Source organism: Tetrao urogallus (assembly GCF_951394365.1).
Source record: "Tetrao urogallus genome assembly, chromosome: 1".
In the NCBI taxonomy this organism is placed as follows: Eukaryota; Metazoa; Chordata; class Aves; order Galliformes; family Phasianidae; genus Tetrao; species Tetrao urogallus.
Window position 1 is genome coordinate 164,420,096 of NC_136813.1, and position 144,179 is coordinate 164,564,274.

At 39.9% G+C, this 144,179-nt stretch overlaps 3 protein-coding genes across 4 annotated transcripts; 2 read left to right on the forward strand and 1 right to left on the reverse strand.

Moving 5' to 3' along the window:
- Positions 1–31,076: 31,076 nt before the first annotated feature.
- PRICKLE1 (prickle planar cell polarity protein 1) lies at positions 31,077–40,253 on the forward strand (the record flags this gene model as incomplete). Its single annotated transcript, XM_079549562.1, has 7 exons — positions 31,077–31,208; positions 33,440–33,553; positions 34,393–34,530; positions 35,358–35,561; positions 36,111–36,297; positions 36,437–37,300; positions 39,394–40,253. 7 exons carry the CDS (start codon positions 31,077–31,079, stop codon positions 40,251–40,253), a joined length of 2,499 nt encoding a protein of 832 aa, XP_079405688.1.
- Positions 40,254–46,476: 6,223 nt separating this feature from the next.
- On the reverse strand, positions 46,477–109,435 carry PPHLN1 (periphilin 1; the record flags this gene model as incomplete). 2 transcript variants are annotated; one of them, XM_079536450.1, is made up of 8 exons in its annotated part: positions 109,340–109,435; positions 104,403–104,582; positions 103,444–103,505; positions 85,728–85,891; positions 81,547–81,629; positions 77,260–77,376; positions 74,088–74,228; positions 46,477–46,686 (listed from the first exon to the last, which is right to left on the reverse strand). In XM_079536450.1, exons 1-8 carry the CDS (start codon positions 109,409–109,411, stop codon positions 46,477–46,479), a joined length of 1,029 nt encoding a protein of 342 aa, XP_079392576.1. In that variant the 5' UTR covers positions 109,412–109,435. The 2 variants fall into 2 exon arrangements, with proteins under 2 accessions (XP_079392576.1, XP_079392575.1); XM_079536449.1 differs by having other exon boundaries at positions 85,728–85,984.
- Positions 109,436–120,558: 11,123 nt separating this feature from the next.
- On the forward strand, positions 120,559–126,873 carry ZCRB1 (zinc finger CCHC-type and RNA binding motif containing 1; the record flags this gene model as incomplete). The annotated part of the gene is made up of 7 exons (XM_079538842.1): positions 120,559–120,646; positions 120,814–120,842; positions 124,469–124,580; positions 124,661–124,768; positions 125,477–125,586; positions 125,685–125,760; positions 126,742–126,873. The coding sequence occupies exons 1-7, from the start codon at positions 120,563–120,565 to the stop codon at positions 126,871–126,873; spliced, it is 651 nt and encodes a 216-aa protein (XP_079394968.1). The 5' UTR covers positions 120,559–120,562.
- Positions 126,874–144,179: the final 17,306 nt, after the last annotated feature.

The following is a 144,179-nucleotide window of genomic DNA, read 5'->3' on the forward strand; positions in this document are numbered from 1 at the left end:
CAGTCTGGTGTTTACAAAAAGCTTCTCATATACATCCCATACGCATAAGTAGAAAAGCAAGAAAGCTTCACAAAGCTAACTGCATTGTTCCTGTGCCCAGTGCTGTGTTCTTAATGGGCATTTCAGAGGTCCCAGATGTGGGGGCTTGCAGAGAGATGCAGTGCCAAATTGCACATTGCTTACTCACAGCATTACTGGGTTTCAGTGCTGTCGTTTATGGGTTCCTCCAGGAAGAGAAGTGACTGTTTCAGAGTATCAGAATGAAGTAACTGTTATTTAGCGGATGGTGCTCAGACACTAATTTATGTTTTTATAGATACCTGTGTAAAATATTTTGTTACCAGTTCAGGTTGGTGGTCTAATGGCTGAGTTATCAAAACATTCCTACAGCAACTTGAACTTTTTTGAATACTCTGAAGAGACCTGCATTTTTAAATGCTGGTGTATTCATTCAGAGGGCAAACTTCTTGATTCCAGTGTGTTACTGTCACAAAAACTAGTGATAGCAAACTTCTTATTTTTTGTAATTAAACAAATTAAACTAGGTTGAGGTGAATTGTGGCCACCAAGTAGTTGCCAAAAATTCTTCAGTTAATGTACCCTGCTCCTAGGGAAGGAAGGTCCTTGTTGCAAGCTACGTCATGAGCCAGCCCCACCATGCTTCAGTAAAGAAGCTAATAGTATAATAGGTGTAGAAATTAGTTTGTCTGAAGTGATACTCCCAGCTAAGTGAAGATGGACTGGTACAGAAACTTTGTATTGCCTGCATTGGGTGCTGTTCTTATGTTACTTTGCATATGTAGACCAAAAATCTTGAACTAAACAACAACAACAAAAAAAGCACGAGATATGTTCATGTAATTAACAAATGCAAAACAGGCCACACATCTTCATGTGGCCAGCCGAACTGTTTATTGATCTCTTCTGCTATTACACTGTGTGCTGATCTTTTTTTTTTTTTAAATTAAAAAAACCAACCTGATTACACAAACACAGAGCAGGAAAGGCCTGCAACATAAAGCCAGACTGTCCAGCTGCAATGAAAAGCGGCTTCAGACTCGAGCTGCTGAAGTTTCTGCAGTGTGGAGGCTGGTAATGAATTCTTGTGCTGTATTCTTGACTGTGAGCAGGTACTGTGCTGAAGTGTGGGTCCCAGCTGTCAAAGTCTTTCCCAAATTTCTGTGTGCAGGAATGGCTGGAACTTAGAGAGGCTGGATAGCTGGATAGTCTGGCTCTTTTTTTTTTCTTTTTTTTTTTTTTCTTGTCTTTCAACCAACCTTGTTTCCAATCTGGTCTGAATGCAATCAGTTATCTGTAGATAGCAAGCAGTGACTGGCTATGAATAATGTCTGTGTTACTTTAAAGTGACATCTGTGACTTGCCAGACAGCCTACGTGAAATGCTTCCAATCATCTAGATGTTGCTCATGCATGCCTGTAGAAGGGAACCACAGGCCTAGCATGGGACCAAAATGCTCTGTTTCACTTCATCCACCTCAGCCATGCACTGCTCTAGACCAAGTCCGCAAACTGAGGTTTCTGTGATCCACTCAGAGGGTGCCCAGGCTGCTGTGGGGCCACAGGCCCCTCCTGCTGCTGGCTGTTGTACCTCCTCTTTCCAGCATAGGAATGATGAGACAGACTTTAGAAACCCTTTGTTTTTTACACTTGCTAGAATGTTTACTCTAAGAGCTTGTGTATCAAGGTCAGCTCCTGAGCGTTTCATAAAGAAATTCAAGTTTTCACTTCAGAGCTTGAACACACAAATCTTTAGAGAGCGGTTATATGGATAGTAGGGCACTCTGGTGTAGTGGCTGAGGAGTGTGTTGTAAGAGACTTCTTAGCCTCATCCACCCGTAAGGAGGGAATTGAAGGAGTTGCTCAGTTGCAGCAAGTGAAAACATCAGAGCTAGGATTTAAAGCCTCGGGCAAGGGGAGGGGGATAGAAAATATTCTCATTGGAGGGGTTGCAGTTGCTCAGTGCTCACACGCAGGATCTGAAGAAGTTAAGGATGATAGATAGCTCTCCCTGCCATGGCGAGTTCTGTATTCCACTTCATTTCACTTCAGCCTGGTGGTTCTGGCACATTTCCCTGTGTGCCCTAATGTGTCTACGCTTGTTTGTAGTTGTGTTTACAGGAAAAGTAACAAAGATCATCATTGAACAAAATCCATTCATTTATTTGCAGCCTTTCCTTCTCGCATCTATTAATAGTCCTGAGCGTTGACTTAACTAGGAATCAGTTCAGAGGAGAAAGTTTGCCTGCCATGCTCCCATCTTTCCCCTGGCTTGGTAGAAACAAGAAAATGACTCTCATCATGTACAAGTGGTAGAGATACTGTACAGAGAAGTTATTGCAAAAAAAGTTCTAATAGTAACTTATGCCTAAGAAACAGTAATTACAGCTCTGAAGCCTACTGAAGTGCGATATTTTTAAACAAATCCCCAGTGCAAGATAATTAGAAAATTAGTGTTAAACTCATCAGGTTAACTTAGTCTTGGAGACTGAAAAAAAAAAAAAAGAAATCCAGAATGTGCTATTACTTGTTTTTCTGCCAATTGTTCTTGACAAATCAAGGTAACTGAGTTTAGCTGTCCTTGTGTTATGCCTAAGGAAATGACAGGACTGGGGAAGCGAGATGACTGATAGCACTGACAGTGTTTGCACGCAGTTTATCTCCTGACCCATTCTGAGGCTTCTGTTGAGAACAAATGGATAAAAGTTGACTGCTGTGTCAAGCCAGCAGGTGAAGTTTATGGTTTGGGGTGTTTTTACCACAGAATGGCTGTTAACTTCATGTCCTATACTCTCTAAAAATTGAGTAATTATTCAGTAAGTTCTGTTTACTGTCTAGCCAGGAGATGGCTCTGTCTAACCATTCCCAGGGGACAGCAACTTTCTGAAGCTAGAGATAACTGGTATTCTTTGGTAGAGAACTGAAAGGGATGTGAACAGTTAAAGTAAGAAAAATGATACATTTGGACATGCTTTCCTGCAGCTGAAGCTGTTTGTGGAAGGCCAAGGTAAAGGCCTTACAGTAACTGGAACCTAGCTACAAAAGCTGGACAAACCTCATGCAGTCTTCCTGCTGCCCAGAACAGCCTTTGGAGTGAAGCATAAGTAGCTCAAAACGTCAAGCATAGTGTTCTAATTTCTTTGCAAGTGTTACTAAACTTAGTGGCCAATTCCAGTGGTCTTGGAATCAGATGATAATGGTGCCTATTGAATGACTTCATACCATGGATATTTCAGTCTAAATCAAGTCTTTGTCAGCATTCCTAACTTCTAGGCAGAAAAAATGCGGAAAAATGTCAAGTAGTGGCAAGTGTTGCTGTAATATTGTTGTAAGATAGCTGATGCTTTTGGGGTGATTTTTTTCTTCTTAAAATTTGATGAATTTTCCATCAGTGTTTTCATGCTGGGAGATCAGCTTTCAACTTACAAAGGAAAACTTGTGCATTTAAGCTCAGGGAAGTGCATTTCTATACAAATAGATATAGCAACAGTTATTTATTTTTTTTTTTCCAAATGTTTATGAAACTGTAGCCTGATCATAGAAAGCCAATTCTGAGATGCAGATCCCAAACTAGGCTGCAGATAGGTTGGGAACAAGTTGCAAAGGTGAACTGAAAACATGTACTTTAAAATCTTTTCAATCCCTGGAAGGGTAAATCCACGTCTTCCATTTCCAAGAGCTGATTTCATCAGATCTCACAACAGTACAACACGTACTCACAAAGCAAAATAATTGTACTTTTTCCCCCACCCTCCTTAATCCTCGTACTTCTGTGAACTGCAAAGCAGGATAGTTCAACGTCCCTATTACCAAGCATCTTAGAAAAGGGAGGGACAGGCAGGTGGGGAAGGAACATCTACAATCACGAAAAGATAAGTTATTCCCAACTTCTGGTACACCTAAGCATTACAGAATCTAGAAAGCAGACTTAATAAGCTTTTTGTGAATCTCTTTGATTTAGTTCTTCTAAGTCTTGTAACTCCATGAGAATTAATGAGTGCTGCTTTTAGTGCAGCACTGCATTAGTAAGCTCTTCACTTGAGATGCACAACAGCTGGTTGTTGAACATGTAATTTTGCCAAATTTAGAACAAGAGATTTAAGAAAGAAGCTTTTTCTTGTAAATTGTGCATGTATATAATTAGTAGCTTAGTACCATTTTAAACTTTTCCATCTGCATGATTGTTCTTTTGCATTACATAAGTCTTCAAGAACAGGTTTAATTACCTAATTAAGCCTAGGGTTATTATTTCCTGTGGAACATTTTAATTACAAATAAAATCTGAGGTTGAAGTAACTTAATGTTGAAGGAGAAGGTTTGTCCTAAGATTTTACAGTCATTTATGCTGCTGTAACTGAGTAAATGTTTCCATATGAAACCCTGAGGAGCAGGAATTCTTATTTACATGTATCTACTCTCTGAAGGTAGCCTGCAGAAGACATTTTTGGAGTTGCTTTCCAGCCATCTTCGCTTCCTACCCCAAAGAGGTAGGCCTAAAAATGGTTGCGTTTGAGTAGTACGTGTTCATTAAATAGTTGTTTCTAGCCTTAGGTGCTAACGGTACTGGATTAGTTACTGTGATCTTGATGGAATGGTGGCCAGGTTCTCCCCAGCATGTGTTGTTGAAGGTTTATAGGACTAGAGATGGAATTCTTTCAAAACTTACATTATTGAAATATTAAAATGTACTAATTAGTTAGTTAATGGTTAACTGAAAGGCAGTTCTCCTTTTAAGTTAGGTTAGATTTTTCTTCATGTAAAGAAGATGTAAAGGCATCCTTACACTTTTTCAGAGTTTCAGATTTTCAGAGAAGTGGTTGATGTTTCAAGTGGAAGGCTGCACCGCATTCTTGGTTGCTTAGCATTTTGACTTTTCAAGAAAGTGAAAAGATGCTATCTTCGTCTTCTCGGACCCCTTGAGAAAATCCAATTCAAAATCCTATTTTTTTTCTTGCCTATTTTGTCAATAACAACAGCAACAAAGCAGATCGTGCTGTGTTTATAGCAATGTCACAAGAATTAGTGGTGGTATAACTACCTGAGCTGTGTGTGTTGGACAAGATCTGAAACTTCAGAGAGAAAATGATTTGAAGCAAAGAAAAGGCTTAGTCAGAGAAAACGCTATAAACAGTGAAGTCCAGGGCTGCTTTTGTAAAGTAGGGGAAGCTGCATTCACATTTTTAGAGTCGAAGATAGTGAAACAGATGGACCGAGTGGTCTGGCAGAAGCAGGAAGTTTTATTGTTGGAGAGGATTAGAGTTTAGGAATTTTGGTTTAGTGGCTTGCACACGCCCTCCTGAATATTTACTTATTAATTTTTTCAGTAAGGATGTGGTTTGAGATGTAGGATTTCTTGAGGGGTTTTTGGAGTGAGAGGAGAGGTAGCCATGCTTGGCGGTTTAGTTCATATGTGCTTGATGGTATACACTAGAAAAGTACAGCAAAAGCAAAGCTCCAAGGATGAGCTCCAGAAGTATCTCTTCTGCTGGGGAGGGGAAGATCTGCAATTTGTTTGCCTTACTGAGGAGAAATGTGGTCACAAATACGTGCTTGCACTCAGGCTTTCCAGTGACTATAAGTGCTCTGATGGAAGCAAACCAGATCTTTGTGACACTCAGTAGGATGAGCGCATGCTCAGTGAGCCCATCTTTGGGCTGCAGTGAGAGCTTACCCTTACCCTTTTTGATCTTTGTTTCTGAAGCTTTATGAAGCAGCAGCTCTGTGGATGGTTCTCTGCGGAAGACGATTCTCTTCTGACAGTCCATGCCTGGCATAGAGCAATCCAAGAGCAGTGCCACCTGGCTGCGAAGCTGGCACTTTAAGAGAAGTTGGCCCTTTGAAATAAGCTATGACTTTACACATTTAGGGTCTAGCCATAAAATTAATATATGTGTATTTAAAAAAAAAAAAAAAAAAAAAAAAAAAAAAAGGCACAGCAATTTAAGGCTGTTGAGCTGGGCAGAGATTTCAAGCTAACTTTTAGGTCAAAATCATCTTGCACCCACACCAACAATTAAGAAGAAAATTATCTGAAATCTATTTGCATGAATTACTCTGGAAACAAATTTTACTCAATACGGAATGAATTATTCCACCATAAAATAGATGGAGGTACTTCTTAGAATAAACTACTTTGCATCTTTTAGCTGTCAGCTTGCTCTTTTAAACTACTATTACCTACTTGTCTCAGCTTGCCTACTGTTGTGTCCTTAAGTGCTCTGGAGTCATCTTGCCTGGATACAGTCTTGTCTGTCTGTGTATGCAATGTAGTGTGTGTGTGTGTGCGTACATATGTTCAGTGTATGTATTGTATGTAGGTATACTGAGTGTGTCTTTGTTGCAGCTCAGTCTCTTCATCCTCTCTACTTCCCAGTGGAAGCTCAAGGCTTTTTCCTCCCTGCACTTCTGAGTGTTGGCCTAGCAGTACTCACTGGGGCATTGAGATGACTTTGTTTTAGGTATTTTAAAATGAAAAGGGCATTTGTGTCAGCATTGCATGAAGCTGCAAAAAATGAGACGACCTTGGAGAGAGGGAAATTGTAAGGCCCCATATATGTTGCTTTAACTGTAGGCCTGGGTGTGGGACAGGCCCTCTTTTGCCAGGCGGGCAGCCAGGACTAGCACTGCCATTACTGTGTGGTTGAGAGCTGAAACCCCATTATGCCTTAAGCAGGAGGAAGTCTGATGCACAGCCCTGTGGCTGTGCCAGGCATCCCTTGCTCCTGGGCAGAGCTGTGTGTAAAGCCGGTACACTCCTGGTGGAGCAGCCCATCCTCTCTAACCATGTGTGGCACACCATATTTTTCAGACTTGCTTCTCTGAAAGCTCTGCCAAGAGGTCTGCCACAGGGATATCTCTGCTGCAGGGGCAGCCTCTGGAGATGCAGGTGGTGTTACCAGCCCTGCCTCACTAACAGTGAGAGCCTGCAGTCTCCTGGCAGGCTAGAGCCTGCTGGGTCAGCATTGCATCTCCAGCCCATAGCCTCCGCAGAGCAGAGTATTGTGAGTAGTGCAGTGCTCTGCCCCCTGCCCTCTCTGCTTGAGGATAAAGTCCTCCAAGTGGGTGAAACAAAGAAAATGTGGCTGTTCTGCTTCAGGATGAATCCTTTAATGTGAAGGGCGAGGGGACCAAAGAGAAAGCAATCTCCAAATGCCTCCTGTGTGTGGCCAGACCTCACTTCCAATCACTCTTCACTCCACGTAAGTATTTCTAGTGATTTACATGGCTTAATCGAGGGTGTCTTCAGTTGCCTTTCCCTTCCTATGTTTTGGCCTTGGGCTACAGGCCTCCCTGAGAACCTTTCCTCCTGATTTCTGAGCCCCAGCTCAATCTGCTGCGTTGGTGTTGGCTTCTTCCCAATGCTGCCAGTGCTGACTGTGCTTCTTATTTATCCCATTGGACACCATTAAAATAAAAGACCAGAAATCAGTTTTAGGCTGTTCAGCAGATTGGTGCTGTTTGTATCTAAGGCTGTCATGGTCTCACCCATATGCCAAGGTTTAATTGGAAGCAATAATCTTTTGAGTTTACTCTGACTTTAGGAAGCACTGAAGTCCTATTTGAAACAGTTTTCTAACTTTTTTTTTTTGTTCTTTTATATCTTTTTTTTTTTTTTTTCCTTTGAGCATCTGTTTCTGAATGCAGACTGCCTGCATTAGCTCCTCTGCCCACCTGGATCTCTCCTCCTGCTGCTAGGAATCTCAACTGCCCAGCGGGATGGGGCAGGAGAGTTGCTTGATAGATCTCTTCCATCTTTCAGCTGGCAGGAGGATAGTGATTCACCTCATCAGCTTTGACTTGGATCATTTCTGTACCCCAGATGTGTGTTCCCAGCATTCTCTAGTTGGCTGCACTTCCTTGGAAGCAGAAGCTATGGGGGAATGTGATAGAGACATCCAAGTTCAGCAGCATAAGAGCTATGTAAATGTGACTGTAGTGATGCTGGCTCAAGCTGAATATCCAGCTGTACTGCATCATGTGGATTTATGAGCCTGAGTCTCCACTAGCTCATGAATCTCTGCTCTTGATCTGTTGCTTGATATAGGCACGCACATCTCTGCAGATGCCTGTGTTCGGGGGTCTGGGCTCAGATGGCTGAAACTTTCTGTACCTTACCATTTCCAGCACTGATTTCCAGCTCTGACTGGCAGAGAGCCCAGCAGCCATGTCACAGAGGGCTTTTTGCCCTTGTTCCCTTCACTGACTTGATTTTTTTAGTCATTTCAAAGTTTTGAACCCTCTGAATTGTTGGATGAACTGACCTGGTCTGCCTCCTTGAAGCATTCTCCTAGGAAAAAAAGTGGGTCACTGTGAACCTCAAAATACAAAGCAGGATGTAAAACTCCCATCATCTTAATGTCATGAAATAAACTCTCAAGCAAGGCTTTTTCTTAGGGACGTGCTTTGAAAGTGATGAGCGACATGAGAAAACCCAAATGAGCGATGATGGAGTAACTTAAGTTAATGATGTTAATGTTGAGATTGGCTCTTCTAGATGAGCAGTATTTTAGAAAACCTAATCCTTCAGTTCCTGATAAACCCTTACATACAGAGTCTTGCTTTGTTCTGTTTCCAGGGTAATCCTGGCTTGCTCATATTACAACTATAAAGCTGGGCATGCAGTATTTTTTAATAAGTACTTATATCTTGGTTCAATAAAAAGATATTTCAGGATAATTTGCACACTGCAGAGTCTTATTTCAGTGTTTTCTTCCTTTTTCCTCAAGTCAGGTTATAAGATGAAAGGATACGCTGCAGTAGAACAGTGTTGTCAAGGAGAGCCATCTAGATAGAAGCTGATGAGATCTTGACTAAGCTTTTCAAGGCAGCGCTGTTTTGTCAGTCAGGTCAGTTTGTGTGTGTGTTGGAGGAGTGGCACTAAATTAATTGCTCTCCATGAGTTAAAAATGACACATGCGTCTAATCCTAATGTCCTATAGCTTATTGCTATAGAACTTGCCCAAACTAGTGGACAATAGCATGCTGACTAAACACCCTATAAATGACTTGTTTTAGGCAACTTGTGCAATATGTGTAGCAATTCATGGCTCTGGAGTGTGCGTAGGAGTGCGCATAGTACTTAATAAACCTGAGGTATTAATAGCAGTGCAACACTAGCTTTTTTCTTCCTGTGAAGCCTACTAAAGATTATTATATCTCTGAGGATCATGGACCATATTTCTGTAACACTGGCTTAGAATTTGTCCTAGAGCAAGACATCGTTGTGTTGCATCTAATTGCTAACAGATGGGAATGGATGGATGGACCCTGGCATCTACTGAAGGAGTAGGTCCAGTTCTGGTGCTTCTTGTGGCTGAGTGCCACGGTGGCTGGCTGGGGAGCTGATGTGGCTGAAGTATGTGGCAGAAGAACTGGGTGTCCCCTGAACAACACGGTGTATTTCAGAAAAGTGGGAAAATGAAAAGAGATGTGTTTTAATCTGTGCTCTGTGCAAAACTTCCTGTGACAAATTTTATTTCACCTGCTGAAAGGAAATTGCTATGCCAGTAGAAGTATATTTCTGCTAACGGTATTCATGTCCTCCAAGTAGTACAGCTTCCTAATCTAGGCAAAGCCTGAGGTGCTTGAAATAAGGTGTTACGGAAAAAAAAAAAAAAAAAAAAAAAAAAGACAGCAGATTAAATAAGCAAAGAAAAATTAGGCCACTGACCTTGTTTCCAGAACCAGCCTCATGCACTCCATTGTTTCTTCTTTTCAGTGAACCAATCTATTTCCTACTGCGTTTTTATGAGCCCTGTAACTTCTACAGCATAAGACAGGTAGGTGACCTGAAATGTAGAGGGGAGTCCCTGTCCTAACCCAAGTGTGCTATCAGTGGTGGATGGCCAGTAAAAAGAAGTAAGTCTTAATGTTTAAGTTTTTCTCTTCGAAGTGTCCTAGAGCTTAAGCCACCAGCAGGACTGTCAAGTCACGCTCACTCGCCTTTAAGCTTTCTGAATATATTCAATGAGAAAAAAAACAGCCAGTGTTTTTATTACGGGTTGCCAGCATAAATATTTAAAACATCTCCTATCTCATTCCTCTAATCCCGGAAAGATTGCTTCTCCTAGAGACTGGAAGGCAGGTACTCATGTTTGTAAATAAAAGATCGTCTCAGAGATCAGAGAACTGTGTGTTTTACTGCACTCTGTGACTAATTGAAAGATAATGCAAAAGAAAGGGAGGTGGGAGGAGGTGGGACAAAAGAGAACAAGAGAGAATACATGTGTGCAAGTCAACCACAAGCCATTATTTCCCTGCTGCCGGGGGCATGGAAAGAGAGGGTATATAAATGTGTGTTAGCTGAGAGGGAATAAAGCCCCAAGACAAAACTGTTTATAACCTGCACGTTAAATCAATCTGAGCCTATCAGCAGTGGAGGTTAAGGTCTTATTTTGCCCTCGTAAGTTTTATTGAAGCTGCAATATGGCTTTGGTCATGGACATGCAATAGCAAATGCCGGTGTTGCTGGCTCAGCCACGGGAAATGCAGCCTGCATTGTGCAGTGCCTTGAGTGAAGGGCTTTGCAGCCCTGCTGGGTAGGCAAAGTGCGGGGCTCCCTTCTGAACTTGTGGGGCTGCAGGAATAGGAGAGCTTTCATTTGCATCCCATTCCCTTCTCAACTGTTCTTGCATAAACTGAACAGCTTTCCAAGTGAAAGCTTCCTTTTCCCTGGTGAAGGTGATATTTAATGTGAGCAGATTGAGTGACTAGAAGGAAGTAGGCAAAATCAGAGCAGGCCTCCAGTGAAGTGTGTTTTCAACCAGTGCTTTGCAGTAGATGGCCTTGATTTGCTCTGGGTCACAGGCTTACTTCTATGTGTAAACTGCGGCCTGCTGATCAGACAGGAAATGTTTGGGGCTGGAAAGCTTCCTGTGGTGTCCTGATTCATGTGAAAATGAAGCTCCTTGTTGTTGCAATCTTTCCTGGCATATCTTGTAGGAGCGTCCCCAGGGTTGGGAGCTAATAAGTCGAGATAACTAGGCTGCAGACGGCCTGCAGATTCTGCCACGCTCTGTCCAAAGGATGCTGCTCAGGCCAAGCAGATGGTTGGCCTGAAAAATAAAGCGGGGGCTTTGGGATATTTCTCTGAAGAAAAGTGGGGAGAGGACTGAGTGAAAAGGAATTTTAAAAGATAGACGATGTGTAGAATTCCTGCTCTCAAGGCAGGAAAGTGTTACTGAAAACATATGGTTTATGAGCAAGAGAAGGTCATGGATCAGATAATGGTAAAGGTGTGAGGCTGGTGGGTCATCTCAGATCTAGATAAAGGCACATACATCCAGCTTGGATGCAGACCAGCAGTTGTCGGATGACCAGGTGTGCTCCTTAAGGTGAATGATCTGTATCAGATGCTCCTGTGGTAACCAGGCAGTGACCAGCTGCTAGGTGCTGTATCGGGCTCATTCCACACAGCAACCAAACGCTGTGTGTCCCTAATCAGCAGAGGGGGTATCTGGCTCTGCGGCCTGTGCAGCCTGTGGAGTGGGTGCTGCTGTCAGACAGGCAGCTATCAGCAGATCTGCTCAGCTGAACAGCCTGTCCTGCCAGCTCTCAGTGGTGTTGCTGTTGTCCCTGTGTTTTCTCCTGCTGGAAGGAAGGCACCAGGGTTGTGGGATGTCAGCACATTTTCTGGCTTTGGCACCCTGTTACAGCAGGTTAGGTGAACCTCCTTTTACAGAAGCTTTGTTTTGTGGTCACATACGGGCCTTGAGTTTAAAGCACTGCTGGTCTGAACCATTTGTGTTATGCCTCTCACAGCTGTTGTGTCTCACTGAGTTCTCTGGAGGATGGCATGCTGGGCACAGGCCTAGGCTGCAGCACACACCAGCGAGATGAGGGGGAGAACCGCAGACTTGTCCTTCTTCACAGCGTATCTCACAACCCCATGTTAAGGGGCACAACATTGATTATACTTGCAGACATCAGGTATTTTGGCCAGTTCCAGACAAGTGGAGAAGACCAGAGAGAGCCAAAGGAATAAACGCAGCTGCAGCATTCAGCAGCTGCACCTGGGAAAACACCGAGAGCTGATTTAGCAGTGGAGGCATGGGATGGGTTTGCTGCACTTCACAAGTCTTTATTCCCTACTTTTCGATTCCCCATTGAAGAATCCGACCTCTGCATGAAAAAGTCCGCTGGACAGCGCTGGCATAGAGCACTGGGCAAAATCAAAGCGTTTACAACATCTGTATCTTTGAAGTGCCTGCTTAATAGAGCCGTTGTCATGCCGGTTGGAGGCAACACTTCTCTTTGCAAGTGAAAGGCTCAGCAGAGCTGGCTGATAAGCGCTGGTGCCCCGCTGTGAAATTGACCCTTTGAACTGGGAAGAATCACTCCAGATAAGCACGTAATGGAATTTTTATCTGGTCTGGCTTTTTATTGCAGCGTGTTTAGAGTTGCCAGTCTTTCTATGCAGCAAAAGCATTTTCACCTTAGCTCTTGTAGGGGTGTGGAGAGCACGATAGTCACCTTTTAAAGATGCAGCTTGCGGGCTGGGAAGAAACAGCCACGTCATGCCTTGCTCTTACAGGAACAGAAAGGAAGCAGTGACAATATAACCTAAATAACAAACGTGTGTTGATTTAAGAACTAAACGTGTGAAAGGCCGGGCTTCCGAAATCCCAGGGGAACAGAGGAATAGCAAGGATATTGGCAGTATTGTTGAAAGACAGGTAAAAATTTATGTCACTCTTATCTATTAAAAAAAAAAAAAAAAAAAAAAAAAAAAGGCTGGGAAATGTTTCACAGACTTCTGTTTTCATTTCGCTGTAAAAATAAAGGTTCTTTTCTACATTAAACCGCACAGGTTCATTTGTCTATAAAAATATAATCTCTCAAAAGCATAACGTTTGCAAGCAGAGCATTGCTAAGCACTGTGTTTCTTCTGTATGAGAGAGAATCTGCTTTTGTTTAAATCAGGGATCATACTCTTTGAGGTTCTCCTTTCTAAGCCGTAAAACAAAGCCATTAGACTTTTGGTCTCAAATCCCAGTACCAAAAGAGCAAAGCAGAGGACTTCAGACTTGACCTGGTGCTGAGGTTTGCTATGTGCCTTAGTCCCACCAGACCTGGAGGCTGAGGCCTGAGCGCTATGCAAAGGCTGCTGTTGTCCGAAGGGAGTGTTTGAATTGTCACGGTGTGTCTGCGACCAGGACTGCTGGATTCAGCACATGCAAGCTGTTTGGCAAAACAGCCCTTGCTGGCAGGCAGCGTGCAGAATACAGATGGTTTGAGTTTTAAAGCTTGAAACAATAACAGAAGATATGGCTCTATTAAATACATTGATCCAAACAGATCCATCCTTTCGCAGAATAAAAGGAAGCTCTAAGGGATGGTGTTGTGAAGCAGCGTGGGAAGGGAACATTGTTGAGGGGGGAACATTGCTCTGAGTAAAAATTCATCAAGTTCAGGCTGACATTTCTCAGTGTCAGGTTTCCCCTTTGGCCTCCTTGAGGTGCTGGTGGTGAAAAACCTCTCAAGTAGTTTTATCCTACTTAATTGCTCCTTAAAATGTGCTCTATTCCTTGCTAGCAATATAGCACCACTGTGCTATAATAATGAATATGTAATTTAAAGAAGGGGGGCAGGGGCTGACATATGGCAAATACATGCTTTAGTTCTGGTAAGCACATGATTTTGAAGATAAACAAAGCTGTTTCCTTATCCTCAGCATGTACTTATTTTGTTTTACTGATAATGAGAAAAAATTAACACTGCTTAACATGATTGAAAACAGCAGTATTCTATGAGATTAATGTCTGTGTGAATGTCTTTTTGCTTCTTTGTGTTTAAAGTTCACTTATGTGTAAGACGTGTTAAAAAAAAAGATGATCCTAACTCCATAAAAGCAGTTTAAAATCTCTCCAATAATGTTTTGTTTTCAATCATGTGGGGGTGTTGGAGCTCTTCTGGAATTATTTTTTATTTGCTTCTCAAATCTGTGTGGCTTAGTAGTGTTTTTGTTAAAAATTGGATTCATTTCTATCAAAGAGCTTCCAAGTAATGGAAGGCTGTTTTAATGTTTTATAACATAGGCATTTTGCATTGATGTCTGTAATAATGACTTCCAGCATTCAGGTTGGATTAAGATGTATTTCAAAATTTCATCTAGAAACTTTTGTAAGCCAAGAAATTGAGAGATGTAAGCCTGAAAAATGAGAGAGGCAGCAGTTGTTCTGCTATTATACATATTATAGGGGTTTGCAAAAGTTAGCACAAGACTTCTCAGAAATCTGAGACTCCATCTGCCTGAGCTGTGTTTCATTCAGCAATGTGATTCTCTGAGACCAGTAGTCAGGATGGCCAAAACCATGCTGTATTGCCCTGCACTGTGCACCCCGTTGCACCTGTAATAGAGATGTTATTCGTCTTTGTCTATTGTCTTTTTTTCTTCTTTCTTTTTTTTTTTTTTTTTTTTTTTTTTTTTTTTTTTTCTTTTCTGTTCTGTGTGTCCGAAATACTGTGTTGCCCAATCTGAGTAATAATGTTGCCTGAGGAACCTTGGGATGCTGCATGCATTGGGATACTTCATAAGGGCACACACATGTTGCATGGTTCAAAGCCTCCTTGAACCAGTGCTGGAGGACTGTGGAGGCTGGAGAAACTAAAACACAGCTCTATGTTTCTCACCTCATGTAGCAGAACAGTCTACGGCTTTCCCATATCCTACACACCATGTCCAGGAGTAATAGCCAAAAACATGCTGTGGAATGTACACCTGTGAAATAGGGTAGGTGACTGTTAGGCTTGTGTCTTGGCCCTGTTCAGTGACAGTTCAGTGTGCTCCCTATCAAAGGAGAGCCAAGAAACTCCAAATGCCCCTTGGCCATAGTGGTAGGCAGTACATGGAACTGCCCCAAAGGATGAAGCTACTGCACTGAATCTCACTGAGGGCTCATGGCAGATATCTGGCAGGCCCTCCTGATCCATCGTCAACATGAGTGTTCTCCTCATGTGCCACACAGACTGCTGAAGGCTCTTTGCCCCCTTGTTACTACGCTACAGTGTCCTCCTATAAAGTGACTGTATAGTGACCAGCACAGAAAAAGCTGTGGGTTGTTTTATGCGTTGTCATTGTTCTTCTGATTAATGATGTCCCTCTGATTTCTTCCAACACCTTTCGTATGGGGGTTCTACTAGCTCAGCTCTTAGAAACAGATGTGTAACTACAGCATTAATTAAATCAATTCCAATGACCAAACTTGGGATTTTGCTGTTTTGCTTTCAGCAGGGCCCAGCAGCATGTGAGAGCCAGGCACAGCAAAATGTGATAGCTGGAAGAGTGGATTCTGATGCTGCGTTTGTCTTTCTGGAGAAGAAATGTGCATGCTGAAATCTGTACTAACTGAGTTCCAGACACAGAACAAAAAAGACCTGTCTTTGCTGATGTCTACTAGATGCTGCTTTGTGGATGAGTTGAGGCAGCAGTGCTGAAAGCATTTCTGTAGTGTTACCACTCAATCTTGAAACATGCTCTCAGGTAGAAAAAAAAAAACACACTAAGACACAAAAAACCAAACCCCTAAAACAAATCAAAACCAGTTTCCCCCAGCAGTTTGGGTAATGTAATATTAATTGCTCCACTGGCATTGTGAAAAATTTTTCCTGCCTCCATTTAACGTTGTGTAAGTAGTGAAATGTTGTTTGTAATACGGTGTTGCACTATTTTACAGTATTGTCAAAATAGTCTTCAAATAATGAATCTTTGCAAGACAAGGTAGTGTCACCCCATCTTTCAGGTGAGGAGAGCTGACAAAGAACTTACTGGTTCTGCTGAAGATCTGTTAAGAGTTACACCGAAGTGGTACTAAATCTTGATCAGGTTTTTGGCATTTACATTTGTATAATTCACTCTGCTCATAGCTGCTGTGTCTTTCATTAAATCTTCTCTATTGATTTATTAATGCAGAAGCTTTGTTTGGTCTCACAGATCAGAATTGATGAGATAATGTGCAAGTGCCTTGCTGGAAAACAGTGAATTGATTTGATGAGGTGGCAGTGGATACACTTACTGCTGCTTATAGTAACTAAAAAAACGTAGAGCTCAGCCTCAGATAGGCTCAGTGTTGTCCCATGAAAACTAATGCTCACTGTTCAAGCAGCTCAGTCTTTGCTGAGATGGACCACGTGCCTAATTATCACCCTGCTGTTCAGGGCAGATATTGGCCTTCTAAATGATGGGATTTGCTTTGGATTCTCATTGAATGTTGTATTCCATAGCATGACACATGATATGCCCTGCAGTGTGTCATGCACCGTGATGCTAATCAACATTCAATACCAAAAGAAGAGAGCAGCTGCTCTGCAGTCAGCATGTCTGAGCAGTCCTGCACGCAGCAGGATATCGCTTAATTCACGCTAATGGATGAAGAACTGGCCTCATAACATTTATGCAAATGAGGCTAATGATCAGGGAAAAAATGCAAACTAGTTTTTATTTATTCATGGAGATAGGTATAATTATATGTAATAACTAGATCCAAAATCTTGCTCTTCAGCATTTAGTTGTTGATAACACAAAATGTGAACGGCTTGTTGTGCTGTTCATCTCCTGTGAAGTTAATACAGAGAAGTATGTGTGTTCTTAAATTCTCGTTGAGAGAGTTGCAAGGCTTAATGAGGAAAAGCTACAGATAATTGCATCTCCTGAACCTACCTCAATCATTTTCACTGTGCAGTAACGGGTCTCTGTTGAAATCCACTGCTGGGAGAATCAGCATATTGATTCAGCTTCTTGCCCTTATTGTGTTAACTCCACTGTCTTCTGTGGATCAAAGAGAAGTCAAGAGGAGGCAACCTGTCCATTGCAGTTGTGGCAGCTGAGTAATAAGATCGTAGTTAGGTACAAAGGTCTTATTTTAGCATCTAAACTGTAGAGGGCTACCCACCCTCTTATAATTCTCCCAGGCATTCTTCCTCTTCCTTGTTAATGAAATCTGTCGCTCCTCTTGTATGTGTGTCATCTCAGTGGTGCAGCTGGTGCCACTTGATCATTCATGCCTTGAAGAATTAGACAGCTATGGTAGCTGTAGTGTAATGGTATCAAGCAAGAGTCAATCAAGCTGCATTTTTAACAAGTCATCATCTACTGGGTGCTTTGGACAGTGCCAAGAACACACTTCTGAACCTATGTTATACTACAAGCTAGCTTTGGTTATGCAGATGTTCTCTAGACTTCCTAGTGTTATGTGTAATGAAGAAGCAAATCCAGATCTCATTTAGAAGAGGAAGGTGACTAGCACTTGAGGCTCTGTGATCTCAACACAGTGTCAGTCCGGGTTGGTATGGGCTCTTGGTGTTTTCCGTGTTTTGATGTAGTGTGAACAGCCTATGGGGTTTCAGTCCCACTGAGCAGGGAACTCTCTGGACCCCTGCAGTGGTAACTTGGTCTTGCCAAATTTTAGAGATCACCTATCTGATCAGCATGCTAGGAATCATTTTTGAGTATGGACTTCCTAATCTTCCATTCCTAATCTAATGGCACTCAAGTTTGTTTAGAGAGCAGTTGTAGTACTCAAAACAGGATCTGGGTTCCACATTTCAGTAACTGAATTCTTATTAATGAAATTGTGGGTAGTGTAACTAGATTACCTTTTTAAGAAAAACTTTTTTATTTTCCTTAATGACTCATTCTGTTCAGTGAATTCTGTTAAGGTCTTACTTCTGGGAACAGAGCTTCTGCCTTCCAGGAAGTGTGTATGGGACATCTGGCAAATGCCCAAAGCTAAAAATTGATCTTGAACCACGCCTCCATCCCCACTCTTTGTTGGAAAAAAAATGTGTTTCTTGCTTTAAAAATCACCTGGTGCAAGTTTCAGGGTACCTTCAGAAGACTAAAGCTCTCATTACAGTGCTGGAAGAAAGGTCCAAGGCAGCTGTCAATATATTGCATTTACAAAAACAATGTAATTATCACTGACTCATTACTTCTGTGTATGAGGGAAGGAGAATTATGAAGGAGTCCTGCTGAAGAGAAAGTAGATGATGACTGAGGAGGGAGGGATGCATGTGTGTAACACAAAAATCCAAAGATTACATCAAGTTGGAGAGTTGTGTATATGGCTGTTGTGAAATATTTATTCTCATCTTTCTTCTGCTTACTAATTGGCTGGGAGTTAAACTTGTCTCAGCAATAATTGTTGTAGACAAGAAAGCAAGTCAGGAAAATGTGAATGTTTAAAGGTAGTAAATTGTCAAGAACGAATATTAAACATACAGCCGTACGCTCAAGACTTTGTATGGCCTCAGAACGTGACAGTTGCTAATTCTCAGACCTGTAAAAACATTGTCTTGACAAATCACCTGTCAGGTGAATCTGGTGTCATATGCGGCAGATGTGACACTCAGAGGTTGTACTTAATAAAACCTTTTGTTTGTCACAAAGTAGCATTTCGCCTTGTTTCACAGTGCTGTCTCAAATGCTTTCTTTCAAAACCTATTTAAAAGATACTGCAGCATTATGTAATGAGTAGGTGGCATGTTTTTCTGCTATCTAACCCTAAAAATGGTGGAATTCTTCCTTAGAAACTGCTGAATTGAAGAAACTAATCTTGAACAGTCTTTCAGAAAGTGTCTGACACTTGAACAGATTCCCTCCGACTCACAGCAGTCCCTCACTTCATAGTGACTGAGTGTAAATATATTTTTTAAATGGGGGGAGTGGATCCTGCTTATTCTAGAACCATGCACTGTCTGTGGCCATAGCTTGCATCGCCACTTGCTCACTTCTGTTATATTCCAGTACTCTTTTTAAGCTAGACATTCCTTCTTCACAGCTGTATGTCCAAAGCAATCCATCTTCCTAAGTAAGCTGGTAAGGAAGAAAAGCTGGGATATGCTGACGTGTCCAGGTGGGTGTAGCTTAAAAGCTAGGTGGCTTCTAGCAAACTATCAAGTGTCAGGTAATGTCTAACAGTTGCTGTTTCAGCAGCTGACAGTACCAGAAAGACTTAAGAATAAATGGATGCTTGTACAAAGGTCAAGGGTGCCTGCTGAGCGTTCTTAAAACAATCTTGACTTTGCTGACTACCACCTAACAAAGGATTTTCATTACTGTGAATAAAATGTTCTGAAAATATGCCTATTTATTCTTAACACTGCAAATTTTTGTATGAATGCAGTTAAGGATGTGTATTGGAGGCTCCAGTCTTGTCTGTATTAACGTCATGTTGGCGATGAGGTGAAGCTTGATATTTTAGGGAACCTAAGACAATTTTCCCTATTGTAGCTACATAATTAAGTGTCTTGTAGTTTGTGTGGAAAATCTAATGGCTGCTAGCAAAAGAACATAATTAACTTGATTTGAGTATTTGTTTAACTGAAATCTTCACTGTTATCCTGCTGAAAACCAGATGTAACTTACATCTTGAATAGACATCTTGGACTGGAACTTCACATGTAATCTACATGAAGAAATGGAAAACAGTGCTTTAAGTCACCACCTGATCTAGCTGTGTAGAGAAGGGAATACTTGGAGAAGAAACATGACTCTAATAATGCCTTTCAACTATATCTCTGCTAGGTCTGGCCGAACTTCTTGTTGTTTTTTTTTTTTTTTAACTGATGTGGTGGCACTTTTGGCTATTTTTTGGCTGTTTTTTTTTTCCCTTCAGTTCATACCTGTGTATCCATAATCCTAGTGGAACTTGGCAGAGAGAAATGCTGGTGAAGCGATCTTTCCTGGCTTCTGTTTGATGTGGTGTTGATGTATCAGGGTGTTTATAATAACTAGCTACTGACCAGGAGCAGGACCATCCCTCTCCTTACCTCCTATCCCTTCCTTATGCTGACAATTGCATTCAACTCATTCCACAGTAAACCAGTTCTGGGAAAGAACTAATTGTACTTCAGAGAGAGAAAAGGAAAAAAAAGAAAGAAAAAGGACATAACCTCTTAAATCAGCAGTCCTCATAATTATGTGAAAAGCCCATTTGAGTTTCCCTGTAAACAGGCTGAATCATAATCCTCCTAGGAAAAGAGAAAGCAGGCATGAAGTCTGCATGTTTACCCTATATCCTACTTGGTCATACAGTCAGATTAATGCTAGTAAGGTGGAGTTTGTACTAAGGACAAACCCCCTTTAGTATTAACTTTCCTTGGCCAGGTCTGTAAAGTGGGGGCTGTTTTGGTGCCTGTTTTAGGGCAGTGGGTTACTTTCCAGAAATTCCACTGGGAAACAAAACCCTGGGATTGTTTTTTCTTTAGCAAGGGGCCAGCTTATAGAGATTTATAACACATTCAAGAAAGACATGGGAGTGAGGGGTAAAGTCTCCACAGCTCTCATAGAATGAACTTCAGATAGAGGATTTAGTCTTATTTTTTAAGCCAGCCACAATTTAAAGCATGGGAACTCATTGTACAACTATGGATTAGTGTCTGTAGAGCGGGTGTCACTTGGATCCTGCCTAGCCCATGGCAAGCCTTCTTAAGCACGAAGAAATCTTATAAAAATCAAGAAAGCTGCAATAACAGAAGCAGTGGTGTAAACTGGCTGGATAGAAGAGCAATATCTGCTGAGGTGGAAGCCTGCTTAGCCTTGAGACAGATGTTTCAGTTTGCTGAGGATTGTTCCTAGCCGTGCCTGCCTATAATATGACTTGGTACTTACTGGTTGATTTTTCTGTGTAGAAGACTGAAACACATATCTTTTTTTTTGGTGATGCCTTTTAGTAGGGTTGCATGGCCTTTGATCTTCACAACCCATACCTCTGGCAGTCTCTTTTTCTTTCTTAGGACTGCGTTACTGAAAGCTAACAAAGGACTAGTGCGTTGTTACCCATCAGACATTCTTTATGTTCTCCTTACGGCACTGCCTTCCTTGAGGATGGCCTGGGATCTTATTCAATAAAATAAGCTAAATAGTTAATCCAGCCATTGTTTGTCCCATGTGTTTGTGGTGTACTGTTTTATATAGGTCTCAGAAAATGGCAACATAGCAGTCCGCTGGCTTCCTAATTCAGTAACTGTGGGATTTTCCTCCCTCCCCAGATTTAAGCAATGGGAGGTTACCGCTGACCTTTGCAAACTTCATCTTCCATTTAAAATTGTTTTCTATGGAGATAGTGCTGCAGCAGTGGTAGTAATCCTCCATATCAAACTGTGCCTTCACTTAGTCTCAATCACCTGTTTTTCTCCAGAGTTTGGCTTCATGGCAGGAGCAGGCCATGCGTCACTGCAGCATTTACTCATCCACAAAATCACGCTCGCTAAGAGCCCAAAGTTCATTTTAAAATATTAGTTTGTCTCCTTGCACAGATGCCTCCTGTGATAAGCCACCTTCTAGCAGAAGAACCCCACAGAGTTTATACCATTTCCTTTTTTAATCTAAATCAATTTCCAAACCAATTTAGATGAATTGTGACGGGTTCTTTGGACGCAAGGCCTGAGAATAGAACTTGACACAGATAAGACTGATATCCTTCATCAACCACATAGGCTTTGGCATAATAGCTGGCTTTAAAGTACCTCAATAAGCAAACAGCGCATTAGCACCAGCTATGCAACACCTTCCACATTGCACAACGGTGTTTGTGCTGGTGTGTTATTAAAAAGCCAGGCAGTGATTGCGCCCTGCGTCAGCTCAGCTACAGGCAAAGCGTTGCAGGCACAAGTTGTTGCAAGGCACTTGGTAATGCCTCACGCAGCCTGGGAAACGGGGCGGCAACTAGCTGGGGATGCTGATGCAGCTGAGAGGCCGGCAGGTACCCCAGGAGACTGACACTGGCTGCAGTGATGTCGTGGCCTGAAGACCTGAAGAGCTGTCAGCCCAGGCAGCTCCTCACACCGCGTGTGATTGTGAGCTGCACAGAGCTGGTTATGATAAAATCAGATTACTGTCTTTTGAAAAGCCTGTGGGGATCAGAGTTTCCAGGTTCCACAACAGACCTGTTGGTTCAGGAGCAAGTCCGAGCCCGATCCAACAAGGACAGGCATTTCAATGAAACTTCTAATTCTTTGCTGCTGAAGGAAAGTGGAATCGGGGCTTTACAAGGCGTTTTGTTCACAGACTGCAGGAGTGCTAAGAAGAGGAAATAAAACAAGTCTCTTGCTTTGTAACATCATCCAGTCCACAGGCCAGTGGCAGCTGGGTGGTAGTTTCCCACCTGTGCCTCCCTCCGGGTGCCTCGGCAGCCATCCTGCAGCAGGTGGAAACACACGTGAGCGTGCTTCTGTCTGTTTTGGTGAGACAGACTCCGCTGGCTCACAATTTGTTATCTGATGCTAATGTTTCCATTGGGTATTTTCACTTACTCTCTAAAGTTGTGTTGGGCATTGTGCCTACTTTGCCAGTGATATAGCAGGCAGGGAGATACATCACACCGAATGCAGCAAAGAAGAGTGGAAAGTGAGTGCCCCAACTGAGTCACAAACCAGTGTGAGACAAAAAAAACCTCTCCCTTATTTTCCGCTTGTTGCATTCCCCACGCAGGCTTCAATTTCATTTCCATATCTCTCCCTCTCTGTTGCACATCACCTCTTGTCTGCTTGTCTTCTACGGAGATGGCTTTCTCTGTATTTACTTGAAAATTAGCAAGGATTCAGACCTGAAGACATCACAGGTGCTCCCACTGTGCCTTTTCTTCGTAGCCTGAAAAATACAAGATAAAACCAAGCAGTGACAGAACTGAGTGGCCTTAGCACACCAGTGACCACACTGGCCTGCCGTTTGTGAGATGTCCCCGAGCAGCGTGTGGCGAGGAGCTGCTGTGCTGCTGCCCGTCTGCCTGGACACGGTTCCTCAGCCACCTCCCTGTCCTGATGTGGCAGATATCCCCCCATCCACATGGGAGACAGCACAGAGCGCATGTAATGCAGGCAGGACGAAACCAGGCTGAGTGGGGAGAGCACATGGGGGTTTCACCTATGGCTGTGTAGGTGCAGAGTGGCACAAAGAGCTGAACTTGCTCTGCTGACTCATTATGGTCCTTCATCTTTTGGATGTCGGGGGAAGTTCTTCACAGAGAGAGCAGTGCTGGAACAGGCTGCACAGAGCGGCTGTGGATGTTACATCCCTGGAGGTGTTCAAGGCCAGGTTGGATGGCAGCCTGCTCTAGCACCAGATCTGGAGGTTGGTGGCCCTGCCTGTGGCAGGGGGATTAAAACTTGATGATCCTTGGGGTCCCTTCCAACCTAAGCCGTTCTTTGATTCAAAGCTTCACCTCTGCTTTAAAGGCACCCAGTGCTTCAGGTGTCTCCTAATGATAATATATAGCAGTAACATTGTGTCAAATGTTCCCACCTATGAAGATGTACTTCCACATACACCTCATGCTCTTAATCTGGAAGAGGCCTAGGGTCAGGTTTGACGGGATGCTTAAGTATCCGGAGATGCAGATAGATGTCCACAGGGCTTTCTGTACACAGCAAAATTGATGCATTCAGAAGGAGGATAAGGAGGGAACTCATGGAGGCCTACAGCTTCCTCCTGAGGGGAACCGAGGGGAAGGCACTGATCTCTCTGGTGACACTAACAGGACCTGAGGGAACAGCATGGAGCTGTGTGAGAGAAGGGTCAGGTTGGGAATCAGGAAATGGTTCTTCACCAGAGGGTGGTCAGGGCTGGAACAGGCTGCCCAGGGCAGTGGGAATGGCACCAAGCTGCCAGAGTTCAAGGAGCATGTGGACAATTCTTTCCAGACATAGGGTTTGAATTTTGAGTGGTCCTGTGTGAAGCCAGGAGTTGAACTCTATGATCCTTTTGGGTCCCTCCCAACTCAGGATATTCTATGATACTACGAATATAATTACATTACACTTGTATTTTTGAACACCATATTCAGTGGTCTTTGAGGAGCTGGGTCTATCTTTTTGTCGTGCTAGTGCTGCCTGGCTCAGGGAACCAAACCAGCATTTTTTTTGCTGGGTTGGATCTTGCCTAGAATAGCTCAGACTGCCAAGGGACTGCGTCCCTTACGCTGGCCTCTTTGCTCCCTCAAGGTATAGACCTGATGCTGCTAAAGGTGGAGAGGGTCTGGGTGCTGCAGAAATACCCTAGAGCTCCTTGCATTGTAGCCTGAAGTTGGAATCATACGTGCTCTGGTCACCTCTCCTAAAATTCCTTAAAGGTAGCAATCTGTACCAGGCTGAGGCTTTGATCTGTGATCAAATCTTTGGAAAGCTGTTGTAATTCCTGTTCCGTGGACTCTTCTTGCACTGTCAGAAATATGCAAAATCCTTGTTTTGTTTCAAAATACAAAACCTGGTTTATTTTGAATAGTTTTCTCATTGAGTTCTCTGAAAGAATTACGACTGACAGATTTCTTTTTTTGGTCTCGCTCCCATTCACCTTACAGCATGCTTTCACCTTTCAGAGCTGACTCACTTTTATTTTTTAATAAATGAACAGATGAGATGATACTTAATTAAAACTCTTGGAGTGAAGGTGGTGATCATTAAAGGGTGCTGATGTAGAGAGTGATCTCCTCTGTTTGTCCATAGAAGTAATCAGGTTTGAGCAGTGGGTGTTTTGCCGCTGTCCTACCCAGGGAAACTGCGTCTAAAGCACAAGAGGTTAATTAATTCCCTGCTCCTTGGTCTCTCTTCCGAGACTGCCAACAAAGGTAGCAATTACTGGTGTTATCTCAAGGGATGTTCTGTGAGGTGGATAATTGCGAACTGTGAAACCCAGCTGATACTCGGAGCAAATTTCACGCAGGCCAGAGAACACACGTGGCCTGGTCAGCGGTAAAAGAAAGTTGTTACCCAGACTAAATTTGTGCTAAGACCTTGGGGCAAACGGCTCCGTATCCATTACAGATCCCCTGAACCAGCCGGTTGTTTGAAGAATTAGCTCTATCCAGCCGGAGCCAAGAATGTGGAACGTGCCTTAAAGGGCAAGAAGGTTTGCGCTTGTCTTTTTTTAGCTTTTTTTTTTTTCTGAGGCAACTTCTGGAGCATAGTTTATGCTTAAGATTAAAAGCGTGTATGCCGTTGTATTTGTTGTGTAAGAAATAGAAAGCCATAGCAACGCAATTGCTGCTGTGGAAGGAACCTGCATCAAAAGAGATAGACAGCTCAGAAATGTGCAAATGCCCGGGGGAGTTACGGCAGTTGATTCCTTCGCCTAACATTCAAGGGTTCGATTACCATCCAGCACTTGAGCACTGAAACAGCAATCTGAGAGTTTAAAAGAAGAGCTGAAAGTGATTGACTGCTTGAAAACACTTTGTGGTGCGCTGTGGTGGATTTAATAGGAGTTGCACTGAGTTTGCTGGCACTTCTGACTAAAAACCAAATGTTTTACTCATGCGAAAAGCACTTTCAGGAAGAAGTTATGGGCACGTTGTACAGGGTTTCGGCCTTAGGACGGCGAAGTGCATTGCTCGCAGCCCCGGGGAGCATCTCCTCTTCGCAGCTGAGGCCTGGTGCTGGCGGCATGCGAAGCCACGGTCAGCGCCCTGCAGGAGAGGGCAATCCTCGCAGACAGCCGCTGGTCAACTCGGCCTCGGAGCGGGGAAGGACAGACATTATTCCCGACGCTTCCATTTCCGATGAGTGGCGAATGGAGCGGCCGCCAGATGCGGGCTGCGCCGTGTAAGGGTGCAGGCGGTTCTCGCGGCCCGGTGTCACCCCGGGATGCCTTCCTCCCAGGGGCCCGCTCGAGGCGTCCCTGAAGGCGGGGGCGCACCGCTTTCTTTCCGTTCCTTTTGTTAATACAATAGCTTTCCCGTCCTTATCAGCCCGGGCGCTCGCGGAGGACCGCGGGGTCGGCCTTCCCGGAGAGCACAATGCGGGGCGGGGTGGGAAACCTATTTCCAGCACAAACGGCGGGCGAAGCGCCGTCGGTAAAACGCGGTTCCTCGTGTCCGCGGCCGCCGCGTCCCTCGGGGGCCCGGCTCGGGCTCGGGCTCGGGCTCGGGCTCCTCCCGGCACGAGCGCCGAGGTCGCCGCCGGGAGAAATTCCTGCCGAATTCCTGCCCCCTCCCGCAGGAGCCGCGGGGACGAGCGCTCGGCGCCGGGCTCCCGTCCCCGGCCGGGGGATGATCCCCGGGGGGGGGCGGCGGGGAGCCGAGGCCGCGTCCGCCCCGGCCCGCAACCCAGGGGGGAGGGCGGAGGACGGAGGGCGGGGGCCGGCCGGGCCCGGGGCGGGGGGCGGCCCAGGTAGCTCTCGGCGGGCGGGCCGAGGAGGGGAAGGAGGAGCCCCCCCCGCCCCTTCCTTCGGGTTGCGCCCGGCGCCGGGGGAGCCCCGTCGCAGCCCGAGGTGAGCGGCGAGCGGGGATGCTCGGGGCCCCGGCGGGAGCCGCGGGACGGGGCTCGGCGGCGAGGAGGTAACGCGGGCGGCGGTGCGGAGCCGCGGGGGCGGGGACGGGAGGCACCTCAGTGCCGGGAGCCCGCAGCCTGGCCGGCCGTCGGGGCCGGCTGCGCCGCGATGAGCTGGGGAGGCCACCGCGGAATTGCGTCCTCGCGGCTCCGGCCCGGTGACGGATCGAACGCTTTCTCCAAGTGTTTTCTCTGGAAACTTGTCTCAAATGAGGGCAGCGAGCCCTAACAAAGAAGGGTGTTGTTCGGGAGCCAACAGGTGACGGAGTGAAACCTGAGCGCGTGTGTACATTGGAGTAAAGTCTGGCTGCTGTTTAAAATAGAATTAAAAAAAAAAAAAAATCAATGGGAGACTGTAGAAGGCGAGATTTCTTTCTCGCTAACTCCGTGCAGCCCTTAAGGACGGGTGGGCATTTCCCGAACGCGCTGTCCCCGGGGCGCTGCAGGGCTCCGCCGGGGGGCGAGGGGACGAGAGTTAAGGGATCGCTCCTCGGCTCCGCCTGGAGGTGCCGGCCCGGTGCGGCTGTTCGCACCTGGAGCCGCGTGTCAGTACGGCTCTGCGGCCGCGGAGCGGGACTGCGGCCGTCCGAGTAACGTGCGCCGGGAGCAGCCGTGCGGAGCTTCCCGCACGGTTATCGCTGCCGTGTGCCGCCCTTCCTCCCCGAACGCGGGTTGAGGCGGGAGGGCTGCGCCGAGCAGGTGAATGGGCTGCCAGCGCTAATCTTAAGTCGCCGAGCCTTGGTTGTGAATGGGTGTGTGTGTGTGTGTGTGTGTGATATGCATCTCGCATCCCCTATTGCCTTGTTAACAAGCGTTCTAACAATAAAAGTCGTTAAACAATTTGCCCTGCAGGACGGGGTAAAACAGCAGGGGGTGGGCGAGGAGATGTTTGTCTAACCGTGCTCGCAAATCGTGACCTCTCCTATCTGGTCAGGGGTGACAGCAGAGCATAATCGGTGAGCTGGAAATCCTCGCACGAAGATAACCTTCCTCCGGTGTCTGAGGGCTGTGCTCTAAGTTTGATACCCTGAGTTTCGTGTGCTGGTGGGTTTGCAGTTGGAAGCGCAGTTTCTCTTTGCTTCTCCTTCTGAGAACTTGGTCCTATATGGTCATTTTTAGTACATCAATGGAAAAAAATGTCATAATTGCTTTTCTTTTTAAATCGAATTTAGCTGTTTAACTCAGTGATGTTATTCATAGCTGTCAAGCTGCCAGCGAAATATCTCCTTGTAGGCTAGGAAGCTTTTTTTTGTGAGGTGGTATTGGAGCAAAGCTGAAACCTCAGAATGTTCCGCAGAATTGAAAAAAGCAAACCAGAACTTGCAGCGTTATGTAGATGTCATGGCATGAGAAGAAAGAAGACCACCTTTCTACTCATCCCTCAGAAAGCACTTATTTTTTCAGCTGTTGTTTATGTTCATCTGAATCCTCCTTAGGATGCAGTCGTTTCAAACAGCTTCGCTTTGAAGAAGCGGTGCAGTTGGGGGGTGGGGAGGAAGAGCCTTGCAGCTTGAAAATGCAAACCAAATTACACTTCAGCAGGAAAGGAAGGAGAACTTCTAAACAAGTAATTGCTGAAATAGTTGGGCAAATAGCTTGCTGTTAGGCTGTGCTGTTTTTAGAAACCTCGCTGTCAGCAGCAGCACAGTATTTGCAGCATGGCCATGCTGCTTTATGGTGTATTGTCAGCCAGTTTATAGCAGGCTCAGTATTAGCTCTATGGTAACCTTTTTCTTTTAAAGTGAACGCTGTCCTTTGTGTAATCTGGACTTGTTGAGATTTATGCACCTTGTTTTGAACATTGCCAATCACCTTATTTCGGGAGGAGCACCCTGATGGCGAAGTTGTTTCTTGCAGTTTGAGATCAGGTGTGTTGCTCCTTTATTCCCTACCATTTGTACTGCCAGCCCACTTTGTTTCACAGGAAGAAAGGGCCTGTGGATCTGCCCTGTTCTGCCCAAAATGAGCAGGTAAAAGTGACCCAGGCAGCGTCACTCTTGGTGAAGAAGGAGAGTGTTCCATCTCTAATGAAAGCCTTTTCTTTGGAATTAGGCAGCTATCCTGTGTTTACGTACGTTTGGTATGCTTGAAATCCTAACAGCACTCAGTGCTGCTTTTTGCCATACAGAAGAAGCACGTAGCCTTAGCGCTCAAAAATCCCCAGGAAAGCTAGCAGGTCTGCACAGGGTCACATTTATTTATTTTTCTTGTCAGCTGGAGAAAGCAAGGCAGAGCAGTTAACCTGTGATCCCACAGAGAGGCTTTGGAGCAGTCCGTGTCGAGCAGTGCCGCGGTTACCCTGTGTGTTGGTGCCCCAGGACTGCAAAGCTGACAGGCTCTCCGGCTGAATGTGATGTCAGGTTTGCTCCTTGCTGCCGTGGTTGAGGTCAGTCTGCCTAGTGAAGCTTTGACAAAGGTGCTTCATCTTGTGGCTCCTTTCTTCCATGGGGCAGGAGTCAGCTTCTGAAAAGTGACAGCTTGATCAGCGCAGCTTCTCGTGACACAATGCCAGAGGAATTGGAAATATCAGCTCAGGCCTCAGTGAGAGGCGTTTGTTGTAAACCAGCCGTCCAGCTACCTCTGATGGGGAGTTGTGAGGCACCGCTTCGGCTGTGTGGGGCTTCTCAGGAGGACTTGAGCTTCTCATTGATGCCCGTCATGGTGATGGCTGGATTATTGTTCAGACTAACTTCAGAATTATTGGAGGTTAGATGATGTGGAGCACAAGATGCCGACCCAGCCCTAGCATCGCTGTCCTTCTGTAGTAGGCAGCATTGTTGCTTTTTTTGCTAGTGGTGATTTCTTATACCCGTGTGACAGTATTTTCTTGTTCCTCCACCCCCAGCCTTACAGGAACTGTAACAACAAATGTACCCGATGGCTGACTTCATTTCCACCAGGGTGTGGGCAGGGACACAGTTTGGTATCACTTGCTGTCTTGTTACCTGTTTCCGAAGGAAATTAACTCAGGGAATTTAGTATGTACAAGGATGTCTGCCTTTGCATTTTAAGTATACAGGATGGAGCTTCTAGAGGCTTTTTCTTTGATTCCAGTCATACACTGCATTTTCAATAGACAGTCCATGACTCTCTATCCTTGCTTTTATAACAGTATGTAAGACAACAGAATTCAGTTAATGTGACTGATCTGCTAATGCTGTCCAGTCGCTGGACAGTCACATTTTCACCTAGAGTCCGATTGCCAAAATATGCCTGAAGTCTGACAAGCTCTGTGAGAAGCAGCCTGTTTTTAAAGGGAAGGTTGGCAGGTCTGCTTGCCCCGTAAGATATGCAGTAAGTTTTTTCTTGCAGTGTGGCCATGCAGTGTAATCGTGCATTGTCATCCTAGCAGCGCACCAAAAAACAGCGCCTCTGTTTTCAAAACAGAAAAAGTGTGCTTTTTTCAAGCACTGGCTGGGGGTAGCAGTGAAGTCATCTCTTTTATTGGGTGTAGGAAGGTATGCACATACTAAAAGCGGGGATAGGCAGAGTGTGTAGTAGCAAATATTGTCATTTCTCCGATTTGCTGACTTCACATGTGTGTGGCCATGTTTTTTTGAGAAGGTCTGGGTCTGCGTGTTGTACTGAAGAAGCAGTGTGGCACTCACCAGTGCCTTGTGCATAGAGGAGAACGAGCCCCTGCTTCCTTCCTTTCCCCTGCAATCCAGCAGCAGCTTGTTTGCTCTAACATGGTGGTGATGGGACTTGCAGTGTGGGTTGCTCTCCCTGTAGACCCAAAGGTTGTAAGTGGAGGACGTGATGTTTTTCTGCAGTTTGCCAGCAGCCTGCATCTAGCGATGTCACAGTTGTGTCTCTGTGAAGGTGGGTAGGTGAAAAAAGTGCTTAAAACAGAAGGTGCAGCTCACGCATGGCATAGTGTGACGGCAAGCTCACTTTCAAGCTCAGGTGTTCAGGATGTTTGTCCTGGCAGAAAACATCCTCTCTGGTTTTGGTAATGTGTATTCCACTGATATTTTCTAAGAACTCCTGCTAGAATGAATGTAAGATGTTTATCTTAATAAGGTTTTTACTGCAGAAAGTTACAGATGCCTTTTTTGCCAGTTGTGAGTCAAAATGATCCCACTGATATTGGGCTTTGTAGGCTTCATGAATCAACAGAAGCATCTCCCTGTAGGGTTTTAAATTAACAGAACAATCATGATGTATTTTACAGAGCCTAATCTGCCATAATTGGATTTCAGATATTTAACTGGACCAACACCCTTCCGCTCTGATACAGCTAAAACAAGGAATGTTGCAGACATTGCTTTATGCCTGCCGTGTTAAAAACAGGATGCTACTTGCACAGCTGTCTCTCCCCAAGAACTTCATCAGTTTTTGACAAGCAGTTTTCATGTGTTCTGTATTATTAGATTAGTAGTGACTTCAGAAGGAGCTTGTCTCATTCATTTTGTTAATGAGTCTTGAGTCTTTCCTATCTCTATATACACTACATGTGAAGCAGGCAGAAATGTAAAAGATGGCTGCTAATACTGAAATAGATGTTGGCTGTCAAACATGGTAGTGGGTGTCTACTTTCCCTTCAGTAAGCTGGATTTTCACTTTTCTCTTTTGTTGTTTTCCTGTTTTTGAGAGCTCTTTAAATATCTCTGAATTGCTTGTTGCAGTGATGCTCTAATAATCGTGCTCTGGCCGATGCAAGGAATACTAAACTCTAGTAGGATCACTTATGTTGATAATCAGTCTTTGCGTGTTGAAGTTTATTAAAGCTCTGTTAATCTCTTTCTGCAGATCGACTGCTTGATGAACTGCAGCTGAAACATTGAACGGCTCACACTTATGTCCCTGGAGATGGAGCCCAAAGCTAACAATCTTGTCTTTGCGTGTCAGCGAAGCTCAACATCAGATGACGACTCTGGCTGTGCCCTGGAAGAATATGCCTGGGTCCCGCCAGGCCTCAGACCAGAGCAGGTACCAGCTGTTGTTCACATAACTCATTAGGTCTGTCCAAGGGAGCAGTAGCCAGTCTGTTACATTCTTGTATTATAAAAACATCTAAAACTCATCACCTTGCTTTGTTTCCCACTCCAAAGAGGCTGCCTTAAGGGACCTTAAAATCCTCAACGCTGCATTTATATTTAAACAGACAAAGTTGTTCCCTGCCAGGATTTTTCAATAAATATGTGCCACAGAGAGAGATGTATTGTTGAGTCTTAAAGTAGCACAGAAATGTGCTTTCTCTTTGAGGTAAGTTATTAGGTTAAATTGAAACTCATGTCATACTGTGATATTTGGTCAGTACATAACTGCAGTTGTTCCGCTCTTCAAATAATTTGGCATTTGACATCGAGAATGTGGGCATTACTACAGCATACAGAAGTGAAAGTATTCTGTCACTGTGACAATCACAAATGCATTTAGTGCTTTTTTAAATTGTTGTATGCCTGCCATTTGTTCACACCAGGATTTCTCTTTTACCTTCGTTGTGGCCAATGCCTGTGGGCTGGTTGGGCTGTGTCTTCCCCTCTCCCCTTCCCTCTGTATGTGTTATGTCACAGTGGCAGCAGAAATAAAAGTAGATCTACTGATGAGAAGGTTGCTATGGGGAGTGAAATTGAACCTCTGATAGCATTCATTTATTTGATATTGCACTGAGGCTATGCACTCAGTGAGGCCCAGAGCTCAGATGCTATTAGGTATGCAGCGGTGCTTCTTCACACTTGTTGAGTGTGGCAGAGCCACCCACTCTTAGGCAGCTGCCAAGCTCTTGGAGCCCACAGCGATGGAGATGCAAAGGATGTATCTTCCTTGCAGTGCAGACATTTTCTTGCTAATGAATAAGGTAAGATCAGCAAGAATGGCAAATGATGGGCTATTTTTAGGGAAATTCTCTTTATTGCCCGCTTAAGCATATATAAGAATCCTGATGAATCAGACCTTAAGGCAAACAGCCAGCTAACTGTTCTGTCAGAACAATTAAATACATTCCATAAAGTATCCCATAATCTAGCTAGATTCAAACTCATTATATTTTTTCCCTTAAGAAGAATGACTTAAATTGAGAACAGGGCAAAAAGCTGAGAAAAGGGCATAAAGTATCTTTAAAGTTTCACTTTGTACCGCATATTTTTATCTTTTCCTGCAGCTTCTTGAAATGCACTCAGCGCTAAGTGGGCTTGCAGTAGACTTCTGATGTTAAAAAATTTAGTTAAATGAAAGTCAAATAATATTTTGTGCAACCTTTCCCATATGATTTTGATTGCTTCCTGAGTCAAGTGACCGATCGCTGCTTCTTTTTCATCTGTCTTGCACAGTAATAAGCTGTTGACCTAAGCATTATTTACATCTGGATGGCAAGTAATATTTTTGCCAATAGTCGGCTCTTGTTTACTGCCCCAGGCCTCGTGACAAGCTGGAAACTGCATAGGAAAAACAATAAATCTGCAGCCGTTCCACAAAAATATTTTTTGCCATTGGGCTTTGTCACAGTGTTCATTACAGTTTTCCTGTCATCATTTTCTTCTGGAAAGAAAAAAAAAAAAAAAAAAGAGTGAAGATTGATAGGCGTGTACAGCTAATATTGATTTCTTTATCAAAAACATGCAGCCCGTGCAAACCTCACCGTTAATTTGCATCCGATTGAAATGTGGCTGGATCCAGCCTCCTCCCGGGGGAAGGATGTTTCCACCTTCTTACCAAAGGCCACATGGAAGCAATGAAAGCTGATGCTTTGGGTGAACCTGATCAGCAGGAGACTACAAAACAGCTTTTGTCTCAGCAATGTGTAAAATGCGCAGAGCAAATTAAATTTGTTTATATAGAGGCTGTTTTCTGGAAAGCTTCGTGCCCTGTGTGGTAAATTGCAGAGGGAAACTTGGAATTTCAACAGGGTTGTTGACCAGCCCTGAAGGGGCTGGGAGTAATGAGAACATTACATGTGCATAATTTACGATACCCCCTAATTGTCACTGCAAATTGCATTCCAGAAAAGCAATTCAGCAGCTGGGTGCTAGTTTTATCAGAGGCGAGCCAGGTTTGCTGAGTTGGTTCATCAGGGTCTCGTATTTTCAGCACAGGCCCTGTCACGCGTCTAATGTAGCATAGCCTGCTTCCTTCGTAATGAGACCTGAGATAAAACAGTAGCTGAAGGGTGCTCGGGTGCTGTGCGTCTCCTGGTTTGACTTTCCATTCCTCCTATGTAGGTACAGCTGTATTTTGCCTGCCTGCCAGAGGAGAAGGTCCCTTATGTTAACAGCCCCGGAGAGAAGCACAGGATTAAACAACTTCTCTATCAGCTGCCACCCCACGATAATGAGGTAAACGGAACCTGGGAACGCACGGTCAGGAGTGAGGCCTTGCTTGCCTCTTCCACATGGAGAATTACCTGTCTGTGTACTTATTACAAGCCTGAAACTTCTCTTGTGCTGGCATCTGACCTATAAACCAGCCTGGTGTGTACAGAGTCTGGTGTCTAACTGCGTTTCACTGGTGTGCAGATAAGAGCTGTCTGGGAGGACGCTGCCTTTTCTTGTCGGGAAGGTTGGTGTCACTGCAATAAACTTAACACAAGTTGGCTTTATAGTGTTTGCAGCCACCCACCAATTACCAGGAACCTACAAATTCTTGGGATTTCATTGTAGCACACAAAAAGGATGCTTTGTGACAGTAAAGGGTTTGCATCTCAGATATGCGGTGTAATTTGGAGTAGAAGTGGAAATAACAAACAAGCTGTTTGTAAGAAAAGGGGCGGGGGTGTCAATGCTTAAGATCCTGTGTGCTGCAGTGCTGAGTTGTAGGCACTTTACCATAAATCTAAAGATGTTGTGGCTGATTCAGGCTAATTCCATTGTTTTAGGGCAGCAGCAGTTCTTGGTTTGGCTTTTTTAAAGTCTTATTTCTTGTCTGGACAACTGTTTAGTTAAGCATGTTGTTGTTGTTCTTTTTTTCTTGTAACTCAGAATTTCTCTCTATGCTGTGCTTGTATTATGCCATAATAACTGAATACTAAGATTGTAAAGAAGACAAGCTAGAGAGCTTTAATGGTGATGGCCAGTATTCCTGATATATTTTTTGCATGTTATACGCTTATTTTTTTGAGGTGCTCTTTTAAAAGCTCGGGATCTAAAGTAAAGTTCTCCTGCCTTTTCTCTGGAAGGTGAGATACTGCCAGTCTTTAAGCGAAGAAGAAAAGAAAGAACTGCAGATGTTCAGTTCTCAGCGCAAAAAAGAGGCACTTGGACGAGGCACTATTAAACTCCTCTCGAGAGCAGTGATGCATGCAGTCTGTGAACAGGTAATACTGCTGGAGCCACAAGCCCAGCACTGGGCTCAGTGATATATAACTACAGTATCCCAATAGTAAATGCAGTCTTATTTCGTCTATGCCTGAACACACACAAAAAAAGGATGTTTTTGAAATGGCACATAAATAGAATGAAGGTAGTGCTTGCTTAAGCAAAAGCAAAACCTTTGATACTAGCAATGAACTGAGTCTTTGATGTACTTTCTGCTGTCGCTGACTCGCACTAAAATAGTGACAAATGAAAAACAGGCATTTATATCAAAATATTGCTGGGTATAAAATAAATTTCTATTCACAGAAGTTTTGTTGATGCACAGAATTTGTCTAGCCCAAAACCTAGGGTTTTTTTTCTCTCTCATCAGAATGTCAAAATATAATTATTTTCTCTAAAATTTTTCTCCCTTCCAGTACTTGAATGGAGCGTGTAAACAGAAGGGGGAACAGCTGTTTACATGGATTGATAGTGGTAGGACAAGGAGGAATAAGTTTAAACTAACGCAGGGGAGGTTTAGGTTAGATATCAGGAAGGAGTTTTCCACACAGAGGTGGTGATGCACTGGAACAGGTTGCCCGAGGAGGCTGTGGATGCCCCATCCCTGGAGGCATTCAAGGCCAGGCTGGATGTGGCTCTGGGCAGCCTGGTCTGCTGGTTGGCGACCTGCACATAGCAGGGGGGTTGAAACTAGATGATCATTGGGGTCCTTCTCAACACAGCCCATTCTATAGTTTTGTGAAATAAAGCCTTTGTGTTGGGCATGGTGTTTTAAGCTAACAGTCTGTGATTGGAAGCACGTTCACTTGTTGGTTTTTGTTCCCAGTGTGGTACAAAAATAAATGGCGGTGAAGTTGCAGTTTTTGCCTCGAGAGCTGGCCCTGGTGTGTGCTGGCATCCATCATGCTTTGTATGCTTCACGTGTAATGAGCTCCTCGTTGACCTCATCTACTTCTACCAAGATGGAAAAATTCACTGTGGCAGACACCATGCTGAACTACTTAAGCCTCGATGCTCAGCCTGTGATGAGGTAAAATTCACACTTTGCATTCAACCCTCCCACCTGTTACTGTTCTGTTAACAAACTGCATCGTTTGCTTGGGCAATTACTAAGAGCAGATGCGTTCCCTCAAGCAGTAAGGGCTGTGGTGCATAGTGGTGTTTGAAAGCTGAGGGGTGTTTCATTTTTCATCCAAATGGCAATATGACAAGCAAAGGGTTTGTATTTAGAAAGCACGTACCTGCTTCTATTTAGAATTGAGTCTTGTAGATTGAATTAGGTAAAGAATCTGTAGAGATATTTAAAAATGTCATCATAATAGCAGCTATTTGTTGAGTTCTGTGATCTCGTTTAATTTATTGCTTTAAAAAGTAGTTTTTCTTCTTTCTTTGCTGTTTAAAAGATCAAAATGCCACAGTAACTATAGGAAATTGCTGTTTCTATCACAGTACTCAAAAGCCAGTTAAAGAGAAATAAATTCAATGTGCTAACTGTGCAAGTAGGCTATTTTGTTTGCTCTGAGTCCTGAGGTGAGTTTTTTCCCCACTTTCATTAAAGTTCATTTTTATCTCTTGAAAGATAATTTTTGCTGATGAGTGTACAGAAGCTGAAGGTCGCCACTGGCACATGAAACACTTCTGTTGCCTCGAGTGTGAAACAATCCTGGGTGGGCAGAGATACATCATGAAGGATGGGCGCCCATTCTGCTGTAGCTGTTTTGAATCTCTTTATGCAGAATACTGTGAGACCTGTGGGGAGCACATTGGTATGTATGTCCTTTTTAGGTCTTAAACTTACAAACCTGGGGAAAGCCGATTTGAAAAAACAAAAATACATTCCGGAACTGTAGGTTCTGTAAGTAATTTCTGAGAGAACCCAAAGTGTTGCTGTTTCTCCCTTTCTAGGTGTTGACCATGCTCAGATGACCTATGATGGACAGCACTGGCACGCTACAGAGACTTGCTTTTCTTGTGCTCAGTGCAAGACCTCTTTGCTTGGCTGCCCTTTCCTTCCAAAGCAAGGGCAGATCTACTGTTCAAAAACCTGCAGCTTGGGTGAAGATGTTCATGCCTCCGATTCCTCTGATTCAGCGTTCCAGTCTGCTCGATCGAGAGATTCCAGGAGGAGCATTCGCATGGGAAAAAGCAGCCGCTCGGCTGACCAGTGCCGCCAGTCTCTCCTCCTGTCCCCAGCCCTCAATTATAAATTTCCTGGTCTTTCAGGCAATGCTGACGATACGCTCTCTCGTAAGCTGGATGATTTAAGCCTTTCAAGGCAAGAGGCAAGCTTTGTTAACGAAGACTTCTGGAAAGGAAGGGTAGAGCAAGAAATGCCTGAAGACCCTGAAGAATGGGCTGAACATGAAGACTACATGACTCAACTTCTCCTGAAGTTTGGTGATAAAAGCCTTTTCCAGCAACCTGCTGAAGTAGAGATTAGATCAAGTGAACACTGGATTTCTGATAGCATGGTCAAGAGCAAGTTGGACTTGAAAAAAAATAACCCAAGCCTAGCAAGTAAGAAATATCAATCAGATATGTACTGGACCCAGTCGCAAGATGGTTTGGGTGACTCTGCGTATGGCAGCCATCCAGGCCCTGCCAGCAGCAGAAAAATCCAGGAGCTGGAGTTGGAACATGGGGCATCAGGATACAAACATGACCAGACACCGTGGTATGGAGGTTCGCTTGAATGTTTGTCTGATCTGAAGCAGCAAGAACAAAGCGTTCGGGACTCAATGGATTCTTTGGCTTTGTCTAACATAACAGGTAATGGCAGGGGAAACTGAATGGTTTTGATGGAGAGGTCAAATCAAGCAAGGATGTTGTATATTTTGAAACAAGCTTATATCTGTGATATTTAAAAAGCTTTCACAGCAAGAGATATACGTAAAGTAAGCAATAGCTTTTATCAGGCACATACTCTTCCATGAGATTTATTTATGCTATTTAAATTCTATTTAAATCCTTTTCTGCTTAAATTTTCTCTTCGCTTATAATGACAACAATATAAACAGTGTTAAGGAGACAACATAAACAATGTTAAGCAGAGTAAAAGCGGTCTTGAACTCTGCATGTTATATACAAACCACTGCTTCAAGCAAATTTTGTACCTTAAGTACAGGAAGTTGCATTCTTTGCTAGGATAATTTTAAAGGTAATCTGCAAAACACTGTAGATTTCCTGATTTGCTTGTAAAATTATGTAGAAAATCTGAAATAGTAGTAACCTTCTTAGCCTTAGGAAATGAGGTTTATGAGATTATCTTTCTCCGTTGACTAAAGAGCAACATAATCCACTTTTGTGAACCTCCTTGTCAAATGTGACTGAAATTAGCCAAAAGGATAGAAGTCAGATATTCAGGCATGTCCATGTTTTGTGTGTCGCCCTCCCATCTCTATTTCCCGACAAAAATTACACAAAACAAGACAATTGAGAATTGGCTAAAAGAGACAAACTGCTTTCCTTCTGCAGCATGAATGATTCTAGCTACTCCTATAGGTCAGAGCCAGCCCCAGCCGTGTGCTGTGCTACCCACACAGTTAAGAAGGAAATGATGAAAGGAGCTAGGTGTAGGGGTTAAGGAAGGAGGAATCACAGGCACTGCATTTGGATGGGGGTTAAAGGGTGAATGAAACTCTTGTTCTGAGGAAGAAGGGTCATTTGACACAAACCTGGAATAAACCAGACTAGCTTACTGTTGATGACTTTTTGAGAGTAAGAATCCTTCTCTGAGAGGGAGCCTAGCTTTTTCGGAACAACGGCTGGAATACTGAATTTAGTGATACCAGAAGCAGTTAAGCCTTACAAAATGGTAAGCATGGATTCTATGAGGGCTGCTCTAAGAGTACTGTCCCGTTTTATTATACTGGCCCGTGGTGGTGGTGGCGGTCAGCCTCAGCAGAGGTTGAACCTTCTCACCAATATTCCATTCCATGTTGTTGTTGTGAGACAGATGGCAGCAGAGGGGCAGTCTGACACAATGATGTTTGACATGGAGGTGCGTATGGAGCAAAGATCTGTCACTGAATTCCTCCATGCTGAAAAAAAAATGCATCTATTGCCATCCATCAACGCTTAACTCAGTGGTGGAGACCAACCAGTGGATGTGAGCACAGTGAGGTGGTGCATTTCAGCAGTGGCAACAGTGGATCACCTCTGCTAGGGCAGATTTTTATGTGCACAGCATGCAGGCTCTTCTTCACTGCTGGTTAAACTGCACAGCTAACAGTGGTGACTGTTGAAGAGCAGTGTTATTGTGCTCTTCGTGTCTGTTGTAGTTTCCACAGAAATCAGTACAATGCATCGCTTTCAGAGGGATCTACATAGAATAACTTGAAGTAATTCTTTCCTCAGAGGCTTAGCTCTACCTGTGTTAGAGCTGTTTAAATATTTTAAACTCACTAAACTTCTTCCATTCTCAATATCCTAGTGATAGCAAGTTCTTAAAGTAAGTAAAAACAATAGTTAGTTACTCTTATGTGAAGCTAGTCCTTTTCATAATGGTTTCAAAGAGCAGAATCCCAGAATGGCTGAGGGTAGCAGGGACTTCTGGCTCCACCTGCCCCAGCCCCTGCTCAGCAGGGACAGCCAGAGCAGGGTGCCCAGACCCACATCCAGGTGTCTTCAGATCTCCAAGGAGGGGAACCTCGCAGCCTCTGGGCAGCCTGTGCCCGTGCTCCGTCACTGCACGGAAGCACAGAAGTGTTTCCTAGTGGTCAGAGAGAGTTTAGCTTGTGTCCATTGCATAACACTAACAAAGTCTGCTTTCATGAAGTGTTTTTAACGTTTCATTGTGATACCTATTTCTTTGACACGCCTCTAATAATACTCTTTTTCCTTCTTTTTCCATCCCACCACAGGGGCGTCAATGGATGGAGAAGGCAAGCCACGGCCATCTCTCTATTCTTTGCAAACTTTCCAAGAATTGGAGGTAGAGGACTGTGAGAAGATGAGCAACATGGGAACTCTGAACTCTTCAATGCTCCATCGGAGCACAGAGTCTTTGAAGAGTCTGAGCTCAGAGCTGTGCCAGGAAAAAGCATTACCAGAGGAAAAGCCAGCGCATGTGCCTGTACTGAGAAGATCTAAATCCCAGTCTAGACCACAGCAAGTCAAGTTTTCAGATGATGTTATTGATAATGGAAGTTACGAGAACGTTGAAATTCGACAGCCTCCAATGAGCGAACGGACTCGTAGGCGCGTTTATCATTTTGAAGAACGTGGAAATCGACCTTCTCATCATCGCAGAAGAAGTAGGAAATCTCGTTCAGACAATGCACTTAATTTGGCCACAGAAAGAAGATACTCTCCAAAAGAGAGGTTTCGTTATTACTCGCCTCAGGATCATGACAAATTTATTCAAAATAAAAGCTCACGTGAGTTTCGGGCCTATATTCAAAATGCAGAGCTGTACGGCCAGTATGCCCATACTAGTTCTGATTATGCACTGAGGAATCAGGCGGTTGATAAATTTTTTGGATTATATGGTGAGGAAGATGACTCCTGGTGCTCAACTTCATCCTCGTCATCAGATTCTGAAGAGGAGGGGTATTTCCTAGGACAGCCAATTCCGCAGCCACGGTCACTGAGATACCCGTACTACACAGATGACCTTTCTGGTCCAACTAATGCGTTATCTAGTTCTCAGTTTGGACAAAGGACAACCAAATCAAAGAAGAAGAAGAGGGGACACAAAGGGAAAAACTGCATCATTTCTTAACTTGTGTTAACAGTTGGGAAGACCAGTCAACTCTAGCTACAGTTTGAACCACATCTTTTTATATTAATAATTGTACTTAGGCAAGTTGCTAAGGTTCTTAATGCTTTGCCAGTTTAACTGATAACCCATTCAGTTTACGTTGTGAAAGTAAAGTAACATTGGGAAATGTCACTATGCCAAACGATGATCTGTTCAGATTTTGCTAGGTTTACATACTGTGTTTCAGCTGTCAAAATATTGTTGCTGCGTTCTTGATACAGACTTCTGTAGACTTTACTTTACGCTCTCTATTCACCCACATTCAGTTACCTGAGAGACAGGATTCGGTGAAGATCAATAAATAAAACTGTCAGTCCTGTACTGTAGCTGTACATACCCGTACGTGGTGATACTCAACTTCTCTCCATCAAACAGAGGGCTACAGACGGCGCCCTCTCCTCATCGATAGAACTCATTCTTCCTCTTTGATGTTTCCCTACAAAAACTGGAATTATTATTATTATTTTTTTTTTAACTACTTAGGAAGAAGCTGCTTTTCCATAGATTCCCCCATTAAGGTGTGAAAAATCAGACTGTGGGAGCTGAAATGCTTGAGGCCTTGATGCATCCTAAAGCAGCAGTAAATGGTTTACACGTTTAACTTCTATGTTTTTCCTTCCAGTTTTTGTTGTTTTTTAAAATAACTCCATCCTGTGTTGGTTTGTTTTTTTTTTTTTGTGCCTGTTAAAAGGAAGGTATTAATTCAGCTGTTGGAATTGGACTTGACTGCCAGTGAGCAGTGATGGCTTTTATGTCATTTCCTCCGCAACAAAGCACTGAAAGAGAAAGGTACAAACGGTGGGATCCTTTGCTCAGGCACATAACCCCATTTAAGTCAATGAATCTACTTACATAAAAAACAGTTTCATAAGGGCTTAAAGGATTAGGCTCCAAAATTCTGTCTTTTCAAATGTATTATCCAGGTTTTAAAACGTATTAGTTGCAATTCTAAATCAAAAAAATTGCTATTTATGACGTAGTATTTCATAGGCTTAAATGTATTCATAATTTAACAGTGCAAATACGAATGTACATATTGTACAGTTAAGATTTTTAAAAGCTGAATATTTTTATATCCCTGAATTTGAAGAAGTTTGTTACGATATCGAACTAGATTTGTTAGGGGTTTAACAGCAGCATTATGGATGAAATAGTGCTTGTATTTTAGTCAGGGAGTTTAAAAATATTGAAAAATGTTTAGTGCAAAACAGCTTAATTTTGTCTACTAGGTATTGAAAGCTCTGTATGCATGGTGGGGCTCTGTAAATACTCTCCAAACTATGGCCCTCTTAATCTTGCAAGTGTTATTTATGGGTCAAGCAAAATGTAAACTATATAAATGTAAAAACCACACAAGCCTGGAATATATCAGTACAACAAATACCCAACTCCTGTGGATGTGGATTTTTTTTCTTACTGTTTCTCTCTTTTCTCAGAAATCATCTCCATGTTTGCTTACATCAAGGGAGAGAGACGCAGGGTTGTCCTAGAAGGCAAGTTGGTAAAGTAGTTGCCTTGAATTCACCTTCAAGGTAAAGCATTGAGAGAAGTTTATTTTAAGGAAAGAGCAGGACTTTGTTACTTAACACTGATGTCTGCCTACTGAAATAGTAAACGCTGAAACAGCAGGCTGTCTGACCACCTGAACACAGGTAATTAATGAAGAGATGGAGAAACGGGTGCTTCTTACATACACAGAACTGGCAGATTGAACTGAAGTCATTTTTAAGGATATAAAAAGTTTTGGAATAAGAGCAGCTAGAAATAAGGGATGGAATGGACACATGAGTATTGCTCACACCCAACAAATTGAAGTTATTGTTACAGCTGAGTTAAAATAGCTGTTACTTGCTTGTCTTTTTCAGGGTAAAATAAGCAGAAGATCCTTTATTCCCAGAGGTGTTATTCACCATACGAGTCCTTTTCTAGTACAAACAAGTCTTGTGTACATGAAAGATGATCAAAGAAATATCATGCTACATCACAGGGGCCCATGGGCAGCTTGCGGGATGCCTCCAGCTGGCAGGCTGCCCTGGTGGCTTAGGCAGCATTTACTTTTCTGGCAGCTAAATGGCGGTTGTGCTTAAGGACATTACAACAGCCAGCCTGCTAAAGACTTCCAGGACTTGAGGAGTGATACTGACTTGTTAGCATTTTCCCCCAGATACTCAAACACGGATTGGGATTTTCCATTCTTAACTGCATTTGCAATTACAGGTCATCAAAATCCTCTGGAACAACGTGCCCTGCTGCTACTGCAGTAGGGCTTCATGCAGACACGTCCCAGCAGCACTTGTTCTAAACTGTCTTACACCATCTTCAGAGATGCAGCACATACATACTCTCCGAAAGCACAAAGCCTTACGGAGTATCAGATGATAAACGCTTTCCAATCACTGTCTGTGATCACTTCTTTCTTTTTCTTTCAAACAACACAACTATTCAATGCAGGTATCTAGTGTCATTTCTAAGCTGTCTTCAGATAGTTCGCTTCCATAGCACCTCCCTCTAAACCTCCAGATAAATGAGTTGAAAGATGACTCTCTTCCCCATACTGTTATTAAAACAAAACAACAAGCCAAAGGAAAAAAAGCAGCCATTCTTTCCAGCCCAAGGCAGGAGCTGTGATCTCTCTTCCCTTGAGACAACACTCACTGAAGGTACAGCTGCAGAGCACGGTGCCTAGGGAAGCAGTGCTCTGGCTGAGCAGCTTCCTCAGGGCTAGCTTAGGTATCTCAACTTTGAGACACATCGCTCTCCCTTACCTAGAATCATAGGATAGAATCATAGAATTGCTCAGGTTGGAAAAGACCTTAAAGATCATCGAGTCTTACCTCAACCTAACCATACTGCCCTAACAACCCTCTGCTCCCTCCTCCGTTTTTAAACACATCCAGGGATGGTGACTCAACCACTTCCCTGGGGAGCCTATTCCAGAGCTTAACAACCCTTGCTGTAAAGAAGTGTTTCCTGATATCCAACCTAAATTTACCCTGGCGCAACTTGAGGTCATTTCCCTTTGTCCTGTCACCTGTCACCACTCACCTGTGCTAGGCTGCAGGGCCACAAACTATTAAGACTATTAGAAACACTTAGAAAATTGTGTTTTCTGAGGATCACTGAGGACATTCCCATCATGTGAAGAGTAACAGGTGCCTGTAACCACACGTAACAAAACAGGCAGCTTTTTGTACTACTACCCAATTCAGACATTATACACTAAGTTTAAAGATGGCTGTAAGATTGTTTTGTTTTTCTGCAGCTTGATATAAAAGATTGCTCCTTCGTTATTTTTGAACAGTTTCTTTTGGGAAATGTTTCCAATCCATTCTTCCACCTTAATATGAAGAAAATGATATGGACATGATAGGAAGTGCCCACTCCCTGCACTTGACACAGGTACAGAATGTACAGCTTCGGTTTTGCATTATTGGAAGGCGTGCCTTCATTGTGTGTGGAGCTTATACCTTCATGATACCAAGAAACGTTTAGGCCACACATCTTCACCTTCCCAAAGACAAAATCCTGCACAGAAGCAGAGTCACAAGGAAGCAGTTCCTCTGATACGCTGTACTGGCTCCTCTTCTACCTGCAGTGGCTGTATTGCTGACTTCCACCCTAACCGCTCCACTTATTGCTCAAGGCTGCCAGCTCACCCCCACTGAGAAGACAGATTCATTCATATTCTCTGCAGCCTTAGCAGCTAATTCTGCCCTTGTTTCCTTCCACTTCCTTTTTCCCTTTCATTCTATTAAGGGCATCTGCACATTAATGAGTCCTAGAAGTATGTTGTGTTTCCAAGAGCTCCTGAAGGGACAAAGAACAATTCCTGGTGCACAGCGTGGGTTCCTTCCGTCAGTGCTTTTCCTGCCCCTTTCTAGCAGTCCCCTTGAGGCTCTACAAGAGACCAAGGACAATTTCTTATACTGATACAAAATAAAATTCCTTGTTCCTACAGGAAGCAAGAATAAGAAAACGTAGTTCTTGCTCAAGCTTCAGTGGCATAACATTTTACTGACATCAGCATCAAGGATACATCACAAAAGGTTACTCATGAACATTCAGCACCATGCCAAGTATTAAACAGGGAAAAAACAGTCACCAATCACTTTCATAGAAACAGCATTTATTAAAAAAATAAAAATAAAAGTGTCTCCTTAGCTCATCAGTAAAAATAAATCAATTTAAAAAAAAAGAATGCTAAGAACATCCTAGGAAGATGTTGACCTACTGACTAACTGCAAAAACACAACAATGTTGTAAGCTCTATAGAGAAGCTCTTGCAAAATCAGGTACTTTTAGAAGCCTGATTAAATTTCACTATGAGAACAAAAGAAAGAGACTCCTAACACAACATACAGTAACAATGGACAAAAAATATATTAAGCATGAATTCACTGTTTTCTTCTTTAGTGTTTCTAACCCAAAGCAGAAGCTCAGATCTACCACCTGAAAACTATCTGGTCCATAGTGAGCCCTGTTTGCGACGTTTCTGTCTCAGAGAACGTTGCCTGTGGTTGCAGGACAAGCCAGGCTGTTGCAAAAAGGGCTGGGTCAGGTCTAGCTGCTGTATCATCACAGGTCACCTTTCTTTCCCATCTCCCACCCCAAATCAGCACCCAGTAGGATCAGTGATCTTTTCCCTAACCCTGCAGCCCTGACGTTAAAACTAATCAGGCATCTCAGGAATCTGATGGAATATATATTTAATGCACCACATCAAGGTTTGTCTGTGTAAATGCTGTGGTCGAGTACCTTGTATGTGCAAAATCGCTGCCATTGTATTTACTTTTCTGCAAACCATTTGGCAGTAATCTGAGAAGCTACTTAATAAGGGGCTGAATCCATTGACATTTTCATTTAATACCATGCGTATGGGAAACGGTGAGCTTTAGTTGTTGGCCATTTGACAGAATTTCATGTTTCTAAATACACGTATAGAAAACAATCGTTTACTTTTTCTTGTCTATGACTCAAATTCTCCCTCTTCCTAAAACGTTCAAGAAAAACAGTATCACCTTCCACATACACATACCAACAGTCAGGATACCTACCAGTGCCAACGATTCCTAAGTTACGTTTCATCTCTGCAACGCAATGGCACAGCACTGGCAGTTCCTTGCCTCTACTCAACCATTTTTCCCAGCCATAAGTCACTCTCTATCAGGTCAAAAATGGCTCCAGATACTACACTACTACAGAATCATTTAGGTTTGAGATAACACATCTGGGGTCTACTTAGGGTTTAACTTCACATTATACCTGATCTGAAGCAATTTGGAGTTACTAAATAGAGAGATGGCCCAGACCTCATCTTGGCACTCCAAATTCCGGTGCCTTCTTGATTTCTGAAGATTTACAAGGCTTCCTAACTGTTGCACAAAAAATGGTGAAGTTTAAGGGATAAGAAGGGGAAAGGGTAAAAACAGAGTCCTCTCCTCAGTGCCTGCCTGTGCTTACGTTCTGTAAGGTATCGCTCAAAAATAAGTACGTATAAAAATCATTACAAAAGAAGACAGTTGCAAACAGTTAACAAAAACTGGATTTAGTTCTACATAATACTGCTCACTAGTAATGACATATTACAAATACAGTGTGGAAAACCAACATATAAAAAGCATTCGCAGAAGTAGAGTAGGTTCTTTTAACATTAAGTAGGCAGAGTTCCTCTGGCAAAGACTAGACATAAACCCTGGTGTAATTTTACAGAATCCATCTGAAATTCACAATTAAACTATAATAAATAAATTAAATCATAGTTGTGAGCAATTTTACAAATCGTCCTTGCCTACAGTATATATGAACACAGGACATATTTCTGCATAAGCTAAGGAAGGAAGAACATTCTTGTTTTAATAAAAAATGTGGTGTTTCTGGTTATGCTTACAAACATCAAAATGCAAGTGCACAAACATCAGACTGAATGTGTTTTGCCAGGTAACTGCCCAGCTTGTCACTTTACAGAATTTTTGAAGAAAAAAACATCTCTTTAAAGGAATAACAAGTACAGGTAGAAAGAATAGAACTGTGGAGACTGCAACGAGCAAGGTACAGCCATCTGAGCTATGAAGTAGCACAGGGCTTGGCTTCCAATCTTCAACACAAACTCCCCTTTCCTCACAAGAAACAGATGTATGCATTGCAGTGCACGTACTGTATGCAGAGTTCTAACTGTATTTTTGTCTTAGTATGAGCCATCTTTGAAGGATTCTGACATATCTTGGTTGGCAGCATCGTACTGAGCAATGAAATGTTTGAGTTCCTCAATGCATCGCTCACCTATTTCATGCAAATTCTGCCTCAGAGCAAACTGAATGGACTTCTCTAACGACGGATCCTTATCGATCAGCATCTTCACCACCATGCCAAAGGTTTCGCAGTCTTGTCTGTACACCTGGAAACAACATGTTTTAGAAAACAGTTAAATATAAGACTGTCTACATTAGCACACCAATAGTCCTCTAAGTTAGGAGCTACTGGAGAGCCAAAACCAGAGAATTTAACCAGTCTCAGCTGTAAGAAATATTTGCCTTCTCCTCTCTTCTGACCGACTTTAATACAAACATACCCAGTATACAGGACTATTCGAACAGAAGAAATAACTCTTCTTGGAAGAAATGCCAAAGAAGAGAACAAGTTCCTTTTGCAACGCTATTTAGTAAGTAATAGCAGAATAAAGTGCAAATGCTAAACCAGAGTTTTGTAAAATGACATGTAAAATGAATATAACTGTTGTGCAAATTGAACCAGCAATCTCAATCTTTACACAACACTAACTCAGTTTTAAATTTTTCATAGTGCTCTAAATGCAAGTAATATTCAAATGTTTTCACCAAACTATGTTTATTTATTGGATGTCCATCTCTCATAGAAGTCCTTGACAAGTGTAACTTGCAAGTAGTTTGACTGCATGTGTGATTCAACCAATAAGGATAAAAGAAATCTTGGTAGTAGTCCTTCACCTTTTCAAATTCCAAATGAGGTTATTAATCTAAACACCACCAAAAGAGGAACACATCAAAGTCTTCCAACTACTACAAGCAGTTCGGTTTCACACAATCCTACTTTATTTGACAAATTTCCTTTCAGAAAGCACAACAAATTTTTGAAGAAAGGTAAATCAGTTGCATATCTCCACACTTTACAAGAGGAACAAAAATGTTGATATTTCTCAGTATTTCAACATTGCGCTAGAACTGGACTTCGGTAGTGTTATGTGAGCTTTTCCTAGCACATTTATCTATATTTTGCCTGCTGTAGAGAGCCTGATTTGCAGGGGGGTTGGACTCAATGATCTCTAGAGGTCCCTTCCAGCACCTAAATTCTGTGATTCCATGATATTTTGTGCACAGATGATGCTACTGTATATAAAGGATTCTCTGTATTACAAAACAAAAAGGGGGAGAAGGGGGGAGAGGAGGAAAAGAGAAAAAGAGGAAGAAGAGAGAACAAAAACCTGAACCAAACAGAATCCTCCCACCAGCGCTACCTACTTTTTTCTATTTATTATTGTCAAAAACATAATGATTTAACACAATATTCTTATTGAAGACTTGTCAAATGTTTGACAGTATATTCTATGATGCTGTAAATTTAAAGCCAGATCCATTTTTCAAACAGTGGTTAGGAAATGAAAGAAAATCTTTTGAGAGGAACTCATTTTCAAGAGAGATTACGAAGTCAAAAACAACAGTGCAGTCCAAAACAGATTGGTGCAAAACATCTCAAATGTGGAAACAGCACACACGTGGCATTTTTTCAAAGACTGGGTTTGTTTCCTGCTTTATACGTTCAGTTATCTGGTAGCAAAAATATCAGTAAGAAACAGAGATTCTCCCAGAGCTCATTTCCCACACCAAGTGAAGTAGGGCACTTGCTAAGAGAAATTCGAAACAGAGCAAATGATAGCTCCTTTTTTTCCTGATTCTTTCCAAGGAAAAAGCTCAGGAAGAATTGCTGTGTCTGATTAGCCACATGACAGACAGATGGTATTTCATTGTGGAAAATGAAGCCTTTCAAGTGCTTGCAGCAGGCTTCCTATCACCTTCACAGAATGATTTTTGAAAGTTCTTTTTAACCCCAGAGCCATTATGTTAGAGAGGAAATGGTTCAAAAGGTTGGTGAGGTTTTTTTTTCTTACTGCATGTCTATTTATCCTATTCACACCTCCTTCAGACCAAGGATGTGTGAATGATCTTCCACAGGTAAACCACCCCGATAACCAACAGCCTTCACAGCCTGCAGAGCAACACTGACACCTGTGAGATCTCAGCAGGAATGGAGAACACAGGCAACACTGCCCCATCTCTTATGCTGTAAAGTACCCTGGAACAGGGCCAACGTAAGTGCTCTCCACTCTAAGCTGGCCTTCAAATGAGTGATTTCTCTCCCGCATCCCGAAGAAACAGCCCAGATGAAACGTTTTGAACCTCAGCATGTAAAGATTGGCTCAGGCTGTGCACATTTTTCTTCCAAGGGCTCCCAAAAGAAGCCTGGAAGGAGAATCAAGTGGGCCACCATCACTGTTGGACTCAGAGAAGACACTTTGCCGACAAAATGAAGTGGAAACAAATGCCTTCGTACAAGAGATGAACGTTTTCAGCAACATTTCTCTTTTGCAACAAAAGACTTAAAAAATGGAATACCTGACATAGAGGAAGAGGGCAGAAGGTGGGGCAGGAAGGCATTTCTAGCAACAGAAAACAAAGGAAACAGTTCAGCTCCTGTAACAACAATTGAGTAATTTTCCCTCAACAAGCTTTCTAGCCTCATTGCTAATTCTGATGCTCCCAATGCAATCTGCCTCCTCCTCAACTGTGCTAATAAGCCTATTTATATAGCTGCAACAAAAATTGCATCACTGAAATGATCCCTTTTCAAATTACTTCCCTCCAATTAACGTGATTCAGTGATTCAATTCTAAAATCAGATGCATCAGCACAAGTGAAGAACTGAGAACCACAGTTGAGAAAGGAAAATAACTTCATAAACCAGACTGTATCTGAAACCAGTGCATGAAAACTGTCAGAGAGAAGTTACCGTGCTCTGCCGGAAAGGAACTGAGGCTATCATTCACAAGAATATCAATTACAGAAGAACATGAACTACAGCTTAATGCTCTGATGAACTATTTTTAAGAACTGCAAAAGTATTCAAAGTTGCTGCAAATGAAGATAGTGGCCATGCATATTCATATCCATCTTCTCTGCAGAAGAGTAGGAAGCTAGTACTGGGAAATAAGCAGAGAAATGTTGCTTGAGAAAAAGAAACTGCAGAAAATACTCCAAAAAAAGCTCTGTTAGAGAAGAATACTAGAAGAACTTACAACACAACAAGGTTGCAAAATATCCCCATCTTTAAAATTCCAGCTGATACTGATTTTGAGTTCAAACCGTGGAACATTTGTCTGTAAGCAGCTGGAGCTGAAACCTGAAAATGATTCCATGTGTGGGGAAAGAAGAAATAGTGCTTTTATACTGAAAAGCAAAAATGCAACGATACCAACAACGTGACCATTCTGTCTAATGTATGTGTCAAGTAACCCTGAAAACAGCTAAAGCCATAGGATGATCATTTACTGAGGCCATAGTGTACTTTCACACTCTGAGCTAAGCTATAGCACCAGCATAATGAACAGAACGTGGATCACTGCAGCAAGCAGATGGAGGAAGAGTAGAAACAGGTGTTCTATTCCTAAATATCTTTTTTTTTTCAAATGTATGTCATAATATATACCTGTACTCTAAGTACAATTTACCAATGAAGGAAAAGCTGCATTCAAATTATCTCTGGAAAAGCTTTCCAAGGTCAGCAAAACATCTATGAGCTCAGAGGATCACAAAGATGCTTACTTTATATTGCTCACATGATATTTTAACTTCTTTTCACTCATGCATGATAATAGCCTAGAAGCTCTGGCTGAGATCAGCCCTTCGCTGTGCTAGCCTGTATAATCTAAAAGTGTGTTGCACCCACAGCAAGTCAGTGAACACTCTTCCTATGTTCGAGAAATCTAAACCAAAAGTTGAACCACTAGGACTGTTTAAATACAGCTAAGTGCCTTTGATCTAGTTAGAACAATAAGGATGTCAGCCCCCAGGTACCTTTTCTGCCCACCAACTGAAGGTGACTGAGCCCTACAACTTTCCAGAGTTAACTTCAAAGCACCATCAACAGTGACTTAAATAACAATTTTCGATGCTGATGTGAAAGAGACGAAGGATACTGCAGATTCTCTTCTACCTCAGGGACACTGACCTCTGAGGGTGGAGAGGCAAAAGCAACCACCTGGAGACTACTCATTTATTATATTCTGATGTCCCTCCTACAGTGATCATCTAATGTCAGTTTTGACTTAAATCAGATGATGCTTGTGGAATGGCTCAGCTGACGTATGAGCACCAGCTCATACCATCCTCTAAACATCATCACCAAAACCTGGTTGTAATTTCAAATTCTGGGTGTGGGTGAAATTATACCTAGGTAGGGAATGCCTTGATGTCATGCCTACTACTCACTGACAGTCTGCATCACTTCCTTTCCATGCCTTGTACAGTATGGTGTACTTCTCCAAAACTATCTAGAGCTGCCCATTCGTTTTGCACAACAGAGCTGCTAGACAACATACATGAACAGTAATGAGAATAGAAATCAGACAATAAAATTTCCCCCGTTGCAGGAGACTACAGTCTGCAGGAGACTCAGATACTTTGACTCCCTAGTCTCGGAGTGTTGCATACCTGGCCAAAAAGCTTTATTTCAACAATACAAGTAGACACAGTAATCAAAGGGGCTGTGGAAAACCAGGAAGGTTAAAGTGGAGATAATCACAAACCTTATTGAAGCCTACGGCAGTTTTCCCAGCTTAGCTCTACATCCTGACCCTCCGTTCAGCACAGGCAAAGGTGAATTAGGGCTGTGGCACAGAAACCACGTTAAACAGCCTGCAACCCTTAGATACTAACTCACCCTTGAGAAGATCCAGCATGTTCAGCAATCACAACCCAGTGCTTGTGATTCATGCAAGTAATCACTTTATGTATTATCTTTCAGAAGACAGAAACTGCTCCGTTACTAAGGGCACAATTCCCACAAATATCAAATGCTCCATGCAAGGAGAGAAGCAACACACTCCCTGATAGCTATTTGATTTCTGACAAAGGCAGTGCTTGAACTTGCAGAGCACGGGGTTGAAAGCCATACCACATCCCCTCCAGATATCCCATTAATGAAAGAGCAAACCGCCCGAAATCTCTCTCACTTCAATGAAGCCCCAGGGCTCCTCTGCAGCAGACAGAGGTAACAGCTTCCATTCCCCCAGCTGAACCACGATAGCTAGGTTGGTATAGCCCTCTGGTGGTATCAGTCAGCTTTGTATTTCCCTTCCTCAGCAGCCCTAAAATAAACCCGACAAAGCACTCTTCTGTTAACACAACCACACCTCTGCCAGGTTTTCCCAGCATGAGCAGACTGACTGTGAGCTACACGAAAAGATTTTGTAATGTAGACCTAGCTCTGAGCTGATTGCAAATGCAATAAAATCTTACATTGTAATTGTGCATGTAAGTACTAGCAAATTGGGAAGTTAGTGAACAATCAGCGACTTCAATATTGCTGGTAACAAAGAATTTTCCTTGCCACAGACTTCTTCTGAAAGGAATTATTACCTCTCCCCGAATGACTCTTTTTTAATTTACACGCTACATTAGATTTTTCTCAACCATGCAAATTAGACTACATCCACTCTCCTCAAGAACAATAAGCTAATGCTCTGCTGAAAGAATACAGAGACATTTCCATTACTGGAGTGGCAATGTAATTGTACTGCTATGTTTATGAGCACAATATATAAACTTATTGCTCCACAGTGCAAAGAAAGCTCAGAACTGTCATTAAACCACTGCAAACAATTCTCGTGATCAAGACATTTAAAATTGGTTTTCATGCAAGATTAACTATTTTTTACGGTTACAAAAAGCTAAATTAGCGTACAACAAATTTAATATTTAGCTACAATGTAGGGATACAATTTTTAATTATAACATATCAACAAGTCTATTCTATTCCTTTCTTTAATATGCACTAACGATTTTGCCTTCAATCCATGCAATAAGTTTTGCACCCATTAATCAATGCGCTGTTTAAAGGCCGATTAGATATTCATTGAAATGCAAATTGAGGGAACCAAGTCATTTAATGTACTATATAATAATGAACAATTTCATGTTAATTTGCTACTTATTGGAGATATGGAAAACATTTAAGTTATTCGCACTTAAATGCAATTCTGCCTCCCTTCCCATTGAAAGTTTCTAATGCTTTCTTTAATAGATTTAATCAGCTTTCAGAAATGTTAAAACATTTTTTTGGCATTTAAATACCTGACTGAAAAATCTGCTGGAACTCCCTCACGTGGGATAAATGCCAGTACAGCCATCATTTTAGAAACCTGAATTCTGATTCTGACTCTGCTTTCACCAAAACCACACAACCAAGGTTTCCCGCTCCACTTAAAAGTAGAACTCTATCACAAAGAGATGAAAAATATCCTATAAAATTGTGTGTTGTGTGTGTGTGTCTACAGCAGTAATCTGCCTGCTGAGCTTACACGCATTTTTAGCCTGAAAGCCCTGAACAGTTGGCTTGGGACCTAAGATCCAGCTCTTGTCTTCTCCATTCACTGAGAAGAAAACATGCAGACCAGATGATTGACTTCAGTGAAACTCCCAGTTTAAGCTCATCATCTGGACACTCCTTTGCCTCAAAGCTGCCCAGCTGACACCTCCTGCAATGACAGTGAAGCCACAGGGTTTGCACAGGGTGGAGCTCACTGTAAGAGAGGTGTATGACTGGCTCCAGCAGGCAGCAGCTGAAGTAGCATCGTCATCATGATCCCATCTGCAGCACTTGCCCCTTCTTCCTGCAACTTCATGCAGGATTCTGCCTCTGAGCAACAGTGCTCCTAATTATGATCCCTGCAGAGGACACCCGTAACTCCTCAACTTTCTTCTTTTTGCTTTCACTATCCAAACTTAAAAAAAAATTAAAAAAAAAATCACTGTCTTGTGCATGCACTCAGTGCTTATGAAATGATGTAAAGATGGAATATACGATTTTTGTATGACACGTAAGTAGAGCCAAAGCACGAAAAGCAATTAAAAAGGCAAGTCCTCACCAACTGTAGCAAGTGTTTGCAGCTAGAGGTACACAACAAGGACAAATCTGTAGATCAGGGCTATATGGGTTGAACAACCCTTGCAAAAGCTAACTGTGTTGAGATCAGTTAGATACCTGCTCATATGAACTATTGAATTGTCTCAACTCTCTTGTAAGTAGAAGTGAACAGAGAAAGCAGATCATCACATATGTTTTAACCAGTGCACTGTAAGATTAAATTTAAACTGCCATGACTTGTATTTCTCAGCCATAAAATTAGTATCTGGGAAAATTCAGCAACAGAAGTTTAGTTATGAAAGCTCACGTTTTTTTAAATACTTCTCCATTGCTCAAAATTTATTTAGGTACAAATCAGTTCAATAAGGAGCAAAAAGTTTATTTAAAATGCTTTGCTAAGAAATCCATATATATACTTCAGTAATTTTAAATGCTACAGTGGAGGATTTTAAGTGAATGTTTAAATGAACAAGAATTTATATATAACAAGAAGTGTTCACAGCAATACACTTCATTTAGTGCTATATTTTGGCAATAGCAAGTGCATTATTACTTCTTCCAGAAATGTCTTGGTCAGCCAGGCAAAAGCAGCTCCCATGTGGGAGGGCAAGGACTATTATGTTACATGGTTTTACTGGAGATAATTCTTTACTAAACCAATCAGACCACATAATAACAGCATTCTAACACCAACTACAGGCCCTTGGAGACCAGTTTGTGTGTGGCCTAGATTTCATTGGCTTCTTTACAACAGATGTGTTGGACGAGGGTAGTGTTACTTCATATACTAACTTGTGTGTTCTGTAGGTAAAACAGCACTGTTAAAGTTCTACCTCTCACATATTCATCTCAGAAAGCATGTGCCTTCTGCAAGCAGATTATAAATCCAAAATCAAATAGACCATAGCAACTACAATTCACCACTGTCTATACTATTCCAGAAGTACTGATTATCTCTTAAAGACCTACCAACGATACCTTGCCAGCTCACATGTATGAATACCCTGATACATGTTTAAGAACGATCAGCCACAAAAATCTCTGCAAGTAAGTCAAAAAAGTCTCCCAGAGTATCAATTTAGGTAGCTATTAATTTTCTCTTGTTCTATAATGATCTAAAAACCTAGAAATTGCACTTTTTATGGGACCATAAACTAAACAAAATCCAAAAGCTCTTCTCTCTGATGGATGTTAAAACGAAAAAAAAAGAAAAAAAAAAAATTAAATCACATGACTTAAAATGCCTGAGTTCAGGATTAAGCAGGAAATAATCAGCTTTATGCCAAAGGAAGGACCTCACCCTGCAACTTTTTATTTATAAAACACAGAATTGATGGAAGCTATTTCCTAAATGTGTTTCACAGTAAACTTATTGCTCTATCCAAAACAGGAAGGGTGAAGTTTATCTGCAGAAGACTGTTTGTCTACGTTAATTCTCTCATTCCAATTTCTTTAATAGCTTTCAGTTATGCCCACTGACCATAAAAGAAAGCAGTATTTGTTTAAGCTTCATCAAGACGGGCTGCATATTAACGGCAATAATGAGAAACCACTCATCATAAAAGCACACCACCATTTTTATAGAGAAAGAACGGAAGTTTGAAATCCACATATATGTACTGTGTTGCAGTCAAAATCAGCAGCAGTGCATGAGATTTCAGCCAAAGTGACCAGAGGTTTTCCTCAGGAATACTCTTTATGTTTTCGATTCCAACAAATATCCTCAGGTGTAAATATTCTCAGAATCCACATTCAGCATTAAGAAGGCTTATTTTTGTCAATGGGAAAGAGAGAATTTTATTCTGGAGTGTGGATCACCTGTATTTACATCACTAACACACTGTAAGAGAATAGTAAAAAAGGAAAAAGAAAATATACCTTCCTTTTCCACTTAGGAGCAACTAGTAGATGAGATGCACAACAACAACTACTAGATTAACTGCATGGTTAATTGGCAACTGATTGTTGCTGAGAACTCAAAGCTAACGGAACAGTGACTTTAAACCAGCCTCCAAATGAGAAGGCATTCTCATCATCAAAGCTTAAGAGTAACCTCCAAATAAACACACAATTTATAAAAAAAAAAAAAAAAACACAAAAAAAACACCACTATAGAAGCCAGTGCTGCTCAATCACACACTGCATAAAGAGATTACTACATGAAGTCAATAAAGAACTGTATGTAATGAACAACTTCTTCAGAAAGGAAAAGCAACAGCTGCAAGAAGAAAAACAATTACTTAGATTACCAACATTTTATTACTTAGTTTATGTTAAACCTTAAGGTTTCTGAAAGTTTAGAATTACTTCACACATTATACTGGTCTCACAAACCAGTTTTAGTAGTGCTTCAGTAATGAACCTACATTTTTTTCATGTCCAAGTCATGGTCTTGTCTCATCCTTTATCCATGTACTAACTTTGAATATAAAGTTAAGAAAAAAAAAAAATCAATGAAGGCCACATTTTTGAAGACTTACATAATTATCCCCTAGAACATGGATGGGTATCTTTTCCCATACACAGCTGTGGCAGCTGAAAAGGCCATTCCCCTTTGCCACCTGTCAATATCTGCATGTCAGAAATCATCACCTCTCTTATTTGTGAGCCAGCACTATACAGGACCACCCTTAAAATTTGATTTTAGGCAAAATCAGGCTGATTAGGTCATGTGTAGCACATCAGTTGGGCTGCAGGGAGGAGCAGGGGACTTCTCTGGGGTCAGAGGGTAACGAGCAGCTGTAGATCACACCTAGAGAGGACGTTCAGCCTTATACTAGTGAGGCTAAACATGTAGGTCTGAGTTTAGCTGGGACCTCTCACAAAACTGCTATCCAAACACAGCACATAGGATCTGTGCTTAAATGACTGCACATCTTAGTGTGAATCTTCAGTCAAACACCAAATACCTTAAGAAACAGAACAAGAAAGCTAACATAACCCATAATAGTGGGGGTGGAGGAAAGAGATCAGAGAGGATATATGATGAAACCTCATTTCTTTTTGCAAACACATTCATTTCTTCCGTATTTTTTTTAGTGTTTTACACTCATCCCTCTTTCTGAACCTGCTCCTGCAATTCTAGCTGCTTCAATTTTGAAGCTGAAATCTGATCCAAAAATGGGTAAAAACTGAAAACATGTCTCTTCCTAAAGCAAAAGCCACAAGGAACAGAGCTTGTCTTTTATGGTTAGTAAATCATATGTCTTAGGGCAGTGATTACCAATTGTGGTCCAAGAGAATGCAATACGACTTCTGCATTTACTCAGAGGATACATTGCTGACTGTATCCCAGAGCACTTGAATTAGTTACTGGATACATTCAGAGCACAGCTCATAAGAGATACTGAAGAATCACAGCAATTACGTGGTTCAAATACCTTGGGAATCGCTTATTTTTATTTTGTAAACTACTTTTCCACGTGAGAAACAAGCATATTGTATAAAAAAGTATTTTTGAAGATCTTCTGAAACGAAGAACATTGGCTTCCAATGTCCTCATTTCATGCCTTCATTAATGAGATAGCTGAGCAGCGCTGCAGCATTTCAGCACAAGAACTGCTACCTATCAAACTCATTAAAGGAATGTCTGCACCGTTCAGCGCAGTGACACCAAACATTTTCCAGAAGTCGTCCAACGGGGTGAACTGACGGAGGACAGATCTGGAACGGACTTGGCGAGGTATGTGAACACACTCATAACTTTTTGAAGTGTTCGCTTGTCTTCAGATTCTGGCACCCACTGAAAAGTTTTGAGTCTGGTTTCAGTCAGTTGTTACGAAAAACATTATGATCTATAGAAGAAAACTGGGATCAAATACTTCCCTTTGGGGGGAGGTGGGAGAGTATTGAGAGCTTTAGCTCTGTATTTACCGCATAGCGTCAAGCAGCTTCCTGTGATCCCTGACATCTGTAAATTATGAAAACAGCACAATGCAACAAAGCCCTTACACAAGGACTTGGAGTTCTAGACTCTGTGCTCTTAGATTTATCTCATGAAATACCTTATTTATTCTTATCATAAAACAAGCTTGTGAGTAATATGGTAAAGCATCATATAATTTAATGATTAAAACAATAAAAAAAATTAAGTCTAAAATAAATCATTTGCTGCCTAGAAGCCCAGTTGACTTCATGTGGGCAAAAGAGATTTGCTGAGTAGCTTTAGCAGCGTTATGAACTGTGCTCGCTTGAGAGATGCAGCAAGCTCTGCCTCTGGCCAGCACCCCAACGTGCAGAACTTGGGCACGTCACACAGACAGCTGAAGGGATGGGACTGAGCCTTCAACTAAACAGCTGGTAATATTTCACATTACCACCAGCACTTTGATGATTTGAAGATATCCTCAAATAATTAGGAATCTGCTAATAACTGCAAATAGACTTTGCCATATTAATCTGGGGAAATATTTAAAATCTCTTAGAAAAGAAAAAACAAAAAAAGTATGGTAATAGTACAATAACAGTACCACAACACTGTTCATATCTATATTCTGTTTTATATTTTTCTTCCTTGCAAAGCTGATTTCTGCATACTTTCAGGAAAGTAATGAGAATGCTTGGCAGTTGTAATGATACAATGTTTTAGTGATCAATTTCTGCCAGTTAAATAATTCATCAGTCTGCTGAAAAACTGCTTAAAATTTTTAACAGACTGACTTTGCACTTATTCTTCCTCTGACAGATTTAAATCCCCTCCTGTATTTCATGTTTTATAATCACTATATTTTTCTACAGATTTCTGGTCATTAAAAGCGGTGTTTTGGGTTCAGGAATTTTAAATTATTCACTACAATAATAAAGAGGTAATACAAAAGATCTAGTCAACGACACTGGAAACCACAGAACTATACATGAAAGCATTCAATGACTAAAACTTACTGCTGCAATATAAATAAACATTTTATGCTGCATCTTGAAGCAGAATAATAGCAGTTGCAGATAAAGTCTACTGATGCTAAATTGATACAGTGTGTTTTGGATAAGAACAGCATGGAAAGAGAGCAGTGAAGTCTCTTTTGATAAGCAGAGCTAAATAGTTTACTGCCTGAGATAAAAATAGGCTTCTAAAGGTCAAACTCTTGAATGCAATAGCCAAAAGAAACAGTACCACACCATTTACCTTTTAACCTTACTTCATAAAAGATTACCACGTGCTCTCAAAGATACAGACTAGACGGGGGTTATTCGTACAAACATATCCTGAAAAATAAGGCATTCCTCACTTTGTGCAGCTTTCCAGAACTTTTTTTTTTTTCTTTTTTCCTTAAACAAAAACAATTCATGTCAGTCAAGATCTGGCTGAACCACAGTGCCTGGAAACAGAATTAAACAAGGAAAAAATTTAATCAACTCGAACAGACCAAGTCAAATTCAGTAAGAAATGAAATCAAAATGCATGACGTTCTCTCATTTCATTTAGAAATTCCAGCAGGCTTTTTGTTTTTTAAAAATCACATGAGGGTATAAACATTGCAAACTTTCTATTTTCAAGTCCAGACATTTTGTTATTTCAAGAATTAGTATCCACAAAGAATTGATTTATTGCTAAACAAAGGGTATTTTATTTATTTACTTAAAGAGTACCATGATCTGTGTAGGATGACAACAGCAACTGTTTCTTCAAAAAGAAAAAAAAAAAGTTGCTTTCTGTAGGGTAAGCCAGTAGCTTACGTTCTTAATAGAAAAGGTACAACCATCACTTCCCATTCACCAGCTTGCAATGCACTGAAACCAGTAACTGAGACTGTTGCTTAGTTTTAATATGAACCACTGTTTCACTCCATCTTACCTCAGTTTAGCATTACCCTTTCTCATCTGTTCACCTCTTCTCTTTGTCCTCAGCACTTTGCTGCTTAGCAAACATTACTACAGACAAGGCCATGTCATTACTACTCTGAAGACCTTGCAGATGGTCAAGATGTATTTAATAAAGCAGCAACTCTAAGCAATACTCTTACTGCCCTTGCTTCTGCAACCACTTTTGCTACACAAGTTTTCTCCATTCCCTCTTCTGGCGTGACTTCACTCCAGCTTTCACATAATGCCTTAAATTCAGAAACATCTTGAAAAATATTTTGCATCAAGCAAATTACGTGATCATCTTTATATTAATTGTGACATAAAAACAACTATTCCAGAGTTTATGTATCATGGATTTCTATCAAATACGAAAATATAAAAGGTACATTTCATAACTAAACAGAAAATTTATTTAAAAAGCAGAAACAAACGCTGTACCCCATATACCTACCTACACATGCATTCGTTCTTTCAGAGCTTTCATTTTAAAAGTATAACATAGTAGTTCTAAGAAGTGCAGCAAAAAGCTACTGAAAGGTATACCTACACTGAGCAACCTACACAGAATTGAACTGCAAATATACCAGTGTAGTCATAAAATTTACCTGACAAGATACTAAGACACAATTATCAAGTTTTGATCCTGCCTCCTCTAATATCTCAGCTGGAAAACAACATATCATCATCTCTAACAAACCTATGCATATCTTACTGTTAGCTCTTCAGCAATGTATTATCCTATTTTTCAAGAATACTTGGTCTTATAGTACAGCAAACTTGGTCAAACAGCAGATGGGAGATAAACTCAAGCCAGATATAAAACATGAGCCATATTACTACAGAGACAACAGACTTTCAAAAATATCCAATATCGCTTTAACAAAGGAGTTATAAGCGATCAAACCCTGCATTTCCCTAAAGCAGAAACAAACATTTTACGATGAATGCCATGATTCACAAAAGTGAATTAAATGGTCTACAGACAGAGTATGGAAAGAGGATAATGCTGCAAACTACGCAGTCCTCAATATATTGGAAGTATGTATCTTTGGAAGTCCTCAATATATAGCACAGAAGTTACCTTCCATTTTCACTGGTACTGTCAAAAGTACCCACGTGCAAAAATTATGTTTCCCCATCAATGAAAGTGTACTTAAATCAATATAAATATACAAAGAAAGAATAATATTCACAGTAGATGAAACACTTCTATTCAGAACCCTTCCTCTGAGCTGCTTACCAGGACATGGCTAACACCCAGATGGACTAAAATGCTTGAGAGCCCACTCACTATGATGAAACATGCTTTTCTTGGTAGCAAAAATCCCACCCTGACTAAAATAGAAAGAAACACTCCTCAAACAGAGTCCCTTTGGTGACCAATCTAGGTCATAAAAGACAATATAATTGCTTCAAATTGAAGATTTTGTTGACCACTACCCTATTCCCTGAGTACTGGCTGACAAATTATGTGGAAAATTCACACCAAGAACACATAATATGCTTCTTTTTTTTTTTTAATAAGTAATTTTAAAAGTCTTTTTTACCTAATCACATATAAATTTGCAATTTTAGATTAATCACATCTGGATTAAGTATGTTAATGACTCAATACTACAACCATTTTACTATACATTCACTAGCGTACAGATCGTAAGTGTCACATTTGGAATGCAGATGCAATTCTCAATCCAAGAGCAGACTGCAAGGATAGTAAGACCAATAGTTTCGTTTTACGTATTCTGAAACATTTCACTGTGTTATTAGAAGCATATATAACTCATAAATGGGTTCAAAACACCAACAGCCTAAACCAAATCAAGGGTGAGTCAGAGAGCCTCCCACAGCTTGGAGTTAAACATTTAGGTATCCTGTTACTAGAAACTCAAAGGAAAACACATTAACTGACTTCACTGAAACAGGAAACAGAATCTTTGAGTTTATCTTTGCTTCTGATTTGAGAGAAAACATTCTTGCAAGAAAACATCTTCCAGCAGTGAACTAAGAAGAAAGGAAATTGTACAGAGAATTGTAGTTATGCCTAATTATAAACTTGAGGAAAAGCTAAGAAAATTATTTTAAAATGGATCGGGAGAGTTTTAAGCTATAACTAGACATCCAGTTGGACAAAGAGACCAGTAACTTCATTCAAAACAATTTTACATTAAAACATTCATATCATGTTGATTGTTAATTGAAAAGACATATAGTAAGCCAAACTATAGAGTAGAACAAACTATAGCATAACATGTTTTTCTAATTCTTCAGCATGCAATTTCAGGTGTTCAGTGCTGGAACAGTGCATTTTTTGCCTCATGACTCCATTATTCCTTCCAGCAGATGCCCCAAGGGTGTATAGAGGGGAAGACACCTAGCAGGTAGCACCTGACTGTTTCCCATTTGTTTCTGGCACTAGAAATAGCAACGAGTTTTCTTGTGTGATGTAGTATCTCCACCCTCCAGCCAAGGAGAAACTCCACTGCATTTGCCCATGGGCTTCAAAGCTTCTCCTGCAGAATTAATTACCATCTCCACCCAAGTTCCTCTTGTTCCTCATAATTTTCTTTTCCCCACCCTCTTGGCTGGGGTTCCTGATCTTGGCACAAACCTTTTTTTCAAATGCAAGTCCAGTCCCACCCTTGTTCATTGCTTTCCACACTCAATTGCCAGCCCTCTCTTGTCACCACAAATCCTTTCATCTCTTCCAGTTTGCCTCCACCCGCCAATTCAGAGGTCACATCACTGCTCAGTTACACATAGTTCCATTTCATCTCCTCCTCAGCATCCTTTTCCTCACACTCTTCTGTATTCTCTCTTGCATCCAGTTCTCCTTCCATTACCCCTTTGGCACAGTCCACCTCTCTCAATAAATACATAATTTTGACATGAAAATTCCTATGTTTACATTCACACATCATCCTACACTGGTTTCTCTCTTTTCAACTCTATGAAAAAGCTACATTTTGTTTGGGGTGGTGCACCACTCACTGCCAAAAGCTGGCCTCCATCCCTTTGCTGGGAAAGCAGTGGGTCAGCAGGTCCCATCAGTCAAAGTAATCTAGTCTCAGGTTCCAAGGAGATTGCATCCAGCTCTCAAGTCCTCCCAAAAACAAAGAGCCAGTATTTTAAACTCTAACAAAGTCTTTGTTTCAACCATCATATTCAGTGGTAGATAACAGAATAGGATGCATTCAGCTTCAATGAAGATGTGTTCAGCTTTACCTCACAGAGTGTTGTGCCTCTATGCGGAAGGACATTTCGCTGTGATTGCATACTTCCAGTTCATCGTCACACTAGCTGACAGGCAATAAGTAAAACATTCAGAAATATTTTGATCTTCTTTTTCCTAAAGGTGCAAATACTTTAATGAACTGCAAGATGTTAAGAGTCTGCACTCAAAGGAGCATTCTGTACCCAAAACTGATTTATCTTCTTACCAAAATCACTGATTATTGTGTCTGCTCTTTCCTCTGAGATCTACTCCCAGCAAGATCCAAGCTCCAGCAAACCACCTGGAAGATGCTGCTATGAGAGTGTTTAGTAATGCACTAGCCCTCCCAAATAAGTCAACTGGGACTCATTTCTATGAATCTTGCTCACATTCATAGAGATACACAGAAACAAGGTTATTCAAGATAAAAAATAAAAAATTTAAAAATGGTGATGTGTCCTAGAGAAAGAAGATATTTCTGGTAGCTTTAGACAGAAATAAATTATCTTTTATTTTTCAGAAGTTTTATCTTCCCTGTGACAAAAAACACAAACAAACAAACAAACAAAAAAAAAAAACAAAAAAAACACCACACAAAAAATAGAAAAAAAAACAGTTACTATGGAATTGACAAAGCCACGTAAGAGTGGCTTCCTGGAGACTTGTGCTCAACCTCTTAGTAAATTTGAGTATCTCAGGCAGTGCTTTCAAATCACTAGATGTTCAGAGATGGTAGCAGGCAGTCAAACAACAGCTAGGCAGCATGGGAACTCACCTGTAACAGCAGGCACATTGCAGGAATCACAATGAATAAGACAACTAGTTTAAAAAAAAAAAAACACTCTTGTTTTCTTGATCCGATTTCTTGAACTGCCAAAACTGCAATACAGTTGCTAGCAAATACTTTGTAACATGCAGCTGTGGTTTGCAACAGTAATTTTTATTTTTTTAAGAAAGAAGCTAACAAACAAAAAAATACAGCAACTGCAGCACATGCTTAAGAGGATGTTTTTATGCCTCATGAAATGTGATCATACTGATTGGTCTTTCTCCAATGGAACTTAGACAGTCTTTTCTACTGTCTACTTGCATAACACTTGTAACAATTAATCTTGGCTTATGCCTAAATTGAAATTTAATTGAAATCTGAGAATAGATGCAAAAGATACAAAGCACAGATACTATGTGATTGCATAAGCTAGTTTTCCCATGAAGCTAAACAATAATAATTTTAAAAGTAATAAAACGGGTAAATTTCTAGTTGTAGATGATCACTGAAAAATTTGTGTCAGCACAGCCTATCTATTCCAATTCAGTGTTTAACATGCTTACATGGAAATTTTCTATTCAAGGAGCATGTGACTCAAAAAGTTAATATATGAATTATTTTCTACACCAAGGTGGTGAACTGCTTCTGAGGTGTAATTACGGTCAAGTAAGTACACACAGCAATGAAAATGTTGTAATGAAACAAGTACTTAAGCTATTTAGGGGACAGGAAAGGGGGAAAGACTGCTAGCAGGTCAATTAGCCCATCTATTAAGGGTTATTAGTGTCATTCAGAGAAATGCACAAAGTTCAGCAGTTCAGAAAATTAATGTATAAATAGTCCTTCTCAAGAAGTATGAGAAGCTAAAGAATCATGAACAACCTGACCCACTTGATTTTGTCAGTGTTCAGTTTCTGTAATTTTTATGAGTCAGGTTGACTCTGTGAGCCTTTAAAAGTCAAAGTGCCAAGGTAAAATGGGCATACTGCAACTGCAGAGCCTTTGCCCCATGGGGAATCCTGCCCCATTTATCTGCCACATCTTTGCAGTTTGCCATTAAACATGATGTGTCCAAATGTGTCTGTGACCAGACAATTACTGAGGACAGTCACAGCAGTAGAGCAAATAAGAGTCAAACGAAACAGAGAAATGGTACTCATGGGTTGGTGATAAATGATGACATGCATTAGTCATTTACATCCCAAGATAAAAATCTAGTTTATATAATCTTGACTTGCAGAAGAACCACATGCATAAACTACTTGTGCAACAAAAGATTTTTTCTGCATCATTTAGGAAAGCTCTTGTTTCCAAAACCCTTTGGAAATAACTTAATAACCTTATGAAATAAATAAACAGATTAAAAATAGAAATATAAGGTTGCCTTACATTTTAAAGATCAGAGCACATAAATACTTTCTATGCCAAGCATTATATACACGCACACACATAAATAAATACGATGTGCACTCAAAATAATTTGAACAAAAAAAAAAAAACAAGACTAGTTATCTGTAAATTGTAGCTTATTTTGTCTGCTTCCAAAATGCCATGCAATTAATAGCTTTCAAATTACCAATGCTCAGAAGGAAGAACAACCTACTAAAAATGTGCAGCGTACCCTTTAAAATGCAACAACTTTAATCTGCTCAGTGGAGTAAGTGCCAGAAGAAAGAAGACATGATATGGACTGTAATTCAGAATAACGAAAGAAATACAAAGTCTATAGAAACCAAGAGACAAAATCTATCACGAAGGTGGTTTTTGACATAGATGATCCTATGTTTATAGGGGAATGTCAGTGTTGTATACAAATCAGATTACAAATGGATTAGATTTAGAGGATTAAATTACACGCACCAGCAAAGCTGGCATCCACAAAATAACTTTCTGCTAAATTAAGATCAGCTCAGCAGTCTGCAAAAGAGACACAAAAACCAAAGCTGTAGATTCATTCACACTTGAGCAGATTTTCCATATGCATGGTTGTCTGCGTCACACTTTTCTGTTTCAAGCTCCTGAAGCCTGAAAGCTCTCACCTGTACAGGAGAGATGGCAACCAGTTTCTATGCCAAACATCAAATACTTTCTGCCACCAACTTCCTTTTGACTGCATTTCATTCACTACTTACCAATCACAGAATCACAGAATTGTAGGGGTTGGAAGGGACCTCCAGAGATCATCAAGTCCAAACCCCCTGCCAAAGCAGGTTCCCTACAGCAGGTCGCACAGGTAGGCATCCAGGCAGGCTTTTTTGTATTTTTCAGTGAGTTACACATTTGACTTTATGAAACTATCTCCTTTCATTCATGACACTACATGCCCGACATACATCCCATTTTATCTCCAAGTCTTTCAGAACACAATACAGACTTCATCAGGAATAATAATACCATTATTATATATATAAAAAACCATCTCTCAAATCCTTTAATGTTCTTTTGTTAAAGCAAGAATATGCAGGAGACAAATATGGAAGACATGGAGCTTTCTCTTTTTCTTCTACATGAAATTCAAGTTCCCTTAAAAATAGGAAAGGAGGGGGAAAAAAAAGAGAGAAAAAAGCAACTCATACACACAAAAATGACATCCTTCAACCCCAAAGGAACTACTGCATTTGTTAAGGCTTTGCCTATTCACCATTTCTGTTTTTAATCCTTTGGCTTTCCCAGGAGGTTCTTCAGTGTCAGTTCTGCTCATCTTTCCAAGCACCCTGACATCTGACATTTTCCTCATTAGGGAATTTCTCCTAATTAGCTCTTAATTTTATATATATATATATATAAAAACATAATAGATATATATATATATTACATTTATATATATATAAGGGTTATTATATATAATAATATATAGACATCTATATTTATAATATATTATATATATTATTATATATATAATATTTTATATTTATTACTATATATTACATATAATAATATATAATAATATATTTTATAATACATAATAATATATTGTATTATATTATATATATAAAGGGTTATATATTTTTAGATGGCTTCCTCTCTTTCAAATTTTCCAATTCTGTTTAAACTTCCTTTTTTATGCTAAGCCTTCTTCTTTCCAGTTTATTCAGTGTTACAGTTAACAATCACTGGTAGCAGCTGACTGAAAAAATGCTATTTAATGGACAAGTTTTTAGATTTTCATTATATCTGAACAAAAGTTGCCTCTTGTCTTACAAATTTCAACAGCTGGGCACTGAGTGAATCAGGTACAAGTCATATATTTTTGCTATTTTTATTTTTATTTTTTTTACTACATTCAGCAATTTCATCTAAGTACTACTACCACTCACTCATTTAAGTGTACCAGAGATCTACCAGCATCACCTACAAGCAATAATGCTCTTGAGATTGTAAGCAAACATTCCTTTTGAGATGTTGGAATGTGCGCTATTGTTTGATCACATAAATGAAGCATCACTGTGTCAAAAATTACATCAATGACTGGACTTGCCAACAAGTAGAGTTCCCAGCATTAGCAGCTTCAAAATAATGTGCTTAGCAAAGAACAAAAATTGTTACATTAAAAAGATAAGACAAACTGCCAAACTCAAATTCTTCCATGGACAGATGACAAAAAGCAAAAGGTGAATTCCATCTATTGTATTTGAGTCGTTAAGAACAACAATACCCCACTGCTACCTGTGTGCAACATTTCTGGTGCTAAGTTCTCTGAAAAGTATTGCCCTATGAGTGCTATACTTTAAGTAACATTCACTTTTTATCAGCTTTGCAATGAAGAAAAAGCTGTTGGCAAAGAGCTGAAATGCGGTAATACATTTCCTTATTAAAGTTTACCTGCAGGTGCTGAAGTGAAACGAGCGAGTCGCTCTGATTTTGCAAATGCAGCAGTCTGTAGTTAAGAACACTGCAGTCCATACCCCAATAACACATTAATGCCCATGGAAATGGAAGAGAACATGGCTAAATCACTGTAAAGTGAGGAGCAACTTCTAAAGTATCTGTAGCACAAGGAAAGTTTCCAAACCCTTCTGATATCCCAGGTACTCTGCTTTAAACCAATGCTACTTTTTTGCAATATTACAATGCCTTAAATCAATGATAATACCAAAATGCTGACTAAAACCTTTTTTCTTGCAGTCCTCATAAACATGAAAATACAGATTTCTAACAAACAGCTCAAATTTAAAAACTGAAATATCCCGTTACAAGAAAAACAAACAATGATATGTGTGAACTGTAAGGATGAAAATAGAAAAAAATTAATTGATTTGATTTCACAAATGTAAAATTCAAGGATAAACATTAAAAAAGTTATGAGAAAATTAGCAAGTGAAAATTAATACGGAAGAAAAAGTGAGTGAGAATGTGAAAAAAAAAAAATTACTTGTCCTCTATTTAAGGAGAAGAGTACTCACATGAGGAAATTGGTAAGTCACTGAAGGATGAAACAAGACCATTGGCAAATGCTACCATAAAAAAAAAAAATAAACCTCTTCAACTTTTCTGGGATCCCAAGCTACCCAAAACACAGACAAAAGTTTCTCTGATTAGGAAAAATAAATTAGCACACTTAACTACATCTTACATTTAAATAAACTAATGTAAGCTTAGACGAGGCATGACACATGGTATGGTACCAAAGAAATTAAATTGATGAAGTGTTCAATAGAAAAACTAGGAGGGAACCAAAATCTCAACAGCTTCCTCATTATTTACTCTCATCTAGATTATTACTCTTGTCTGGTCTACTCCCATCAGAAGCAAAGCATGTCTGACCTCATCTATAATCTGAGCTAATCCTTTAATGTGTTCTCCAGCTGCTCCAGTTCCTCTTAGCTTCACTTAACTTACCCACCTCTTAACTCACATTTTAATTAGGGGATTTTTTCTAAACTAGATCATTTTGCCTGAAACTAGCAGCAGCAGAAGCAGATCAACATGCTAATCTCTAGAAACTGCAGCCCACTTTCTTGTCTCAGCTGAAGACAAAAGGAAAAGTACAACTCAGGTCAGCTTCGAGTTCCTGTTCCTTCATTCCTTCTCGGAGCCCCATGCCCCCAGTTTATTCATTTATTTCATTGCAACTGCTAAAATACAATATTGAACCTAATATACCTAGAACTGATCAATATGGTATACACACTTACCATGGTTTCTCATTAGCTTATTCCTAGCCAGGATTTGGAAGCTACTTCAAATTTACACTGTTTCACCTTCACACCTTGGTAATGTCACCCACACATTCCTTCAACTCTCTGCCTCTCACACATCTGTTACCATTGAGGAGTCAGCCTCCTCCAGTTTCTGATGGTTTACAGAGCTTCAAAACCTAGTTCTGCCTTATTCATTCTCCTGCTCGATGTGATCTCATGAGTTCAGCACTGCCTCACCGACAGCACAAGATTAAGATTATTTTTTTTCTTATCAAAAAGTATATCATTTAAAGTAAAATGTTAAGTCCTGAACAAGAGAGTACTTAGCATTCCTGGAAAAGTAAAACATATTTTGCATGTAATGCCCTACATCTTCAGTCATTTTTTTTTTTGCTTTGTTTTTACAACTCCATTTCTTCCGAAGTAAGAAAAGTAACAAGCTCTTGTTCAGGTGCCATACAAACACAGGCTAACTTTAAGCATCCTGCTCCTAGAAGGACTAACCTGAAAACAGCGATTCCCTGTGCACATTTACAGAACTGGAGCATTTACTAGAGAACAGAGGAAGAGAGCACACTGTTGATGTCCAGTCAGATACTGCAACCCTAATCCATTGTCTTTGTTCTCAGACTGGCAATGGGAACAGGATGGGCTGGAGGGTGGAAAGGAAGGCATGAAGAATACTTTCACACATTGCAGAAACAGCAAACATTTTATCATGACAGAAATGTCTATATATTTTTCTGAAACAACATGCACTACAGCTATTAGAACCTCTTTTACTTACTGACTTGCAATTTTTGGGCCAGAGATTTAAGTAATTTGCCCAAAAATGAAAAGGAACTAGACAGCAGATCTGAAGACACAATGTGGATAGCCTTTGGATCCAACCATACACTGTTTCTTCCTACTTTACATGCACCCTATCTATGAGGTTGCAAATGCACGCTTTAGGAAATCTGTGCTTTTCAACATCTTCCAGCAGGAGGCTGTCCAATAAGGGTAACAGCATGCTAATATTACTGAGGGCTGCTAATTAGTAATGTTAACTTAGAAGACAAGTAAGCAAGCAATTAATCTACATTTGAACATAAAAGAATATCATTCTACTGAGCATTTTAAAATACTGTTTGAAAGCACCAAGTCAGCCAGGCCTAGTATTAAGCAGCAATTCCATTGTGAGTCACGAAAGCATTAAGTCCCCTGCTTCCTTCATAGATGCCAGAGTTCTGTGGTAATAAAAGTATTGAAATCTGAATGTCAAATCTCATTCAGAAACAGAGAGGTTTGACTGTTTGCCAAAAACAGGGAAGGTACTTGGCTCATTTGATAAAAATTTGTCTTCACAAAAAAAAAAAAAAAAAAAAAAAAAAAAAAAAAAAAGAAAGATTTTTCAAAGGTAATCCATGTCACTTTAACTTGCATATGCAACATTTAAGAAACTGGACATATAGTAATGGGCGAGTTAATTTGTTGCTGCAGACTTGATGTCTAGACAAGATAAGACATTTCAAGAATCCCTGCTCCTCATGCTCATAAGGAACAACAAAGAGATAGCCTTTTGTGTAACACTGCCAGCAAATTGCTCCAATTGTGAATTTAACACCAGGGACATATTTGTCATCACTTCCGAAAAAACACACTTCAGCACATTGCATATTAAAAGCATAAGCTGATACTTAACTATATAAAAACAGAAACTAAACAAATTAAAAAATACATTAATGTATATTGCATATCAGATGCAAAAGTGTAAGTGTGTGAAATTGTTACATCAGCAACTTGTGAACACTCATTGATCTTGACTTGCCAATGTCAAATTCTCTGCTATGCTATTTTTGAGTAACCAGACCAGTCCCAACCATGCTGACAACATACACCAAATTTCAAAATTATCGCTGTGGAGGAAAGAATGACATGTTCAAAAGCATAAGGAAGTGCTTACCTCTCAAGCAAACAGAGCTAATTAGCTCACTACTTTTGTTTTCAAAAGCCCTCCAAAGTTTCTGATTGCTTACAAATAGAATATCAAAAACCACATCATTTATCAAGACTCTGGACATATTAAACATTCACTGGACATATTAAAACATGAGACACACCAACACTGCAGAATTCTCATGTTGTACAAAGAAGCACAAAGATGGAACAGAATACAGACCAGAATGGAAGAGATCAGTTTTCCCAGTGCTAGCTGTGCAGAAGTACCAGGAAAGGTCCTGTTGCCAGCTGCCAAGTGGCAGAGGCAGCAGGTCCCAGGGCAGCTAGCTGGGGGACCTCAACCCTCTCCTGAGGGCAGTTGAGCCCACTCCAAGGGGAGCAGGTCCTGATAAGCAAGTGAGACCACCCAAAAACAGGGAACCAGAGCAAGGAGATGGGACTCTGCAGCTCAAGGATGGGGAACTGCCAAGATGAGCTGGGAGCAGAAGCCTTTGGTGGGGAAAAGAAGCACTTTGTGCAGAACAGTATACAGGACTGCAATGGCAGCTGAGCTGAGAGAGAGAGAACACTGAAACAATAGAAAAGGCTGTCTGAAGAAACAGCAGTCTCCCTCACTGGAAATATTCAGGACTTTACTGAGCTCTCAATGGCCCATTCCAAGGCCCTTCCAAGAGGATATCAGTCCAGGTGAGGTCCCCTGTGATTCGGTCACTAAACTGGTCATTTCAAAGAAGAGATAAGAGACTTCCAGGATCTGTGGTCCCAGTTCAGCCATGTTCTCAGGTGCCCATGCATCTTCAACCACACCTTTTCTTCTCAATTGATTAACCAGTACCACAAGCACAGCATAAACCGTATTGAGAAGTTCATCCAAATAACTTTTAGTAAGCAGTTCACCACAGGACTGAAAATTCAGTTTCCATTCAACTCTTTGCTCCCTCTCACCTTCCTTGTTAGTATTGGAGAGCTCAAGTCACTCAGAACGCACCTAAGTTTACTTTGAGATTCTGATGATGCAAAGCCAGTGCAGCACTGTACCAAGTAAGGGTGGAAGACTCACAGCACATCAAACCATGAAAACATCGTAACAAGCTTCCTGTATTCTTTTTTTCTACCTCCAACCTAATTCACAGTACTCCATTTTATAACAAACAAGAATTTTGTTCAGTTTAATAAAATGCACCAAAGATGCTTCCAGCATCATAAAATCTGATTTTAATTCTGTGGAAGCTGACACCTTCAATATTCAAATTGACAACGGGAGAAACCGGTTCTGTGAAATCAAAATATCTAAGTTATTCCTCAGGCTTTTCTGAATGAAGCTACTAAAAGCATTGTTTTATAAAACGTAATCTAGATTCCTCTAGAGATAAGCATCAACACTATCAAACATAATAACGTTAGATCACCTTGAAAACAAGATTTGTTTTTACGCCCAAATTTTCATCAGCCTTGACTATAAGCCTATCTATAGAACCTAGGGGCACATACATCTTCATGGGAAATAAACCAATCGTGGTTTCAGTACCAGAAGCTAAACTTTCCCAATTGTTGTTTTCTGAAAAATCTGCTCCTACTCTACTTTTTTTCCCACATTTTTCATTTTCCCATAGTCATAAGTTTATGTACAAGGTGTGAACACATGAACTGGTCATTGACACAAAGACAAATTGCATGATGATCCTAGTAGTTATAGCATGCTCCATCCTAGCCAGACTCACAAAACATGAAGCCATGTTCATACAAAATAATATAAAAAAAAGAGAAGAAAAAGAAGTAAATGAAAGAAAAAATACACAGAGTAGAAATTTGCTTTTCATTTATCAAGAAAAAGGAACAATTTTACAGGATAGAAAGTGGACTCTCATGCAAAAGAGCAAAAGCTACTACAACTCAGACAGAAGAAACCTAGAAAAAGCTTTATAAGATTACCCCCAGACTACAAGACTTCTTGAAGAGTATTATGAAATAATCATGAATGAGGTGATTTGTATTTCCTAGGTATCACAGGAATGCATGAAAAGATTGTAAATGCAAGTTTGAAGAAAGTCATCTCTCCTGCCTGAATTAAAAATTTTAAATGCTTCTTCCAGATTTGGGCAGAGTAGTACTGAAAAGTTAGAAAATCTCCAAACTCTACATTAACAGCAACGTAACTACGGAAAAAAATACTTCAGATGTTTACGACAAATGAAACTGAGCAGATTACCAGAGATATTTTCCCCACCGTAAAGTGATATGATAGCAAAGACTAGTAAATAAATAAATTGCTACTGAGCTTGCCCACAGACTGGACATTACAAGAGAAGCAACACAAATCTTGTTTTGTATTCAATCTATCCCCAAGCACTCTACATAAAAGAGAAAGAATTTCTGAAAAGAATTCCCTTCTCTCATCTTGATATCAACACTGCAGTCTAAGAAAAATGTAAAGACTCTTAATCCTTGAAAACAATTACGCAGGAACTGGTATTCAAAGCTGATTAAAACAACAACAGCCTGCTTCCAGTGTTCGGTCCCCAAACTGTACATATTCTAATTAAGAAAATTTACAGAAATCATTTTTGATGATTTCACAGAAGCACAGAATGGCCAGGTTAAAGGGACCTCAAGGATCATGAATCTCCAACCCCCCTGCCACATGCAGGGCCACCAACCTCCACGTTTAACACTAGACCAGGCTGCCCAGGGCCCCATCCAATCTGGCCCTGAACACCTCCAGGAATGGATGAGGCCTCCAAAACCTCTCTGGGCAGCCTGTTCCAGCACCTCACCACTCTCATGGTAAAGAACTTACTTGTTCTCATGTAAAGATATATTTTTAACTGCATTTAGAATTACCTGTTTATATTAGATTTTGGAACAGTTATTCCAAGCAGCAATCATTTTGTTGTAAAAGTACTTGATTTGGAAGGGACCATTAAAGGTCATCTACTCCAACTCCCCTGCAGTGAACAGGGACACCTACAGCTAGATCAGGGTGCTCAGGGTCTGGTCCAGCCTGATCTTGAATGTCTCCAGGGACAGGGTACCCACCAGACCCCTGGGCAATCTGTTCCAGCTCGTCCATATCATAAGAAACTTTTTTCCTATAACCAATCTCAATTTCCCCTATTTTTGGATAAAAACATTTCCCTTTGTCACCACAGACCCTAGCTAAACAGTCTGCCTCTTTAGACACTGAAAGGTCTCCATCAGGTCTCCCCAGAGCCTTCTCTTCTCCAAGCTGAACAGCCCCAGCTCTCTCAGCCTGTCCTCACAGAAGAGGTGCTCCACTACTTGGATCATTTTGTGGCCCTCCTCTGGACATGCTCAAATGGGTCCATACCTCTCTTGCATGAGGACTCCATATCTGGACACAGTACTCCAGGTGAGGTCTCACCAGTGCAGAGGAACAGAATCACCTCCCACCCCCTGCTGACAATGCTTCTTTCGATGCAGCCCAGGATATGGCTGGCTTTCTGGGCTGTGAGGGCACACTGATGGCTTGTGTTCAGCTTGCCATGCATAATGACAGTTGTTACATTTAAGATGAAGAAGACTACAGCTAATTCCCATGTGCAGATAAATGCCATACTTCTTCAGTAATATATCTGAATGCATCTCTGTAGACAGAGATGCCATCGCTGTATTGCCTCAACAAATTAGATTACATTAATATTATGCTCTAAGGAGGAGAAGAGAAAATAAAGATATTTATAGCAGATCAAGCCATTACACAAGCATTGTATCAGTGCCAAAAAGCCAACAGGACTCACCTGCTCTATCTCCTTGGTTTTAGTTGCAATTGCTTTTGAGCGGCAAAGATGCTGGTTATCTTCATATAATTCTGTACTGTCAGTCACATTTGTTTCTGTTTCCTCTGTTTGTTCGACATATAATGGAGCTGAAGAACCAGCCTTAAAAGAAAAGGAATTTTCAAGTTTTAAAATAAAAATAAAAATGTCAAAATGTGACAGCAAAAATAAAACCCAAATATATTCGATTAAATATGACTTTGCTTATCAAGACCATTAGTGAAGCATTATTGCTACAATGTAACAGTTACAGAAATACTGATTTTATATATGTAGAAAACATGAAAAAAAAAAACATGTAAAAAAAAAAAAAAAAGGTGACTCAGTCTTAACTGTAAGGACAACAATGACAGATAACCCTTATCAGCCCTTCCTCTGAGAAGAAACTTCTACAGTTGTTATTTTTAACATCAACCAGCGAGAAATCCACAATGAAAGTGGGATTAGATTTCTGGGGAAGGATAAAGATAAAAAAATCAAAGGTAAACAGTCAATGACAAAATCAGAAAGAACTCTTGCAGCATTCAGTGCTATGGGTTAAATATTAAAGGAAAAGAGACACCTACTGTACAGCGAGAGAAAACATGCACTTAGAGGATTCCTGAAAATATCAGAAATCTTACAGAAGTACCAAAATTGTACAGGCTTCCTTCTAATATGGGAATTAAGACAGTATTCCCGCCCCAAAGAATATAGACTCCTACTTCAAGGACATCAAGCAGTCTAAATAGAAGATGGAGAAAGAAAAAAATTACTACAGTATATTTAATTGCATTATTACACAACAGATTTGTACAATATATTATAGTTTGGGAGTTGCTTTTTTGTTTTTTTTTTTTTGTAATAAGACTTGAGAATTTGGAGTAGATGCATAAAAATGTTTTTAACTGCTCAAAAATAAAGAACTGGAGAAACTTAAGGCTTAATTAATGTGTAAGAGAAAAGCATTAGGAATAAAAAAAAAAGTTGAAGCAGTCCTATAAATATCTGCTTAAAACTCAGAATCAATATAAACCATTAACACCACACGTGGAATCTCTTTATTGCAGTAGATCAAGAAATGCCTGAGAAAGAGTAGAGGATGTTAAGAACTTCAGCATAACACAAACTCCGACCATTACGTAAGATAAACAAACTGGAAAAAAAATATCAAACTGCAGCAACTCAGACACGACAGCCTATCAGTCAAGGCCAGAACTATCTTTTCTTCCAGGATTCAGAATGAAATATCTCACCGCCTTCATTAGCGAGCCCACAGAACACTTTTTCAGTCAGTAAATCATCTCAGACTCTGTCACAACAGCTGCTGTTTCAGTATGAACCTTTCTCCCACTGCAATCTCCTCTAAGGCAGAATCAATTTCACCACATGGTCCATTCTGTTCTTTCCTCCACTACATTGCCTTCCCCTCATCAAGAAAAGGAGTGACGTTTCTCTTCAGTGTTGCTCTCCTGAATCTCTCTACAAATAAAACTGTCCATGCATGTATCTCCATATGGCATCCATGCTAGGATCCTTTTTTCTTCACTCCACCATATATGCTTTTTTATTATTATTATTTTAATATTGATTTTTTTCTGTTTTTAGTTTCTTTTTCCTGGAAGGAAATGAACAGCTCTTTTATCCAATCCTCCCATCCAGTACCAAGAAGTTGTTGACACAGTCAGCCATTAGACCAATGGACATGATTTGAGAGCTCAGATCAATGTGGATCCAGCCTGAATCTAGCTCTTAGTTTCCCCAAGGGTGAAGTACAAAAAGGAAATTCAGTGCTTCCCAAGACATTTATTTTCCATCTTACCATTTACAAAAAGCCTGCCCATTAACTATAAAGTTGATGAGAAGGAATGCTGAAATGATTGCAGGATTAAACCAGGCTACTTTATGAAAGACATTACACGACTTTTATTTGTGTCAAATCAAAGGAGGTAGACGCTAGTTAAAACACATCATGCTTAATAGAGCCTTGTTGCCTTCTGTTAGTCAGAAATTACTGTCTATCAATCTCATTAGCCTTAGTTAGTTGACTATGAAAATCCTGCCCATCACATAGTATGTGACTAAAAGACAAAAGACATAACAATGTATGTCAATTTGTTCAGGGCAGAAAGACAGGAAAGCCTCAGAAGTGATTAAGTTGTCTCAGGTGACAAGGGCTCTCTCAGAAGCCTCATTCCTTTCCCAATAGGCGCTGGGCTGAGTGCTCAGGTGGTCTCAGAATTGACATCAGCAATCCCTACTAACTTTCTACAGTCAATCAAGTAGATCCCGTATCTGCAGTGACACAGAATCCACATCTGACTTACTCAAGAGCAAGAGGTTTGTAAGCTCCTTGCCAATCTTGCCACATGATCACTTGCCAAATTAACTGCAGTAACAAAATAAACAACTTAGCTTTCTCAAGAGGTTATTAACAAGCACTTGCCTGCTGTGCCAGTAGAGCAGTAAAAAATGACCACTGAAAAGAGCTATGATCACACTTCAATATAGCGAGAGGCAAAAGACAAGGAGGAGAAGAGCAGATAGCTATAAATTGACAATTAATTAATGTTGAGTATTAATGAAACAAAAGATCTGGGAAAACAATTAAATCAGTCAGACAATCAACAACAATAGCAAGGATAAAAGCCTGATATTTAAGATGAAGAAGGAGTGCTCCTAAAAGGGAATAAAAGACGTGGCAGAGTGCCATGGCATGGATCTAAATTCAGTTAAACAGAGTTTCTCTTCTGATCTGAGGTTTTACATAAACACTTACATTTTAATTCAGTAGAGTCTCTAGCTAATTTTAGGGACCTCAGTAAGCAAAGCAACTTACACCAGTGCAAGAAAGTTCCTTGGAGAAACTCGAGCAGAGATGGAGCCTTATTTTGTCAACTGTAGTTCAACATACATTCAAGGCATACTAACAAAACCCACTATTTATATGTTTTGTTTATTTGTTTGTTTTTAACAACAAAAAAACCCACAAACACATGGCTTTAGTCCCTCTCTCTCACTTTCAACAAACATTTAATAGCACAGGCAGACAAATCCAGAGGTGATTTATACGATGCATCTTTCAGGAGTGCCAAAAACCAGGAGGTTACTGTTGTAACACTTCAAAATAAATCAGTTAATACGTCTGTCTTACCTCATACTCTGTTCTTTCCGATAAATTATTTTCATCCTTTCCTAACCTCTCAGCTGCCCATTTGCTTGCAGCTTCTGCGAGTTCCTTTTCTGACAGTCTGTTGCTCTTCTCCATAGCCTGAAAAAAAACAAAAAACAAAAAACAAACATTACAGTGAAGGCTCCAACATGAAATATACTTCCACGTGTAAAGTCATCTTCTAAATTAAAATAACTATTTATTCAGCTCCCCAAAGCATTTTGAAATGGCAAATAAGGAAGCTGAAGATGTTGTTTGTTGACTTGTTAAAAGAAAAACTGATAAATAAAAACCAGTGAATTTCAAGAAAATGTTAAAATGCACCACACTTTCAGAATCAACATTGTTGTTCTGTCATTTTTTTCAAATTCAGAGGACAAATAACCAAAAAAATTATTTGACACCAGTTGAGTTCAAAGACAGATGGATCAAAAGGACACTACAGAAAAATCAGACAAGTATGGATTGATTTAGTAACACAATATAGTTTTTAGCCATGAAAGGTTGTAACAAATTAAAACTGAACTATTCAACTCTGTACATGGAACAAAACCTAGGCTAATTAGGAACAGAAAGTTCATGCATTTCAACTGTTCTAAGTTAGCTGAATTAAAATTAATAATTTCGTACTTGGCTGAAATGTTGATCACTAGTAACAGAATCATTCACAGGGAAATGGTCTTATAAATAGTATTCACAATATGATTTCTTTGAACATTATTTGTATATATATGTATTAGAGCAGACAAGATAATGGCAAATGTCCATGTATTAAAAGCAGTTTAGAAATAACTAATTTTAAAGATCTTGTTACCTCTATGTGAGAATTTTGTGCCACTGCCTCTGTAGAATCTATCCATCTATCCAAGAATTTATACAACTCTAGCATTAAGACCTGTCACAGATGGATATCAAAGAAAGATACAACTGCCCGAAAAACACTGCCACAAGTTCCCAGTTGTTCCACTGGGAAGGAAAATCAACAACAAAACAACCCTCCCATACACACTTTATCATTTTTTCCAAATTACATAAATGGTCAGAGGAAGCACATACTCAGTAGTTCCTTAAAGGACTGTGTGTCATAAAGACACAACATTTAACTAAATCCAGAAAATAAGTGGAATACAATGTTTATCTGAGCAGGAATCCCTCCTTATTATTCTGTAATTCAAAACAATAGAAATCAGCGAAGTCCAGAGGTTGCAGAGATTAAAAGAAGTCCAAAGTACAGATAAGGTACTATGAGGGTTCCTAAGAGAAATGGGCAATATAATTCCAAGAATAATTAGCCCAGCTACCTTTCCAAACTACACAATTACTCATACACTTCCCCCACTACTAACTATCAGCAGCCAATTTTTTTCTCCTCTGCTCTTATTCCCCAAGGCACACACAACTTTTACCCACAACCTAGCTTTCCTAGCTGCCAGAAAATCTTGTATCACAAATTTCTCCTAGTCCCCAAAAGTAGCTCTGGCCAATACAACCAAAAAGAAAGGACCAATATCTCTGTCACCAATTGTTATTGTTGCATGAAACGAAGATAAATAAAGTCTCATATGACTTACAATATTCCACAAGCCATAATCATCAACTAATTACTCTGGTACTTAATGGAGTAGAGGGAAAAAAAAACAAACAAAAAACCACCTGTTCAATTTATTCTGACTAAATTATTCAGACTGCATGGCAATAAAATACATATTAAAATTCTGAATGCATTTTATGTATTAAGTAATAGGTTTTCCACAGATACGCTACACTACAATATAAGAGAAAATTAAAAGAACAGGGTCACGTTTTTAGAGAAAAACATGAAGAGAAGCAAGAAGTTAACTGCTTAGTGGAAAACTTTTTTTGTACTCTAAGCAAAGGTGTCTTCACATTTTTTTTGTTGGGCATAACGTAAGAACAGCAAAAACCTGTCAGTTTTCTGTTATCTTTGCTGGGAAATCTTCCTTGTCTCACACATCTGCTCTTTGCTTTAATTATATTGCACACAACCTCCAAGGCTTGTAGTCCAGACAGATATTAAACAAAAACACAAAAGATGTCATGCAGTAGTCAATTAAACAGGTGGTTAAGATCTGATAACACCAACCTGTATTAATTCACATGCATGAATATGCAAAAAAAAAGAAATCATAAACGAGATTAAAAAAATACCTTTTCAGATTTGCATGTAGTTACTGAGCTGAAAAGAGATATTGCTGTGGAAGCAATACAAGTATTTCATAGTTAAATTATTACTTAGAGAACTAAAAATTATCTCCTTTGATCTATAAAACAAAGCATATGACTGTGATTTCACAAGCCTGAATAGATTGCAAGACCCAGACCCTAGTGATGTTTATCATGTTTTGTCACAACTTTTTTGGTTGTTATTTCCAAGTCAGTGAAGAGCTATAACTTAACTGGTTAGTGGAAAGCAGCCATCACCCCTAAGAGGCTCCACTGATAGAAAACAGTAAATTATTGATATATCTGGTGCTTGAAAGAGACAAGCACTATAACGTCACTGAAGCAATTCTGTTTCTGCAGCTGATGTACACCCAATAAACGTTTGTGTTCTCTGAAAAGTTTCAAATGGAAACTTTTACTTTGTGTAGTTAATATCAAGTAGGTATAAGCCAAGCTCTGGCAAAAATAAAATCAATGCAGAACACATCAGGCCTGATAGGAGAGGAAAGCAATATGGTTAAATACCTGTAGTTCAAGTTCACACTGCATCTATATACTGTAGCAAAAGATTTTGCAATATCTCATTGTTCTCTTTGTCCTATTAAGGACTTGATATTAAGCTGCAGCACGTTAAGTCTGCAAGCAAAATAAGCGAACTAATTACAAAGTTGCTTTTATAATCCAAATCAGTGCAACTTCTGCCTAGTAGCTTTTATCTTACTTTCCTTATTTACATCACCGAAAATACAGTACTTACCTCCCCCCTTAAGGATAATGGCAATTAACTAGTGCCTAGCACAGCAATTCTAAAAGAGCTGTACATGGAATAAGTACTTAGAATGACATAACATAACACAACCAAAGCTTGATTTTTTTTTTTTTTACCCACTTAATTATTTCCTTCAGTCTCACTTTCTCACAAGAATACCTTTCTTTCTTTGTTGTTTTTTTCCTTTTTTGTTTGTTGTTTGTTTGTTTCCCCCCAAGCATTCCACTATTTTTATTACAAAGACTTCCAGAACTAGGCTACTACTATTTAGGGAAATGCTACTTTTTAAGAGAACCTTACTCAGAATATATTGCAGTGTTTCTTTATTCTTCATTAAAGTAATTCTCAAAAAAAAGAAAAATTAAAAAAAAAAAAAAAAAAAAAAAAAGGGAAAATATTCCAGTAGAAGTGTTGATTTTAACCTCAAGTATAATTTTCAAGCAAGCAGTCTGTGGTGTGAAAATGCTTTTATTGCCACAAGACAGCCAGCACAACACTGAATGCTGATTGTTCATTAGTGTTTATTAGTTTGTCTCTTTAATTAATTAGCAAGACTGTAGTTGGTGCTCAGACTACAAGTTTTTTTTTTTATGGGAAATTAAACCACATTATTTAGAACGTAAAAAGGAATTTACTAAGCTGCTTTGCAATGTGGCACTGCTCCCAGTGAAACACTATCATTCTTTTCACGTTCTCCAGCAGCCCTCTCCAAAGCCAAAGCTGCTCTTCACATGACCTTCCCCATTTGTCAGACACTTCAGCTCGCTTTTTCCAGATCCAGCCATAGATTAAGCATCACTCAAGGATGGAGTTCAGTTCAAGTACAGGTGTGTCTATTCATCTATTGTCCCTAAAAACTGCTTACTTAACTTTACCATGGAATCACCAAGGTTGGAAAAGACCTACAAGATCATCCAGTTCAACCATCCACCTATCACCAATATCTCCCCACTAAACCATGCATCTTAGCACAACATCTAAACACTTCTTGAACAAATATCCTTGCCATTCCTTTTCTAGCACACTCTGGACTTCAGATAATAACAATTTAAAGTTTGTGCAAAATGCCCTATCTCAAACAGGACAGTGACTACAGAATAAAGGACTATTTGTATCATCATCAGATACACAACATTAACAGCACCTTCCTGCTCGGTAAGGGAAAACCAGCTTCTGCTGGGTTGTAGAGCAACATAAGATACTCTGTCCTTAACAGCTGCATACAGTGTCTCCTTCCAGGTGATGCAAAACATACATATATCCAATAATGTGCAATCTGAAGCCACGGTGAGAAGTGCTTGAAAAGCAAAATTCACCTTTGATGTGGGTAGTGCTGTGGAGCCCGATGGTGATGCATCTCTTGATGTTTTCGACGGCTGAACTGAAGTCCTCTCTTTACCTATAATTTTAAAAATATTAAGACTTGCAAAATTACAGTAAGCACATATCTTGCAAATATATTTATCGGCTTTAATATTTTGCAGGAAAACTGTAATGAAATTTGCTCAGCTCATGAAATCTACAGCCTCCACTATCTGATAAATCTTGGTAACATTCCTTTCTCTTTACAAAGAGAGATAGTTATTATACATGGCATATTTAGGAAAACTCCACTGCTCAGTATTTAACTGAAGAGCATGTCAATATGACTTGGTGAAATGATGTGGTTTTACTCTCTAATGTTCCTGTTATAAACTTAACATTAACAGGTGAAATTAAAAATTCCTTTATTTCTATTAGCCATCAATCCAACACTCCAAAAAACCAGACAGTGTAGGAACTAGTTCAGCAGGTTGCAGTATGTTGGAAAGTTTTGCAGGGGGAAAGTCTTACATTCCACGAACCACAGGTTAGATTCCCTTTGTATTATCAGGGATTTTCTTGTAAGCATTCAAATCACCCAAATAACAATTAAAATTCACTGGCTAATCACAGTCCATGCACAGCCTTGCCAAAGACTGGCTCCTGGAGCCTGCAGCAGCAGAACCAGTTGCAGTGCACATTGCTAGCTCTCAATCTGTGGTCCATGAATTGCATCTAAGCGATCTGCAAAAAGTAATTATGAAAAACACACTGGTTGTCAGTAAGCCTACATTTACCAAACTATTCACGTTCACTGGAAATTACTTGACTATTCACAAAAGGAAAATAAAGCAGACTTATCTGGGCTTCAATTAAGCTTGTATCAGCTCACTTAAGAAAGGAATGAATTAAAAACAAGTCTACCAAGCACTTATAGAAATCTGGATACGAATTATTTCAGGATAATTTTTTGGAAAGCCAACATGGTTTTAAATTAATGAGACCAAGCTTAATGCAAAATCTCAATCCTAACAGCCATGCTATTTTTACTCAATGTTATAAAATGAGACTACTTAAGTGCTGTGTATTTTCAAATGCAACTACCTATAAAAACAGAAGGAAAATTCTATGCAAAGTGCATACTTTTCACAATAGGAAATGTTTAGGAAAGGTTTGAGAAGCTGGTCTTCTATTGTTTCCCACATTTTCATAACAAGTATGTAGTGTGGAGAGTTAACACAAAGCAAAGATCAAACAACTGCCTCTCAGAGACAAGTGAGTTACAAGTACAATGATGAAGACCTACTAATGCAAAAATCTTCACAGCTACTGATAGCTCTTTCTAAAACATTACTGAAAATAGCTGGAGAAATTACTTTGACAAAATAAACGTTTTAAACCTCACTTGATTCCTTGATTTTAAAACACTGCTAAATGGAAAACGCATAAAAACAAAACAAGCAGCTATACAAGCATGAAAGCAAAAGCCGTGAAAAAAAGCTCCTATAAATGCAACACGTGTGACAAATCTAAAAAATGAAGATAAAATTAACATCTTCAATCTGCCACACTCCATAAAGCAGTGTCTCTCTGACATCACCAAGTAACACAGAAGTTTTGCTCCTTTGAACCTGTTCTTCAGCCTCATGACAAGCCACCACCTTTTAAAAAAAAAAATACACTAAGTATTTTAACTCTGCCTTCTACAAACCTCCTTAATCACAATGGAGTCCTTAAAGATTACCTTAGTTGAGTAGTGTATGGGAACTGCTGAGTCACGGCCTCTGATTGATCACCTGAGGTGAGCACTGAGTCAGCCAGAGGAGCACAGCTGAAGGCAATTCACCTGTGCTGCTGGAAGGGGCAGAGCCAGGCTGCACCTCTCCTAGACCTATTGAAGAGCTGGCTACCAGCAGGGAAGGATCTTTTCTGGAGATCTGCTGTGATGGAGTTTTGTAAGCGAGCCCAGGATATGGATAAGCTTTCTATCCTCTTTTTGTTATCATAATCTGCTTTGCCTAACTCTCTTGTTTATTTTGAAATTATAACATCTTAATGTTCATTGATTGTACAAGTAGATTGTAAGTTTGTGGCTGAACAGATTGAATTATCTGAGGGTGGCAGTAAATTATTCAAAATTAAGAAGGGAGAAATTGAATTTGAAGATCTTGGTAAGAGGCCCATCATTCTGAACGTGTAACTATTCAGAACCCACAAATCCTAACTGTACAATTATCTAATGTAACTACAAAACTGAATATGCTACTTGCATTCTTGCATTTCCTTGGCACACCACGCTACAGATCCCTGAGTGGACTGGCCTGGCCAAGGAATACCATCCTACTCCCTACATGCTCACACAGCTTCACTATATGCCTTGCCATGCGCCCTTTCTGTCCCTTTGCTCTAAGCTTCCCTCTTTCCCTAGTTTTGGTTGCTAGAATCTTACATTTGGCCCAGTTTTTGAAGAGCTGGATGGCATGGGATATTCTTCCTGCAAGGAAGACCTCAGGCCAAACTGATTCAGACAGCGTGATCGTAAGCAGTATTACAAAATTTAAAAGGATACATAACGTGTTGGAAAAAAAGAACCATTGAACTTCAGACTAAAACTCACTGCTGACATGCACAACAGGCCCCATTTTATGTTCCTTTTAAATATGTAATACATGATTTTACCTAAGACAAATAATATTCAAACAGTATTCTCAAAGTTTTATTTAAGCCATTTATGCCTCACAAATGGACCATTTTAATTCAGTCATCCATAGAACAGTTCAAAAGTACTATTTTGGGAGGAACAAGCAGTTTATTAATAAACAGTCCAGTGTAAAAGCCATCTGGTCTCTTCAAACTGATTAAAAAAAAAAAATGGGAGAAAGGTGTTTAACCATGGAATTGAAAATAAATCTCCAAAGCCACAGACCTAAATATAACCTGGTCTGACTGGTGTCTATTCTAGTTTCTGAAGATGTCTGCTTCAAATTCGCCACCCTCACTACTGTTTGAGTAATTTTGCCAATACATTACAAATGTGATAGAAGTCAGCTCAAAATCCCATAGACATTCCAAAGCTTTATATTGTTTTCACAGACTTTTTTTTCCTGTTCCTACAGACTGTGATCTACACATCTACAACTCTCCTGCAAGTATAATTACCATATTCTTCCCTTCCTCTCCACTACTCACAGGAATCTGTATTCACTGAGTATTGCTCCTCAATGTTTAAATACCTACATTTACCAGTTAGAAAGGCAATTTGTATTCTACTACTGACTAAAATAATTCCTCGCTATTTAAACAATGTAAACTGAACTCCACAAGAACATTTTTGGCAAGTGGTGCTACATCAGTCTAGTGTGCCACATACTGATGAAATAAAAAATCCAATTAATTTTAAAAAATACTGCCAAAATGGACAGTAGGTTTGTACAGCCCCCTGGAAAACATCTGCAAAACGGAAACTCAACTGTGATTGATTTACATAAGCTAAACAAATAGCAGTAGTTGAGGTTGTAGCACACTAAAAAAAAGCATTTGCTTCTTTTTACAAATTATTTTAAAATATTTCAGGTTTTCATGTTTAAACAGATAAATCATTACATTATTCATGAAGCTTTCAAAAGCTGAGCTCTTAGAAATCAGGACATATACTGTTTATTCTCAACTGAGATTTGAGAGAATCTGGCATTGAGATGAAATTGCTGACAAAAAAAAAAAAAAAGCCCAACAACCAGCATCAAAGCCCTAATAACATAGTTGAAAGAACGTTTTCAGAGAAATAAACAAGTAACAGCATGCACCTTAATTTCCCCAAATGTTTTAATCCCCCTTTTTCTCTGGTTGCAGGAATAAAAGCCTTCATCTGTTATAAGATGACTGCCAAATTTCTTCTAAAGGAATCCAGTGAAGGGCTAAGCAAGCAACAGAAGCATTTGATGCTAAAAGGAAAATAAATACTGGGAAAAATCTGCAACAGAGCACTGTCATCAGCCTAGAGCTGCCATCAAAAAAACACCTACTGTCTCCCATGTGAAATACACACGGGAGCGAAGTGTACAGTGCAACAGCCAAAGAGCAGACAGCACGTAACCTGTCTAGTTTTCTCATTGTAAAAGAGAATATGTAAAGATAGAGGTCTTATAAGGAGTCGCAGTTTCATCTCTCTAACCAGTTCTCATTAATCCAGCATTACCTTCCTGAGAAGAAATATTTCTTTTATGTAAAGATGACATACTTCTGCTATGCTGGGACTGGTGGAAAGGATAGGCTTTGCTTCTTTCAGGAGAGTAGCTTCTGCTGCTCACACTAGAGCCAGATCTGCTGTGCGGAGAATCCCTTCGGCTCACTGGTGATTCCCTGAAGAAAGGAGAGTCTCTCTTATGAGGGGATCGCTCTCTCATATAATGAGAGGGATGAAAGCTTTTTCTCCTGAAGCCATCTCTGACCTTCCTTCGAAGACAACAAAAAAAGTAAAAATTACTTTGTTTCCCTTCTACTGTTTACCTGGTAAACTGTATTACCCAGGTAATACAGGGGCAATATTTTATGTCTGATAAATACAGTAGGTTGCAATGAATACAGAGCAAGCAGAAACAGTTGGGGAAAGATTTCATTCAATTACTTCATAGCTAGAAGCTAACTTCCATTCTCTTACTTTCTAATTCATCTAAAATAGAAGAGAAAGAGACACTGGAGAAATTGAGACTCACATTTTATTTTCTTCAGATTCATTCCACTCTAGCTTACCTGGAAACAAAGTCCTATTAGCACAACAAGTGAAATGCATTCCCAAATATTGCTCACACTATTTCAATGTATTTTCATTTATCTTACCCTTATTTTTATGGGACTATCTTTCACAGACCTTACTCTGGGAAATATTATTGAGAGATTTCAGATCCATTTCAGATTTATATCCAGCAAGGACAAAGAAAACTGTAGAATATCTCACCTCATGCTTACGTACTCACTCAGAGCCAAACCCTGGATGAAAAATATTTATATTTATTCCTACTAAAATTCTGCCCATTCAATGCAAAATATTTATACCTAATGCTTCTGTAAAATACCACCAGCACATTCAGTATAGCATGAAACTGATATGATTTGAATCTATAATGAAGTGAGCATCAAAAATTCTTACTGAATGTATCTATTTTTGCCCCAGATCGTAACCAAAACGTACTGGTTACCTGCTCATTATGTTTGTGTGTTATTTATGTAAATAAATATATATTTATGTAAAAAAAATATAATATACATGTAATAAAAAAATACAAAAAATAAAAATAAAAAATGAATTTAAACATGCAAGCAAACATTTACTGAATCTAGAGCTGTGACATTTGCTTCAGTCAGAAGGCATCTAGTGAAGAGAAACAAGTACTTCTCAGCTCCTCTGACAATCACAGTATCGCTAATGACAATAAAGGCTTCGTATAATACAGAGGAAGCCAGAATGCATCTTTCTCAATGCTTTTCTCTCCCATTTCTAATTGTAGTCCACTATTTTAAATAGGAGAATGTCTCACAAAGACAAGTAAAGACCTGGTGGTCTCATTTAGCACAGTGCAGTTATAGCTAATTTTATGCTGGTGAAGAAAAGGAAAAAAGCCCTCTAGTGTACAATTCCTACAGTGTGTAACAGACACATATTTGTGGTGGCTAACAAAGGACTTCAGTGTGCCAAAGCTGTTTTGGACTACTGAAACAACACAGGTAGCACTGAAGTAATAATGCAAGCCCTTAGGGCCACTTACACAAACATGTTTTATACAGTGCTGATTTACTTTTTGCATGGAAAGTACATCTACATGAGTGCCTCTGCATTGTAACACAAATCTCACGTGCAACACTGAAGTTTTTCTACAACAGAAAAATGATTTGGGGGGTGGGGGCAGAAAAGGGGAAAGGATGCCTTCACCTAGCCTAGACAAATACAGACAGTTACTGAAGAATGAGCAGATCAATAGCTGTTAGCCACGCTGTTTTTCAGTAAAACACCAGTGAAGCAAAGGGAGGTGTTACAGACAAATAATTATTTCATCATTAATAGATTACAGACATTTCACAGGTATCTTATCTTAGAATATTTAACAGGTCTATATGCCAAAATCATATACCAAAACCAGAAAATGTTACAAAGATTTCTATCTAACAGGTGTGCTAAAAAGCAATTTTCATTTCCTTTCTGAACTTTCTTTTCTTCTGTTTATTGGGATACATTCTTCCTTCGAATTCGGCCATCAAAAGAACCAAAGAATTAGTAAATTGTGTTCTAATAGTCCTCTAACAATGCATACAGTAAACATATACAGTATGTATATTTACTATATAGTTTGTATATGTACTGTATACTGCTTAGCTACACCTATAGAGTAGCCACAGCATAAATATTTACACCAGCAAATAAAACACCTCAGAATATACAAAAGCGTAATCTTCCCGCTCTCCTCAAAGGCCTAAGAGCAACGTGCCACCTCTGGACGCCACTCTCTAGGAAATGCATAGAGTAACTGGAGAATTTCCAATAGGAAATAACTGAAATAACACAGTTAATGAAGAAACACAAAGACATTTGTCTTAAATTTAGGAGAAAGAAATTAAATTCAGAAGAGTTCTCAGTTCTGTGAGATTCAGCTGAAAATAGGAAGCGCAGCTTCATCTGCATTGAATGTAAGAACAGTTCAAGCAGCAATAGATCTAAACTGGAGAAAGAGGAAAAAATACATTATTAGTTCAGACTTCAGGAATATTGAAAACATTAGCTCAGCACTGAACAAGTCTATACCAGCAAGTCTCCATAAACATTTGATCAATATGTTCTCTAATGAATAAATAAATAAATAAATAAATATATATATATATGCACTTATCAGGAACTGTTTATGTACAGCACAGTTTCTAACGTCCTTCTAATGATCTATCTCAGAACTGGAAAAAAATTGGTACTTTAGTGACTACATCATCATTTTCAATGATTTTAAATACACACAGACTGTAAGAAACCATTTCAGCTCTTAGAGGTGCAGTGCAAGACAAAGAGGAATTTATCTCAAACAGATGTAATTCAGTTAGGTGCACAACATTACAAAATGCTGCCTTCTGTCAACAGCTGGCCAACACAACTAAAATGTGTTTCTCAATGTTTAAATGAACTATATGGGAAAAAGCCTATTAGGTAAATTCTGAGATTTTAGATGTCATTTTTTGCATTTGAACATTTCTGTAACATACAGAAAGTCTTTGATTTTGTTCATTTTTAAAAGCACGAGCTTTCTGGCAGACTGGTACGCCACTTTTATGCCCAAAGCACATTTTTTATGAGCAAGACATTAAGTTCTAGTATATATGCAAGTTTATTATGGAAACGTTTACAGAGCCCTTGCTTTTGCATACATAAACACTCTAACATCCACATCAGAATTTACAAAATATCATTGAAGCATACTTTTAAAAGGGAAAATGTTTTAAAACCTCGTTCTACAGTAATATCATGCACAAAAAAAACCCAGACAAACAAACAGATTTTGTGTTTATTTATATTTTCATGTCATCATTCCTATGTTAATTCTTCACTGGACACAATCTCATACCTGAGCACGCAAGCTATTAACGATATTAAACCTGTTTTGGACAGAATAGCAGCAGCACAGCATTTGTGATGTTTTCCATTAACGTAACAGACCACACTGATCAGAACAAAATAAGCATTGTTTTAGGGTTTTTTTCTTAAATACTTAAACTAACATACACCTGCAATTTGGTAATGAAGGCCCCAATTCAGCAAAGCAGCTAAGAACATGCTTCGGATTCCAACACATACTCACAAGGTTTATTGAGAAGGGATGATATTTAACAGAAATTAAAAATTTTTGCTCACTTCCAACTTCAAAACAGAACTGTTTTCTTTAATAAATACAGGACTCATCCCTGTTATACAGGATTCCTCTTATCTCTATACCTCACATTGACATCTCACACCTAGCCCTGAAAGCATGGTAAGTTCTCTCAGCAGTACCGCAGTCAAAACTATTAACATTTTTAACATCTACAAACCGTGACTGTTTAATTCTCACTGAAGCTGATCCCCTTGGAAGAGCTGCTGAAGTGTTACAGACAAGCAGCCATACGCACCCATTCACCTGGAGCAGCTGAGGGAAGAGCATGGCTCTGGCAGTTATTTCCGTTAATCGTCAGATCCAGCTTCCTGCCCTGGTAAAGATGCGCCTGTCTGTGTACCAGCAGACCAAGGGAACACAATGCAGAAAAGCCTTTCACTTCACCAACTTTGCTAGGCTACCACAAAGATTTTCTAGGCTCCTCTTTCCCAGCCAGCTCAAGTATTAATCAATGTGCAACGTAGCCCAGCCACAGAGGACATCTAACACTTCTGACACCGCTCCAGAAAAGACTGCAATCTCAACAGTGCATTGCTGTGGGGCAGAAACTCAATCTTTCAGTCACACAGGGGCCAATGTGGTCTATCACTTAGAAGTCAGATGAAAAGTTAACGTGGGCCATCTCATCAACAAAGATTATTGCTATTGTCAAAAGAGTTAGATGTTCCATTTATATGCCAAAAAAAACCACAAAACCTCACATAATTTTATAAATAAATAGAGGAAATGATACATATCTCTTAAGATATGGGATTTCTGTGCAAAGAGATGAAGCAGACAACTTAAAACGTGCTAAACTACACACTTTTTCTGTTTCAAAATACACTGTGAGGAAAGGGACAGAGAAAGAAACAAGGAACATTCTGCCTTCCCTGTGAGGAGAACGCGGGGCTACGAGAGCCACCAACGCAATTCACCTGACATGGAAAACATTTAATGAATATACTACACTACATCCCAAACCTCTAAATTTCTCAAAATTTGGCTCATGTCTACCATCTGAAAAGCAAACATGAGGAATTAAGAACACCTCTACTTCTAACGTTCTCCAAGCAAATTTAGCTGGTAGAAGATTCCAGAGACCCTCCTCTCCCCCAGAACACATTCCCTTTCTTTCAAAGTATGCAGCACACATTTGTGGAACAAACCCTTTACTTCAGCTCTGCTTCAGAGAGACTTATAATACCTTGGTTTTGTCCAAAGATCTTTATGATGATTTATCCCAGCATTAAACAATAAATTACACCATTGCAGATATACATAATTGCATCTTCAACAAACTTCATTTGAAAATCTGAAATGTTTTCTGACAACTGGTTTCAAATGTTTTAGGGCCAAGAAAATAACTGCAGCCTTTGCAAATTCTATGTGTATTCACTTTAAATGAAATTAGCATAATTTGGTATAGTCATTGTAATCTTGTTAACAGCCTTTTGTACAAAAATGCAGAAGGAAACAGGGAGCCTCAATGAAAGGGACAGCTAGACATACAACACGCATACCAAAAATCTAAAAATACAGAAGTGCTTCACAATTTTTATGCAGCATATGGATGTAAACATTGAAACTCCACAATGATGGCACTTGTGCAACTTAGTCAATATAAAATTTAGTAAACTCATTTTTCCCCCCAGATATCATGACAGATGAAGGAAAAAGTAAGACAACTTGAGTATTACAGCAACCTTAGGGAGAAGTGTCTATGCCCATTATCTGAATAATCAAACTATGCACTTCAACTGAAGCTGCAAATCACTTTACTCCCCTTTGTCCTTAGTAAAGAATATTTTCTATCACCATCAGTGATGTAACTGATTAAACTTACTGGAAGATAAGCCCATACAAAAAGAAGTATGTTTAAACTCAGACTATTATCTGACAGAAATAAACTACTGTCAAGCATACAGATTAGGACAAAGGAATATGAAAGAAATAAGAAGAGTGAATACAAACACAGAGTTAATTTCCAAAGAATTTAAAGCAAATGCATTTATATAACCTTACACAGGACAAAGGTACAAACATAATTCTTATTAGAAAAATTAGAAGCAAATCAAATAAAATAACTGTATTTAAATGTGTGCAACCTTGGCTTCTCGTTTTCAAAAATGATAGCTTAATAATTTCCTGAAATTTCTCAGTAATAGAAAATAAGTCACAAATCTCCATTGCCAGGATGCATATTTGCCTGAAGCAAAGAACCAACTTAAAATGTCTATTAACAGTTACAGCAATTTCATCAGCACAAAATGTAACTGATAACATATTTACTAACAGACACTGGTGTTGGGCCAGATTTCACACTCTCGTCATTATGAGCGGCGTATCATCCCCAAACAGCCATGCAGTTCAGATAATAATCTCAATGAATACATTTCTCAGTGTAGTAGCAAGTGAATCAATTCCTAAACAGACTTAAATTCAAAATGGAAACCACTCAAATCTCATATCCCAATACGCATGTTAAAAATTGGAAGGAAGACAGAAAGTAAGATACGGCATCTTCACATACCTTTCCAGATCACAGAAACTGGTTACCATTATCACTTGTGGAGGATGTGCTAACGGGACAGACCTTTCTAACCTGGCTCTCACAAATCCCACCATTTTGCCTCAAGCACCAAGAAGAAAAGAAAGAACTGTGAAAAGTTTCCCTGTGGTACTTTGGATGAGGGGCTGCTGGAGGGGGATTCCCAAGCACTACAGAAAGTTAACAACACGTTGAGAAGGTATTTGAGGACAGTAACAGACTGCGGAACAAAGGAAGCAGCTCTGCGGAAATTTCAAAACAATTTTATTGTTTCCTTAAAGATCTTCTTAATTAGTGTGGGAAATGACATGAGACTTCAGAGTAAAATAAAAGTTGTTTACAGTCACATTCCATATTTCCATATTTCTAAACAAGTAGTGGGTTCGTGGAGGTGGAAGTGCTGTTTGCTCTTGTTGTGGGGGAAGGTCTGTTATTCTGCTTGTTTGTTTTAAACAAACAGACAGACAGACATTTGAGCATCATATTCTTCTAAAAAGAACAGCATATAATGCATGCCAATATTCTTCAGTATCATTGCTTACAGTCTTGTAAGCAATGTAATATAGGCAAACATCTGTCTACCAGTATACCCACGAAGCACCTCAAAGAAAAGAAGTGTTTCTACACTATATTTCAGAGGCAGAAGTGAATTACATTTAGTAAGCTGTCATTCTTTTCCTCAGATACCATCTCCAAAATTCTTAAATACAAGAACACAGAAACCATGAACCATCTACTAGAAAAGCCCTCAAAACTTTCCAACAGTGTGGCTGCAGGATGCCATGAGTTCACTGATACATAAGACAGAACGACAAACAATGTACTGTACTTGAATATATCGATTTGATTAACTCTTATGGTTGACTCTCCAGCACTCCTGACAAAGCTTCAACGGGAAAGAGCATGCTATGGAACAGGTTTGGAAGTAGTAATTCCTTATGTCAGCAACAGTGACACACAATACACATATTCTACTTTGTTCGCTTTTTTCTCTTTTTTTTCCTCTGCAAATTCCTAAATGAGATCTATAAATCAGGAAGAAAAAAAAAAACCAAACAACACTTTCTCTACATCAGAAAAAAAAGCACTAAAAAAATGGTCTCTCCTATGTTTTTATTCTTAAATTAAAGTGAGATCTAAAGCAGTAAGGTCAATTTCTTTTATTTCTTTATGTTCAAGTTTTGCAGTAACGATACAGACTCCTGAGCAGCAGATTTAAATAGAAGTTCGCAAACAAACAATGCTTTTGGATTGCTCAAGACAGAACACATTATAAGCATGTAAAGAAAAAATTTATTGTGCCTAATGATTGTTGGTTTTTCTTCTGATCTCATTCCTTCCTGCCAACTATTTGTTCAAAACCAGAAAATCCCAAGTTAAGGCAGACATTTCCCTTTGCAGATTTATTCAGCCACATAGCTTCCTTCTTATCAAATTTGCTTTTTCCTTTCCCGCTGACTACATTATCACTATTAATAGTCATATGTTACTATACACAACTAATCTCCTTTTTTTAGGCCATTTCCTATATAGTACAAACAGCACTTTCTGAAACATATTAATCCAGAGATGAGCCATCTTACTTGGCTAAACTCCTCATTAAAAAATTCTTCTGCCACTACTGTATGCCTTCAGTCATTTCAGTGATTTATTAACAGTTAACTTCAGAAAGCAGCCCCATGACAAGCTGTACTGATTGAAATTGGTGCTCCTACAATCCCCATCTTTCCATCCTTCCTTGAATCCAAACTCTCATTCTCTACTAACCTAGCATTCATATTTTCTGTCAGGCAATCAAACTGGCATAAAATTATTGTTTCTGCTGGATCAGCGTGAAGTGACAGCTCTCTGAACAATGCAAATGCATGAACTATTAGCAGAGAGGGAAAGACTGAAGCAGCACAAACTTAGATAGGTCTACACTGCTTTGGAAATTGATTTTTGCAGTAAGAAGGATCAGCTTCCTTACTGCATTCATGACTATTATTTGTTTATGGTAAGTAACATAGGTTCCTTGGCAGGATTTAAGTTAGCAGCAGTAAAAGTCAGTGTTTATAAATTCATTGTTGTTTTTTTTTCTAAAAATAATACAGTATTCTGACAGATTCAATGATAAAATTTTAAATAGAAAACTGTTCTTAACAGTGATGCATTTTAACAAGGGATAAATTAGCAGCAGCTGCAGACAGTGTTTGAAGAAGGTAGTTCATTGATGACCAATCTCAACCTCAATCTCCTGCGTTAACACAATTCCTGTACAAAATTGTAACGAAAATCCATGTATTACAATAAAAACTGTAGAACATATACTGAGCTACTCCCTCATCAAACCTGAACTGGTTTGAAGGTTAAGTCAGTGCATTATATCTTCCTTTTCCATTCTACTTGTAAAATTGCACAAATCTCTTCTGAAATTATTTCAAAGAATAGTTTAGCATACTGTTAGACAGAACTTCAGTTAACACCGTGCAACTGCTTCAGCTAGATCTCAGGAGAAAAAGACATTCAGACAGATGGCTGACACAACACTGCTGAGCATTATGACATTAATATTCACTTGCAGTTGTTATCCACTCAAACTAAAACTACAAAGCTTTGTACACAAGAGGAAGAATCCTAGATGGTTATGCAAATGCATATCATGAACAGACATCAAGACTAACATTAAGACCAACATATTAGCATGAAAAATAACAACCTTTTTCAAAATAATACCTATAGTATGAGATCATGGAGTAGCTCTATTAACAAACTTTTCCTCCTGTGTAATCATAACATACCCATGGCAACAGGTGGAAACATATACCATCAACCTTCTCTCTGCAAGAGAATCCTTAACAAAAAGATTAACAACTAGGTTTTGACAACTTATGTTGTCAAAAACACATTTGTTTTCATTTTCTCTCCTGTACTGAAATTAACAACACACATCACTGCTTATTTTAAACAGGGGAAAAAAAAAAAAGTCAACTTGTGTTCATTTAAAAAACATCATCTAGGCAAAGCTCCTCAGGTGTTCCCACTCTTTCTCACTGCAAATTAAATTCCCTGAAATGTTTAGTATATTCAAAATATAACAAGTCCTTGGAACCTAACAGATGAAGGGTTTGTTTTCTTAAGGGAAATGATGCACAACTCCTCTGCGACAACACTTCTCTCATCCTGAGAAACCCGTGACTATATTCATTAAGTCAATCTGTTGGCTGGTCATTCAAATGATTTAGATAGAAGCTCAGCTTGACAGTAGTTGTCTGGACTCGAAGGGAGACTCCCATCTCTTTCCCTCCTCACTGTTTCTCAGTACTTGGCTGTTTTTCAACGTATTTGTTAGGAAGCCATTCTGGAATAATCAAATCCCATCCATGGGAGTTTGCCTCATTATTTCCCAATAGGGTATTAACTTGCTAGCTTCATACCATCTACTACCTGATTATAATGATAGCTATAAAACCGGACCAGACAGGCTTGGTTTTCAGAAGGTTTCTTTGAAGTGATGCGTTAGCCAAGACCTTACAGTATACAAGTTCATAATCTCATCTCTAGGCATCCTGCCCTATCCACACACTGTAAACAGAGAATCTCCTGGCAGTTCATTAGCATTATATAAACACCACTGATAAAAAGAAAAAAAAAAACAAACATCCAGAAAAGTGACTTAGTTGTAAGGAACAGATCAGTGTTATTAAAAAATTTGGTTCAATTTGCAGAACTACTGAATTCTTTCATGTTTATATACATACATATATACATATATATATATATATATATATATATATATATAAAACGTAACATAACATAGTTACTATAAGGCATAGTAAACAGCAAAAACCACTACTAAGAAAATGTAAATAACAATAATAATTTCCTCTGCCAATGTGGGATCTTACAAAAGCCACAGTGGAAAACAGTTTTACACACAAAAAGACATAATTCCTTAAGATATAACATTGCATATAACATTGGTTTAGATCAAAAGCGAGCTGTATGAGCACATGACAGCAGTTGAGAACCGCAATAAACTTCTAATTCCTTTGTTACTAAAATTGGTACTGAATAACTGTTGATTAAATACTTAAGAGGCACTTTATTACCTACCTGTTCTTCATTCAATAATTCAGACTGGCTTTTTAAGCATAACTTTTTTTTTTTTTTTAAACAAGATTATACAACTTGTCTTTATACCAGAAAATACTTGTTAAATCTTTTAAAACTTTTAGATATGGAGACCATATCTAAAAGTAACTGAAACATTTTGAGGGACCATCAAAGCATATGAAATACCACACACAGAACTGAACTGAAATCACTTATTTGTAATTATGTTCTTCAAAAACAAGCTCAGCCAGTTTTCTCTTACAACTCTCATCAGGACTTAAAAGCAAGACACAGAACTTTTGTAAGTTTCATACAAAGAGTAAGAGTTAACGCATGAGGTTGTAAAATTTTCAAGCTAGGCAGGAAGAAAAATAAATCAGTTAGAGGGAAGTTCTGCTAATTTGACAATTCCCATATACAAGAAACTTTAAAATGTTTTGATTAGTAAAAATGAAGCTTCCATGACATCTCTTCAAAATGAAGTAGAGCAGCCAGATCTCTCTATTACCTACACTTGCCAAAAGAGTCCCCCATCAGCTAGAAGGAAAACCACAGCTCAGACTCCTGTGGGAGGTTTCAGGGTTGTGGTTCAATAGTTGGAATACTATCAACCTCGGAAGCTCATCAGGAGAAATGATTAAAAGAAAAAACTGAACAATCAATATAGAATATATTAAGACACTAAAGTTTGAACGCTCACTCCCTACCACCAACTCAGAGATAGAGATTGCACAGGCAACTATATCATAGTTCTTCAGGATCCTCGAAGAGCAAGAAAATTACCAGTACATAACTTCGTAAAGAGAACACCTCTTTCATAGCCAGAATGAAAAATTCCACAAGGATATAAATGAAATCAGGTCTTCAACAAAGACCACAATCAACAGTTGTACTAACAAAATATTTAAAAATAAGAAGCAATCACTCAACAATTTTTAGTAGGTGAAATCAAAAACTACATTCACCTTGAAGAATAATCCCATAATTAGTCAAAAGATGCAGAAACACCCAGTTACAACATGAGGATGTTTTCACCTCCTCTTCATATTTTTTCACACTAGGGTGGAAACGCAAAAATTCTACAATCAAAACCCTGTTCACCTAATGGGCTTGACGGAACTGAAATCCTCCTACTTTCAACTGCATTGCCCTGCAATATTGCACAGCCCTAAACAGTTCTTAAACATAGCCAGAAGAGGGAAGTTTTAAAATACTAAGCTCTTAAAATCCATTTAAAAGAAAAACCTGTGGTACAAAGGAACCAAAAGCATTCGTGATGAATTCAGAAACGTATAATTTTGGCCAAGCAACAAAAATCAAATTATAAAATCCATTTGTAAACAAATCAGTGAGAAGGTGGTGGAATAGAAAACATGTCTAAGAAAATACTGAATTGATATGACTACTGCACAAATTACAATGTGTGGTATGACATTATGTAAACTGGAATCTACTTTTTATTTACCTATCCCCTATTATCTTCTTCCAAATAATTTGACTTCCTCACCACTTCCCCTCCCCCCCCCCCAAAAAAAAGAAATCTTAAGCCAAGGTAAACTAATTGAGCAGCAGACTCATACAATCAACCTTCTGAATTAAAAGTTTTCAGCAAACAAGACCTTGCCTGGAGTTTACAGGTATAACAAATCTACTACAATGACCTATTATAAGGAAACTGTAACTTTGTGTATGAATGGGCGTAAGTTACTCTAGTAGCTTACCTGAATGTCTGAGAGGTTCAATGTTCTGGCAGAGATTTTTTTTTTTTAAAGGCATGTGCTAATGAATATGATTAGAACTCTACTTATCAACCTCCATCAAAACCAAGACCATTTTCTTTGGGTGACTGCCATATTTATTTCCCTCCACACATGCTTTTTAATAAAGAATGAGGTTCTTGTACCGTGTCCCTGAAGACCTGTCAAATATTGCAACAGAACAGTAAACTTATGTACATTTTTAGCACCATCTCATAAATCCCTTTGGCTAAACTTCTATAAGGAAGACAAAGATCAGTTTGCTTCACAAGAAAATCTAAATCTGAAGCTCAAAGACCTCCCACAACACAACGTGTTGTTTTAAATGAGTACAAAATATTTAAATAGGCTTGCTGTTTCATTTCATTCACTGAATACTTACAGGGAAAAAAACCAACAAGCTACCCCCCATAACTGAAAGCTGACTGCATAGTGATAAAGATAAGTGCCTTAGGCTACAACACGTCTGGGGAAAAAAAAAAAAACAAAACTCTCTCACAGAATCCTCATTACTAAATCCTGTTTTTTATGAAGAGAAGAGTCAGTGGCCCTCAGCTTCCAGCTGGAGTTTCTCCAGTCAATGGTTTTGGCTTAAAAAGAACATTCCTGCCAACAAATAATGTTTGTTGTAAAGTACAATCTTTAGACCCCTTCTCTAGAACATCCTATTACCACATAATGCACTGGAAGGGTGAATCACTACATGGAGCAGCAGGTCAAGTGGAGATCAGAAGGCCACAACTGGTGGACCTACCAAGCTTCCCCATGATCTTCAGTAAACACAAACTTATGTGAAGGTTTGTGCCTCTAAAAAGCTGGGGTATATAATGTTTTACTAGTCTAAAGAGAGAACATATATATTTTTTTTAATTTAGCATTCCTATTTATTATAAAATGCCTCTTGGGCACTCCACAGATCAGCAGAAACATTTTACATCCACATGTATTAGTATTAAGGACGGGAGTATGACTACTTCCTGATTTCAGAAAGTATATGGAAAAAATAAAACTTTAAAATACCACCAAGGAATACATGGAGTTCAAGTTGCAAGTAGGCTTCCTCAGCAAAGGAAAACACATTCATATCAAAAACTACCGAGGAGATATTCAAAATCTCATGTGCAAGTCCGTTCTCAGGAGTGTATGTAACATGAAACACCATTACTACTGATAAAGAATGGTTTGTCTACCAATATGGCAATGCTTATGGAAAAAAAATGTACTTCAGATAATTTAAAGTATTAAATTCCATGTCTGTATAGCTGGGATTTACAAGTGCATTATTTTGAAATTTCTCTTTGAAGATGATTCTTACCCCTTTTAAGTTGCCAAGTTTCACGTATTTGAATCTAAGAAACTCAGTGCAGCTGAAAAAAAAGAATGAAGTAATGCTCTGAACACTCAAAAGGATTAAAATTTGGTATGATTGAAGTCAACAGCAGCTAACAGTCTTCTAAGGCATTTCAGACAGAACAGTTTGTCTCACTTCATAATAACAAACTTGTACATAAGATCCAATCCTGTGAGGCCCATTCAGAAGTACTGGATCACTGGAGTTCTTCAATACATGCTTCTCCAAAAATGTGACATGCATGAAAATAATCCCTTTGAGTACTCTGAATAAATGAGTTTGATATATCATTAAAGACAAGTAATAACACAGTCCCAGAAGAGTGATCAACATCAATAAAAGATAAACGTATGAAGAAGTCATATTATTTGATCTCTATTCCCCTCACAATTTTTAAGTTTCACAATTCTCATAGCAGCAGTGATCAAGACATCAAAACTGCCATCACGTATACAGATAATTTTCAGCTCAGCAACTAAGCCATTCTGCTTTGATGTAAAATTCATCATACATGCCAACTAGAATTGAACCAAGAGGTGCGTAACTTCAAACCAAATTGCGACTGTAAGGTTGCACAACTTACATCAGTCTTTGAGTTCAGAAAGAATCCCTTAGTGACCAGCCCTGGAGAAAGAGGGCTAAGAACTCATTCTGAAGTCTATGCCCAGCAAATCTTCTGAGTTATTTTATTTTTATACATAAAATAAGATGTCAAAAAGAAACCACGTCAGGATGTGAGCTATTCACTGAGCATGGCATAAAACAGGGCTAACAACTCTCAAGAACTGAAAAGGGCGAAACTATCAGCAGTGCTACGTTCAGTAGCAGACCACAGGCAACTCAGAGATGTTCTCACAGAGAATTGCTGCTGGTCAGCTGGCACGATGCTCAAGCCATTGCTGAGCAATTGCAATGCAAGCAAGCACATCTTTTTTTTTTTTTTTTTTTTTTTTTTTTTGTAAGGAAAAATCAAGAAGCTCAAGGAGAAAATAGTAATAATAAAGATCTAACACGGTTTCCTCAACACAGAAAACCCCCTAAAATTCCGCACCATCTAAGGATTTTTGATTTTCCAAATAAGCAGCTTCTTTTTACTTGGAAAAAAAATATTAAGTAATGTTTTTCATCATTCCAAAGAAAGAAGACAATGGGGGAAAATAAATGAAAAGAGCTACAGACCAAAAACTATTCTTTACCAGTTAAATTGCCAAAAAAATCAAAGTAGGAAAGTGTGAACGATTAACATTTAAGAGCAAACGCTAAACATAACACTGACAAGTTCTTAGAGCAGATTTTTAGCTGCTGAATGAGTTTTTTAAAATACTCAAAAAAAACCCCTCTGGTTATTTATATCAATAAAAGAGCTATTCTTTCTAGAATTTACAGTAACTGTACTGACTATGAAAACCCATTAATTTTACAAGTCTCCCAGTATGTTTAGTTGTACAAATCTCACTTTGTACTACATTCTAGCTATGTTTCATGCTTTTATTTCCTTTTTTTTAGAGGTATTTCTGGCAAAAGTAATCTTACATCTCCTTTTACGACTTCTAAAAACAAACGCACAGCACCACTTATCCATACTCCACAAAAACTTCTGCAAAGTGCCTTTCATCAAATCCAGAGATAGCATTTTCATGCACAATCATTTCTGAATATTAGGTTTTATAATGCAGATATCTTTGAAACCTAAAACAATTAGCACCATCAGTGCAGGAGACAATACATACAAAGTTTGATTTTCTCTACTGAGATCTACTATGTAGCTCAATAGTGAGCAATACGCAAAAAGTTGTATTTATTACCATGTAATGCTATGTCATGCTAGAAACATGCAGCAGCTTGATCACAGACTTTGACATTCAAGATTACTTACTATTCCCGTGCTTTCTGTACAAAGAGACTTCTGACATAAAGCTTATTTATATAACAAATCAGTAGGGCTTCATTCAATTGCAAATACATTCCAATAATCTCCATTGAGCCAAATATATCTATCAAGTTCCTTCGCAGTGCAGTTGTGCAACAGTCAGACATTCTGAAATATATAATATAGAATGAGGGGGGATTTCCACTACCACATCACTGAAGCATTTGGCAAAATGAGCTGACATTTTGTCCTCACTTCTTAAATGGAAGAAATCTGGAAGAATTTAAGACAATAATTTTGACCACTGGGTGCCACTCTTGTTCTCTGTGAAAACAAACTGCCTCGCCTTAACTCATTTTTTGTTTTGTTTTTTTTTTTCCCTTTCCCTTGCATACATGTTTTTTGTTTGTGTTCTAAAGTGAAAGACATAAAAATTCTAGAGCTATTTACATAGAACACTTCTTTTTAAAACACTTTAAGTTGTTTCTAGTCCCAATAATGTAATTTTGTTTGAAGTCCAGAGCACATGGATCCTTACAGAGTATAAAGGGGTTGTTTTTATTTATTTTAGTTGCTCATGGGGTTTGTTTTGTTTGTTTGTTTGTTTTTGGGGGGCAGGAATCTTTATGAAAGGAGTAGTTGCTTAGTGCCTAGCCCTGTAACACTTACTGTCATTGCTATTAGCAGGCCACTATTCTGTGCATTTATATACTGTTTTTTAAAAAATCCCTTATCAAACTACACTGCAGACATACTACTACTTAATACCATTCCTGCATTTCATAGATATGATGAACCTGAGGTACAGACCCATCACGACAGCTAAGAAAACAACATCACAACAAGGAAACAATGAACTGAACACTACCCACTATCTGCCCAAGTGAGTTTTAAAATGGATCAGGTATTTTTCCACTCTATGGTGGCCTTAAAGTACTACAGTCACAGAAACAAACATCAGACAGACCAAAGAATTCTCTGAAGTCGGATAAATGTGTGACTGATTGCATAGATGCACTAAATTACTTACAGTCATAGCCTACCTTCTTAAAGATATTATCATCACAGTTCCTATTCTTACTGAACAAATATTAAAATGCAGACTTTCATGTCATTTATTTATTTAATTTGAATTTATTTAATTTGGATTCAGTCTGGAGAAGAGGAGGCTCAGGGGAGACCTTACTGCTCTCTATAACTACCTGAAGGGAGGCTGTAGTGAGCTGGGGGTCGGTCTCTTCTCTCGTGTAACTGTTGATAGAACTAGAGGGAATGGCTTCAAGCAGTGCCAGAGGAGATTCAGGCCGGACGTTAGGAAATACTACTTTTCAGAAAGAGTGGTCAGGCACTGGAATGGGCTGCCCAGTGAGGTGGTGGAGTCACTGACCCTGGAGGTGTTCAAGGATTGCTTGGACATCGTGTTGAGGGACATGGTTTAGTGAGAACTATTGGTGGTAGGTGGATGGTTGGATGGGATGATCTTGTAGGTCGTTTCCAACCTTGGTGATTCTGTGGATTTCAATATATCTTGAGAACACTTCATCTGGTACTTGAACAGATGTCCTTTCCCACATTAGTATCAATTCACTGCTCTACAAACCATTTTGATAACATACAAAAATGCTCCCAATAGTCACAATAGATGTTATGACAGTTTTGATGTTACTATGTGAACAAAAAATGTAATACTAAGAAACAGTAAGATTAACTAAGGAAATTTCTAAAACATAAGCTGTCAAGTTGCAGACTGACAAATGTATACAAGAGGAACTGTTCTCTGTTTCTACATTTAAGCATACATATGAATCTTCTAGATTCAAAGGTAGACTGGGATCTGAGTAAATCTACAGCTTGGAACACATTTTTGTGAGATAATTTTCATATGAGAGATTATTTATAAAATAGCACTTTTTTAACCTTTTTTTTTATACTGCATGGAGGGATATTTATACATATGTGTACAAAAAGACAAGAAATTTACTAGATAAAAGAGCTTTGATTCAACAGTCTGGGGTAGCAAACATGGGATCTTCATAGGGGAAATAAGAGGAAACCTGAAACAGATCATGGGTTTCTAACAGTTGAAACAACAGCATATTGATATTCAGAACAGGCATTTATCCAATACCATAAGCAGAATGACAGCATGTGCACAACAGTTAACTACTCTTTCAAGCAAATATGCCTAAACAATTTCAGGAAGAGGAACCTGAGCAATACCCTTGTAGTTAAGCAACATTCAATATCTTGAAAATAAAACTTCCCAGCAGTTTCATAGTTTCAAATTCCACCTGAATAAGTCTTAATCTTTCCACTAACAAAAGCTGCTTTGAGCAGGAGGTTGGAACAGACAGCCTCCAAACCTTCCTATCCATAGCAATTACTGTGAAGTTTTATATAATACCTGTATTGAGTCTGACGATTCATAGGATGATCATCTCTTGGCCATCTGTATCCTGACTCATCCTGCAAAACATACAAATGTTTGAAGTGCATCTCAGCATCAGCTGTGAAATATATTACCAAATGATACTCATTTACTGCATAAGCGAAGTACTTAATGAGTTAAAAAGACAGTATTCATCATTCACAGAAAGACTTCCTCTTAGTTTATCCATTCCTTCCACCTCCTCTTATTTTCTTCCTCCACCAAAAGGAGTAACTCTGCAATGCTATAGAAAAAAAAAGTATTTTGTGTGGTATAAAATTTCTAAATCATATAAGTGAGCCCTGGTTTCAAAAAATAAATTTTGTCACTGGAATGTAAATACTTAGAACTAGCTTGAAATTACATAAGTTCAAACAACTGTCTCAGAGAAGCCAGAATTGATGATCTTTTAAGAGTAACTACTGGTAAAAAAAAAAAAAAAAAGAAAGAAAGAAACAGAACACTCAGCATCACTACAGAATTTAAACAAGTGAACAACTTTGCAAATAAGGAGGCTGGGTAGGTAACATTCTGTAAGTCATATGAGCAAGGATATGTTATACACAACAAAGATCTTTGCAATCACTCCTCCAGATAACTTTGCTGCACTGCAGAGGACTTCTGCCTATGTCTGTTGTCCCACGTCAGACTCTGAGCTCACCACAGACCAGAACAACGACTCTTTGCCAAGCCTGTACAGTAGTCAGGAACAATGAAAGGTAGCATATGTGTATCACTGTATCATCACAAGTCTCAGAGGCACAGTAACTGCACAAAAGCACCAAGTAGTATAACCTAGGTATTTTTTTCTTCTGTGTTTCAGTTTATGAGAAGAACAGTAGAAATAACAACACTCTGTCTGAAAAAAATATTTTAATCATTCAGCGTTCAAGCATTAATTCAGTGACAAACACCATAATCATGAGAAAAATCACCTTATGTACACCTCGATGTGGTGGGCCACTTCTTCGCTCATGGGCAAAACCACGACCCTCCTCATAGTCTCTGTACTCAGCGTGGCTGTAATCATCATAGCGACTGTAACTCCCTTCTCCAGGTCTATCAAGAAGTGGCGGTTTCTTGGGCATGATGTTTACAATTCTATGGTACTCATCCTAAACCACAAAACAAATAAAAGCATACTTCTCTAAGCATCTGGAAATGTATAGTGAATATACAAGTGAAAACATTATTTCTACATAGTGGACTGTAATAATTTCAAAGCTAAAATAAGCACAGAAGAACATCAAGGATCACTGAAAGATAGAAAACATAGAATCATAGAATGGCCTGGGTTGAAAAGGACCACAACGATCATCTAGTTTCAACCCCCCTGCTATGTGCAGGTCGCCAACCACCAGACCAGGCTGCCCAGAGCCACATCCAGCCTGGCCTTGAATGCCTCCAGGGATGGGGCATCCACAACCTCCTTGGGCAACCTGTTCCCAGTGTGTCACCACCCTCTGTGAAAAACTTCCTCATAATATCTAAGCTAAATCTCTACTGTCTCAGTTTAAAACCATTCCCCCTTGTCACTATCCACCCTTGTAAACAGCCATTCCCCCTCCTGTTTATACTCTCCCTTCAAGTACTGGAAGGCCATAATGAGGTCTCCCCAGAATCTTCTCTTCTCCAAGCTAAACAAGCCCAGATCCCTCAACCTTCTCTCATAGCAGAGGTGCTCCAGCCCTCTGATCATCTCAGTGCCCTCCTCTGGACCCGCTCCAACAGCTCCAGGCCTGGACGCAGCACTGCAGATGGAGCCTCACAAGAGCTGAGTAGAGGGGGACAATCACCTCCCTGTCCCTGCTGGCCACCCGTTCTTTAATGCAGCCCAGAACACAGATCATCAGATCATGCCAAATGGACGGTGGAATAAGTTGTCATTTGGACACCATTCAGATGCAATCCTTAAGTACTGCAAGCTTAACCACAAAGGGAAAGTTCTCAACACAGTTTACCCTGAAATTTTAAAGTAGTCAACTAAATTTTCTAAGCATTTACTGTACATATTTCTCCAACTTCTAAATTAGTCACATCTGTCATGCCTTTAAAACAGAGCCTATCTGAAAACAATTAATTTCCTTAACATCAATAACATTTTCTACACCATAGAAATGATAGTGAAGACTGTCCTTGTTTCATGATTTCATTAGATAAGCATCCTCTCAACACAGTGTGAGACCCAATGATTCAAGTGACAGACAGTTTTTATCACTCAAATTTATTCTCAAACAGGTTTTGGATGGCTCTTTGCTAGAAATCAATGCATTACATTTTCAAGTACAGTATCATACACCATTTACCAATTAAATAGATTTTTTGCTTATTAAGGTGAAATTGCACAATTACAAAAGATTCAAATTCAATTCTCTAGAACTGAGTATTATGTAAAGCCACTGCAGATAAAAAGCAAATGGAAACATGAATTGAAGACTTTGTCTTTTGAATCTTTTTCCTTTAGCAAGTCATCTTTTCCATGGGCTTAGAAACAAGTTATAAATGCAGACTTAATGTACGGGTGCAACTGAGAGGGAGGGGAAAGAGACCCAAACTGCTTTTTTTTCCTAACAGTGTTAAGTCACAAGATAATGAATGCACCAATAGTTTTGGCAGAAAAATACATTCAGTTCACAAATTACAAAACATGATCATGAAAAAAAAAAAAAAAAAAAAAAAAAAGAAAACAATATTGTTCTGATTTCAGAGAGATTCAGAGAGAAGCAGCAGATTCACTAGAGGGCAACCCAAAACCAGCTTACTACCATACTGATGCAAATTATTACACACTATACACACATTACCATGCAGCCACAATGCTTGATCTACCATTACCTCATTGGCAAACTTCACATACATTTTTTCAGAGGAGATATGCTCTGAAGCTAAGATAGAACTGTTCTGTGCTTTTATCTCCTACAGTAGTCCCCATCACAGCAGGACAGTTACCTAAGAGCTCAAGACATACCCATTGTTTCTAGATTTTGTGATGTGCTCCTAACTTTTTGCTGTTAACCAGCCTCTGAAAGCATGTGTTCCTACAGCAATCCAAACTTGTATAAGTAACATCCACGTATGGATTAGGACAGTCTCTTCCTCTCCCAAGCAAGTGAGACTTCTTTCCTTATCAGTGGCATGTCCCAGATCCAATACCTAACCCATGAGCAAATGCTAAGAGTTTTCATATGGTTGAGAAATAATAATGTAATTCCACTTTACTTGCCTAGCAAGAATTAGGTCAGATCTCTGCATGTGAACGCAGATAAAATGGCATAGCCTTGCATGGACAGAAACTGCCTGCTAGTTCTCTTGAACCAGCAGATCTGTACAAGAAGGAGCTTTTTATCTATCTTCCACTAAGAAAATGATTCAGATCTTGCTTTGCCTAACATGCTATGGGGCAGCTTCTCATAAAGGCCAACTCTTCAAGCGCCCCACTACAAAAACCTCGCCACATAAGCCATGTAAGCAAAAGAATGCATCTTATTTTTTTAAACTTTTAAAGTAAAATTCCATAATATATACGTCATAATTTGGTCCCTGTAGAGCTCAAAAGACTAGAAAAATTCAGGAATGTCGCTGCCACAACAGTTAGCAATTAGCTATTCATTACAAAAGCCAAATATCAATTAATTAAAAAAAAAAAAAGCAAGTATACAGACAAAACAAAGTGTGAAGACACATTCTGGCTTTTCTTGTATTTCACTGCTGATACATATACTGGAGAAGAAACTGATTAACCACCATAAGCAAACACAACCTGATTTCCAGCTTGCTGAAAAAGTACATATGTTGTTGTGTTGTCTGTAAAAAGCATTAAAACCATCACAGAGTAGCCAACCCCTAGTGCATTATTGGACCAAAAAGACTACATAAGTAGTTATGCTACAGTAGTATGCTTCTAGAAAAGAAGCTGAAAACATGAGAGAGAACCCAGAAGTATGTTAGTATGTAAGTATCATAATAGAAAACTACATAGGTGACAAGAACAATACTGAAAGTAGTCATTTTACCACCTCTGACATGGTTTGAGATGTATGAACATGAGAGAAAATTCCTGGGGAAAAGACAATACAGTGGGACCTTTGATTCTCCACAAATTATTTTAAAAAGAACACGTTTAATTACTGAAAAATCCCTTCAGCCAGTCAGCTGTCCTCATTCTGTTCCTCCCAGCTCCTTGGGCCCTTCACACAGAATCACAGAATGGCCTGGGTTGGAAGGGACTTCAAGGATCATGAATCTCCAACCCCTCCCCACCACAGGCAGGGCCACAATCTCCACATTTAATACTAGAATTGGTTTCACTGTGGCCTTGACGGCACCTGTATAGATTGGAGCATTATCAACTTTGTTTTTCTTCTAGAACTAAAGCATAGCATCATACCTGACACTGAAGAAAACAATACTGCCCCACTGAAACTAAGACAAAGAAGAAGATGTAAAAGCAGGAGTGTCCAACCCGTGCATGCCACCCTGGACAGACAGTAATGCAGCCCTACAGGATCATTAACTTTTCATATTGCTAAAAATCACACAGTACTGTGTTTCATTAGTCAGTTGCAAAACACACAGGCAACAGCAGAATACCAGGGAGGGCACAGTGCATTGCTTGCACCCATCACACACACACACACACACACACTCAAACTGAAACCCATTATAAAGAAACAATGACATGTTATAATGTCATCAAAGCAGTGAATTTCATAAAGCCCAAGGCATTGACTCATCTCCAGTTCCAGGACTTCCTTAAAAGTATGGATGTCAATTATGGGGGCATTGTTGTTTTTTTTCCTTACCTTCTGAAATAAGGTGGTTAAGTTGGGCTAAAATGCTAGAGTTTTTACAATTTGTAAAATAAGATTAAGTCATTTGTGGAGTTAGAAGGAAAACTGGTGTCAGAATATGAAGATGCAAAATGGCTACAGAAAAACATTCTGGGTGGAATTGACTGCTCATTTAAATGAATTAAACACACATCTTTTGAGATCAAAATCAACTATCTGCACTGCATTTCAAATCATAACAGCATTCAAAATGCAACAAATTATAGCAAGCTCAAGTTATGGCAAATAATTTTACGCATTTTGATACAATGGCTAAACACAGTCCTGTGAACAGTGGAAAATATGCAGCTGTGCTCTGCATTTTGATCAAGGAAATTGCGAATGGATTTCAAGATTTTTGAAACGTATTTTTTTAATATTTGGGACTTCATTTTCATCATAAGTACACCTCCTGTAAATTTTCTAATGGAAAGTATAAAGTTGTAATCAGATGCAGAACTCAAAGAAACACTTGATCACTCCTCTTTACCAGACTTTCTTAAGATATATCAGAGAAAAGTGTCCCTCACTTCACAATCACACCTTATTCATGTCATCACTTTTTGGCAGCACGTACATTTGTGAGCAACTATTTTCAAGGATGAACAACTGGAAGAGTAAAATTAGAACAATCATCTCTTATGAACACCTTGAGAGTTCATTAAGAATTGCAACCACTGCCATCAAACCAAAAACTGATGCATTAGTTTCACAAAAACAAAGTCCAACGTCGCACCAGTTTTATGTTTTTGTTGCCTTCCTCAGAATTATCTATTTTGTATATAAATATAAAATATAAAATAAAAATTATTTTAATTATAAAAACCTTAAACATTAACTATCACATTATTTTTTTATATACAGCCCAAGGGAATTTCTTTTTCACTAAGCGTGGACCAGGTGAGCCAAAAGGTTGGACAACCATGATGTAAAGGTTTAACAGGAACTTCAGAACTGACAAAAATCCTGCTCTTCTGGAACAGGTCACAGTATGAAGGTGCAGTAGAGTGGTATAACGCTAAAGAAACGAAGTACAGACATACATCAGGATGAAACCTTGGAGGAAGGCGTTCTCTTGGAAGTCTTTCATAGTCATATCGTCCTTCAGACCACATTTCATCTCTCCGATATGCCACTGATGACAATAAAAAACCAATGAGTCAAAACCAGACTTGTCATGAATAGATGAGAGGATACTAAGCATAGAAACAAAGGTTCTTGGGCTTCTCCCAAGGTAATATATTACGCATAAGCTCTGTACGCTATTTGTTTTTAAATGAGGTCCTTATAAATCTGTCTAGTTATATAAACTAATTAATGAGTAAGTAATTAATTTAAGGCAAAAGCACTAGAAATAAAATTTCTGATAACAGTGTTGTTCAAAACTTCTTCAGTACCAACAACCACCAGTGTGAACTGCCTCTAAGTGATGACAGATGTAGTTTAAAATAGTCAGAATTTGTAGTCATGAAAACAACATCTGCATTCTCCATCACAAAATATAAGCTGGAGCACTGATAGTTTACACAGCCTGAAAATGGGTTTAAATAAAGCTGAGATCTGCGGCAAACTCATACTTCAGTTTATACAGAGTTCTGTTACTCGCTTTTAAAAAAAATAATTGACACTATGTGTAAGAACTGGATATTAATGCAGTATAATCAGAATAAATCCAAGATCTACAGATACTGTAAACAGTTCTAGTGACATTTGTACACACTCTATTATCAATTGTAGAAATACACAAAATCCTTACAGCAATTTTGTTACCACTGTTTTTTAAAGAAACTTTTTTTTTTTTTAAATGAATTTAACTCATCTTTATTAGATTGAAGAATTCATGCTTTCTTATGTAAAACTTTTATCATCTTGGCCTTTTGGAAACAGGATAAGGCACAACACAATCAGTTATCAGTTAGTAATCAGTTAACACAAAACTCTGTTCTGAAAACATGAATTAAATGCATTCTTCACATGAAGATTTTTTGTTTTAAACTGTGAGTCAGCAGATCATGGAGATTCCTCTTTCAAAAAAATAGTGACTTCCGAAATCAAAATCAATAAATTAATAACAGGTGAAAATAAACCAATACTTTAAATGATTCTAGTCATGCTGTGTTAGCACAAATTCAAGGAGCTGAAACCTTTCTGATTATCATATAGGCAAAAAAGTGTAAAACACACATGGCTGAAAATCGTTACGAACTGCTAGAATTACATTTCTCAATGTTTCCTTTCACAATGGGTTCTAGCAAGTAAGAATAATCTACAGGAAGAAGAAATAGCAGGATATTTTCAGGAGAGATTAACATTAGCTATTTTTCTTTTCTGAAAGTAGGTACCTGGAGATAGATTTATGAGGCTATATAAAAATGACAATTATCCGAGTTGTCAAAAATCAACAAGATAAGGGATTTATCAACTCTAATCAGAGGTAGCACCACATCAGCTATATATCCTTATGAATAACAGCAATCACCGGCATACTCACTTTTCTGTTAGTCTTAGAGACTTTGCCTCTGAAGACCCATTACCTGGGGAAAAAAAAAAAAAAAAAGAAACTGAAATTAGTGAAAAAATGCATATAATCTCATAAATTAATTTTCTGTAAGTAAACCAAACATTTAAAATCTAAATCCCTTTGCTGCCCATCCCTCTTACTCTGTTTGGGTGAGTACAGGGTAATTCACTACACTCGGTTTAGAAAGAATATGAATGTCAGCTAAATTCAGAATACCAAAAACCTATATATGAAAAAATATTGTAGGTATATTTTCTGAAACAAAAAATAATAACACTCAGAGCATTGTTTTCCTATTATGACCTTTTTCCAGGTAGCAGTCACCCACACTCATGTACAGGTCCATTACAGATTATAAGATAGCATAGCCCACACTTCCATTTCTATCACTGTTTTAGAAAAATACTGAAACTTGCAAGAATTATTAGTATTTGGACACCCCAAAAATAGAAAAAAAGGTAGAACATAGTATGACAAACACCAATGGACTGAAGGAAAAAAATGTTCACAATTTTATAGAGAAGAAGAAAGAATGGAAAGGCAAAGAGGGATGAAAAAAAAATCTCGTGAGAAGATTTTCAATTAGGAAGAAAATGGTGACAATTGATAAGACAACCAATTATCAAGTATGTTGTCCAAAACACTGGCAAGAAAAAAGGGGGAAAAAAAACGTTTATATAGAGGACTAAATGGACAGTTTTTAGATGGAACCAATGAAAGTGAGGATGTTACCCAAAATACAATAATTATATATGTATACACACGCACGCACACACATATACTTAAAGGAGAAAAGCACATTTCTCAGCATTCTGAACACACCTCATCTGTTTCTATAGTAAAGATTTCTTAAACAATGTGACCTAATCAGAATACAGCTTTAATAATATTGATGACATGCCAAAACACTTCCAATCAATTTGAGAAGATTCCATTAACAAGGTTTCACAGTAGCAAACCTCAAGCTTTCTGTACTGCATTACCTGTTCTCTCAGGACAATCTTGTTTCAAAACAAAGATTAGAAATAAATACTTATTTTTGTTTCATACCTTAATTTCCCTGTGACTAACATCATCTTCTATTAGCACATACATCAAAGATAATTGATTTTTCTTCACTATCATGAAATGTAATGACCTGCAATATGAATTTAAACCGCTTTCTCCTTGTTCTTGCTCAAAGGTGACAGTTTTTGCTATAGCAAGTTCTTTATGTTCTCAAAAGCTGCTACACCATTGTACACAGAAGCCGTTGTATGGATGCAGCACAGGCTGCTCTGTGACGGCCTGCTGCCAAGGTTGGCTTGGCTCCACTTGTCACAGAGCTGCATCTTGCTATGCACTGCTGTAGCAGAGCTAACACTAAAAGGTTTTCTTCATCATGAAGATAACACAGGTTACTTAAACGTCAAATTTCTACACAAGTGAGTTTTCTTCATCGATCAACAGTTAATTATTCTTTCCTTCCCAAGGAACATTAACAAGCTAAAAAAAAGCTGATGTTTGTGAAAACATCCCATTACTCTGCAATGTTTTGCACATCATTCTTGTCTGTTTACACTTTCTTGAGACATCGATTTTAATCACTGCTATAAATATCAACTTCACCAGGGTTTGGAATATTTCAGTGTATGCTATCAACCTTCCTCAGAATCCATATTGTTGCTACAAAAACATGCAGCTTTCTACCTCAGATGGCTACATCTTGCCATACCAAGACCATGCTCCAAATCCAGAGGCAAGGCGGCTGTACTGTTCTTGCTGCTACTGGAACACATCTGGCTTTGTACTGTTACTGTGACAATTGTAACAACTGCTAATGTGACAAAAACTCTGACAATTGACAAACGTGGACTAATCTTGTCCCTCCTATGTTTTGGAAAGTTCTCAAAAATTAAAAAAAAATAAAAAAATACATGATCCTGTATAAGTAAGACATAAGAAAGATGCTCAAGACTCTGGTCTTCTCATGGCCAATTTCACAACAGCCACCTATTGTTTATTTGAGGATAGACACACTGAAAATGCAACTTTTTCTTGCAGCAGTGAGAATCAGAGAATGGTTTGGGTTGGAAGGGACACTTAAAACCACCTAGTTCCGACCCCCCTGCTATAGGCAGGGACACCTCCCACTAGACCAGGTTGCTCAAAGCTCCATCTAGCCTGGCCTTGAGTGCTTCCAGAGAGGGGGCATCCACAGCCTCACTGGACAGACAAACTGTCCCAGTGTCTCACCACCCTCACAGTAAAGAGCTTTTTTCTAATATCTAGTCTAAATCTACCCTCTTCCAGTTTAAAGCCACTTCCCCTCCTCCTGACGCTACCTGCCCTTATAAAAAGTCCATCCCCAGCTCTCTTGTAGCTCCCCTTCAGGTACTGGAAGGCTGCTATAAGGTCTCCCCGGAGCCTTCTCTTCTCCACTCTGAAGAGCCCCAACTCCTTAGCCTTTCCTCATAGGAGAGGTGCTTCAACCCTCTGATCATCTTCACGGCCCTCCTCTGAACCTGCTCCAACAAATCCATGAATGCAGATTTGATAATTCTTCAAATATACTCTGGCATTCCTAGTTAGACAAGAAGCAAAATGGATAAACTGGAGTTTGGGACAGGCTGAGAACACTGAGCAGACACAGTTCTCCATTATAACTCAAAGCATCAGAACTGTGAGAGAAAAGTATTGATTTAAAAAAAAAAAAAAAAAAAAAAAAAAAAACTAGAACAGAAATGCAGAGAGAATCCATCTCTTCCTAATAGGAATGGAGAGAATGCTTTGGGAGCTAATATTAACATTAATCTTTACATCTTTCTGTGAACACCCACAGTTACCAATACCCCATCCTTCCTCACTATCAACGCCATGAAAAGAGTATCCTGCCAAGCTGCAATAGGACTGCTCTGCCATTGCTGCTAATACAACATCTGCACAGAACACCACCTCTGCAAAGCCTTTCCACCTTGCAGCATGAACAGATGGACAACAAAATATGTCAGCTCACCGTGTCATTGTCATAACAGGTCAAAATTGTAATGCTTTCAGCATTTATGCTTGAAAGTATCAAGAAATGCTGAGTATTTCCGCAAGAGGAATTAATACCTCCAGCTCTACTCAGCACTTTCAGATCTCTTTGTATCCCTCCCACAGATTCTTTGCTCCCTTGAAGTTCCAAATACCTAGATTGAAGAACTAATCACAACACTTTACATCACAACTCCACCTAGGGCAAAGGGCCTACCCAGATGCTATCAGAGAGCAGACTTCAAGTGCTGAAACATGTAGGTTGCTACTAAAGTAATGCCCCCTATTTATTTCCATGGAAACTACAACAGATACAAAGAGCACAATAACACTATTTGTTAGAGGAAATTCGCAGCTACAAAACACTATTTTTGAATGTAGTCACCACAATTAGCTGTTCATTTTTGCCAGCAATGAACAAGAGCCTGCATGCTGCATTCATAAAAACAGGTACCAGTGGAAGTGACCCACTGCTGCTGTCATGACTGCTGAAATGCAGCACCTCATTGTGCTAATGTGCACTGGTTGGTCTTCAGAAATATTCAGCAAACACTGACGAGTGGCAATGCGCACAATTCTTTTCTACATGGAGGAATTCAACAACACCTTTGCTTTGTATGATATTCCATGTCCAATGCCATTGTGTCAGACTGCCCCTCTGCTGCCATCATTTGCACAGCAACAAAAAGTAAAAGAACATTGGTGGGAAGGCTCAGCCTCTACTGCTGTACCACCAACATCTGCCTCTGATGTTGTGGACCAACATAATAAAAACGGAGGCACTACTTCTGGAGCAGCCCTCGTGCAAAGACTCCGAGTTACAGGACACCTCTGTTAAGCCGAGCATGAAGATGTATTTTAGGACATCCAAGAAAATCGGACAGGTAACGTGGTTCTCAGGCTGCCCCGCAGAAGCAGCCAGGTACTGCCCCAGCACCACGAGGAGCCGCGCTGGAGGCACCTCAATGGCTTCGCACGCCTCCGAGAGCTAACTCGTGTAACTACACAGAACTAAGACTTCCTGTCAGAACAAAACTGAGAACGAAAATATCTTGTCACCCGCGGGCTTAAAGAATGAAAATAAAGTTTAAGAAGTGAGGTTCGTACCTCCAGCTTCCCAGACTCACGCAGGCTGCCGACACCGCCCGTGTCAAGCATCAGCAGCAGCCGTCCTCTCCTTCCCCTCCCCGCCTCTCCATCCCCGCGCTCCCCACGCCCAGGGCCGGACATACTCGGGACCCCGGCGCCGCTCCGCGCAGCCTCCGCCCCCCAACACGGCGTGCGGGAGGTGCCGCCCGCCCGCGTTGCGCCGCGGCCCCACCGACCAGGGGAGCGCCGCGCGTAAGGCCCAGCTCCACCTCCGCCCTCGGAACCCCGCGCTCGGAAACGCGCTCACCTCCACCGCGTCCCACTCCGCAGCCCCGCTCCCGCTGCTTCCGGCGCCGCTCGGGCGTTAACGGAAGCTCCCGGCTCGCTCGCAACGCTCGGCGCGAGTCGTTGCGCGTCAGCGGAAGAACGGGCCGGGCCGGGTCGGGCGGTGCGGGCCGCTGTGTCGCAGCATGGGCGCCAGCGCGCGTTGAGCGCCGCTGTGCCGGGTAGGGCCGCAGTGGGGCTGGGGGGAGGCGGCTGGGCACCACGCTGGGTACCGTGCTGGGCACACTGAGTGCGGCGTGTGGGGCGGCGAGGGCGGCGCGCTGAGCAGGGTTCGGTGAGCGGCTGGGGCGTGAGGTGAAGGCTGCGCTGTGCGCTGTGGAAGTTTCTTGACGGGCTGCTGCTCTCGACCTCGGTGTCGGTTTGGCCATCGTATCCAGGGCGGCACCAAAGTGGATGGCCAGCAGGGCGGGGGAGCTGTTTGTTTCCCTTTGCTCTAATGCCTGGTCTAGTATTAAATGTGGAGGTTGGTGGCCCTGCGTGTGGAAGGGGGGGTGGAGATTCATGATCCTTGAGGTCCCTTCCAACCCTGGCCGTTCTGTGTGATTTTGTGCTCTGCCCACATGAAGCCCCAGCTGGAGTACCACATCCAGGCCTGCACCTCCAGCACAAGAAAGATGTGGGTCCAGAGGAAGGCAGTCAGGGGGCTGGAGCAGCTCTCCTGTGAAGGGAAGGTTGAGGGAGCTGGGCTTGTTCAGCCTGGAGAAGGATAGAAGGCTCCGGGGAGACCTAATTGCAGCCCTCCAGTACTTAAAGATAGCATGTAAGCAGGAGGGAAATTGGCTTTTTACATGGGCAGACATTGATAGGACTAGGGGAAGAGTTTTAAACTAAACGAGAGGAGATTTAGATTAGGTGTCAGGGGAAATTTGTCTCTGAAAAGTGGTGAGGCACTGGTATGTGCTGCCCAGATAGGCTGTGGGTATCCCCGCACTGGAGCTCTGGGCAGCCAGAGCTGCTGGGTGGTAACTGCCCATGGCACAGGAATGAGGCAGTCTTGATGGTCCCTTCCAACCCAAGCCATTCTAGAGTTCTGGGATTTGGGTATAAGTTGGAGGAATTTACTGCTGTAACTGATGGCTGGTTGATTTGGCACTAACCTCTGTTAATGCAATTGGACTAGAAATAAAACGTGGCATTTTAAGTGTCGAGATAGAAGTTTGGCCTGAGTGAGCATGTCTGGACTGAGTGGTTTATCCTCAAATATTTATATATCTTTAGTTCATTAAGTCATAGTTCTGACCTTACTGTTGTGTATTTAAAACAAGTAAAAAATTTATGCATAAGTTGCAATTTTGTTGGTAAGGTATGAAAATATTGGTAATTTCAGATCTCGATGCTTCAGAGCCATCTGAACTGTTTTGGTGATGTCCTTCTACTCTGTCCTGGGACAGTGTAGGAAAACCAATTACTGAAATGAATCATTGTCTTTTCTTCTGATGTTCTCAATGTGAGTGACAGACGTGGCATTGAGTATCTTGGATTCAAGCGAAGCATGCTTCTGAAATCAGTGTATTTTGCAGGAGACGGCATCACTACTGACAGATGGTTCTCATCAAGGAATGGCTTTGTGTTGGAAAGATTGAATTCAAGAAGTCATGCTAGTGACAGATATCTCCATCCCAAAAGTTAGTGTGTGAAAATAATAAACGAAGAAAGCATTAATATTGCAGAGAGGCTGTTACGTTAATGGGAGTTCTACTCAACCCCATGGAGATAATGTACTGGCTTCCAGCAGATGCTTTAAAGTTACGTATCCGAGTAGCACCTTGCAGACTGGGGAAGTCACATAAAAGCATTCATTATAAAAACAGAAATGTTTCCATTTCTGCAGCAGGGTATAGAAGCCAGATTATGTGTGACTCTCAGGTGAGTCCTATGGCAATTAGAAAGCTCAGATGCTTGTTTTTGTTTTTTTATGTTAGCCTGTGAAGTGAAATCCTGTAGAGTAGACAGACTGATGATGAAGGAGAAAGAAAATACGTTGAACTCATATTGGACTGTGTGTGGTGTTAGAGAGTTCCTGAAGTAAAAGGACTCTGAGCCTTGTAATGGAAGAGTTTATAATCCAGGGAATTTAGCTTCAAACAAAAAATGGCTATTTTTTACATTTACCTTTTCCTCGTACTGGAAAACATCATGTATGTAAATTTGAAGCTGCTAGAACATGATTGATTGTTAGTAGAAAAACAAAACAAAAATCTATTCTTCATGTCCCAACAGTGGCTTTGAGGTAATTTTTGTTTGATTGTTTTAAAAAAGGTAGATCTTTTTGTTAAGGTTTATAGGGGCGGGAAGAACTGTGGTAGTAGTTGGATCTAAAATTGCGTTTATACCATTGTATTCACAATAGATAACAAGAAATCTGCATTTTTAATATACTTAAGTTTTTGGAACGATTGATTTTTGTAAACTCATTATTATAAACCATCCCGTGGTCCTTAGTATTTAGAACAGGATGCTGTCCTGCAGATCCCGAAGTTGTAGATTTGAAACTTTGCCAATTGGAAAATGGGAATGGCACTGTAGCCTTACGGTTGCTTCTTGTGTGTTGAAGGTAAAACGACTGAAATACCAGCACCATAGCCCTGAACAATACCGTTGTGTAGGCAGTCAGAACTACAACACTGATTCACTTAAATTTTTCTGGGAAACTGGAAATAAAGCTAAGCCTTAGCTGGCTAGCAGGCTGCAACTTTTTCAGTTTGCACCTGGAATAAGTACTGTACAGCTAAAAACTGCAATTTTCAAGCTTGTGTTGATAGCAATTTTGTACTGGCTGAGCAACTAGGCTTGTAGTAATCTTCATACGACATATTGCTTTCTTTTTGGAGGCTTGCACAGCAGTGCTGTGAGATATGCAAGCTGACTGGTGCCCTAGTCTTACTGGTACCTGTTCATTAATACACACCCTGCTTGATCTCCAGCTAGAAGGTGCTCCAGCTTCTGTCATTTTAAGCAGGGTACATTGCTATCTACAGCCACATGAGGTTCACGTCTGCTGTTACAAAATGTTGCACTGGTGATACCACCCTAATGCAGCACTGAGGGAGTGCTTACCGTGTCCTTTGCATTGAGCTGCCTGTCTGGATAACTGCACTCAGGCCATCTATTTGCGTGGTGTGGTGGCAGTCTGGTTAGGCTTGTCAAGGATACTAATGCCAAGCAGCAAGGAATTTGGGATAATAAATCAAGGCTGCATAACACCAGATGCAATGCGTGGCCTTTCTTGCAAATTTATTCTGTTTTTGTTTGCTTAACCTTTATGTTGCCATTTCCACTGGTGCCAAAAAAAACAGTCTCTGAATGTGGAAAAACTCAAAATTCAATCACTTAGAAACCCATGCTTAAATGAGTTGTGATACATGGAGCTTGTCAGAAAAGAGAAACAAAACAGTTAGATAACAGGTTTCTGCTAGGAGCGTTGTATCTTCGATTGCTGAAGGTTGAAATGCTAGAAAATAACCAAAGATGGATTAGAGTCTGACATTAGTTACTTTGTTGGCAACTGACACTTTCATTTAATCAAACTCCCTATGCAGAAAGTCCTTTAACATGCTGTATGTGTTCCGTGATGGATATTGATTTATTCGGTTTCTTTCATTCTTTCATCAGCTTTCATCTGCATTTTAAAATGAATTGGTCTTACAGAAATGGCTTGATCTCAGTACGGCAGGCAGCTAGGAATCAGAGCTACCAAGAAAAGGGAGTAAGGCTGCAGGAAACAGGATAAGTGGTATTAATAGGGCTGTGTAGGGAATTTTTTTTGCTATGTTCTTTGGTGTCTTTTATTCTGATCTTGCATTTTACTCATTTGGACCAAATCCTATCTACTGATTGGATCTGAAGCAAGAAGAGCTTTCCACAGACTTTGGTGCCACTTAAAATTTTGGGGAAAGTCCTAACATGAGGAAAACCCCAGTCTGCCTTTTTTTAAAGTTAATTCAGTCATTTATTGCTTTGTGTAAGGTAACCTGTATGTAGTTACAAGATAGGATGAGGTGATAGTCATAGAATGGCTTGGATTGGAATGGAATAGCTTGAAAGAAACCATCCAGTTCCAACCCTGTGCCTTGGGTGGAGCTGCCACCCACAACTGTATCAGATTGCCAGGGCCTCATCCAGCCTGGTGTTGAACACCTCCAGGGATGGGGCATCCTCAGCTTCTCTGGGTAGATGTGCCAGTGCCTCACTGCCCTCCGAGTAAAGAATTGCTTCCTTGTCCTATCACTGTCTGCCTGTGTAACAAGTCAATCTCCCTCCTGTTTATAAGCACCTCTCAAATAGTGTAAGGTCTCAGTGGAATCCCTCTGGGGCCTCCTCTTCTTCAAGCAGAACATGCCCAGCTCCCTCAGCCTTTCTTCAAAGGAGAGCTGCTCCAGCCCTCTGATCATCTTCCTGACCCTCCTCTGGACCCGCTGCAATAGCTCTGCATCCTTGTGCTGGGAACCCCAGCCTGGGCACAAGTACTCCAGATGGGGCCTCACAAGGGCAGAGCAGAGAAAGACAATTGCATCCTCACCTCACTGGCCATGCAGCATGTTGAAAATCTTCTCATTAAACTAATATAAAATTGCCTCATTATTTCTAGGTATAGTACTGGTACTCAGCATCCATAACTTAAAAGAGGTTAGGATAGAAAATGTCTGTGGGATTTTCATGGTCCCTGCTGGTATAAAACTTCTTAATCAAGAGGAGGAGCATCTCAGGAAGATGCTGTTCATAACCTGCTCTGGAAATCTGCAATTCCAGAGCACGATAGTGTAGAAGCACAGGTAATGAATTCAGGAGGGAATGTGTGCTGATATATGCTTTTTAAAGCCAATGCAGTTTATTTTCTTTCTTCCCAATAGTTAGGACTCTGCTTTAGGAAAGCTTTTCCTTTTTTCCTTAACCAAATGTAGTTTAGTTTATGTTGAATCCAGCTGAGCTGGAACTAGTGAAAAGAGATCATGATGGTACTTGAATGAAGGTTATTAATTTCACATATTGGCCAGAATGCTTAATAAATGGAGATAGAGACTTAGTACACTAACTTGCTAGTTACTGGTTGACTGGGACAGAAAAAAATATGCTTTAGAGCAGAGGGATGGGGAAGAATACAAAGGCAAAAATGGATTTCATGTAAAAATGATGAAAGGGAAATGAAAGCTGTGCTTTCTTGCATTTTTATCACAGCCAGCTGTGTTTGAAGAACAGTTTGGGAAAAAAAGTCTTACAACTGTTTTGTTGAGCTTTTTCAATTGCTTGCATTTTGAATACAGTTTAATTCATTTCTCTTTCTTCTCTCATCAGGAAAATGAGTGGAGGGTTGGCACCAAGCAAAAGCACAGTCTATGTGTCCAATCTACCCTTTGCTTTGACAAACAATGATCTATATAGGGTAAGTTTTCAAGAGCCGTATTGCTTAGGCTGAACTTAGTGACAACAACTTTGAGTATAAATACAATATTGATATGGATCTTTTCTAAAAGTTTATCTCAGTACATTTATTGATAATTAAATGTAATTGTCTGTAGTTAAATCTTTTTATTTTGCTTTGTATTTCAGATTTTTTCCAAGTATGGAAAAGTTGTCAAGTAAGTGATCTGATTATAACCTGTTACTTTTGGAGTTCTCATCAAATATTTTAAAATATTTGATGTCTTTGCTTGACTTGAACATATTGTGCTCTTTATGATTTAAGTATTAAATGTCTAACTGTATTGAAGTCCTGTTCATGTTTAATAAAGTGTAAATTTAATAACTGGGAGTTCTTGCACATATACTGTAAGAGTAGATGCGTTGGAGACAAGTACTGTTGGTAACCACTTCTCAAAAGCAAGTAGAATGTTGATATATAGAAGCAATTGTTTCTCTAAAGTAGCTGAAGCAATATTCTTCTGGTAAGTGCTGGCAGGTTGAGAACTGTAGGAGTGGAAGCTTCTACATGTGTGAGCTCGATGTCACGGTTATAACAACCAGTTCCCACAACTGCAGTGTACAGTTCCTTTGTGGTTCTAGGTTGATTTGTTATTGTCACTGTTTAAGAGTAGGCGTAAGGCTGCATGATAACAGCTCTTTATATGTGCCACATTCATGAATAAGATTTGGGAATATCTGTCTCCATGTTGAAATAATAGAAATAAATGCTGAGATAAGAAACTTGCTGGGTTTGTATGCTCTGTTTTTAACTGATCAGAATAACAAAACTAGATTGGAGTTTTCAGCTCTGTATGAGCAAATATCTGGTCTAACATTCACACATAGAATCACACAGAATCACAGAATGGCCAGGGTTGGAAGGGACTTCAAGGATCGTGAATCTCCAACCCCCCCGTCACACATGCAGGGCCACCAACCTCCCCATTTAATACTAGACCAGGCTGCCCAGGGCCCCATCCAACCTGGCCTTGAACATCTCCAGGGACAGGGCATCCACAACCTCTCTAGGCAGCCTGTTCCAGCACCTCACCACTCTCTCTGTAAAGAGCTTGCCCCTGATATCCAACCTAAATCTTCCCTCCTTGAACTTAAAACCATTTCCCCTTGTCCTGCAGTTATCAACCCTTTCAAAGAGTTGATTTCCCTCCTCTTTGTAGGCTCCCTTTAGGTACTGAAATGCTGCAATGAGTCACCCTACAGCCACCTGTTCTCCAGGCTGAACAAGCCCAGCTCCCTCAGTCTGCCTTCATAACATTCATTGGCTGCTGTAATCATTTCTCACATATAGAGCTATTCAAAGTTTCTGAAGTCTCAGCAGTGTGTTTCAGTGGACAAAATAGCAGGAAATGCTTATCAGGCTGTTAGACAAACATACAGGAGAGGAAAGCCCTTATGTAGGGTTCTGGCAGACGTGCGGTGACCAGTGCAACTGGCAGCTTCAGTCTTTCTTTTCAGGTTCATGGTACTTGACCTGTTTTAGTTGATTGCTGAACAACTGACTTAGAAAAAACCTGTTGTAGTAACATTGGTGTTTAATAATTATTGATGAATCTATTCTTCATAAATTTGTCACTTCTGACCTCCCTGCTATTCTTTGGTAAGGAGTTCCACAATCTAAAAGTATGTATGTGGGTTGTATGTGCTGGGAGAGGGGTCTTCTATTACTTTGGCTTTTGAACTTGTTTGGGTACTTAACTGCATGAAGTAATGACTGTATGATACAATGCTTATTTTAAAGGTGCGATAGCAGCCTGCTTTCCCTTTTCTGTTAATAGTTTCTCATGGTTTTGCCTAACATATGCCACAGAAATGGTGTTTTCAGATGCCTGAACTGAAGAAATCCTGTTCTGCATTTTTTGGGAAACCGAGTAACTTAGAACTCACAGCTCTATTTGTATGGTTTCTGTTTGCCTCACCTGTGTATTACTTCACAAAAAAAGAATCACTTCCTAATATCTAATTTTTCCTGATGTTTTGCCTGTTTACTGTCAGAAATGAAACTAACTGCAGACTCACGGAATAGCATGTGTGAAATACTATCGTGGAACAACTTTTTGTTTAGCAAAACTTGCTACCTAACTCTTTGCCCCTTTGCAAGCTGACCTGACTCTCAACAGTGCAGATAGAATGGGATTTTACTGGCTTTTCAGCTTCACAATGAAAAGTGATCCTTGTTAGTGTTAGTTTCTTGTTTGCAACTCATTATTAGTTCCCAAGAAAAGTCTTTGCAAAAGTTAGTTTGTTTTCTGGAGAGTCTTTGTTCAGAGACGTTGAACACTCCATTTCACAGAAAGTTTTATAGTTCCAATTGAATCAGTTCTAACTTAATTAAAGAAGCTTTAGTTGGCTTTTTTTGAGGTGTGACTTGACTCAGCAAAATCACACTGACTTCTCTTTCTTACTGCACTTTTCACCTCACTGTATGCTGATGATTATGAGTTCAGCTCAGTTTTTTCAGAAGTTGGACCTCCTAGAGTTCCAAGAAGCTGCTGACTTAGTAAAGGTTTGTCATGCATGGTATTATTAATTGGTGCATTAACATCCCAATCAGAAGTCCGACAGTCATTTTGGGGTTCCACTGGAACTCCTGGGAGAATATCTTGTCAAAAGAACGAACAGAATTGGTCTAAACTCAGTTTTATTGACTCTTCAGCACATTGTTGGGTGCATCCTTGTCAAAGAGGCTTTGATAGAAAACCTGTTCTATGCTCTGTCTATACCTGCATTTGGGGGAAAATTGAGTGTATTTTCTGAGCTTTTGTCTTACAGTTTTTACTATGTAGATAATCTGCTACACTTTTTTCTAGTAGGCTTTCTGTTTTTGAACTGTTGAGAGTTCATTGGTTGGTTAGTTTGGTTGGATTTAGATTATTCGTTGGTGTTACCACCTCTTCTGATTTTATATTGCCTTATGGCTGAACCTTGTTCTGCCTGCTAAGTGAGACACAGGCAGGAGTTTATTCTTTTAGCTTTGAACATGTATTTTTACATACATGCAGACTGCTATCCTGTTTCCCATTCATATTTGTCATAATTGACACAATTGACATAAGAGCAAAAGAATCGAGGTTGGGTGGTTTTCATTCTTTGTGTTTGCTGGGTAAAAGTCTTAAATTTGCTACCATCTCTGTTGTTTCCAATGTCAGACCCAAGATTTGGCTTTGTGTCATGTAAATTAACACATGTATCCATAACCTGCCTGGATTCCAGTTGCAGAAACTTGTAGGAAAATATTGCAAAACACTTATTATTTTCCATTGTGCACCGCTTTGGCTGGTTAAAATATATATATAATCTATATATCATATATAGATTGAGATATAAAATATATATAGATATTATATATTTATTATTTTTGGCAGCAAAAATATATACTCTGTTTGGATGCAATTCAATACACTGCTTTTTCAGCAATGATAGCAATGGGCAAGATTACTCCTGAATTTTAATTTCACCTCCAGTATGTATAATTCCCTCCAGTTGCACTGTCTGCAAGTCTAAAGTGTACGTTCTTCATTCTGAAGCCATTCAGGAGAATAAGGCATGGTAGTGGACTAGAATGATGTGGAGAGACTCCTCAGACTATTTTCAAATCGTCTCCAATGTACCTGCAAGCACAATGTGTTGGTTGGCTGTCCCTCTGAATTTAATCTTTCTATCATTAAGTATGCTTTTTTTCCTTCTTGCTGCCTGGCTAAGCTAAGATCCTGTTGAGATCTTTCTGGAAGAATTGTCTCTAAAACAATTCTAGCATATCAATGATGTGACTATATGTTTTCAGAGTTACTATTATGAAAGACAAAGACACCAGGAAGAGCAAAGGAGTTGCCTTTATTTTGTTTTTGGATAAAGAATCTGCACAAAACTGTTCTCGGGCACTCAATAACAAACAGGTAAGTTATGGGAAGTTGCTATGGTGGAAGGGTAGGGTTTGCACTTTCAAAAATTTACTTTTTTCTCCTATTTGCTGCAGCTGTTTGGCAGAGTAATAAAAGCAAGTATTGCCATTGACAATGGAAGAGCAGCAGAATTCATTCGCAGGCGGAACTACTTTGATAAGTCAAAATGTTATGAATGCGGGGTGAGTAAAACCAAAAGTAAAGCAACGTATTCCATATTTTGACTTTCAGCTTATTTCTTCAGTTTCACCATTAATAATACTGTGGTATTATTAGATATAATATTAACATATATTAAAACATGTATTAAAATATGTTTGCTGTTGTTGTTGTTGTCAGTTTGCATAACAGTTCTAACATTGTCCAGAATGACAAAACCTTTTGGGGGATTTTTGAGGGATGGGAGAAAAATGTTCTTATAACAACTGCTTAACGTGCTGATGAGCAAGACAAAGCATCCTTATTATAATGTTATATGAGAAGGAACAGCTCCTAATCTTTGCTTCAAAATATTCCCATTTTTGAGACCAAAAATGTTGACTCAGTCATATTTCTTAAACTGTTAACACTGAAGTTTGTATCTCATCATGAGTATAAACCATGCTGTCCTGTATTCTGATGTTGCAGCAGCAGCCAAAGTTAATCTGGCTCGCACATAGTTGTTCTGAATTTGCAATTAAACATGCATATCACCGCCAATCTCTTTGTTTCCATGGCAAGCTTATAAAGAGTTTGTCTTCTGTGTGCTAATTCAGCATTCCATTTATCTTATTAATTGCTTCAATTTTTTTTCCCCTGTGAACTGTCTTCCATTAACTTCCCTCATTATGTGTTTCAACATGTAGTGGTTGGTAATGATTTTTGTTAATTAATATTTCTTTTCCTACAAGGAAGCAGGACACTTAAGTTATGCTTGTCCTAAAAATATGCTGGGAGAGCGGGAGCCACCAAAGAAAAAAGAAAAGAAGAAGAGAAAGAAAGTTGTTGAACCACAAGAAATGTATGTACATTTATTTATACGTTACTACTTTGTTTAAGCAGCTTTTGCATATGGAACCCTTAAAGATCTCTGCATTTTTCTCTCTCTGCACAATGAAGTGAGGAAGAAGAAGAAAGTGAAGAGGAAGGAGAAGATCCTGCTCTTGACAGCCTCAGCCAGGCTATAGCTGTTCAGGTACAAAATTGAAGTGTCACATATTTATTTCTAAATGGAACTCTGCCTCCTTCTTTTAGCTATATTAGATACATGCATTGCTTTATCTAATAGAGCTTTCCTCTCAAAACGTATTTATAGCGTTTTTTGTTACATAGGTAGTAATACAGCTGTCAGACTATCTGTCTTTAATATTTCCTTACAGGCTCTTACTTCACTACACAGTGCAAGCCTGAACTGCTGTTCAGATGTCATGACTTTCCAGTCCCCTGCTGTCTCCTGTGTACCCCCACTGCCCAAAAAAAGTCCTCAGACTTTTTTTTTTTAAGATAACTTTGTCCCAGAGATGACTTTACTGATGTGCAACAGATTTACAGGACATAGTCTGAAAAAAGTTGTGCAGATATGCACAATTATACCCCCACTTGCATCCCAAAAAATCCTCCGTGGTTAGAAATAAAACCAGTAAGCATAAAGAAACCAGACAGTATTTCATTTCTCTCAATCCAAAGAATTTAACCAGGGTAGCATGTTTCCTAATAAAAATAGGAAACATCTATTTTAACCTTTAGCTGAATTACTTTCATATCCCTGAAGAATTGAATTCCCTGAATGAATGACTAGAAAAGGCAACAGATAGACTTGTTAGTGGAACAAATCTGACTCAACAGCAGGCTCAAATGCAGTGTGCATGCCTGGCTTCAAATCTCAGTTGCTCTGTGGCTCTGGAAGTTCACTGTACTCATCTAGGTCCTCTCTTGGAAAACAGAGAGTACTCCATCTGCATTGGTGCAGAGCACTCCTACTGTTTGAATGTGATAACTACTTTTAGAAGTGTTTTCTGGAATGCATGCATAACACAATTTATCTGGAAATTGAGATCAATCTTCTAAATTCTTTACCTTGCTAAATAACGCATTGCCTTTTGATAATTAACATTATTATTTGTAATGCATCTTAATTTTTTCTTAGTACTAGCTAACACTGCTTCTTCCATTACAGCAAGCCAAAATTGAGGAAGAGCAACAAAGGTGGACACAGACTGCAGGGGAATCTTCAATTTCAGATGACTCAAAACGTCCACGGATTAAGAAAAGTGCTTATTTCAGTGATGAAGAAGAACTTAGTGATTGAAGTAATAGTGTTTTATATGTGTATATATAATATATACGGTGTACATTTTGTAAAGTGGTACAAGTTGTCTGTAATACAGGTTTTCCTTGGTGTTGAAGACACAGAAAATCATGTTTCAGTTCTACCCTTCCCCTTGAAGGTCTTAGTTTTTGATCTGTCTGTCTCTCTTCTCCCTCCATGTCTCCTCCACAACCCCCTCTTTTGCCTTAAAGGCAGCTTTTTACAAAAGTAGAGTGTTTCTATACTTGAATCCAGATAAATACCTGTGAGAATACTTCTTGCAGGTAGTATCTCAACCTGAACCATGGGAGTAAAATCGTTCATTAAAGGAGTTTTCGTAAGAGGACTTCCTCTTAGGATCGCTGTTAACACCTCAGATTCTTTATTAGTCTGTTTATTGTCTGTTTGGAGGCAGTGCTTTAGTAGTACTTCAGTGTTACATGATTGTTGCACAGCTTCTCTGCACGGGGCTGTATTTCAGCTTTAACCATTGTACTTGTCTTCTAACACTTCATACAGTAGTACAATAAATTACTCTTATATAAACTCGGTCTGTGAAATCATTTTAGAGTATAACTCTGTCTGTTCTCCAAAAGGACACTGAGATGCTGTTCTCCTGTTTTGTGTACTATCTGAGTCATTTGTTGTACATCTTTAAGCATTATATAGTCATATACAGTATAGGCATTGTATGAGATGCGAGTTAAGTGATGTGGTGATCTGGTCGCTCTTAAAATCAAGACTCCATATATTTAAAAAGAGCTATTAGCCATTATACTTTAAAAGTGAGAGGGTTCATATGTTTTAATGTACTCTGATATTTGAAGTCTTCTGCTATGGTAAGGGCTTATACTGCACTTGTTTTCCTGGCTGCAGTTTGGATGCCTAACACGTTAATTATGGTAACGCATTGAGTTATAAATGTAGTTGTATTTAGGGTGGTTAACAAGAGCATAGCTCCGTCCTGTCTATGTTCTTAGGTATCTGAATCTGCTGTTAAAAGCCAAAGGTCACAAAGATCCCTGTGTGCCTGAAAATCAGCTTTAATTTATCCCTGGAACTGTCATGGTCTAAGCAAAGTGTGGGCACCTATTTTGTACTGAAAGCTGTTCAAATCTTCTAAAAAGGGCATCCTGCTTAAATCTGTGTAGGGTTCTGGTCTTCTTCTTGTGACTAAGGCTAAAGAACATCATGGAAGCATCAGGATCAGTACAAAGCCCTGCACCAATGATCACTCCCCAAACCACAGATACGTGATGATGGTAATAACCTTTCTATGTCAGCCACTTTCTGTAGTCAGACTTTTTGTTTTTAGGACTCACAATATATAAAACACATTTACACTTTCACACTTGAAAGAAGAAACCATCTGGCCTCTGTTTCTATTTTCAGCTCTTCCTGTTGCTCATCAGGACTTGGTTTTCTTCCAAATATAGAAAATATAAATCTAAGTATACCATTACATATTTTTGGTTAATGCCAATTTACATTCAGATATGTAACTGACTGTTTTAGCATGTGCAAACAAACCAACCATAACTACGTACACCCTTTAAGCAAATACACAGCAGCATCCAGATAGTCGTTGTAGGGTCTTCTGTTAATAATTCCAAAGAAGTTCAGAAATGAAAATAAGGTAATGAGCTGGAAGATTTTTCTGCATGAAAAAGCCACAAGAAAACCAGGGTTTGCCTACTTCTCAAGTATTCTTCAGTGCTGTTTTCCAAAAAAATTAGAAAACCGAAACACAGTAGACATGGTTGACATAATCTATGGCTTTGATTTGGGAATAAAGATTAGAATAGGATCATTCAGTTGGAAAGGGCCTTCAAAGATCATTTAGTCCAACTGCAATGTTTGGCAGCTTGGAAGAATTCAGTAGTCAAGGAAGTGATCAGGCAGCCAATTTCAATGAATTCAGTTCACTGTGTAGTCTAGTAATGGAGTTCATTGCTGTGGGGCTTTTTTCAGGGTCAGAGGGTCAAAAAGACTTGTATGTAGAAGGTGATAGTTATCAAATGTTATCTTAAATGTGATCTCCACTCAGAAATACCCTACATTACTGACTACCTATGGCTGTGAAATATATAGAGAGATTAACAGCCTAGGAGTGCTTCATTCTTACACACTGTTCTGTTTTCTTTTTCCTAGTGGAGTCGTGTCAGAAAAAATAAAACAAAACTGACTTTGTTTTGACCCGATGCAGTGCATTTTCAGGATTTGCAGTAGCTGGAGCACGTTGTTGTATCTTTCTACTCTGCTTCTTCTGCCTCACTACTTTCCCCATAGGATCTGCTTTTGTCAGCACGAAGCAGTAGCTCAGTCCAGGCTATTAGAACTGACCTGGTGTCACTCTTCTGTGCTCTTTTGTACCAAGCATGAAGTCACTTAAGAGGCAGCTGCCATTGCAAAAGAAACAGATAGAAATGATCCTGCTTCTTTGCAGAGCTGGCATCTAGAATTCCTTACCTTAAATCATATTTAACCAGATTTTTTAATTCTGTTTGGACTTTTATTGTTTAATGGTACTTGCAGGTTTTGTCTTAGAGTCAGGGTAAGGAAAAGGGCACCCAGTGCATAAAATGGGGCTTAGAGGGACTTTGGAGAAGTGAGATTTTGCACTTTGGTCTCATGAATTATTTGAAGTTTCTGTTCTTTGTTGGCAAAAGGATGAAGCATCTCTCTGTGAGGAATTAGGGATAGCAGCCTTAGGTAATTACTGTTTATTAACACCAAGGGATTTGCCCAAGGTCACCTACCTCATGCAGCATGGCTTCAGTTTTCCATCAGAATCTGATCAGTGTGGAAAAGCTCAGCGGAGTGTGAACCAACCTCCTAATTTAGATCAGGCCAATAGGATGCCACGTTATAAAACAGGAGTGGTGGAGTGGTTCTTTTGTCGTAGTTTGGAATCTTAGAGCAGCAGTTCAGGAAGCAGAAAACAGCTGCGGTGGCTGCATGGCTCTGGGCCAGATGGGTGACGCTATGGAGGCATATTATGGAAAGAGAGAAGAATAAAAACTGCCTTGTAAAACACCTTCCAGCCTTCCTGTTGCTGTCAGAAAAGCCACAGCGTTTTGTGAGTGGTTTTTGTTGTTTTATTTTTCCTTTTTATAAAATACTTTGAGGTCATAGCTGACGCAAGCAAGCTGAATGCTGGTGTTAGAGTATATGCAGTATGGCCATGATTAGAGAGAATATGATACAAGTGGCAGACTTCTAATAACATTACAAACTGAGATCTTTGTACAAATACCAATTTACTACGTTTTCTCCTTTGCATTTTCAGAACAGTTTGAAAATTGTTGAAATAATTTATTCCAGGTGTTGGAACCTCTTTTTGTCTATTGAACTGGCTCAAAGAGTAATGTCCCCAAAGCCACTGGAAGATGACTTTTATCTGTCCTTGGGGAAGAAAGGACTGTGTAAAGGGGGATAAGGATGATTAGCTAACTGATTATAAATTATATTGCTCAAATTGTGCCCATGCAGCACTTGTACTAGCAGCCATTGCAGCTATGAGGCATTGGAGTAATTCAGTCCATGTTTAGCAGGCTCACACTATGTTCTTGGCATATTCAGGTTACTACTCTCAGCAGAGCAATAGATGGGGCTGTAAATATAAAGAACTATGTCTAGCTAAATAGGTGATGTCTGGAACAAATTGTAAACACTTTATCTTTGGTTTCTGGGTCACCACGTTCTCTGGAATAGCCCTTTGTTAGTCTGCAGGGATGGCTTACCATTGCACAAGAGGATGAGCACTGCATGGTCTTTTAGCTGTAGTATTCTGTTGCAGAAAATATTGAACTGCTTAGAAAAGCTGGATGTAAAGCTTATTTGATATTTAAAAATGGGATTTATTAGGTGCTACTGTGAACATTTAAAGATATTGGTATAGAGACTTCATAGTTACCAGTTTCTATTCTGTTTGGCCTCTGCAGCATCAGTAAGATAATATATATGTCACAACGCCACCATTGCTCTTCTACAGAAGTATTTCACATACACTCTTCCATACGTGTTACATTAAATTAACTGGCGTTGGACAGCTGATTGCTTGTTTTTAGTATAGATTGCAAAACTGATGTTAGGTGTTCTTAACATGTTCCTGTGAAACAGTTTTGATTGTCTTGCGGATCATAACAGGGTAAGGTTTTTTCTATTGGAGGCAATATTAAAAATTCCTGCACTGCACCTCCTTTAGAGAAGAAGATGTAAACTGAAGAGCTGAGTTACTCTCAGAGTGGGTGACCTTGTTTCTTCTATCTTGGTGTAAGATAGGCAAAAAGCCTAGAAAGGATAAGTCTGTATGTGAAAGCAAGGGGTATTTCTGAAGTTGAGGAATAGCACAGGTTTGTGTAATAATGGTTGTTTTTTTTTTAGTGCCAGAGCAGCTCTGAATGCTGTGCATTCAAACAGATGAGATGTGTGCTTATACATGTATTTAATGGATATAGATAATCCAGCAACTGGAGTTACAGAAATTGTAAAATGTTATAAAAAGAAAAAGCCTGGTGAGGCAATGTAGAGTACAGTGACTTGAAGAAATACCACTGCTAATAGTATGAGGACTGCCCTGTCTGATTAGTAAGATACCGCTGAGAAGCAAATGCAGCTCTGAGATGATGTCCGTCAAAGCTAAGAGCCACAAGCCTGCGTCAAGATGAGCTGATCCATGAAAATTCAGTTGTATCAATAGGCAGCTGAAGAAAATTAGAAGGCATCTAAATTTAGATACTGCATCAAGCTTGGTACAGTACACCAAAAACTGTCACTTGGCTGCAGACGTAAAGATGCATTACTGTAACTGTGTGTGATGGCAGAGGGCATGTACGTGAACAGATGCAGCTATAGCAGAAGGAGGGACCCAAAATATAACCAAAATGAATGTGAAGGAAAGTGTGTGTATGCTGTGAATTTCCAAAGCACTGAAATATATTTTTAGAGTGAATGGACTGGAACTGCATATATTGCTTCATGTTTAATTAAAAAATAAGTGTGTTACATCTGAAAATGATGAACCTTTCTAATGGTACAAGCTTGTGGTGATGTGCAATGTTCAAGGAAAGGAGAGAAAGGAAAGGAGGATGCAGTTCTGCAAAGGACCTCACTTGGGATGCCCTTGATGTGTGAATTTGATTAGATGGCAAGGAGCCATCTGCCCATGAAGCCTGGAGCCAGGAGGGTGCATAAAAAATGAAATGACTTAGTAGCATATGGCAGTTAGAAAAGATGAGAACATACAGTACGTGGACGTGATGGCTTTGAGTTCATGAACCGTGTATTTGGAATGAGTGATTATAGTCCTTGAAATTATGTTCTTTCAAAGAAAGTTTTCAAAAATACAACTGCTAGATTTATTTTCATCTGTTGCAGCACTGCGTTTTGGACAAGTGTTTTTACTGTGGGAGGCTTTCACAGGAAAAGCTTAAATATGGAAACTCAGTTAATTAAAATCTGGAACACAGTTCTGCAGCAAGGGTGGATCGTCTGAGTCCCGTGCCTGTGGCATCTCAGAGAATGCAGGGCCCCAGGGCACTATTTGTGTTCATATTTAATGTAGCTGAAGCTGCTGGGAAACATCCAGCACCCTGCCCATTTGCTGCACAATGTAGGTCAAGCCCACGATGGAGTGTGTGAGCTCAGGACAAAGTTGCCCTTTGCAAAACTTCTTTGCCCTTTTTTTTCTACCCTTGTCTTTGGTTAGTGGATTTTTTACTCCATTGCACCCACGTTGTATGCTCGCTAAACTGTGCACATATTGCAAGCTACAAGATGTTATTATTACTCTCACCATCTTTCTGCTGGCACATTTGGTGTCATGCTTTTGCTCAGGATTTCATAGGCATGCAAGCACTATGTAAACCTTTGAAATGGGAAGGTTGGTTGGTCTACATGTGCTGGGAGCTCTGCACACCAATGACTCCACACCTCTGAGCAAGGGGCAATCAGTGCTTGTGGGGCTGGGAAGCAGGCAGAGCAATGAGTGGGCCAAATGTCCATCCAGAATGAGCTTATGACAATTTTACTAAATATTTTCAGCTCTCTTTCAGCATATTCCACTCTTGGCAGTACTTTAGATCAGGTTTTCTGATGGTTGAATTTAAGTAGCAATCTGGGGTATCTAGGTGTCAGTTCGAAGTGCCAAGATTTGATTTCAGTCTTGTGATGGTTAAAAAAGTTCAACAAAAGCACTGTGAGGGTTATACGAATGCAAATTGGACTCGCTATGTCTGCATTGTTATCTTCATGCCTTACCTGGTCTTTTGTTGGGACCCATTTCTCTTAGTAGAACTATTTTTCACCTAAGAGTTACTTTTAAAAGGATTCTGACTTCAGAGACATAAATGAAGATAGGCAGTGACTTTTTGGAAATAAAGAGAGTGAATTACACTTGGGAGAAGAACTGGGAGAACTTTTCTCTTAGAGCATGGTCAGGCACTGGAATGGCTGCCCAGGGAGGTGGTGGAGTCGCAGTCCCTGGCGGTGTTCAAGAGGCATCTGGATGAGGAGCTACAAGATATGGTTTAAGGCTTGTGGTAGCAGTGGTAATGGGAGGAGGTTAGACTAGATGATCTTGTAGGTCCTTTCCAACTTTGTGATTCTATGATTCTATGATTCAGAAAATAAAAAATACGGAGAACTGGCAGGTGAAACTGGGAATGTTGTTAGAACAGGGATCAGCATCAGACTAAGGGCAAAAGGGAACAAAAGAAGGTCAACCAAAACCCAGCAAACAGTTGTCTGTAACATCAATTTCCCTCGTATAGTCTTGCATAGGCAGTAAGCAATGTTATGGATTGCAGTGAAGGTTTGCTTTCAGTATTTGACTCAGAACTCAGCTAAAGTTCACAGCATTATGGCAGAGGTGAATGCATGGGTCAGGGAGTTTTGAAAACAGACTTGGAATGACTTCCCAGTCTTCAGTCATTGTTCTAAGAGCTCTTTAGCCATTACACAACTTTAATGACCTGATGGTGCATCTGCAAACCTCTGTCTCTTAAACTCACTTCCCTGCTCTGTTGCCCCTTCTACCCCTATGGGATTGCTATTTCTAAGAGTTTTCTCCAGTTTTTCCAATCATCTGGATGGCAAAGTCCTACCTCTATTCACTTCACCACTGACATGACTTACTGAGGGTTTCTCCTTCACTCATAACTTGTTTTTCTGTCTGTGATGGAGGTTTCCTCTCTGGATCTCTGACTCTCTCAAATGGACAGGTTTCTGTTCTCAGGTTTTTTTGTTGTTACCTTTTTCTTTTAAATATATTGATGTCCAATCCGCAGGCTGGCTTCAGGGAGTCTCCTTGTAACTATACTTTATCAGAGAGACACTTTTTTTAAGAAAAAATTACATTTCAGTTATATCATTCACGTTGTCATTTTATCCAGTTGATTTTCCACTTTTCCTATCGCTGACTTAAGTTATAATCTAAATAAGGGTCTAGGGTTACAACTAAAAGAGATTTTATTCATTCAGGTTCTCTCCCCTTCAGTAAGCTGCTAAAAATGAGAGTTTAAAGTTATCTTCTGTCACATTCAGCCCATCCATTTTTTAAATTTTAATTTAGCAGGAAAAAAAAGGAAAATGTTCAAAAAATGGGCAGAGTCCTGGCAGCTGAGGTGAGCAACTAATAATGCAAGTTCATCCTATGTTTTGTTCTAAAATTACTGGTATTAATAATGAATAAGGAACAAGAAATCCACTCCAAAATTTGCTGCCTGAAAATTTGCCATCTCTGTTTCTCTCTCTCTTCTTGCAATATAATTGTTGCAGTTCCTTTACATATTATGTATGAATTAAATTGAATTCGCTAAGACGATTAAAATATATATGGCTGTCATTAACTCAATTATAGCAAAAAACAAGCAATGAATCACACAGGCTAATGTTTTCTGTCACATTTGATGACATACTTAGGCCTCTACTGTTGAGAGAGGCCAACAAACTCTATTTCAAATGTTTAGATGTTTTTCTTGAGAGAACAGAACCATAGAATCATACAATGGCTTGGGTTGGAAGGAGCCCCAAGGATCATCAAGTTCCAGCCCCCACGCCTCAGGCAGGGCAATACTCCAGTATCAATTTCATACTTGCCTCCAGTCTAAGCAATGTGATATTGTTCACTGATAGCTGTTTTTAAAAGACATATTTATGCCATAGAGTTATGATAGGTAGTACTTTTTGATGTTGCTCTCTTGAAAGATTGGATAGCTGTTCCATTGTTTTCTTTGGTCTTTCTCCCTTTCCCTCTCCTTTTTATTGGTACAAAAGTTCACCATTGAAATCGACTGATGTTTGACAGAAAATGCTCATTCTAGAATCAAAGCTTTACTGATTCTAGAAAGAAACAGAAATACCCCAGCATATTGTTTCCTACATCATTTATTATATTTTACTTCATTTAGAAATAAACCTAAGCTGATTGTCCCTTTTAATTAGAATAAGCCAACGGGCAGATGGTCATTCCATGTTTTGATTCATATCTGTGGAGTTCCTTACTTGGGTTGTTCCCAAGTGTTCATGTTTCTTACTAGTGCTGCTATATCTGAATACCGATTTAGGGAAGCTGCTTTTTGACTCAGAGCAAAAAATCTCAGAAGGGAATGGGGAGACTCAGAGGAGCCTTGGTAGACTGCTATCATTTACATGACAGGAATGATTTGTCAGGAAACAGGCCACCTTGCTGAGGAGAAATCCCACATGACCGATCATTCACTCCTGCTGGTTTCCCAACCCGTTTTTCTCAACCCAAAACTGTGGGTCAGCTTTCACTTAGTAAAAGTACTATTGATTTTCAAATAGTGTCACAACAGAGCAGTAGGAGATGAGAACTCACAGCTCATGGGAAGTAGTGAAGAGCAAAAAAAGGGCAATTCCTTCAAGAAGTCGTGATGAAAGCATTGTCACAAACTACCCCAAAGTGGGAAGAAATAAGAGCCCAAATTAACCGAACTCTGAGCTTTTCAACAGTGTTAAAAGAGAACAAGAAAAATGGAACCTGGGTAAGCTTGCTGAGTGTTTGCACAGAGAGAGAGAATCACAGAATCACAGAATGGCCTGGGTTGAAAAGGACTGCAGTGATCATCTAGTTTCAACCCCCCTGCTATGTGCAGGTCGCCAACCACCAGACCAGGCTGCCCAGAGCCACATCCAGCCTGGCCTTGAATGCCTCCAGGGATGGAGCATCTCCTTGGGCAACCTGTTCAGTGCGTCACCACCCTCTGGGTGAAAAACTTCCTCCTAATATCTAACCTAAACCTGCCCTGTCTCAGTTTAAAACCATTCCCCCTTGTCCTATCACTATCCACCCTTGTAAACAGCCGTTCCCCCTCCTGTTTATACTCTCCCTTCAAATACTGGAAGAAGATCTGAAGATCAGACGATCAGATGAGAAACAGTAATGAGTGCTGTATTAACAAGGAAAAGGGAGTGTGTTCACAGGAGATTTAAAACTAGGCTGAGAGTTGAAGCACACAGCAGAGATGTTCTGCTCCTGATGGAACCGTTCTTCACTATGCAAGCTGCAACTAGGAAAGAAAGTGTTAGGGAACACGGAGGTTAGATTTCTGATGTTTTTACTGATGGTTATGAAATAGCTGGGCCTCCCAGCATACAAAGATTCTAGGCAGTTCTAGGTGCTGTCTTTGAGAATTTTCACTTGCAAATGTCCATTTGAGTTCTGCTTTAAAAAATAATGGGGCTGAAGAATTTTAGAGCTGTGGTTAGAAAAATCCTTAAATAAAATTATTGAGCAAAGGATTGAAAAGTAAAACAACAATATACACCATAATCATAGGGTCACAGAATGGCTTGGGTTGGAAGGGACCTCAAAGATCATCTAGTTCCAATCTACTGCTGTTGAGAGGATTGCCAACCACTAGATCATAGAATCATAGAGCGATTTGGGTCGGAAGGGACCCAGTTCTAACCCCCCTGCTAATGCTAGAGACAGTTCCCTCTACACTGTGTTGCTTAAAGTCCCGTCCAGTCTGGTCTTGAAGGTCTCCAGGCATGGGAACCACAGCCTCGCTGGGCACCTGTTCCAGAGAGATAATGAGTCTGATGTCTTTCTATATAATAGTATGGATTTTAGCAGTGCGAGAGAGGCAGCAGATATTGCTTATCCATACTTCATTGAGATATGTGATATTGTGACACCCTAACAGCATGGTCAAAATGCTATTAATGTAACCTGAGTAAAATTTATGTTGGAAAACCATTCGCGATAGATCAGAGGGAAAATGATGAGATGTATGTAGTGGGGTTCTGTGGAGAACTGTCATGAATGCAGTAACTCACATTCAATACTCTCTTTATATCCAAGGTGGTGGAATGGAGAATTGCTTGTTAAACTTCTGAATAGCGATCATCATGTACGGCACCAGCTGTCTTGTCTTTTCATCTGATACTGCTGAATATTGAATGGGCATAAGAATATCTCTTCCTTTCCTGGCTGTGCCTGCGCTAATCAGTTACCTCTGATGACCTCTGCAAGTGCCTTCTGCTCAGCTCTCGCTTCTCCCCATGGCTCTTCCAGCCTGGCATGGGCTCTGCCCTCTGCTTGTCACTGTGACTGCGGGAGCCACACTGAGCTGTGCTCAAGGCTCACATGTCTTTGTCCTGCAGAGACACTGGCTTGATCAGTAACTAAGCAGCATCTGCAAAGCAAAATGCTTTAATAAAAGCTTTACAGAGGGAAAAAAAAAAGAAAGAAAGAAAGAAAGAAAGAGGCTAACCCCCCTAAACCTGCATTCACATACCTGAGCATTTTTTCCTGGTTGATCTACATTTTTAGTAGGTTCTATATCTTTCCCAGAGATTGGTAGATATGCTAATGTTTGGCCCAGTGTGTTACTTTGATATATTAGGAAGAGATCCTTTAAAACTGGGTTTTTTTGGTTGCTGTTCAGTTTTCTGTTTGTTCGTTTGAGGGTGTTGTTTTTCTTGTTGCTTGTTTGGGTTTTTCTGGATCTCTAGAGTCCCTGTCTGCCAAAACAAGACTCATTTCCTTGGAGGCGAGTTACAAGATCTTCAAAGCAAATAATTGTCCTCTGTCTTTCAAGGTTATGTTGCAGCCTGGGGCCATAGACTTTTTCCTGCTGGTATTTCCCATAGCTCTCAACAAGCTCCATTACACCTCTAACTGTTGTGCTCCTCTCAGTACCAATAAACTCCCATCACTACCAAGGTCAAATACCACATTTATGAAATACTTCAGTGTTCTCAGGTTGAGGGCAATCCTGTCTTTATCTGGGTTTATAGTCCTTTCCAAGAGCAGCCCAATGCTCTGGCCAAGTGGTGTGGGAATCATCCATTGCCCACGTAGTAAATGCCAAAGCTGAAATACAAGTTCTCAGTGCTTGGCCGAGTCCAGCCCCTCCAGCCTGGCAGTATGGAGTTTATCAGTATGCAGAGAGAGGAATGAGAAACAGGCTCCTGAGCACCAATAAGTAACAAAATGGTAAGAAAGGGCTCTTTATATGTCTTCTTACACTTTAAGATTTCTTGTTAATTGGAAAGAGAGCTTTATACAGGTCCATCATTTCAAGAGGAGGATATGGCAAGCAATTTCCATTAGACACCAAGAAACAGTAAACCTGGGTGAGGCGTTGAGTCGTGTTCATTACATTCATTGTCTAATTTTGTGATGCTGTCAAGCCCTAGTCACTGGAAAACCAGCCACTCTCATTATGTTTAAAATTGTGGTGCTAAATAATAATGTGGTTAGATTAGAAAATTCAACATTTTAACAGTTTTGCAGCCTTCCCCTTATATTTGAAGGGCAGTGAGATGAAAATTTCCAGGTCCTGCTTTGATAGATCACAGCTTATAATTATAGTCACGTTGCATGAAAACGTGGACACACTGCTGGCTGGATTAGAGAATGAGACAGACAAGATCGAAGCCTCCCTGTAATTTTTTTTCCACTCTTGGGTGAGCTAACGTGCCTATTTTAGGAATTTTGATGAGAATGTTGTCATACCTTTTCTTCTTTCCTCACTTTTACAGCTCTGAAGGTTTCAGTTGTTCTGCTTTGTTTCACTTCTAATAAATTTCTCTTTTGTTTGACCCTTATCTATTTTCCCTACATTCATTTGACTCCTTGCCTCACCTACCAGAGCTCTGCGCCCACCTCTATGCCATCCCCACTTCCCTCTCCGGAGGCAGCCCCTGTCATTATCACATCTCCCTCACTCTTCCCAACATAGGCGAGAAGCTTGATGACACACAGTTTCCTGCTGATGAGGAGGTGGTTCGATGCCAGCATTTATTTGTTTAATACCCCCTTTCACAGAGAAGTTTTACAGTTTATCCTGGAAAATATAGGAATGAGAATCAATTTGTGGTTCCCAGAGGGATGAGGAAGAGTGATGTGTCCACCTGCTGCTCTGAGTCCCACTCTGAACTACCAGAGGTGTGGGCTAAAGAGCTGTGGCCATAGTCCAACCAAGCACTATAGCAGACTTTTGAACCCCTTGTACCAGGTCAAAATATTGCAGCCACGTAATTCAAAGTCCTGATCCAGCATAAAGGCACCCCAAAAGGTGAAGTGTTCCAAACAGGAGTCAGGTTTTTGCCAACAGGACTTAGAAAAGATCACTTATTTTCTCTCCACGTGGGTTTAATTGGACATCTTACAGCTGTCCATAAGTCTTTCTTTGGCCAGTTTTTTTGTCCTCTTAGAACTGTTTTGCCTAAGAGCAAAGTGATTCCTTGGTAGGTAGACTTTATCCCTTCCCTCTTTTCCTTCCTTTCACTGCTATTGCTGCATTTGGGTCTCTGCTGCCTTCCCCTTGGACCTCACCTTACACCAGAGTGTATGTGCTATGACAGCCAGCACCACCACCACCACGCACACAAAGCTCTTCCAGGCCCATAGAAATGTCACTTGTATTCAGTACTGTCAGCTGAGATCCAAAGCAGATCCAGAAGAGATCTTCAATGGCTGCTGGGCAGAAGTTCCTCACTGCCAAAATGCCCCAAGATAGGGAATACAGTGCCATTGTCTTGGGCATTTTTAAGGAGAGGGATCAAAAGGGCTTAGGCTAGTGGAGCATCTAAACAAGTCTTTGAAGAGAGCCAATACAAAATCCAAGAACGTTCATGTACTGTGCAGTGCTGGAGGACATTTTGCTTACTGTTGGTGTGGAAAACAGAATGTTGCTCCCAAGTTCAGAAGGACTTTGCTGGTACAGTGCCAAGCCTCCCTTCTGCAGGAGCTGCTTTCCCCCCTCTGAGGAAAGGCATCCAACTACTGTGATAGCAATATTGTGAGAGTGGTGACATGGGAGACAGTGGGGAGCTTAAGGATAAACAAAACTTGAAAAGGTCCCAGGCCAACAAGGACTAGATGAGGGACAGGCCTCTTGGTGGGTGCTTTGCTTCCTTTTCATGGCATGTGTAATTCTCTGGGTGCGCTGCCAACCAGTGTGGTTGGCTGGCAGGGCTGCGCGGTCTGTGAAGTTACCCTGCATCCTGACCTTCCTGCACAGAGATTCTCCCTCCTTTGGCCCACTACACCTCAGAACCATTGATCAAGACCATGTCACATCCCCTTCCCTTGGTAGTCAAGATACCTCTTCTAAGCCCTTCATTTTGGCATACTTCTCTCAAAGCCTTTCCTGCTGAACAGACAGAGATGCAATTTTTAAAGTGATGGCAGACGCATTCACACAAATTCACACTCACACAAACCCAGAGCTGCTTATTATCTTCAGAAAACGCTTTAATAGAGGCTGGACGTGGTGCCAACCTATCTATCCTTCCTTTGCCTGTTTTCACATGTTTTTGACATTGGTGATACTGGAAATTAGGTGGCTGTTTTCTGATGCAAACCGGGCCTACTGAGGCACCTTTTATGACCAGGGTGCTTTCTTGTGATTCACTTCTTCTACTTACATGTTTCGTTCCACCTGAAACATAGTCTAGGTACCTGAAGTCTGATTATTTACTCAAAATTAAGAACTGCACAGCTGATTTTTCAAAAAGCTGCCCTGGCATCCCTAGTTCCTTGTAACATCTCAGTAGAACACATTTTCTTTTCCTAATACTGACCTCAGCTTAGAATCAGCCAGGCCTTTTCAAGATACTATGCAAATGTATTTAGACAGCATAGACAGAGTAACTGCCCACGGGAAGACAAACTGAAATGCCATCTCCCAAATCATGTTGTCCTCATCCCCAACCTCCTAGGAGAGAGAGAGGTGAAGAGGGACACTACAGTTTCATCCATGTATCCTGCTCCACACCTGGCATTACCCACGACAACAGAAACCGCAAGGGAAAAAACGCTGAAGATGCACTTCTAAGAGATGGATGCCCTGCAGCTAGAGAAACACAAAGCAGCTCCCACAAGAGAAGAGCAGAATTAATAACCTTGATTGTTTTATAATGACCTCTGGTATGTTTCTCCTGTTATGAGGCAAAAAAAAAGTTATTTGCTATACATAAAATACGTAGAGCCTACCTGCTGCTAACAGGCAAAAAATGGAGTATAAATAAGTTAGAACTGAGAAGATGAATAGGAAAGGAGCCCTGCATAGATTTACCCAGGCATGTGTTAGCAGTAGACTAAGAAAAAAAACAAAGCATCAACAAAAACATGAGTTCAAAGGAATTTTTAAATGTATATCATTTCTGAAGCACATAAGTTTCTTTAAATATTAAAGAGATCAGAGATTCCAGCTCCCAAGAGGGGCAAGCCAATGAAATCTAACTAAAAAACTTAAATGAAAAAGGCCAAAAAGAGTTGGAAATGTATACTGTGTAATATGGCACTTTCCCCTGTATATAGATTGTGGTCAACATATTCTTCTCAAGGAGCTGCTCATGCTGCACCTAATCTGGTAGTGTTATGGGCTGCCACTGAAGATGACCGCCTTACTTTCTTCCCTTCCCACGTCTCTTCTTCTCCTTATTTCCTTGCATCTCTTGCAACTCCGGGGTGAATCAGCTCCACTGATCCTACAGAAAATGAGCATGGTTTTTGGTGGGGCAGTTTTCTTTGGGCTGACTCAAGAGAAGTGAGCTGGAGGTAGATGGGGAGGAAGGGGAAGAAGCTGATGAGCATGTGGGGCAGTGACCTCTTTACTTCTATGAGTGATAGCCAGAGCAACACTTCTGTCCATAGCCTCAGTTTCAAAACTGAAAAAGCACACAAGGAGAGCCGTTCTCCATCAATATTCTGCCAGACCAATAGCAAAGATCTGGGGGAGGAGGAGGAGGAGGTGACAACAGAATGTAACAGGAGAGGCAGAATTCTGAGAGATTTGAATGCTAAAGGATATGGAATATTTGGGGAATGGTAAACCACCGTCTTGGCTCTTTGTGAAAGCACGAGGACATAGACTCATGCATCTTCTCTAACCTAATGACTGAGGAGAGTTTTACCAAGGAAATTAAAATCTCACTTAGCCAAGAAATATTAATTGTTTTCTCCTCTGCTGCTGTTCATATATTTGCTGCTGATCACAATCTGGCAGATGATGTGCTATGAAAGGTGGAGGCAGTATGAAACGCCTTGCTGAATAATTGATCGCCAGCGCTCCAGGCTATGTCCATGGATGAATGCATATGCCAGATAGGATGGCTGTGTCCCCGGTTAATGCTCTTAATTGACAAACACTTGATCTGAATTACAATTGTATGTTTAAAGACATCTTATTTATGTCAGAAGGGTTTTCATATTTTACAATTTTTCTTTTTTGTGTGTCTTTCTGATTAAGTGCAGGCAACCCTAGGCACTTTTGTTCTATGGACACTGAAAATTGATGTATTTTTCATAAACAGTGGTGTAAATCTTGATCACACTAAATCAGTGAGAAAGCTCCTGCTCACCTTCCTGCTACACTTTATCATCCAGTGTGTGTTGCCACCAACATGTCAGAATTCCTCCATTTTCTTAATAGGAATTAGGGGGCCGAACAAAAGGCAGTATATCAGTGCCCTGCATCTTATCCACAAAGGCAACACAAAGCAGCAAAGGGTGAGAGGGATCCTGAACTCTGCAGGGAGAAAACAGCAGAGATTTCCCACCTTTGAGCCCAGTCTGTAGATTTCCTGCCCCTTCATAAGGATCACATGAGTGTTTGAAGTTTTACCTGGAAATAGTTCTAAATCCTAAGCACCCTGAAATTTTAATGTGTGATGCTATGCATGTATTATATTCTGGAATTTACTTCAGACCCTGGAAGGAAAAAAGAAAAGCTGGAGCAAATAAGATTGAAAAAAGTCAGCATTTGTTTACCAAATGATGTCATTCTGTGTGAGTTCTGCTCTCCATTCTGCCTCATCCCAGATCCCTCAGTGCTGCTTCTCCTGAAACGTGCTGGCTCCAGCTCTCAGAGGCCCGAGGCCATTCTCTTGGCTGCTGCCTTGGGGAGGATTAATAGTTATTTGGAGCCAGCTGCCTGGATTTTCTCCCCATGTGACTGTTCACACAGACATCCAAACTCAGTCGTATTTGTTTCACAATTGCTATGATAAGCTGATTGATTATTTCCTATAAGTATTGCTAAACGTGACCTCTCATGTCCAAAATTAACATGAACTGTAGAAGGGGATAAAATCAAAGCTCATCCTTGATAACTTCATTTTTCAGTCCTTTAAGAGGCATTTTAACTTTTCTTTCAGGTCAAAACCTGGTGCAGTGTGTATACAGGTGTGGTCTACGCACATCGAACCCTCTACATTGCTGGAATATTAATTGGGATATAGGATCCAAGGTGAAGCTTTTAACGTTAGAAAGTGGCAAGTTTAAGATCCCCTTATTGCTCCCCTTTCATCTGTATTCTGTGCTGAGCAGGAGAGAGATCCTGTGGAGGAGCAACGCGTGCTGGTACTGCATAATGCACCTGCATAGGGGACCAAGTCAAGGTCATGTAGGCAGCTGTAACTCAGGCATTGCCTAACTTTTGGGTAGCTGACTTTGCTGACTGTGTAATACTCTTCTAATGAAGCTTCCTTACTGCCTTGTTTCCTTTTTAAAAAAAGATCAAGTTTATTTTAAGGAAGGAAACAACCGTTAATGGTATATCTCATATATCAGTATATCTGGCTTCAAAGCTGCTCCTACTTTGAGCAGGCAGTTGGACGACAGACCTCCTCAGGTCCCTTCCAAACTCAGCAATCCTATGATCCTCTGATTTTTTAAAGTCAAAAATGACCAGGTAGAGGTTTGCTGTCTCTAGAGCTATAAGGCCAGTGCAACCCATTAGCACCTTGGGGAGCTGTTGGGATGGTTCTGGTTATGGAGGAGACACCCAGGGGTTTGGCTGCAGTGAGGGACACTTTCTGCTCTG